At 41.9% G+C, this 114,788-nt stretch overlaps 1 protein-coding gene, 1 long non-coding RNA gene and 1 pseudogene across 2 annotated transcripts; 2 read left to right on the top strand and 1 right to left on the bottom strand.

The window, feature by feature from the left end:
- The first annotated feature begins 17,864 nt into the window (after positions 1-17,864).
- Positions 17,865-51,322, top strand: LOC129020614 (zinc finger protein 492-like). Its single transcript, XM_054465201.2, has 4 exons — positions 17,865-18,037; positions 38,607-38,733; positions 39,227-39,322; positions 47,777-51,322. Exons 1-4 carry the CDS (start codon positions 18,035-18,037, stop codon positions 49,243-49,245), a joined length of 1,695 nt encoding a protein of 564 aa, XP_054321176.2. The 5' UTR covers positions 17,865-18,034; the 3' UTR covers positions 49,246-51,322.
- On the bottom strand, positions 26,637-82,690 carry LOC129020630 (uncharacterized). Its single transcript, XR_008495870.2, has 3 exons — positions 82,208-82,690; positions 68,450-68,521; positions 26,637-28,068 (listed from the first exon to the last, which is right to left on the bottom strand). It is a non-coding gene; the product is annotated as an uncharacterized LOC129020630 (long non-coding RNA).
- LOC129020622 (large ribosomal subunit protein eL34-like) lies at positions 66,691-67,220 on the top strand (annotated as a pseudogene).
- Positions 82,691-114,788: the final 32,098 nt, after the last annotated feature.

The following is a 114,788-nucleotide window of genomic DNA, read 5'->3' on the forward strand; positions in this document are numbered from 1 at the left end:
GTTCAGCTGAGATGGCAGATCAGAGTGAGGGCTGGTCATTCCCAAGACAAGTGGGGGCCTAGATGCTAAGAGTTTTGCAGCTTTGGGCTCAGAGATGTCCAACGAGGAATAAATGCTTGAGCCTTTCTGGAAGCCAGTCACCAGAGAGGAGAGAGAAAGTGGAAATGGGGGCCTGGAGTCCGAGTGTCTGGGTTCACGTTGCCTTCATTTTGGTCCACGTGGCTCTGTTTAATACCTGTGTGACCTTGTGCAAATCTCTTAACCTCTAACCACTTGCACCCTTAGCCATACCTATCTTGTCAGATTGCTTTGAGGATGAATGAAGCAGCTGTGTTTCAACACTTAGTACCTGGCATATAGTAAGTGCTTGGTGGAAGATTTCTCATCATTATCATCAAAGACAACAGGAATGAAACTAACTGGAGACAAGATGAGTAGGACAGGCAGAAAAGAGAGAGAGATACTGATGGGTAGGAGCACAGATGGCTGAGACCAGTGGGCAGCACCTCCATGTCCTGACACTAAAAGTTTAGCAATTTACTTCACCTCTGCTGGGAGCAATGGTTCACGCCTGTAATCCCAGCACTTTGGGAAGCCGAGGCGGGTGGATCATGTGAGATCAGGAGTTCAAGACCAGCTTGTCCAACATGGTGAAACTCGTCTCTACTAAAAATACAAAAATTAGCCAGGCGTGGTGGTGGGTGCCTGTAGTCCCAGCTACTCAGGAGACTGAGGCAGGAGAATCACTTGAACCTGGGAGGTGGAAGTTGCGGTGAGCCAAGATCGCGCCACTGCACTCCAGCCTTAGCAACTAGAGCAAAACTCCATCTCAAAAAAAAAAAAAAAAAAAAAACACAGAAATTTACTTTGCCTCTTTGTGAGCAAATACTGTGTGTTCATCGACTCCAAAAATAATTTTTTAGTGTAAAATCAACACCCAGAACCCACAGGGAACAAATAATTCCACAGAGCTAAGTTTTCCACAAAGATGTAGCATGACCTTTTCAGCTTCAAAACCTTTTAAATGTTAAATATTACTTTTAAATAATTGGGGTGGGAATGTTCCTCCATAGGTCACATGCTTCCCTTCCTCTTTAAACAGTCTTCTCTGGGCTACAATTCCCCCCTCCCCAGGCAACTCAGGTCAAGGCCTCTATGTAAGAGGGTTAGGCCTCTGGTCCTGAGCTGCCTGGAGACCTAGGCAGCCTGCCCGGAATAGCTCACACAGTGGTTCTGTGTTGTGTTCCTGGGCCTGCTCTTGAACAGCTTCCCTTCTTTTATGTGTAGCTGTTACTTCTTCCTGTTGTGAGACTCCCCTTCTGGCAGCCTTTTCCTCTTACTCTTCAATGTTTCTTCTATGGGCTGGAAAATTGAGATGAAGCTTGTTAACATGGGTGGTTCAAGTCTGGGAAGCTTAATGCTGGACTTTGTTCCAGCTGCTCAGGCCATTTTGCTGTGGTCTTCCCTCTGGTTCTGGATGGGTGAGCTTGCTGGCTAGCAAGGCCCCTGCAGGCCAGATTACTTAGCAAAGGAGAGTTTCCTATGAAATTCTCTTCCCTACGCACATTTCCTCCCAGGGCATTTTGTTCCTTGTGGGTTCCCTGTTTGTTGATAGGTGTTTGGACCCTGGTATTGGTCTGTCCTCCCTCTGGCATTAGTCCCTGAGGTTTCGGGAGGCTGGGCTGGCAGTGTGGCTCTGCTGTGGGAAGGAAGAGGTACTGTGGAGGAAAGGCAGGCTGGCTGGCATCTGGCGTATCTTGGGGGAGACTTGTCCAGGCCAGGAATATGCCCCTGGATGACTCACTCCTGTGCCCCTCTGTGACTCAGTTTCCCCAGGTGTGACCAGGGCTGCCAGCTGACAGGTAGAGCTGTTCTGAGATCCTCACCTACTGTGATTAAGAAATAAAGAGGCTTGTGGCTTCAGTCATGTTTTATGGCTCTCTTCTAGGTCACTACGTGCTCTGGCCCCTCCACCTCGTGGGTCAAAGCACCCAAGGCAGGGCTGAGGAGGTTGGGCCAGAACTGGTTGGCGGGCAGGTGGGCACATTGTCAGAGATGGCTACCAGCCTCCTCTCCCTTCTTTCTCTGTTGCAGCTGCCTTGGGGTGCAGTGCAGGGGTTCAGAGCCATGTCGGACCTGTTACTACTGGGCCTCACAGGTGGCCTGACTCTGTTACTGCTCCTGACACTGCTGGCCTTTGCCAGGTACTCAGGGCTGTTGGCTGGGGTGGCAGTGAGTGCCAGCTCACCCCCATCCCTACAAGTTCCATGTGGAGCCCTATGGTTAGACTGGGTGGCTTTTCACCAGAGCTGCAGCATCTCCCCCAAGCTCTGCTCCATCGCTGTCGGCTAGGACAACCCCACATGGTAAGGAGCCTCCATGGGGTTCTGCCCCACGGATGGACCTAGTGGGCCAGGGCTTCTTTGGGGAGGGTAGTTTTGGTTGCTGTGGAAAGGGTAGGAAAATTCTCAAGCTGGCCCTGCAGGCCCCTCCTCTGTGATCTTGAAGCGCCTTCCAGATTTAGCCTGGATTTCTGCTCCAGGAATCCATTTGCAGGCTTTCTACTTGCCTGGGTCTGGTTCCCCTTGACCATGGCTACTCATGGATTTTCAAATGCAGTGGACGATACCACTATGAGTCCCTATCTTCTGCCAGGACTTCAGTCCCCTGCTGCCTCTTCTTGTCATCCCAAGTGCTGTCAGCCTAAGCCATTCAGATTCTGGCCACTCTTTGAGGTTACATCATGCTGTTTCTGTGCTTTCCACCCCTCAGCTCTCCTGCTGTAGTTGTAGGCTCTTGAGGGCTAAGACGGCAGGGTTGGGGGGCACCAGAATGGCTGAAGAGGTAAGATTCCAAGCCCCATACCCAGGGAATATGGCATTTCCTTAGACCTCAAGCCGCCTAGTTGGGAGAGGGCCTGGGGGTCTAGTGGAACCAGATGAGCAGCTCAGAATGTCCAGAACACTGGAGTCATAGATGAACCCAGTATCACTAGCACCCTATGGGCATCAAGCTGTTCTTACAACCTATGGTGAGTCAAGCTTGCCAATGTAGCCTCCTGCTATGTTATGGGGTGGCGCTGCCACAGCTGGATGGGCTGGCAGTTCTGCCAAGGGTTCTTCAGCCTCTAATACTGAGCCATGCCAAACCAAGCACTAGGAATCTCCAGTTCTGACTTTTTTTGCCTGGAAAGCTCAAGTGGACAAGCCCTATGGCCCACCCAATGTCTGCTGACCCGGCTCACTGGGCACTCAGTTGAAACAGGGTGTGGTGGTTCCCTCTCTGTCCCAGGTTCTGCTCTACACCTACACTTTGGAGATGAATCAGACCTAGCCCTGCCCTCATACAGTGGGATAATTTAGGAATCAGAGAGACTGAGGGGTTGAGGAGGATTTGTTATTATTATTATTATTATTATTATTATTTAGGTGAACCGGCCCAGTCAGATTAACATCCAAAAAGACTGAGCCCTGAACAGAGAGTCAGGTTACCTTTTAAGCATTTTGTGGGGCTGGGAGAGATCTGTGCAGAGGAAAGCATGTTACAGAAGTGAGAAACAAAAACAGTTATTCAATTGAGACATGCATTACATCATTTCTTACTTTTCAAGGAAAAACATGTTTTACAACTTGAGTTTATCTGTCTAGTGACCTTGCAGCTGCACAGCTAGGGAAACACGGTCTTCACAATGCCTGGGAAAGGGAGCGATAAGGCTCACTAGCCACAGACTGAAAAACAGACAGTTAATTTTTAAAGGACTTCACCTCTTTCTCTTCCTCAGGGGGAATTGGGTTTTCTTACATACAACTGAGTTTTTGCTGACACATTCTTTAATTTCTTTTAATTCCTGTTCTAGTATAAGACCAAGCTGTGCCCGAACCTCCTTGGTCACATGTTGTCAGGACCTCCTGAGGCTGTATCACAGGTGTGTCCTCAACTTTGGCAAAATAAACTTTCTAAATTGAGACCTGTCTCAGATACTTTTGAGTTCACACTACTAATTTCAGGTAGAATTTTAAATTCTTAACATAGAAACAAATAAGGCCAGGCGTGGTGGCTCACGCCTGTAATCCCAGCACTTTGGGAGGCAGAGGGGGGTGGATCACGAGGTCAGGAGTTTGAGACCAGCCTGGCCAACATGGTGAAACCCTGTCTCTACTAAAGATAAAAAAAAAATTAGCCAGGCGTGGTGGCACATATCTGTAATCCCAGCTACTCAGGAGGCTGAGGCAGGAGAATCTCTTGAAACCGGGAGGCGGAGGTAGCAGTGAGCTGAGATCGCACCATTGCACTCCAACCTGTGCGACAGGGAGATACTCCGCCTCAAAAAAAAAGGAAGAAAAGAAAGAAAAGAAACGAACTAGTTAAACAGAAAAATTAATAAAAGTATGCTCAAATTTACTGACAGAATTATGGGTAAATCTAATTAGATTCTATCCATTTTAAGTAAATAAGAAAAGAAAATTACGAAGGAGCCTTTACCTTTGGGAAATGAAAAAACCACTTTTGACCAGTTGTTCCCCACAGGTACACACCCCAGTTCCCAGCCAAGCCAGGACGGCCTGTCCCGGGGCCTGGAGGGCGGGGCCCCTGCGGTCTGGGGTTGGGGTTTGGGTTCTGGCTCCGCGCGGTGGTCTGGATCGCGCCCGCCCTGCCTGGGCTCCCAGCCCGAAGGACGGAGCGGGTGCGGAGCGGGCGGGCTGCGAGCCACACAGGGTGCGGGGGTTGCGGGGGGGCTAGGGTGTCCGGGGCTCGGATTCAGAGCCAGCTCTGCCGCGGGGCGGGCTGGGGCAGGCTTTCCGCTCTGGGAAATTTGCCCCTGCTGTCCCTGCCAGTGGCCGTCGTGGGCGGCCCCGCCTTGGAGCCCTGGCAACGGAGCCGCGCTGGGCGGTAGAAAGGCGGGTGGGGAGGGACCAGCGGGCGGTGGAGGGGCGGCCCTGCAGGCGACGCGAGGACTGGAAAGGGCGCCTGGGTGGGAAAAGGCGCTGGCGGGTGATCGTCCCCACCGGGCCAGCTCTCGGGATCTGCTGCCTACTCTCTCCGAAATTCACAGCCAGAGCGGGCGCACTGGTGTGTGTGGCGCCTGGAGCCCTAGGGTCCCCAACCAAGTGCGAGGCCCCCGCGGGGAGCCCGGCCCAGGGGCGTCCACAGTCCAGAACCCAGACCCCAGGTCCTGGCCAGATTCGCCAAAGTCAGAGGCTGGAATCTGGAGGACGGATGTGAGGGTGTCAGCTAAGCCCAGCCCCTGCCCGGCGGTGGCCAGCATAACGCGGTGACACTCTCTGGAGCCCCCACTGCCACCACCCTGCTGTCAAGCCCGCTGGGCTAAGTGATCCGTCTGCCCCTAGAGGTGCGTACCCAACGCCAAGCAGAGGGAGCCGGCGTGGGGCTGCTGGCGGTCAAGGTCACCGGAGATGAGAAGGATCTTCTAGGAGGGGCCCCGGGGCCACAGAACGAGAGGGGAGTGTGCGCTGAGCCCACCTTGCAAAGACGCTCTGGTCCCCGAGGGGCGGCACCTTCGGCCTCCAGCCAAGTCGCCGAGCGCTCCCAGTGCTGCCTGCCCGGCACCTGCACTACGGACCCCAGGCTGCCAAACAAAGAGGAAGCCCGCCCCCTGGGAACAGGCCACTCTCAGCTTGGGCGAGAGAAGCAAAGACACCCCCATCCCTAGCCTGGCAGCCACACACAGGGAGGCCATCACCTGATGATTGCGGGGGGCCTGAGTTATTGACAGGTGAATGTGCTGGGAATGAAGCCTCCTGGGCCTGGGAGGGAGGGGCGGGGTGGTGTGGAGGGCGGTGAATGCCTGGACCTCTGGGTCTCCAGGCTGCCAGTGGCCTGACCAGGGTCCCGGTGTCCTCCTCCAACTTCAATTTCCTCACCTGTCCTGGAGGACGAATATGGCAGGGCTGTTTCGGTGATTAGGCCGGATAATCCTGGTAAACGTTTATTAGCCTGCCTGGTCTGGATATTATTTTTTCTGACTTTGTTAAGAAACTTTGCTGCCCAATGTCTACTCTTGGAAAGTGGGCTGGGGAGGCAGGAAGGCAGGACTCTCACCCTTGGCTTCAGAGTCCCTTCCAGGTGCCCCCTCCCTTTAGGCTTAATGAAAGCACAGAGCTGGCAAAATTCCCTTACCCAAGACAGCTGCAGAGTCCAGAACCAGAAGATCTTGTTTCCTGACCCAAGGGCCTTTTCTTACCCCAAAATCGAAATCTCTTTGAGTGGTCAGCTTCAGACAGGAGTCTGAATTTCATTGTTTTTCTCTAGGGTTGACCCAAGGCCCTTATGATGAAGTGTTGCTTCATCCCCATTCCACCCCTTTTCCTGCCCTAATGCATTGGGGGTCCTTAACCGTAGTGACCTGGAATAGGGAGCAAGGTTTCCCAGGCAGGGCATATTGGCCTCCTCAGCAGGCTGGCCTGGCCTTGGCCTGATAAACATCAGTCCTGGGGCAAAAGACCCAGAGCAGAGAGATCTCCCATCCCCCTACTTTCACATGCTGCGGTCATTTAATGGGCTGTGGTGACCTATCAGGGTCCCCTAGCCTGCAGGATGGAATTTAACTTTTTGCCATAGAGGGGGAAACTGAGGCACAAAGCTAGTGAGTGAAAAAATCAGAAAGACTCTGTGACTGGGAAACACTCCCCAAGACCAAGGTCCCTACAGGACTCAGCCCCTTTTGGGTTGCACCAGTGGTTGGCATGTGCACCCTCATTGTCGTCTGTACATTTCTGGGGGTGAGGGTGGGTGTTCTGGCAGGACAAGGTCTATGACCCACGGGGTAGAGAAACATTGCCCCCTTCCCTGGCCTTGGGCAGAGCAAGAGTTCTGTTCTCTAATGTATGCAAGGCCCAGTGCCTGTGTGAGTGAAGGTGGGACCCCTTTTTTCTTGATTAAATAAAACCCTTCCTGGGGCTGCTTAGGGGATTCTGGGGCTTGTGTATCTGACAGTTGGGTGTGGCATCTGGGTACTCAGCTTGTCTGTGCCTTGCTGTCACTTCTCCAGGGACAGCCACACACTTCTTTCTTAGTCTCCACACATGCCCAGTCCCTTACTTTTTCACCTGGCATCCCCCTGCCTGAATCTCTCAACTCAGCTATTGCCAGGTCTCCCCAGGGACCCTGTAATCCCCGGGATGGGATTGCAGGAGGCGGTGACCCTCCTGCCCATCTCTGTCTGAAGTTGGGGTCCCTGGCCTCTGCCTGCACCTAGTGGACAGGGTGGGTGAACTGGTCAAGGCTAGGCTCTTGGCCTAGCACGGGGCCCTTCTCTGCACCTCACCATATACTGGTAGAGGCTCCAGTCATGACTGGCCTGGGAATTGCTCTGTGTTGTGTCTCAGATTCCAGGAGATAAGCAGGTCCCAAGAGAGGAGCACATCCTGAAAGAGAATCTGAATTTTCCAGCTCAGCTGGACCCTCGGCCCCTGCCCTTGAACACACATTCTGGTTTTCTTACCGAGTCCCTGCTTGCTCCTGCCCACCTGGCCATCCCAGACAGGTGATTGGTGTTTCTGCCCAATGTGTGCTTTGGCTGGGAGGGTCACTGGTGGGCCACCATTCAGAAGGCAATGAAATCGGCCTCATTCTCTGGGGTGGCACACGAAGTTCTTGGTCTCACAGCCAATGGAATCAAGGGTGCAGACACTCCAAAGGTGAGGTTAGAGCAGAATTTAATAAGCGAAAGGCAGAAAGCTTTCTGGCACAGAGAGGACCCCCAGGAAAAAGAGTTGCAGTTTTAAAGTGAAAAGCCCAAGGGATTTTATAAACAAGCTGGTCAGGAGAGGTGCTTCATTTACATAAGGTGCAAAAAACCAGTCAGGACTAGGTGTGTCATTGTGTCCTTTGCATAAGGTGCAAAACTTCTGACAGTCCCCACTCCCACACTCCAACCTTTTTTTTTGTTTTGAGACGGAGTCTTGCTCTGTCGCCAAGCTGGAGTGCAGTGGTGTGATCTCAGCTTACTGCAACCTCTGCCTCCCAGGTTCAAGAGATTCTCCTGCCTTAGCCTCCGAAGTAGCTGGGACTACAGGCATGCTCCTGAGTAGCTGGGACTACAGGAGTGCTCCCGAGTAGCTGGGACTATAGGCGTGCACCACCATGCCCAGCTAATTTTTGTATTTTTAGTAGAGACGGGTTTTCACCATGTTGGCCAGGGTGGTCTGGATTTCTTGACCTCGTGATCCAACCGCCTTGGCCTCCCAAAGTGCTGGGATTACAGGCATGAGCCACTGCGCCCGGCCCCACTCCAACCTTTCTAGTTTGCCTGCAGGCTCCTTAGCGTGAGTTACTCCTTGTTGCTTATCTCTTCCTACCGTGTGTGTGTAAAAAGTGGGTGGCAGAACCCTCCAAGGTAAACGTGCCTGATTCAGAGTAGCTCTTCTTTATCAGTGCTGTCGCAGGCACTCCCCTTGTGCAAGCCTCGTCTGAATATTTTCAAAAAGAGAGAGAAATTTGCTCACTGAGGTCCTCCGTACGTCAGTGAAACTTGCTGATCACATAGCAGGTTCCTTTCTGTGTTAGAACTTGCCTCCATTATCTGTGTTTCCAGCCTGATCTTTCAAGGTCTCTTTGCTAAAACAGAAATGACCTCTGGGATTGCTTTTCCTTATAAGAGAAGATGCTTTTTGTTAGAAAGGAATTCTCCCAAGGACTCTCACCCTAACTATCTGTCTAGTTGATTTCTTTCTCTCCCCTCTCTAAGTACCATCTGGTAGTGGGCAGCATTGAGTCATTGTGGTCCCTCCACAGCCTGCTGGGCTCTCTGCATCTCCCCAAGGGTCACCATTATCCACTCTTGGAGGGCAGTGAAGAGCTCTGGGAGGCGCCTCTTTCCAGCTTCTGTCCATACTCTCATGTGTGTGTCAGGGTCCTCCTCTGAGAGATTCGGGTATCTCTGCAGGCAGATGGCAGTGAGGTCACCATGAGGAGGGGGCTACCTCCCCCCTGTCTTGGGCTCAGGTCTTGGGCCCTTCTGAGAGATGCTGGCCCAGCCACCCCATGAATCCCCATTGGGAGGAAGGCAGCTCCCATCGCAGCCTTCAGGAAGAGGAAAAATTAGTTGGGCTGTGAGGGATGGGTGGCAGCAGTGCTAAACACCAGGAAGAAGAGGAGGTCAGGCCTGCAAAACTTCACTCTTAGGTGCCCACCAGGTCCTAGAACACCGCACAGGCGCAAAAGGTTTCAGAATCTCATAAATGGACACCACCCAACTGCCTTCTAGGCTCTTGGCACTGTGGGCATCTGATTTCTCCCTTCTGGTAAACTGATCCCAAGGCCCGTTCTGGATCCTTCAACCAGCTGGGATGCCCACTGGGTCCTCCCTGCTGGGCTTGCCCTGTTGTGCCTCCTTGAGAGGGTGAGAACTTCCCTGGAAGATTCCCTCAGTCCCTGAAGTCCCCCAGGCCAGGTCGAAGCACGCTGGACTTCTCAGCAGCAGCAGCAGCTTGGAGGAAGCAGACAGAGGGGAGGAGACACACAGCCCAGCAGCCCAGCTCTGACAATAACCAGGATGTGGGGGACATGGTGTTGATGCTCCTGGGAGCCTTTTCCAGCCCAGGAAAGAGACCTCAAAAGGCCAGCACTCTCCCTACACAGGAGAAGAAACTGAGGCTTGCAGGTAAACAGAAGGAGCCTTTGAAATGGGGTTGACCCAGATAGGCCTCCTTCTCCCACTGCTCTTATGGCCTTCACACGCCAGGCCCGTGACTGGACTCAGACCCAGTAGATAAGAAGCTGCTGGCCAAGCCAACCACCCAACGCATTCACTTCAACTGTCCAGGCACCAGCCATCCTACTTCCTCCATTTCCTGGATGAAAAACCACAAGAGGTTTCATAAAAAGCGTCATATCAGGGCATCAAGGTTGGCCTGGTGGCAAGGGTGTGACCCTTGGACTTGTGAGCAAGCGGTGGTGGGGTCTAAGGTAGGGGGCTCTGCAGGGCAGGATCTGTGATCCAGTCCTCTCATCTGAGCATCCACCCACAGTTGCGACATCAGCCGTGGAGCCTGGTTATGGAGAGCGTGGTGGAGAATAAGTTCATCAGCATCCAGCAGATGGACATGATGGACATTCTGGGTGAGGGCTGCCGGCAGGGTCAGGCAGTGAGGAAGCCGGCCAGCCCTCATGTGTCCCTGCAGAGTGCTCTCCTCACTGGCCATTCTGCATACATGGCTGCTGGTCAACCAGACTGTGGTGCTGACAGTGATGTGAAGCTCCACTGTGAGGTGTGCAGGGACTTAGCATGTGGGGGTGAACAGCAGCAACGTGGGCACCAATGTCATGCCCTCCTCACCATGCTCAAGGTGGGTGCTGCTGCCAGCTGGGTGCAAGTGGTAGGCAGGCTGTGGGGTGCTCCACTTCACTGAAATCTACCACCATTATAGAAGTTTTAGAGTAGCCTGCAAAAGATAAATTTATGGCACAGCCAGAAGACAAAATCATCTGCCGTGAGCAGTTCTGGATATAAACTTGCTGCTGGTTCATACCATCTTCTATGAACCATAGTCTAAACTTAGATGCAGTTGTGTGTGTGTGTGTGTGTGTGTGTGTGTGTTTCCGAGATAGAGTCTCGATCTGTAGCCAGGCTTGTGTGCAATGGGGTGATCTTGGCTCACTGCAACCTCTGCCTTCCAGGTTCAAGCGATTCTCCTGCCTCAGCCTCCTGAGTAGCTGGGACTACAGGCACACGCTACTACGCCCGGCTAATTTTTATATTTTCAGTATAGATGGGGTTTCACCATGTTGACCAGGCTGGCCTTGAACTCCTGACCTCACGTGATCTACCCACCTCGGCCTCCCAAAATGCTGGGATTACAGGCGCGAGCCACCGCGCCCAACCAAAGCAGTTTCTCTTAAAGTAACAATATATGTGTCAGTCAATAACAGTGGGAATGACTCCTGTGACTACTGTCTCTCATAATCCTTTCAAAAATATTTGCTTCTCCCTCTGCAACTTTATGCTCTATGAATTCACACACTGAGTAAAGAACTCTTTGGTGAGCTTATCATGAATCTCACATACTAAACAAACATAATACTGTATTAAGATCTCCTATAAAATTTGAACAAAGTCTATTTGAATAATAGTAGATCAGAAATGAAAGAATTATGTTGAGCTTTCTGGAAGATGTAGAATTAGTTATTTTGTGTTTATGAGTTCTCTATTAACCTACATTTGTTACTTAGGAATATATATATTTTATAGAATTGGGTGCGGTGGCTCATGCCTGTAATCTCGGCACTTTGGAAGGCCGAGGCAGATGGATCACTTGAGGTCAGAAGTTTGTGACCAGCATGGGCAACATGATAAAACCCATCTCGACTAAAAATACAAATATTAGCTGAGCATGGTGGCACATGCCTTTAATCCCAGCTATTCAGGAGGCTGAGATATGAGAATCACTTGGACCTAAGAGGCAGAGGTTGCCCTGAACCGAGATGTGCCACTGCACTCCAGCCTGGGCAACAGAAAGAGACTCTGTCTAAAAAGAAGAAGAAGAAAACAAAAGGTTAGGAATATATATGTTTCTTATCCTGTGAAGTTTAAACTGATGCACTTGCTCAAAAATTAGATAAATTTTACTCCAAATTTTTGCATTTTTCAATACAGCTTGTCTACAGCAATTATTACTGTCATGTCCTAGTGGTGATTTTCTATTTTGCGTTATCTATCGACATTGATTAGTACTTGGAATTTTTTAAAGAAGTCTCTTTTCTCCTATTTTTTTCTTTTTAAAATTATTTTTATTTTTTTGAGACAGAGTCTCACTCTGTCGCCCAGGCTGGAGTGCAGTGGCGTGATCTTCAAGCAATTCTTCTGTCTCAGCCTGTCCTCCTGTTGGCCAGGCTGGTCTTGAACGCCTGACCTCAAGTGATCCACCTGCCTTGGCCTCCCAAAGTGCTAGGATTACAGGTGTGAGCCACCACGCCCGGCCATTTTGGGTAAAATTTGAAGGAGAAACAATGTATTTATGCAGACTCAAAGGATCTGCCTCCAAATATTTATAAATACCATTTTATCTTAATTTTTTATGACTTTAAAAAAATTATAACAGTACTGTGAGATATATAATGTACAGATGTAAAATTTATGAATAACATAAAGAATTTAAAAAGTAATTAAAACTCTCCAACAGCAAGTTCTTCACATTTTACCTTTATTAAAATAGTAAAGTATTAACTTTAAGTAGATTGTAATATGTTAAAGATGTATATGGTAATCCCTGAAGAAACCACTAAATAATGTAAAGAGGTGTCACTTAAATGTTGATAAATGAATTAAATTAAATTTCAAAAAGTATTTGTACAAGGATGTTTATAGACCTTTTAGTCATAATAGCTTAAAGCAGAAAACAATGCAAATGTCCGTATCTTGGAAGATGAATAAACGAACTGTAACTCATTCATGCAAGAGAAGACTACTCAGCCACAGAAAGAAACAAACTACTGAAGCACACACCCTGGATGAATCTCATAAACCTGGTGAGACAAGCTTGAAATAAAATAATACATATTGAATGATGTCAGGCAAAATGAACCAATGGTTTACAAAAAAAAAACACCTACAAATAGCCTTCATTGACAATAAAGTCATCTGGGAAAAAAAGCATGAGGAAATTATTTGAGAATAATAATAATATTCTATCATTCTATTCTAGATTCCATCAATAGAATAAAAAAAATTCTATCTATTCTTAAAAAATACGAAGACTATATATGAGTATATTTACATGTCAAAAAATTTTAGGATTTGTGCCTTTAAATTTTTGTATATTTGACCTCACAACAAACAAAAGTGAAAAAAATAATGGAGGGTGGACAATGTGTTGACCAGAAATGACTGAAGTAGAGAACTACAGGTGAAACAAGAATGGGACATGATTAGTAGTTCTTGAGGCTTCATGGCAGGTCTACTGAATTTTTGTTGTTGTTGTTGTTGTTGTTTTGCATATATTTAAATTTTTATATAATAAAACACTTAAATAAAAACACAAAATTGATCCACAATGTTAACTCTTAAGATTATGGTTATTGTCGGAGAAGAAAAAAGAAAGTGATTGTTGGGGCATGAATGAGGTTAGTTTTATTTTATTTATTTTGAGATAGGTTCTTGCTCTGTCAGCCAGGCTAGAGTCCAGGGGTACAATCTCGGCTTACTGCAACCTCCACCCACCCCAGGACTCAAGTAATTGTCCCACCTCAGCCTCTGCAGAGGCTGGGACCACAGGTTTGCACCACCATGCCTGGTTCTTTTTTTTTTTTTTTTTTCGGAGGGAGAATCTCACCATGTTTCCCAGGCTGATCTCCAACTCCTGAGCTCAAGCAATCCACCCACATTGGCCTCCCAAAGTGCTAGGATTACAGACATGAGCCACAGCACCCAACCTAGTTTCATTTTCTGATTACAGAAGTGTATTTCTTTTTAACAATGCATTCAGCTTTACATAAATGAATGCTTTGTGCATACATTTCTGTATAAATGTTATATATCAATAAAAAATTATATAGTACTTTTTTTGTTGTTGTTTGTTTTTTGGGTTTTTTTTTTTTGAGACAGAGTTTTGCTCTTGTTGCCCAGGCTGGAGTACAATGGCGTGATTTCAGCTCACTGCAACCTCTGTCTCCCATGTTCAAGCGATTCTCCTGCCTCAGCCTCCCAAGTACCTCGGATTACAGGCATGCACCACAACACCTGGCTAATTTTGTATTTTTAGCAGAGACAGGGTTTCTCCATGTTAGTCAGGCTGGTCTTGAACTCCCGACTTCAGGTGATCCGCCGGCCTCGGCCTCCCAAAGTGCTGGGATTACAGGCATGAGCCACCACGCCTGGCCCATAGTACATATTTGAACAAAATGCTAACTTAGTATCTCAGAATAATGGCAACTGTTTTTTTGTTTGTTTGTTTTATGGTGGAACACACACACTCAGGGCATAATTATACAGCTTCTAATATTCCAAAAAGAGTATTAAAGCCCTTTTTGTTTGTTTGTTTGAGACAGAGTCTCGCTCTGCTCTGTCGCCCAGGCTGGAGTGCAGTGGCACGATCTTGGCTCACTGCAACTTCCGCCTCCCGGCTTCAAGTGATTCTCCTGCCTCAGCCTCCCGAGAAGCTGGGACTACAGGCGTGTGCCACCATGCCCGGCTAACTTTTTTTGTATTTTTAGTAGAGACGGGGGTTCACCGTGTTAGCCAGGATGGTCTCAATCTCCTGATCTCATGATCCTCCTGCCTTGGCCTCCCAAAGTGCTGGGATTACAGGTGTTAGGCACCGTGCCCGGCCAAGCCCTAACTCTTGAATGAGACCATATGTCTTTTTATTTTAGCCCCAATTCGGTACATGGCATGTTTTTAATTTTAGGGGAATGCAACCTTTATTCTAGAAAATTTTTCCCTCACAGTAACGATCACCAATGTCAGGGCACCTACATTGCCCAATGTCAGGGCCTTGTGTGCACTCAGTATATATACAACTGGGTTGGTTCAGAAACAAAACCAATAGCAAAGTTGGTTATACATAGAACAATAATTTGGTAATACTGGTAAGATGGAAAAGCCATGACTTAGCGGCAAACATTTTTTCATTCGTTTGAGAAAAAATTTGCAACTAGTCACCTAAAAGTACTGGTTTACAGCACTGGCATTTGAGCTTGGCTGTGCTCTGTCATCACCTAGAGATATTTACACTATTGCCCAGGTTCCATTCCAGGAATTCTGATTTAATTGGTGGGTGGCAACTTGTGTTTGGGGGATTTTAAAAGACCTCCGAAGTGATTTTTACATGCAGACTTGGGTGAAAACAATTGGTTCAGGGTGAGGGATGCATTCACTGTGTGTGATTTCCAGGTGTGCTTCTGGAGATTTGCCCCATGGCTGCTTCTGGAGATTTGCCCCATGGCTGCTTCTGACTTTGAAATCTTCAACAGCAGCTCTGCCATTTTAAAAATCAAAATGCAGGCCAGGCAGGGTGGCTCACACCTATAATCTCAGCACTTTGGGAGGCCGAGGTGAGTGGATCACCTGAGGTTAGGAGTTTGAGACCAGCCTGGCAAACATGGTAATACCCTGTCTCTACTAAAAATTGAAAAATCGGCCAGGCATGGTGGCGCACGCCTGTATTCTCAGCTACTGGAGAGGCTGAGACACCAGAATCGCTTGAGGCCAGGAGGCTGAGGTTGCAGTGAGCTGAGATTACACCACTGCATTTCAGCGTGGGAGACAAAGTGAGACCATGTCTTAAAAAAAAAAAATCAAAAGACAACTTCAAGATGTACTCAAATATTTTGCTAAATTGCAGCAGAATGAAATGTCTTCTGGCTGGGTGCTGTGGCTCAGGCCTGTAATCCCAGCACTTTGGGAGGCCGAGGCAGGTGGATCACCTGAGGTCAGGAGTTCCACACCAGCCTGGCCAACATGGTGAAACCCCATCTCTACTAAAAATACAAAAATTAGCCGGATGCGGTGGCAAGAGCCTGTAATCCCAGCTACTCGGGAGGCCAAGGCTAAGGCTGGAGAATCGCTGGAACCCAGGAGGCAGAGGTTGCAGTGAGTCGATATCGCACCACTGTACTCCAGCCTGAGTGACAGAGCGAGACTCTGTGAAAAAGAAAGAAAGAAAGAAGGAAGGAAGGAAGGAAAGAAAGATAGAAAAAGAAAGAAAGGAAGGAAGGAAGGAAAGAAAGAAAGAGAAAATAAAAGAAAGAAAGAGAGTGGGAGGAAAGGAAAGGGAAAGGGAAAGAGAAAGGGAAAGGTCTTCTTAGCAGATCTGTCTATAGTCACTTAATTTCAAGGTAAGAGGTTGGTGCAGGCATAGTAGTTTTAGTCAGTGTTGAAAATCATAAATAGGCCGGGTGTGGTAGCTCATGCCTGTAATCCCAGCACTTTGGGAGGCTGAGGCGGGTGGATCATCTGAGGTCAGGAGTTCTAGAACAGCCATGGTCAACATGATGAAATCCCGTCTCTACTAAAAATACAAAAATTAGCCGGACGTGGTGGTAGGCACCTGTAATCCTAGCTACTTGGGAGGCTGAGACAGGAGAATTGCTTGAGCCCGGGAGGCGGAGGTTGCAGTGAGCCAAGATCGCGCCATTGCACTCCAGCCTGGGCAATAAGAGCAATGCTCCGTCTCAAAAAACAAAACAAAACAAAAAATCATAAATAGCCCACACGTATCAAAAAGTATTTTTATTTTTATTTTATTTTTTTTCCGAGAGGGAGTCTCACTCTGTCGCCCAGGCTGGAGTGCAGTGGCGTGATCTCAGCTCACTGCAACCTCCAACTCTCTGGTTCAAGCAATTCTCCTGCCTCAGCCTCCCTAGTAGCTGGGATTACAGGCACACGCCAACACGCCCAGCTAATATTTGTATTTTTAGTAGAGATGGAGTTTCACCATGTTGGCCAGGATGGTCTCGATCTCCTGACCTCCTTATCCGCCCGCCTCAGCCACCAAAAGTGCTAGGCTTACAGGTGTGAGCCACCACGCCTGGCCAAAATATTTTTATTTTATTGAGAGAGTCTCACTCTGTCGTGCAGGCTGGAGTGCAGTGGCGCCACCTCAGCTTGCTGCAACCTCTGCCTCCCAGGTTCAAAGGATTCTTCTGCCTCAGACTTCCGAGTAGCTGGGCTTACAGGTGCCCGCCACCACGCCCAACTAATTTTTGAATTTTTAGTAGAGACGGAGTTTCACCATGTTGGCCTGGCTGATCTCGAACACCTAACCTCAGGTGATCCGCCCGCTTCGGCCTCCCAAAGTGCTGGGATTACAGGCGTGAGCCACAGTGCCAGGTGTGTTTCTTGTTTTTAAAATTTGGCTCATAGGAAATTTAAAATTCACATGTGGCTCACATTTTATTTAGAAGGATTGTGTCCTTTTAAAAATCTCAGGTTAGTCGGGCGTGGTGGGTCACGCCTGTAATCCCAGCACTTTGCGAGGCCGAAGCGGGCGGATCACCTGAGCTCAGGAGTTCGAGACCAGCCTGGACAACATGGTGAAACCCCGTCTGTACTAAAAATACAAAAAAATTAGCCGGGCGTGGTGGCGCGTGCCTGTAATCCCAGCTATTCCGGAGGCTGAGGCAGGAGAATCGCTGGAACCCGGGAGGCAGAGGTTGCAGAGAGCCGAGATCGCGCCATTGCACTCCAGCCTGGGCGACAGACCAAGACTCTCAACAAAAAACAAAACAAAACAAAACAAAAAACAAATCTCAGGCTGCCTGCTCAAAGGACCAGAAGTCAGGAAGGTTATAAAAGCCGAAATTTAGGCTGGGGTCGGTGGCTCACGCCTGTAATCCCAGCACTTTAGGAGGCTAAGGCGGATATCACCTGAGGTCAGGAGTTCAAGACCAGCCTGGGCAAGATGGCGAAACTCCGCTTCTACTAAAAGTACAAAAAAATTAGCCGGGCGCGGTGGCAGGCGCCTGTAATCCCAGCTACTCGGGAGGCTGAGGCAGGAGAATCGCTTGAACCCACGGGGCGGAGGTCGCAGTGAGCTGAGATGGCGCCACTGCGCTCCAGCCTGGGCGACAGAGTGAGACTCCGTCTCACACACAAAAAAAGCCTAAATTTAAAAATAATTGTTATTGTATTATTTTCATGTGTGAGCAGCCATACAGTATATTATTTACAAATATATGAGACCTTATACACAACGTTAAAGGCAAACACCTTCTGCGGTGGGCTTGGCTCAGCTCAGGCAGAAAGCCCTGCCTGAAAAGGCTGCACCTCCGGCTGTCACTCTGTCCTCATTCAGCCCAGCGTTTGGTTACATCTTCTGTCACTCAGCGCTTGAGGGCGGGGAGTCTTAAACGTTATCCATTCAGCGACGCTGGCCTGAGAACCGTCCAATCAGGCAGGCAGCTGGAGCGGAAAGGGCGGCTTCCGGGATGTGGCGGGGTCTTTGTCTGTCGCTGCAGTCGGAGTACCTGGTCTAGTCTTCGCTGTTCTGCTCTTAGAGGCCCATCCTCTGTGGCCCTGTGACCTGCAGGTGTTGGGAGATCCACAGCTAAGACGCTAGGACCCCCTGGAAGCCTAGAAATGGTGAGAGTGCCGGGTCCGACATCCCGAGAGAGGGGAAGGGGCTGGTTGGAACCGGTGGCAAGAGGCTGTGGCGGACTCAGGCCTCCCCGCAGTCGGCTCCACAATCTGCGCCCCGAGTTCTCCTTGTCCAGCCCGGCTTCAGTCCCCTTCAGCCATCAGATTGGCGGCTGCGCTGGCAGCCGGGCCCCCGGGCGTCCTGTCTCTTCCCTGCGCAGTGACGGTGCCCTGGCCTGGAGCCCTCTCTGGGCAGCTCTGCACCCGCAGCGCCGCGTCTCTCCCAGATTGTGCAGGGACCACGGGAGGGTCGTCAGGGGAGAATCCTGACTCGGGGTGCGGGTTCACGAATGGAAAGAGCTTTGTTTTGGTTTATGGGGTGCCTGGTTCTTCTTTTCTCCTATTAAAAATTTATGGGCGTTATCGCGAAAATACTTAAAAATTTAAGCAAGGAGTGGTTCAAAAGTTGTAGAGCACGCAGCTATGGGTTGTAGTTTGTGGTCGGTCCATGGGAGGATCTTGAAGGAAAGATGCAGATGAAAATACCCAAAGTCAGTAATCGGTTAGGTACATTTACGTAGTTTCTTAATTTTCACCTTGAGCCAACAAATTTCCTGGTTGTGTAATCAGAGCTTACTTGGCAGTTTATCGTTGGTTAAGCCTGAATTTTGTTTCCCCCAATGTAGTAATTTCTAAAAAAAAAAATGCATTTGAGTTTGATTTTTTAAAGTTAGGAATCCAAGGATTAGAGCCACCTCAGTCTATTTGCCGCCACATGGGACTGATTTTCCTTTGCGTTTTTCACATGGGTCCCAAGCAGGGTCTCAAGTCAACCCCCCACACCCCATTTCTCCAGCTTAACTCTGGCTTGCAGTAAAATACTGAATTTTCAGTTCCTTCTGAAAGTCTCAAATGCCAACTTCCTTTCCCTAATTTACATTATTTATTATTTGTCCTTTAGTGTACATTTTTCATACTGTATTTTAATTAATCATTTTTTGACAAAGCATTAGATGGCATATTTAAAAAGATATGTTTTCTGTTTGTAAATATTTCCCATGAGAAGAAAGCAAGGAGTATCCCGATAGTGAATCGTAAAAAATCTCTGTGTCTCTTTTTCTTTTGTCTTCCCTAGGCACAAAGATCTTATGAGAATGTTTTCGTGTCAAGATGTTTTTCTTTTGCAAACGTTATGGGGTGATTTGTGCTCAGCAACCCTGTCGTTTATTCTTGGTCCTGGGTTTCAGTACTGTCTCTGAATAAACCAAGATAACCGCTATGGCTATGTCTGCTAGAGTATCTAGTGAATATCAGCTCCTAAGTCATTTTCTTTCGTAGGACAACCTGAGGTATGGAGTGTAGCCTCTCAAGTGGATACCCTGGGGAAAAGATGAATCTCTTTTAACTTTTATTTTTGGTTCGGGGTACACATGCAGGTTTGTTATACAGCTAAAATTGTGTCATGGGGGTTTGGTGTGCAGATTATTTTGTCACTGAGATACTAAGCATAGCACCAAACAGGTACTTTTTCTGATCCTCTTTGTCCTCCCATTCTCCAACCTCAACTAGGCCTCAGTGTCTGTTGTTCCCTCTTTGTGTTTACGTGTTCTTATTATTCAGCTCTTACTTAACTATTTTTTTTTTTGGAGATGGAGTTTCGCTCTTGTTGCCCAGGCTGGAGTGCAATGGCGCGATCTCGGCTCACCGCAACCTCAGCCTCCCAGGTTCAAGTGATTCTCCTGCCTCAGCCTCCGAAGTAGCTGGAATTACAGGCATGTGCCACCACTTCCGGCTAATTTTGTATTTTTAGTAGAGATGGGGTTTCTCCATGTTGGTCAGGCTGGTCTTGAACTCTCAACCTCAGGTGATCTGCCCGCCTCGGCCCAAAGTGTTGGGATTACAGGCGTGAGCCACTGCGCCCGGCCTCAACTATTACTTAGAAATAACATGCATTTGGTTTTCTGCTGCTACGTTAGTTTTCTAAGAATAGTGGTCTCCAGCTTCATCTATGTTGCTTCAAAGGACATGATCTTCTGTGTGTGTGTGTGTATGTGTGTTTTAACGGCCACACAGTATTCCATATTTATCTGCCATATTTTATTTATTTATTTTTATTTTATTATTTTTTTTTTGAGATGGAGTTTTGCTCTTATTGCACAGGCTGGAGTGCAATGGTGCGATCTTGGCTCACTGCAACCTCTGCCTCCCGGTTCAAGTGATTCTCCTGCCTCAGCCTCCCAAGTAGCTGGGATTACAGGCGCACGCCACCACGCCCAGCTAATTTTTGTATTTTTAGTAGAGACGGGGTTTCACCATGTTGGCCAGGCTGGTCTTGAACTCCTGACCTCAAATGATCTGCCAGCCTCGGCCTCCCAAAGTGCTGGGATTACAGGTGTGAGCCACCATGCCTGGTCTTAAATGTACTGTTTATGTTTTTTTTAATATATAAGATTAAATGTTTTGCCCGGCCTTTTTGTTTGTTTGTTTGAGACGGAGTTTTGCTCTTGTTGCCCAGGCTGAAGTGCAATAGTGCCGTTTCGGCTCACTGCAACCTCCATCTCCCGGGTTCAAGGGATTCTCCCGAGTAGCTGGGATTACAGGCATGCGCCACCTCGCCCAGCTAATTTTGTACTTTTAGTAGAGACAGTGTTTCTCCATGTTGGTCAGGCTGGTCTTGAACTCCCGACCTCAGGTGATCTACTCCCCTCAGCCTCCCAAAATGCTGGGATTACAGGTGTGAGCCACCGCACCCGGATCCCATGTTTTATTTTTATTAAACCTTTTTTTTTTTTTTTTTTTTGAGACGGAGTCTAGCTCTGTTGCCCAGGCCGAAGTGAAGTGGTGCCGTTTTGACTCACTGCAGTCTCTGCCTCCCGAGTTCAAGCAATTCTCCTGCCTCAGCCTCCCTAGCAGCTGGGATTACAGGCTCTTGCCACCATGCCCGGGTAATTTTTTGTGTTTTTATTTATTTATTTTTATTTTTTTAGTAGAGATAGGGTTTCACCATGTTGGTCAGGCTGGTCTCGAATTCCTGACCTTGTGATCTGCCTGTCTTGGCCTCCCAAAGTGCTGGGATTACAGGCATGAGCCATTGCACCCAGCCTAAACCTTTTATTTTATTTTATTTTTGAAGACAGGGTTTCACTCTGTTGTCCAGACTGGAGTGCAGTGGCATGATCTCAGCATACTGCAGCCTCAACCTCCCAGGCTCAAGCAATCCTCTTCTACTTTAGCCCCCCAAGTAGCTGGGACTACAGGCACACACCACCAGGCCTGGCTAATTTTTTTGGTATTTTTTGTAGAGACAGGGTCTTGACATGTTGCCCTGGGTGGCCTCAAACTTTTGAGCTCAGGCAATTTACCTGCCTCAGCCTCCCAAAATGCTGAGATTACAGGTGTGAGCCACCATGCCCAGCCATACCATATTTTCTTTATCCAGTATACAATTGATAAGCATTTAGGTTGATTCCATGTCTTTGCTTTTGTGAATGACATGGACTGCAATGAACATGCGTATGTCTTTATAACAGAATAATTTATATTTTACCGGGTATATGCCCAATTATGAGGTTGCTGGGTCAAAAGGTAATTGAGTTTTTAGTTCTGTGAGAAATCGTCACACTACTTTTTATAGTGGTTGAACTAATTTACACTCCCACGGGTGGTGTATAAGCATTCCCGTTTCTCTGTAACCTTGCCAGCATCTGTTATCTTTTGACTTTCTAATACTAGCCATTCTCACTGGGTGAGATGATATTTCATTGTGGTTTTTCTTTGAATTTCCCTAATGATTAGTGATGAGCATTTTTTGTATGCTTGTTAACCACATGTATGTCTTCTTTGAAAAAAACACCCTTTTCATGTTTTTTGTCTACTTTTTAGTGAGGTCTTTTTTTTACTGTAATTTGTTTAAGTTTCTTATAAATTATGGGTATTGGACCTTTGTCAAAAGCATAGTTTGCAAATATTTTCTTTTATTCTGTGTGTTTTTTGTTTACTGTATTGATGGTTTCCTTTGCTGTGAAGAAGCTTTTTAGCTTAATTAGCTTCAATTTGTCAATTACTGCTTTTGTTGCAATTGCTTTTGGTATCTTTATTTTAAAATTTTTGCCGGCTTCTATTTCTAGAATGGTAGTTCCTAAGTTATCTCATGTATTTTTTTTAATAATTTGAAGTTTTACATTTAAATCTGTAATTTATCTTGAGTTGATTTTTGTATATGGTGTAATGAAAGGGTCCAGTTTGAATCTTCTACATAGTGTTAGCTAGTTATTCCAGTACCATTTATTAAATAGGGATTTCTTTCCGGATTCCTCTTGTTAGCTTTGCCAAAGACAAGATGGTTGTAGGTGTGTTGTATTATGGGCTCTCTATTCTGTTGTATTGGTCTATGAGTTTGTTTTTGTACCAGTACCATGTTGCTTTGTTTACTGTAGCCCTGTAGTATAGTTTGAATTCAGGTAATGTAATGACTTCAGCTTTGTTCTTTTCGCTTATGATTGCCTTGGCTATTTGGGCCCTTTTTTGGTTCCATATAAATTTTAAAATTTTTTTGTTTTGTTTTTTAGTTCTGTTAAGAAATATTTTTGGTAGTTTGATAAAAATAGTATTAAATCTGTAATTTATTTGGCAGTATGACCATTTTAATAATATTGATCTTTTTTTTTTGTTTGTTTGTTTGTTTGTTTGAGATGGAGTCTTGCTCTGTTGCCCAAGCTAGAGTGCAGTGGTGCGATTTCGGCTCACTGCAACCTCTGCTTCCCGGGTTCAAGCAATTCTCTCCCTCAGCCTCCCGAGTAGCTGGGATTACAGATGCCTGTCACCACACCCGGCTAATTTTTGTATTTTTAGTAGAGATGGGGTTTCACCATGTTGGCCAGGCTGGTCTTCAACTCCTGACCTTGTGATCCACCTGCCTCAGCCTCCCAAAGTGCTGGGACTACAGGCGTGAGCCACTGCGCCTGGCCAATATTGATCTTTTTTATCCATGAGCACAAAATGGTTTTCCATTTGTTTGTGTCATCTCTGACTTCTTTAAGCAGTGTTTTCACAATGTTGTCATAAAGATCTTTCACCTCCCTGGTTAGTTGTATTCCTAGATATTTTATTCTCTTTGTAGTGATTGTGAAGGGGTTCTGTTTTTGATTTGGCTTTTGGCATGCATGTTTTTGATTTACAGGGATGCTACTAATTTTTGTACATTTGTTTTGTATTCTGAAATTTTACTGAAGTTTTTTGTCAGTTTGAAAAGCTTTCCTAGCTAGGCCTGGCGTGGTGGCTCACGCCTGTAATCCCAGCGCTTTGGGAGGCCAAGGCGGGAGGATCATCTGAGGTCACAAGTTCGAGACCAGCCTGACCAACATGGAGAAACCCCGTCTCTATTAAAAAAACAAAATTAGCCGGGCGTGGTGTCACATACCTTTAATCCCAGCTACTCAGGAAGGCTGAGGCAGGAGAATCGCTTGAACCCGGGAGGCAGAGGTTGCAGTGAGCCAAGATCGCGCCACCGCACCCCAGTTGGCAACAAGAGCGAAACTTGGTCTCAAAAAAAAAAAAAAAGAAAAGAAAAGCTTTTCTGCTGAGATTATAGGGTTTTTCAGATACAGCATTACGTCATCTGTAAACAGAAATAAGTTTGACTTCCTTTCTTCCTGTTTGTATGCCTTTTTTTTTTTATCTTGCCTAATTGCTCTAGCCAGGACTTCCAATTTTATGTTGAATAGGAGTGTTGAGAGGAGGCATCCTTGTCTCATGCCTGTTTTCAAAGAAAAATGATTCCAGGTTATCTGTATTCAGTATGTTGGCTGTGGGTTTGTGATAGATAACTCATTATTTTGAAGTATGCACCTTCCATCCCTAGTTTGTTGAGGCTTTTTAACATAAAAATGTTAAATTTTATTGAAAGCCTTTTCTGCATGTATTGACATACTTTTGTGCTTTCTGTCTTTAGTTCTTATTATGTGATGAATCACATTTATTAATTCACGTGTGATTTTTTTTTTCTTTGAGATGGAGTCTCACTCTCTTGCCTAGGCTGGAGTGCAATGGCGTGATCTCAGCTCACTGCAACCTCTGCCTCCTGGGTTCAAGCAATTCTCCTGCCTTAGCCTCCCGAGCAGCTGAATTACAGGTGCTTGCTACCACGCCCGGCTAATTTTTCTATTTTTAGTAGAGACAGGGTTTCACCATGTTGGCCAGGCTGGTCTCGAACTCCTGACCTTGGGTGATCTGCCTGCTTTGGCTTCCCAAAGTGCTGGGATTACAGGCATGAGCCACCACGCCCCACCTCATATATGTTGAATTAGCCTTGCATCCCCAAAATAAACTCTACTTGATCATAGTTGGTTAGGTTTTTGATGTCCTGCTCAATTTGGTTTGCCAATATTTTGTTGAGAATTTTTGCATCAATGTTCATCAAGAATATTGGTCTAAAGTTTTCTTCTTTTGTTTTGTCTCTGTCAGATTTTGGTATCAGAATGGTGCTGTTTTTAGTTTTTTGGAATAGTTTTTTGTTTTTAGTTTTTTGAATTTAGTTTTCAGTAGAAGTGGTACCAGCTGTCCTTTGTACATCTACTAGAATTCAGCTGTGAATCTATCTGGTCCTAGCCTATTTTAGTTGGTAGGCTATTTATTACTAATTCAGTTTTCAAGCTTGTTATTTATCTATTAAGGGCTTTGATTTCTTTTTTGTTCAGTCTTGAGAGGATATATTTATTCAAGAATTTTTCCATTTCTTCTAGATTTTCAAGTTTGTGTACATAGAGGTGTTCATAGTAGACTTCAATATATTTTTGTGGGGTCAGTGGTAATGTCTCTTTTGTCATTTTTAATTGTGTTTATTTGGATCTTTTCCTTTTTCTTCATTAATCTTACTGGTAGTGTATTTTATTTTTATTTTTTAAAAAATTTTACTCCTGTAATTGTTGATCTTTTGTATAGTTTTTCATGTCAAAATCTCCTTCCATTCAGAAATGATTTTGGTTATTTCTTCTGCTAGCTTAGGGGTTGATTTGCTCTTGCTTCTCTCAGTGTTTTATTTATGATGTCAGGTTGTTAAACTGAAGTCTTTCTAACTTTTCAATGTAAGCTTTTAATGCTATAATTTTTTTCTCCTACACTGCCTTAGCTGTGTTGCAAAAATTCTGGTATGTTGTATCTTTGTTCTCATTTTTTTTCAAAGAACTTCTTGGTTTCTACCTTAATTTCATTATTTACCCAAAAGTAATTCAAGTGCAGGTTGTTTAATTTGCATGTAATTGTATGATTCAAGTGATTTTCTTTGTATTGAATTACATTTTTATCAAGCTGTGGCCTCTGTGTGCGGTTCATACAATTTTGGAATTTTTAAATTTGCTGAGGATTGTTTTGCTTCTGACTATGTGGTCAATTTTAGAGTATGTGCCACGTGATGATAAGACTGTATACTATGTTGTTTTTAGGTGGAGAATTTTGTAGAAGTCTATTAGGACTGTTTAGTCAGGTGTTGAGTTTAGGTCTTAATATCTTTGTTAATTTTCTGCATCAATAATGTATCTATTAGTGCCCATGGGTGTTATAGTTTCCCACTATTATTGTGTCAGTATCTCATTCTCTTCATGGGTCTCTAACAAGTTCATTTATTTATGTGCCCCCATCTATTTATTTATTTATTTTTTTTATTTTTTGAGACGGAGTCTTGCTCTGTTGCCCAGGCTGGAGTGCAGTGGTGCGATCTCGGTTCACTGCAAGCTCCGCCTCCCAGGTTCACACCATTCTCCTGCCTCAGCCTCCCGAGTAGCTAGGACTACAGGCGCCCGCCACCATGCCCGGCTAATTTTTTGTATTTTTAGTAGAGACGGGGTTTCACCGTGTTAGCCAGGATGGTCTCGATCTCCTTACCTCGTGATCCGCCCACCTCGGCCTCCCAAAGTGCTGGGATTACAGGCGTGAGCCACCGCGCCCGGCCACGCCCCCATAGATTTATTATAACACCTTTCTCTCTTCTGCTTTTTTACCATAAACATTCTTTCAAGTTCACAATTCAGATGTCCAAGAGTCAAGAACATGTCCAGTGACCTGGTTGTCTTAGGAGAAAATGTAAATTAAAAATAAGAGGCTTTATTCACATACTTGAAAATAAGGGAGGATATTTTGTTCATCTCTGTTTTATTAAAGCATTTAGATTATATGTAGGTATTTTTCTCTTTTTTGAAATATACGTATATTATATTAACAGCTAAATAAACCTTTTGTCATTCTTTTTTTTTTTTGAGATGGAGTCTTGCACTGTCGCCCAGGCTGGAGTGCAATGGCATGATCTCCGCTCAGGGCAAGCTCTGCCTCCCAGGTTCACACCATTCTCCTGCCTCAGCCTCCTGCGTAGCTGGGACTATAGGCACCCACCACCACGCCTGGCTAATTTTTTGTTCTTTTAGTAGAGACGGGGTTTCAGCATGTTAGCCAGGATGGTCTGGATCTCCTGACCTCGTGATCCACCTGCCTTGGCCTCCTAAAGTGCTGGGATTACAGGCGTAAGTGACCTCGCCCGGCCTTGTCATTCTTTTTGACTCAGGATTGTCTTTATTTGTAACTTGAGATTCATTGCTTTGTTTTTGCTTTGGCAAAGGTTTATTTTTTTAATTTTCGGTCATTAAAAGTACACACAGATTTGTTCAGAGTAAAGCTCATTTTAAGAGCACTTGAAAGTTGGACACAAAGGTAGAATTAAATTTAGCAATACAGAATGATAAATACTAAGAGATACAGAGTAAGTTCCTTTGACAGAAACTTGATTATTATCCAAGGTACTTATTTGCAAGCTGAAGTAGTTACAGTGCAAAAGCAAAGGTCTGGGCGTGGTGGCTCACGCCGGTAATCCAGTGCTTTGGGAGGCCGAGGCAGGCAGATCATTTGAGGTCAGGAGTTCGAGACCAGCCTGACCAACATAGTGAAGTCTGTCTCTACTAAAAATACAACAACAACAAAAAAATTAGCCAGGCATGGTGGCGCATGCCTGTAGTTCCAGCTACTCGGGAGGCTGAGGCAGGAGAATCGCTTGAGCGTGGGAGGCAGAGGTTGCAGTGAGCACAGATCTCGCCACTGCACTCCAGCCTGGGCAACAGAGTGAGACTCTATCCCCAAAAAAATAAAAATAAAAAAAATAAATAAGTGCAGACTCAGTCAGATATTGCTGCTTTCTGTTTTCTCTGTAAACTTTAAAAAGCCAACAAAGATTATGATACTTTAAGATGGAGATTGGTTGTCTTCATTTGTTCCAGAAGTAATTGTGTTGTAACAAGAGTGCCAAGTGTAAGGGACTCTGTGCTGTGCCTGCTTTCTCTAACTAATGCTAATAATGAGCCTAGCGGGAGCATCATCAGCATTGACAGGGGACTTATTTAAAACACCCATTCATGGACCTTTCCATACCTGCAGAATCACATTACATAGATTGAGACCAACATTACCAAGTGATTTATAAGCTCAATAAAGCTTGAGAGGCAATGCTTAGTTAAGTGGTTATAAGCCCAGGCTGCTAATTACAATCACATGGCCAGTTTGCAGAACTCCCTTTACTGGTACCCTTCCCACAGGTTCTGTTTAATGTTCTGGGTGGAAGCATTCATGTTATTTTAATTAACTGCCTCATGTGACTCTTAAGTTGTGGCCAGAATCAAGTATACGGGGTTCAAGATACATTTATGAGAGTTAAGTTTCACCTGTGCACTAAAGGGTAGTGCTAGAGCCTCTTTTTTTGGGGGTTTCATAGGGACAGGGCAGTGTGGCTCATATTTTTATTACTGTAGCAGAAATTGCTGGCAGGGGAGGGCACCTGAAGACAGGAAAGGAGAAACTTGTATTTTTATATCTGTAGAGCAGCTCATTGTTGCTGAATCTCTTCTGTTATAAAGTACAGAAATGGGTGGAGTTTTTTCTGTTTTGGGTCTTCTGCCTGTGGGTGTGGTGGTAGCAGGAAAACATGTGGTGCTGACACCTTTCAAGGCATAGTCTTAAGATGCGGTGTAATTTGTCCACAGAATCTTATCTGAGAAGGAATCCTAGAAAAGAAGGAGAAAGAGAAAAAATGGCATTCTTGATGAAATATTGAATACTTATTTTATCTTTATTTTACTTTAAGTTCCAGGATACATGTGCAGAATGTGCAGGTTTATTACATAGGTATATGTGTGCCACAGTGGTTTGCTGCATGTATTGACCCATCTTCTAGGTGCCCTCCCCTTGCGCCCCACTATACAACGGGCCCTGGTGTGTGTTATTCCCCTCCCTGTGTCCATGTGTTCTCATTGTTCAGCTACCACTTACGAGTGAGAACATGCAGTTTTTGCTTTTCTATCCCTGTGTTAGTTTGCTGAGGATGATGACTTGCAGCTTAATCCATGTTCCTACAAAGGACATGATCTCATTTCTTTGTATGGCTGCATAGTATTCCATGGTGTGTATGTACCACATTTAATCTATCCATTCTGTCATTGATGGGCATTTGGGTTGTTTCCATGTCATTGCTGTTGTAAATAGTGCTGCAGTAAACATACGTGTGCATGTGTCTTTATAATAGAATGATTTATATTCCTTTGAGTATATAACCAGTAATGGGATTGCTGGGTCAAATGGTATTTCTGGTTCTAGATCCTTGAGGAATCACCACACTGTCTTCGACGATGGTTGAACTAGTATACATTCTCACCAACAGTGTAAAAGCATTCCTATTTCTTCACAGCCTCACCAGCATCTATTGTTTCTGACTTTTTAATAATCACCATTCTGACTGGTGTGAGATGGTATCTCATTGTGGTTTTGATTTGTATTTCTCTAATGATCAGTGATGTTGAGCTTCTTTTCATGTTTGTTGGCTGAATAAATGCCTTCTGAGAAGTGTTTGTTCATCTTTTGCCCACTTTTTTTTTTTTTTTTTTTTTTTGAGATGGAGTCTTACTCTGTCTCCCAGGCTGGAGTGCAGTGGCACGATCTCTGCTCACTGCAACCTACACCTCCTGGGTTCAAGCGATTCTCCTGCCCCAGCCTCCCAAGAACCTGGGACTACAGATACCCACCACCACGCCCAGCTAATTTTTGTATTTTTAGTAGAGGTGGGGTTTCACCATATTGGCCAGGCTGGTCTCGAACTCCATACCTCAAACGATCCACCCACCTTGGCCTCCCAAAGTGCTGGGAGTACAGGCATGAGCCACCACGCCCGGCCTTTGCTCACTGTTTGATGGAATTGTTTGTTTTTTTTCTTGTAAATTTTTAAAAGTTTCTTGTAAATTCTGAATATTAGATCTTTGTCAGATGGGTAGATTGCAAAATTTTTCTCCCATTCTGTAGGTTGCCTGTTCACTCTGCTGATAGTTTCTTTTTCTGTGCAGAAGCTCTTTAGTTTAATTAGATCTTATTTGTCAATTTTGGGTTTTGTTGCAATTGCTTTTGGCATTTTTGTCATGAAGTCTTTGCCCATGCCTATGTCCTGAATGGTATTGCCTAGGTTTTCTTCTAGGGTTTTTATGGTTTTGAGTTTTACATTTAAGTCTTTAATCCATCTTGAGTAAATTTTTGTATAAGGTGTAAGGAAGAGGTCCAGTTTCAGTTTTCTGCATATGGCTAGCCAGTTTTCTCAGGACCATTTATTGAACAGAAAATCCTTTCCCCATTGCTTGTTTTTGTCAGGTTTGTTGAATATCAGATGGTTGTAGATGTGTGGTGTTATTTCTGAGGTCTCTTTTCTGTTCCATTGGTCTATATGTCTGTTTTTGGACCAGTACCGTGTTGTTTTGCTTACTGTAGTCTTGTAGTATAGCTTGAAGTCAGGTAGTGTGATGCCTCTATCTTTGTTCTTTTTGCTTAGGATTATCTTGGCTATATGGGCTCTTTTTTGGTTCCATATGAAATTTAAAGTCGTTTTTTTTCTAATTCTGTGAAGAATGTCAGTGGTAGTTTGATGGGAATAACATTGAGTCCGTAAATTACTTTGGGCAGTATGGCCATTTTCATGATGTTGATTTCTTCTGTCCATAAGGATGGGATATTTTTCCGTTTGATTGTGTGCTCTCTTACTTCCTTGAGGAGTGGTTTGTAGTTCTCCTTGAAGAGGTCCTTCACATTCCTTGTTAGCTGTATTTTTAGATATTTTATTCTTTTTATAGCAGTTGTGAAGTTTATTTATGATTTGGCTCTCTGATTGTCTATTGTTGGCTTATAGGAATGCCTGTGATTTTTGCACATTGATTTTGTATCCTGAGACTTTGCTGAAGTTACTTATCAGCTTAAGGAGTTTTTGGGCTGAGATGATGGAATTTTCTAAATATAGAATAATGTCATCTGAAAACAGAGAGAATTTGACTTCCTCTTGTTCTATTTGAATACTCTTTATTTCTTTCTCTTGCCTGATTGCCCTGGCCATAACTTCTAATACTATATTCAATAGGAATGGTGAGAAAGGACATCCTTGTCTTGTACCAGTTTTCAGAGAATGCTTCCAGCTTTTTCCCATTCAATATGATATTGGCTGTGGGTTTGTCATAAACAGCTCTTATTATTTTGAGATATGTTCCATCAACACCTAGTTTATTGAGAGTTCTTAACATGAAAGAAAGTTGAATTTTATCAAAGGCCGTTTCTGCATCTGTTGAGATAATCATGTGGTTTTTGTCTTTAGTTCTGTTTATGTCATGAATTATGTTTATTGATTTGCATATGTTGAACCAGCCCTGCATCCCAGGGATGAAGCCGACTTGATTGTGGTGAATAAGTTTTTGTTTTTGTTTTTGCTTTTTTGAGACGGAGTTTCGCTCTTGTTGCCCAGTGCAATGGTGTAATCTCGGCTCACCGCAACCTCCGCCTCTTGGGTTCAAGTGATTCTCCTGCCTCAGCCTCCTGAGTAGCTGGGATTATAGGTATGCATCACCACGCCCGGCTAATTTTTTGTACTTTTAGTAGAGATGGAGTTTCTCCATGTTGGTCAGGCTGGTCTTGAACTCCTGACCTCAGGTGATCTGCCTGCCTCGGCCTCCCAAAGTGGTGGGATTTCAGGTGTGAGCCACTGCGCCAGGCCTGGTGGATGTTTTTTGATGTGCTGCTGGATTCGGTTTGCCAGTTTTTTTTTTTTTTTTTAGACAGAGTTTCATTCTTGTTGCCCAGGCTGGAGTGTAATGGTGCAGTCCCGGCTCACTGCAACCTCCGCCTCCTGGGTTCAAGTGATTCTCCTGCCCCAGCCTCCCAAGTAGCCTAGATTACAGGTGCCTGCCACTACACCCAGCTAATTTTTTTTTTTTAATTTTTATTAGAGACGGGGTTTCACCATGTTGGCCAGGCTGGTCTCGAACTCCTGACCTCAGGTAATCTGCCCGCCTCGGCCTCCCAAAGTGCTGGGATTACAAGTGTGAGCCAGCGTGCCCGGCCTTGGTTTGCCAGTATTTTATTGAGGATCTTCGCATCGATGTTCATCTGGGATATTGGCCTGAAGTTTTGTTGTTGTTGTTGTTGTTGTGTCTCTTTCCGGTTTTAGTATTAGGATGTTGATGTCATAAAATGAGTTAGGAAGGAGTCCCTCTTTTTCACTTGTTTGAAATAGTTTCAGAAGGAATGGTACCAGCTGCTCTTTGTACCTCTGGTAGAATTTGGCTGTGAATCCATCTGGTCCTGGGCTGTTTTTGGTTTGTAGGCTATTAATTACTGCCTCAATTTCAGAACTTGTTATTGGTCTATTCAGGAATTTGACTTCTTGGTTTAGTCTTGGGAGGGTGTATGTGTCCAGGAATTTATCCATTTTATCTAGATTTTGTAGCTTATTTCTATAGAAGTGTTTATAGTATTCTCTGATGGTAGTTTGTATTTCTGTGGTGATAGCCCCTTTGTGTGTGTGTGTGTGTGTGTGTGTGTGTGTGTGTGTGTGTGTGTGTGTGTTGTGGGGAAAAGAAAGAGAGATCAGACTGTTACTGTGTCTATGTAGAAAGTAGACATAAGACACTCCATTTTGTTCTGTACTAAGAAAAATTCTACTGCCTTGAGATGCTGTTAATCTATAAGCCTACCCCCAACCCAGTGCTCGCAGAAACATGTGCTGTGTCGACTCAAGGTTTAATAGATTTAGGGCTATGCAGGATGTGCTTTGTTATACAAATGCTTGAAGGCAGCATGCTTGTTAAAAGTCATCACCACTCCCTAATCTCAAGTACCCAGGGACAAAAACACTGCAGAAGGCCGCAGGGACCTCTGCCTAGGAAAGCCAAGTATTGTCCAAGGTTTCTCCCCATGTGATAGTCTGAAATATGGCCTCGTGGGAAGGGAAAGACCTGACCATCCCCCAGCCCCACACCCGTAAAGGTTCTGTGCTGAGGAGGATTAGTAAAAGAGGAAGGCATCTGTCTCCTGCTCGTCCCTGGGCAATGGAATGTCTCGGTTGAAAACCCGATTGTATGTTCTATCTACTGAGATAGGAGAAAACAGCCTTAAGGCTGGAGGTGAGATATGCTGGTGGCAATACTGCTCTTTAACGCACCAGATGTGTTTATGTATGTGCACATCAAAGCACAGCACCTTTTCTAACCTTGTTTATGACACAGAGACATTTGTTCACATGTTTCCCTGCTGACCCTCTCCCCACTATTACCCTATTGTCCTGCCACATCCCCCTCTCTGAGATGGTAGAGATAATGTTCAATAAATACTGAGGGAACTTAGAGACCGGTGCCAGCGCAGGTCCTCCGTATGCTGAGCGCCGTTCCCCTGGGCCCACTTTTCTTTCTCTATACTTTGTCTCTGTGTATCTTTCTTTTCTCAAGTCTCTTGTTCCACCTGACAAGAAACACCCCCAGGTGTGGAGGGGTAGGCCACCCCTTCGTGTGTGTGTGTGTGTGTGTGTGTGTGTGTGTGTGTGTGTGTATTCGATTCTTCTCTCTTTTCATCTTTACTAGTCTAGCCAGCAGTCTATTTTGTTAATTTTTGTTTTGTTTTGTTTTGTTTTGTTTTTGAGACAGAGTCTCACTCTGTCGCCCAGGCTGGAGTGCAGTGGCGCAATCTTGGCTCACTGCAACCTCCACTTCCCGGGTTCAAGCGATTCTGCTGCCTCAGCCTCCCGAGTAGCTGGGATTATAGGTGTGTGGCACCATGCCCAGCTAATTTTTGTGTTTTTAGTAGAGATGGGGTTTCATCATGTGGCCAGGTTGGTCTCGAACTCCTGACCTCAGGTGATCCCCCCGCCCCGCCCCATCTCGGCCTCCCAAAGTGCTGGGATTACAGGCGTGAGCCACCGCGCTTGGCCCTATTTTGTTAATTTTTTCAAAAAACAGCTCCTGGATTCATTGATTTTTTTTTTTTTTTTTTTGAGGGTTTTTCATGTCTGTCTCCTTCAGTTCTGCTCTCATCTTAGCTATTTCTTGTCCTCTGCTAGCTTTTGAAATTGGATTTGTTTGCTCTTGCTTTCTAGCTCCTTTAGTTTTTTGTTTTTTGTTTTTGTTTTTGTTTTTGAGATGGACACTAGCTCTGTCACCCAGGCTGGAGTGCAGTGGCATGATCTTGGTTTACTGCAACTTCCGCCTCCTGGGTTCAAGCAATTCTCCCTGCCTCAACCTCCTGAGTAGCTGGGATTATAGGCGCCCACCACCACACCTGGCTAATTTTTCTATTTTTTAGTAGAGATGGGGTTTTGACATACTGGCCAGGCTGGTCTCGATCTCCTGATTTCAGGTGATTTGCCTGCCTCGGCCTCCCAAAATGCTGGGATTACAGGCGTGAGTCACCGTTCCCCGACTTAGCTCTTTTAATTGTGATGTTAGGGTGTCGATTTGAGATTTTTCTAGCTTTCTGATGTGGGCATTTAGTGCTATAAATTTCCCTTTTAACTCTGTCCCAGAGATTCTAGTATGTTGTGTTTTTGTTCTCATTGGTTTCAGAGAACTTTTGATTTCTGCCTTATTATTTACTCAGGAGTCATTCAGGAGCAGGTTGTTCATTTTTTATGTAAATGTGTGCTTTTGAGTAAGTTTCCTAATCCTGAGTTCTAATTTGACTGTGTTGTGGTCTGAGAGACTGTTTGTTACCATTTCAGTCCTGTTGCATTGGCTGAGGAGTGTTTTACTTCCAATTATGTGGTTGATTTTAGAAAAGTGCCATGTGGCACTGAGAAGAATGTATATTCTGTTGATTTGGGGTGGTGAGTTCTGTAGATGCCTATTAGGTCCACTTGATCCAGAGCTGAGTTCAAGTCCTGAATATCCTAGTTAATTTTTTGTCTTGTTGATCTGTCTAATATTGACAGTGAGGTGTTAAAGTCTCCCACTATGATTGTGTGGGCATCTAAGTCTCTTTGTAGGTCTCTAAGAACTTGCTTTATGAGTCTGAGTTCTCCTGCATTGGATGCTTATGTATTTAGGATAGTTAGCTCTTCTTGTTGAATTGATTCCTTTACCATTAAGTAATGCCCTTCTTTGTCTTTTTTTAATCTTTGTTGGTTTAAAGTCTGTTTTGTCAGAGTCTAGGATTCCCTCCCCTGCTTATTTCTGCTTTCCATTTGCTTGGTAAATTTTGCTTCATCCCTATGTGTGTCTTTGCACATGAGATGGGTCTTCTGAATACAGCACACTGATGGGTCTTGACTCTTTATCCAATTTGCCAGTCTGTGTCTTTTAATTGGGGCATTTAGCCCATTTACATTTAAGGTTAGTATTGTTCTGTGTGAAGTTGATCCTGTCATCATGATGGCATCTGGTTGTTTTGCACACTAGTTGATGCTGTTTCTTAATAGTGTCATTGGTCTTCATGGTGTGTTTTTGCAGTGGCTGGTACCAGTTTTTCTTTTCCATATTTAGTGCTTTCTTCAGGAGCTCTTGCAAGCCAGGCCTGGTGGAGACAAAATCCCTCCGCATTTGCTTGTCTGGAAAGGATTTTATTTCTTTTTCTACTCATGCAGCTTAGTTTGGCTTGATATGAAATTCTGGGTTCAAAATTCTTTTCTTTAAGAATGTTGAATATTGGCCTCCATTGTCTTCTGGCTTGTAGAATTTCTGCTGAGAGGTCCACTGTTAGTCTGATGGACTTATTTTGTAAGTGACCTGGCCTTTCTCTCTGCCTACCCTTAACATTTTTTTTGTCATTTCAACCTTGGAGCATCTGATGATTATGTTTCTTGGGGTTGATCTTCTTGTGGAATATCTTAGTGGTGTTCTTGGTATTTCCTGAATTTGAATGTTGGCTTGTCTTGCTAAATTGGGGAAGTTCTCCTGGATGATATCCTGAAGTGTGTTTTCCAGCTTGTTTCCATTCTCCCCCTTTCCTTCAGGTATTCCAGTCAATCGTAAGTTTGGCTTTTTTATGTAGTCCCATATTTCTCGGAGGCTTTGTTCATTCCTGTTCAGTCTTTTTTCTCTAATCTTGTCTGCATGCCTTATTTCAGCAAGGTGGTCTTCAAACTCTGATATTTTTTCTTCTACTTTGTCAGTTTGGCTATTGATACTTGTGTATGCTTCATGAAGTTCTCATGCTGTGTTTCTTAGCTCCATCAGGTCATTTATGTTCCTCTGTAAACTGCTTATTCTAGTTAGCCGCTCCTCTAACTTTTTATCAAGGTTCTTAGGTTTTTTGCATTCGGTTAGAACATGCTCCTTTAGCTCAGTGGAGTTTGTTATTGCCCATCTTCTGAAGCCTGCTTCTGTCAATTTGTCTATCTCATTCTCCGTCCAGTTCTGCACCCTTGCTAGAGAGGCATTGGAATCATTTGGAGAAGAAGAGGCACCCTTGCCTTTTGGGTTCTCAGTGTTTTTTTCATTGATTCTTTCTCATCTTCATGAGTTTGTCTAGTTTCGATCTTTGAGGCTGCTGACTCTTGGATGGCGTTCTTGTGGGGACTTTTTTGTTGCTGTTGTTCATTTCTGTTTGTTTTTCTTTCAATGGTCAGGTCCCTCTTCTGTATGGTTGCTGTGGTTTGCTGGGGGTTCACTTCAGGCCCTATTTATCTGGTTCACTCCTGAACCTGGAGATATTAAGGAGATTGGAGAACAGCAAAGATGGGTGCCTGCTCCTTCCTCTGGGATCTCTGACCTTAAGGAACACCAATCTGATGCCAGTAGGAACACAGCTGTATAGGGTGTCTGACAACCCCAGTTGGAGTATCTCACCCAGTTGGGTGGCACAAGGAACAGGACCCATTTAATGAAGCACTTTTATTGTCCCTTGGTGGAGGGGGTATGCTTCACTTGGGTTGAACTCACTCTTCTGGGCTGCTTGGATTCCTCAGAACTGGTGGGAGGAAAAGCTAAGTCCGTTGGTCCGCAGAGACTGTGATCACCTCTCCCCCTAGGGACTCAGGCCCAGGGAGATCAGAGTTCTGTCCCTGAGCCCTTGGAGTTGTTGGAGTTCCTGCAGGGTGGCCCCACACAGTGAGGAGGGATAGGTCAGGGTCAGGCCTGAAGAGGTGCTGTAGCTGCAGTCTGGCACAGCCAGTGTGTTAGGCTGTAGGGGACACCTCTTGGGACCAAGCAGTCCAGCATCCCTGGCTCCAGCAGGGGAAAAGCATAGCCAGGAGCTGTAGAGATGGCTGCCGCCCTTCCCCTGCCCAGGGAGCCTAGTGTGTTAGGCAGCTATCAGTCCCAGTGCTGGTTGCTGCCCCTCCCCCAGGGAGCTCAAATGGCTTAGACAACAGGCAGCCACAGCTGTGGTGCTGGTCACCCATCCCTTGGGAACTCAGCAGGCTTAAACAGATTTTAGCTGAGAGGCTGTTGAGAATCTGCACAGCTCTGGGGTTGGGACCCTAGACCCCGGTGGCATGGGTTCACGAGTGAAATCTTTTAGTCTATGGGTTGCACAGTTCCATGGAAAAAGCATGGTTTTGTCAGCTAAGAAAGCACATTCATTCACCGCCTCCATTGCCTCCATTGGCTGGGGGATGGGGGCTCCCCTGCCCCGTGTGGTTCTCAGGTGGGTTGCTGCACCACACTGCTCTTTCTTCCTCTCCATGGGTCATGCCAGCTGCCTAGTCAGTTCTGATGAGAGAACCTGGATACCTCAGGTGCCAGTGTAGGATTCACAGGCTATTATGGTTCTTTTCGGTGGGAGTCTCTGATCACCGCTGCTTCTAGTTGGCCATCTTTGCCCTGCCCCTAAAAAATGTTTTTTTTATTTTTTATTTATTTATTTTTTTTAAGCTAAGCGTGTCTCAGATGAAGAGCTGTGTCCACTCTGCCTCCTGGAATGCCATGTGTTCAGTACTTGCAAAGCTTTACTTTTCTACTTGTGCTTTTTCTTCTTAATGAGTTTAACTACTTTTTAGTTCTTATAATAGTCAAGGGTGTCTGAAAAATATTTCGTTCCTGCTTACCAGAGTCTTCTCTACATTCTCAACATCATGGCTTCTTACATGTCATAAAGAATTCTCACCATGAATTTATGAACTGCAATATTAAGAATGTTTCATTCGTGGCTATGGAACATGGGAAGGTGTGGATACTCAAGATTCCTATTGGGGAAAAGCTGGGGTCCTTAGTAAAGATGGAGAGCATGTAATTTTGAGGTTCCATCTCTGTTCTCCATTAGCTCTTTGCAGAATAGGATTAAGAAAATGCTTATTTAAATGGGATGGCATTTATTACCCAGAAAGTTTAAAAATAATAATAATAATTAGGAGATACTTGCTCTTCAGGGTGTGAAAGAAAGACTACTTAAAATCACTATTAAAATTTACAGAACATGGCAGATATTGGTATCTGGAACTTTACATAAAACCAATGTTTCTTTATGATTAAATTCAGACTATAATTTACCTTTGGCTGGGCAATATCATAGCAGTGATGCCGTGTCCTTCTGTGTGCATCAGCACATTTGTCTTCATGCAGTTGATGTTAATAACTCACTTGGTTAATGAACTCTGTGACAGATTTTTTTTCTATAGAGTTAATTATTTTTCTCTTCATTATTGAGTATCTTTATTCAGCAGATGTGCATAAACAATCACATTTAATCTGGCAGCTGACCTTTCTTAGGTTTTCTTTGCATTTATCTGCCTTTGGAAAATGAAAGCTCTCATCTTTGTTTACAGACCAGAAAAACTGAAAACACAGGCTCTTCCACTTACTGGATGTTTGACAAAATAGTTTTCTTGGGCCAAAAACATTGGCATTACTGGTGAGCTTGTTAGAGATTCAGAAAGCCAGATTTTATGCCAGATTTTCTGAAAAAATAATCTGCATTAACAAGATCTCCAGCTTATTGTACACATTAAAATTTGAGCAGTATTTTCTAACTGAATATGTCTTTTCCATCTGAAAAATTTACATAATTTATTCTGTATGATGTAAATATAGCACTCAAAAATGTACATGTTAGTGTTTATGCTCTCAGTTTTATACGTCATCATCCAGAAAAGTATCATCTATACATTGATGCTGTGGCTCTTACGCCACTCTTTTTTCTCAGAGTTAGAGAATACATTAGAGAATACTTCTGTGTTGAAAGTTATTTATTAAATATATCAGTCACTCCTATAAGTAAGAACCAGTTCTCTTTACTCTTGTTTTACCTTGAGTCAAATTAAAAATTCTGTTCATGGCCACTTGGTAAATATGTGTGTGTGTTTGTGTATGTTTTTCAGGAAGTGTTGACATTTAGGGATGTGGCCATAGAATTCTCTCTGGAGGAGTGGCAATGCCTGGACACTGCACAGCAGAATTTATATAGGAATATGATGTTAGAGAACTACAGAAACCTGGTCTTCGTGGGTGAGGATAACTTCAGTACACAATTCCCTAATATACCCTGTAAAGTTTATTTCTCTTTTTTATGGAATGATTTTTAGTAATTTATGCTTTCAGATCTCTGTCTTAAAAAAAAAAAAAAAAAACTTCAAGATTTGTCTATGTAGAAAATAATTTCGAGATGTTTCATTTTGACCTGAACTTTCCACATTCCTGAGCTGATCTGTGCCCTTCACTCTAGATTAGTGTTAATTTTAGAAATTTAGTGGCATAACATACTGTTGCCCACATCTTAAAATCTAATTGCCACTACCAATTTTTGATTTAGTAGTATCAGGTAGTGAAATTAAGAACTTACAAAATTAAAATATTTCCTAAATATTTAAAATTTTTTGTTGTATATTAGTATTTTGGAATTAATTTACTAGAATATTCTATTCATCCTTTTTACTGAACACACTACTAAATTGGTAATTGGAGAATATGAGCAAGATTCATGTTATTTGTAATAAAACAGGTATTGCTGCCTCTAAGCCAGACCTGATCACCTGTCTGGAGCAAGGAAAAGAACCTTGGAATGTGAAGAGACATGAGATGGTAGCTGAACCCCCAGGTAGGTGAGAGTGAAAGTGAATACAACAGACGACACAGATGAGAGCTCCAAAGTAGAAAAAAAAAAGCCAGTCCTTAAAATGATTTGAAATCTGTGTTCCAAAGGAAATAGTTTCTGGGAAGCCTGAATTTTTTAAATTTTGCTTTCACATAGAAGCATCTTCTGTCTTATATTTTTAGAATCTCTAAAGATTTTACTTTCCCTTTGGTGATCTTCTTCAAGTTTACAGTGACAGCCAATACAGTCCTCTTTATGGCACATAAGAGACTGTGAAATCTGACTGCTTTTTCATTGTTTTTGAAAACACATAGATAATCTGCATAATTTTGAGAAACTCTATGTTAAACTGTTTTTTAAGTTCTCTTTTAACATCATGTCTGAAATGTGTGAGAGTAGTGGTTTCTGTTTCGTTGGTTTCTTTATTGCTAATTTTTCTGCACATTACATTCTGTCTTATTACAGCCTTGAAGTATAGTTTGAAATTATAAATTATGATGTTCTTCTGCTTCGTCCTTTTTTTTCAAGATTGCTTTGGCTATTCAAAGTTTATTGTAGTTTTATGTGAATTTTAGAATTATATTTTCTATTCTGTAAAAAAATACTGGAATTTTGATAGGGAGTTTATTTAATCTAGAGATCACTGTAGATAAATATGGCACTTTAATAATGTTCTTTCAATCAATAGCCATGAAATGTTTTTAAATTTATTTTTGTCTTCTCCAATTTTTTTTTTTTTTTTTTTTTTGAGATGGAGTCTTGCTCTGCCGCCCAGGCTGGAGTGCAGTGGCATGATCTTGGCTCACTGCAAGCTCCGCCTCGCGGGTTCACGCCATTCTCCTGCCTCAGCCTCCTGATTAGCTGGGACTACAGACGCCCGCCACCACGCCCGGCTAATTTTTTGTATTTTTAGGAGGGACGGGGCTTCACCGTGTTAGCCAGGATGGTCTCGATCTCCTGACCTCGTGATCCACCGGCCTTGGCCTCCCAAAGTGCTGGAATTACAGGCATGAGCCACCGTGCCCGGCCCAATTTTTTTAATTGATACATATTTGATTTGAAAGATATTTAAGCTCCTTGGTTAAATTTGTTCTCAGAAATTTATTATTTTAGTGCTATTGTAAATAAGATTGCTTTCTTTCTGTTGTTTTATCAGATAGTTTGTTTAAAGTATGTGGAACCATAACTTATACTTGTATGTGAATTTTCTATTTTCCTAATTTATTGAGTATAATTATTACTTTAATTAGGTTTTAATGTACTGTTTATGGTTTTTTATATATGAGATCAAATGATCTACGAAAAGCAACTTTTTACTTGTCTTCCATTTCAATGACTTAAAAAATTTTTTTGCCGATTTTTAATTCCACATACTTCAGTGCTGTGTTAAAATAGAAGCGTTGAGAATGGGCATAATGTACTTTTGCATTGGTGTCTGTGAATTTGAAGGAGCAAACACCTCTTCAAGTTTTTATAAATTGGTTTCCGAAAGTAAAGATCTTTAGTTGAGCCCCCAGGGTCCTGGGATGCCCTATGGGTTTGTAGTGGAGAGGGGGTGTAGCTTGGTCACAAGGCTGCTGGGTCTGCACTAGGGTCCACCTTTAGTTGGCTTGTTACAAGGGGCTTGAGTAGTTGTAATTCCCATTTTAGTTTTGGACAGAGTGAATATACTTCAGGACTTTTCTCTGTAGGGCAGACACTAGGGCAGGTTTCTGCCCTTGGATCTGCATATGGTAGGCTTTATATTAGGATGTAAATGAGTTTGGCTTTCACTGAAAACCAGAGAGGATTTCCCAAGGTCACTGTGTGGGTTTCTACATAGGCAGAACTTGCCATGAACTGTGGCTCAGGGAGCAAAAATGCGTCATGGAACTGCTTCAGGGACCACAGTAAGGGCCAAGGTCTGCAGGCCTGCTGCATGGCTATAAATGGGTCTTCCTCCAGGCCTCTGGAAGGGCAGGACCTCTCCCAGACTGTGGCTGGGAGGAGTTTGGGATGATTGCAGGGTAAGTTCAGAATTCTCAGTGGGACCAAGTTGGGTGGGCCATTTTCTGGTCTGTAGCCAAGAACAGAGGTCCTGTAGTTTGCCACCTGAATGAAAGCCTGCCTTCTGGAAAGACAATTCCTCAATCTTGGGCATTAGCAGAGTTTCACAACTCCCTCCCTGGATCTGAAAGTTCTTTTTAGGGCACTTATTTTGGAGATGGGGTCTTGCTACCTAACCCAGGTTGGTCTTGAAATTCTGTCCTAAAGCAGGCCGGGCGCGGTGGCTCACGCCTGTAATCCCCGCACTTTGGGAGGCCGAGGCGGGCGGATCACGAGGTCAGGAGATCAAGACCATTCTGGCTAACACGGTGAAACCCCGTCTCTACTAAAAATACAGAAAATCAGCCGGGTGCGGTGGCAGGCACCTGTAGTCCCAGCTACTCGGGAGGCTGAGGCAGAACGGCGTGAACCTGGGAGGCGGAGCTTGCAGTGAGCCGAGATCGCGCCACTGCACTCCAGCATGGGCCAAAGAGTGAGACTCCCTCTCAAAAAAAAAAAATAAAGAAATTCTGTCCTAAAGCATTCTCTGACTTAATGTACTATATAGCTGTCATTACAGGTTTGAGCCATGATTCCTGTTTCTCTCATAAAGGCATTTTTGTCAGGGATGGCTGATGAATTTTCTTGCTGTCAGAAAATAAACAAATAGAGCACCTTTTATTTTTCCATCTTAGTGATGTCACTCTCCCTGTACATTTTTATTTTCTATTTTAATTTTGTCTGTAATTTTAGATTTAGACATTTAGGACAATATACTAAAATTTACATGTTATGCCTGAAGTGAATTAGATAATTAGTAGGCAGGCAAAAAGGAAATACAGGCAGGCAAAAAAAGATTACAGGATTTTTACTCACTTTCGTCATCCTATATCTAAAATATGACATAATTTGTTCCCAAATATTTGTTGTATATATCAGAGGCTCTGACCATATTCTGCAAAATAGATAATGTTTTTCTTTATTTAGCAATGTAAGGCTATTCTTTGCTTCTAAATTTGGATTACAGCAGTTTTTTGTGTAAGAATAGCATATATTTACAACTTAAAAATCTTATTTATTAAAATGCTTATTTTTCAGTTTGTCGTTAGAATCTTGTTTATGATTATACTGCATTTTATCTGAAACTATACTGCATTACAATGGATGCCAATGATTCAAAATAGCCACCTTCAATGAGTACACAGTTTCAGTAAAATGTTACAGCTATCTACACGAATTCTTTGTTAATGCTACATCAATGTTGCATACCAGATTTTATGAGTAAACATTTCTTTTATTATTATTTTGTAGTTTGTAGTTCTATTTTAGTGTGTTTTTTTCAGTGTTAGTTTCTTAATATAAGTTTATTGTGTTTTTTTGTTTTATAATTTTAGACAATTTGCAATTCTGTTTGTATACCTAAGTCAGTGTGGAGTTTAAGAGATAAATCAGCCATATTGTCTGTTAAAATCTGATTATATGTGTGTGTGTTTTAATCTATAAATATGACCCCAGTTTTGGTTATGGCTAATCTTGTATATATTTTTTCTTAGCTGATTTTTAATGGTGGCTTTATCTTGTCTAAATGAGTAGTCATGGAAATAGTCTTATTTTCACCTTGTGTTTAATAATAAACATATTTCCTATGTGTGAGAGAAGCACTTTTGTGACTTGAAGGTAATTTTTGGAGAGATTTATAATTCTGTATCTTCTTCAGTTATTCTTTTAAAAAATAATTGTACAAACATATAACCTAAAATTTACCATCTTAAATCTATTTAAGTGTACATTTCATGGCTAGTCGTGGTGGTTCACATTTGTAATCCCCAGATTTTGGGAGGCCAAGGCAGGAAGACTACTTGAGCCCAAAAGCTTGAGAACATCCTAGGAGATATATGGAGACCTCATCTCTATAAAACATTTTTTAAAATAGCCAGACATGGTGGTGTGGTCCTATCTACTTGGGAGATTGAGGAGGGAGGATTACTTGAACCTGGAAGTTTGAGGCTGCAGTGAGCCATAATTGTGCCATGGACCCCAGCTTGGGTGACAGAGTAAGACCCTGACTCAAAAACACTGTACATTTCAGGCATGTTAAGCATATTTACATTGTTTTAGAAAAGACTTCTAGAAATTTTACAATACACATTAAACAACTGCCAGTTTTTCCCATTTCCTGGCACTTTTCAAACACCATTCTGTTTTCTGTTTCTAAGAGTATAACTGCTTTATAGATCTCATACAATTTCTGTTAGTTGTTAGAATATGTCCTGCTTTTTTGCAAATTGAGTAATATTTTGGTATTTTTATATTTCAAATTATATCTATTGAATGATTTGGTGACAGAAATTGGCATTGCTTTTACCTATTGGCTTTTAGTAACAATGCTAAAATAATTGTGGGTATGCAAATGACTCTTCATGTGACCATATATGTGAGTTTATATATGTGCTGCATTCTATGTTATTAGTCTACTTTTTCACCTTTATACTCATACCAAATTGTTTTAATTCTGTAGGTTTGTAATGTGTTTTGAAATCAGGAACTGTAATGCCTCTAACATTGTTTTATTTTGTTTTTAATATTTTTGGGTACTTTATTTTCTGTGGAGATTTTATATACTTGTGGGATTGCTGTTTCTCTTTCATTCAAAAATGCAGTGAGAAATTTGAAAAACTGCATTATATCTGTAGATTGCATTGAGCAGGATGGACATCTTTACAGTGTTGCCTTTTTCAACCTTTCACAAGAGCATGCTCAAGAGTGTATTGTTTAATTTCCATATATGTGTGAATTTTTCAGGTTTTTTATTTTCTTAATTGTTGTATACTCATTTCATTTTGGTGATAGAAAGTAATTTATAAAATTTCAGTTTTAAAAAATTTGGTAAGATGACTTTTTTTGGCATAGGAAGTGGTCTATCAAGGAAAGTGTTGTGTTAGCTATTGAGAACCATGTGTGTCCTGATGTTGAGGAGTGTTTTTTATACCTCTGTTAGGAATAATTGTTGCCTGCAAGTCCTCTATTCCCTTACTAATATTCTTATTTTATTTTTATTATAGAAAGTACAATATTGAAATATCCTACTATAATTATGTTGCTCTCTCTGTGTCTCTGTTATTCTGTCAATATTTGCTTTATATATTCGAAGCCCTAATGTCAGATACACACACACACACACACACACACACACACACACACGCACGCACGCACATGTACATATATACAAATTTGTCATAGGTTCCCAGTGAATAAATCTATAATTTTTTTTTTTTTTGAGACAGAGTCTCATTCTGTGTCCCAGGCCAGAGTGCAGTGGTATGATCTCGGCTCACTGCAACCTCTGCCTCCTGGGTTCAAGTGATTCTCCTGCCTTAGCCTCCCAAGTAGCTAGTATTGTAGGTGCCCACCACCATGCCCATATAATTTTTGTATTTTTAGTAGAGATGGGGTTTCACTATTTTGGCCAGGCTAGTCTCGAACTCCTGACCTCAAGTGATCCACCTGCCTCGGCCTCCCAAAGTGCTGGGATTACAGGTGTGAGCCACCGTGCCCAGCCTAAATCTATAAGTTTTATGTCCTTTTTTGTCTCCTTGGAGTTTTGACTTCAAATACATTTTATAAAATATGACAGTTTTTGACTTAAGATATAGGTTGCATAATATTATTTTGATTTCTTCTGCTCTCATTTGATTAATACTTGCATGAAGTGTATTCTTGCATCTTCCCTCTTTCAGTATTTTTTTATCATTAGATCTCAACTGATTTTTGTAGAAAAAAAAGTTGGATCTTGGTTTTTAAAATTTTTAATCTATTTATTGAAAGTATGTCTCTTGATTTGAAAGTTAATTTTATATATATTTAAATAATTTTCTGAAAGAGACTTACTGTTTTAATTATTTTATTTGATTCTTGCATCTTTGTTTCTCATTTTCTCTGTGTCTTTTTGATTTTTGTATTGATATGCTTTTACTTATTTCTAATTCACTTTTGTGTATCTATACAGATGGTTTTTGTGTGTGTGGTGCCTTGGGGGTTACATAAAACCTCTATAAGAAACAACAGTATATTTTAAATTTGGTACAAAATAAACTTCAGTTGAATAAAAAATTCTTCCTCATTACATCTGCCCTGAAATTTGTCATTGATGTTGCTAATTATGTTTTTACATTGTATATTCGTTAACAGATGTTTAATTTTTGTGCTTTTATTTTTCAAACTTTAGAGAATAAATTAAAATGTTTTATGCACCATTATGATAATGCCACAAGATTCTATTTTTGTGTATGTGCATATCTTTCCCAGAAAATAATGTATTTTTATTTGATTATGTGGTATTTTCTCGAATTCTTTTACTTTCAGTTTAAAGAACTGCTTTCAGCATCTTTTATATGTAGGGCATATGCAGTGCTAATATACTTTTTCAGAATTTGGTTTTTTTTGGAAGTTTTTTTCTTTTTATTTGGTAGGGCAGATTTGTTGATGGTATTATTCTCACTTGATAGATTTTTTTTTTTTTTCAGGACTTTGACTGTGTCACACAGTTTCTTTCTGGCCTGCAAAATTTTTGTTGATAATTTACTGGTTATAAGACTATGTTTGTAAATGACACATTGCTTTTATCTTGTAGCTTCCAACACCTTCTTCTTGTCTGTGATTTTTGAAAATGTGCTTATAAATGTATTTGTTATAAATATCTTTGTGTGTATCCTAATTTGTTTGTTGAACTTCCTCATTTTTACATCATTTTTTTCCTACTTTTAGGATTTTCCAGTTATTTATTTTTCATTTTTTTACCTCCAAATTTAAAAAAAAATTATAGATACTTTCATTTTTATTCTCATTTTTCTGATTTTCTTTTTTTTTTTTTTTTTTTTTGTTTGAGACAGAGTCTCGCTCTGTTGCCTAGGCTGGAGTGCAGTGGCGCGATCTTGGCTCACTGCAAGCCCCGCCTCCCAGGTTCACGCAGTTCTCCTGCCTCAGCCTCCCAAGTAGCTGGGGACTACAGGCGCCCACCACCACGCCTGGCTAATTTTTTATATATTTTTTTTTTTTAGTAGAGATGGGGTTTCACCATGTTGGCCAGGATGGTCTCAGTCTCCTGACCTCGTGATCCACCCACCTCGGCCTCCCAAAGTGCTAGGATTACAGGTGTGAGCCACCACGCCTGGCCCATTTTTGTGATTTTCTACACTGGGCCGTGTTCCTGTTTCACTCATTGAATATTATTCAATTTATTATCAGTGTTTAAAATTAATGTGTACATCTTTTTTATGGTTTCTTTCTGAAATTTATATACTATTTTTGATGAAATTATATTGCCCTGTTTTGTATACATTGTAATCTTTGATTGAGATTTGGACATTGAAAAAAGCTACCTGTCACAGTCTTTAAAATGTAGTTTTTTCTGACATAATCTGAAAATAATTATCTTGGCTAGAGATTCTGAGAGTCTCTCAAACATGTTCTTAGGATGTACCTTGTCTAAAATTTTGTGTTTAGTTTTTAGTTAAAGCAGTTTATTATTTATGTTTCTTTCTCCTTCTTCTTTTTTTTTTTTTTTTTTTTTCTTTCTGAGACAGAGTTTTGCTCCTGTCACCCAGGCTGGAGGGCAGTGGCATGGTCTCAGCTCACTGCAGTCTCCACCTCCTGGATTCAGGTGGTCCTCTTGTCTCAGCCTCCCACATAGCTGGGATTACAGGCATGTGACCCCATGCTCAGCTAATTTTGTATTTTTAGTAGAGACAGTGTTTCACCATGTTGGCCAGGCTGGTCTCGAACTCCTGACCTCAGGTGATCCACCGACCTCGGCCTCCCAAAGTGCTAGGATTACAGGTGTGAGCCACCATGCTCAGCCTATTCATCTCTCTTCTTAATAACCAATAATCACTTGCTATAATTGTTTCCTGTCTATGATATCACAGTCTTTCTGCTGCTGTAAAACTTATCTTTCATTTCAGCAGACTCAAACTGTCATTTGAAAGAATACCACTATTTCTTTCAGAACTTCATGTAATGAGGGACAGGAACCAGTGTCTGTAAAAGCCCCTACCATTCAGAAATAAAGATGTATAAGCCAGTATTTTACTTGTCTTTTAAAAAGGAAACCAGGAATTGGCAATTTATTTCTAAAGTCACTGTGTTTTATTGGGAAGCAGGAAGATCTGTGTTGGGTAAATGGAACTGACTTTTCTTCTATGTGGCTGTTTGCATTGGGCTCACCTGGGGCACTGCACACTTAACTTACTTTAATTTTTCACAAATGTAATTTGGTCTGTATGTTTTTGTTACATTATATGTCTGTGAAAAAGTTAGAGCGTGTAATATTTTGCTACTTGTGATGTAGTTTGTATAATTTTATAGGTTAGATTTGTAAAGTATATTCATCTGTGTCTAGTAAGTGGAGTAATTGATTATTTTTATTTTCTGCAGTTGTATGTTCTTATTTTGCCCAAGACCTTTGGCCAAAGCAGGGCATAAAAAATTGTTTCCAAAAAGTGATACTGAGAAGATATAAAAAATGTGGACATGAAAATTTACAGTTAGGAAAATACTGTAAAAGCATGAATGAGTGTAAGGTGCACGAAGAATGTTACAATGGACTTAACCAGTGTTTGAGAACTACCCAGAGCAAAATATTTCAATGTGACAAATATGTGAAAGTCTTTCATAAATTTTCAAATTCAAACAGATATAAGATAAGACATACTGGAAAGAAACCTTTCAAATGTAAAGAATGCGAGAAGTCATTTTTCATGCTTTCACACTTAGCTCAACGTAAAAGAATTCATAGTGGAGAGAAACCCTACAAATGTAAAGAATGTGGGAAAGCCTATAATGAGGCCTCAAACCTTTCTACACATAAAAGAATTCATACTGGAAAGAAATCCTACAAATGCAAAGAGTGTGGAAAAGCCTTTAACCGGCTCTCACACCTTACTACACATAAGATAATTCATACTGGAAAGAAACCCTACAAATGTGAGGACTGTGGCAAAGCTTTTAACCAATCTGCAAACCTTACTACACATAAGAGAATTCATACTGGAGAGAAACCCTACAAATGTGAAGAATGTGGCAAAGCTTTTAGCCAGTCCTCAACCCTTACTACACATAAGATAATTCATGCTGGAGAGAAACCCTACAAATGTGAAGAATGTGGCAAATCTTTTAACCAATCCTCAACCCTTACTACACATAAGATAATTCATACTGGAGAGAAATTCTACAAATGTGAAGAATGTGGCAAGGCCTTTAGCCGGTTCTCACACCTTACTACACATAAGAGAATTCATTCTGGAGAGAAGCCCTACAAATGTGAAGAATGTGGCAAAGCTTTTAAACAATCCTCAACCCTTACTACACATAAGAGAATTCATTCTGGAGAGAAATTCTACAAATGTGAAGTATGTAGCAAAGCCTTTAGCCGGTTCTCACACCTTACTACACATAAGAGAATTCATTCTGGAGAGAAGCCCTACAAATGTGAAGAATGTGGCAAAGCTTTTAACCTATCCTCACACCTTACTACGCATAAGATAATTCATACTGGAGAGAAACCCTACAAATGTGAAGAGTGTGGCAAAGCTTTTAACCAGTCCTCAACTCTTTCTAAACATAAGGTTATTCATACTGGAGAGAAACCCTACAAATGTGAAGAATGTGGCAAAGCCTTTAACCAGTCCTCGCACCTTACTACACATAAGATGATTCATACTGGAGAGAAACCCTACAAGTGTGAAGAATGTGGCAAAGCATTTAACAACTCCTCTATTCTTAACAGACATAAGATGATTCCTACTAGAGAGAAATTCGACAAACCTGAAAGTTGTGACAATGCTTGTGACAACATCTCAAACATTTCCAAACATAAAAGAAATTGTGCTGGTGAGAAAACATAGAAATATGAATAATGTGACAAAGCCTTTAAATGGTTATCACACTTGCTTGTAGGTAAGGTAATTCATACTGGAGAAAACTTCTACAAATGTGAACAGTGTGGCAAGACTTACACAATGCTCACACCTTATTGCACAGGAAAGCCTTTATACTTGAGAACAAATGTACAAATATAAAGAAAGTAAAAAAGTGATTAATATCTGCTCACATCTTAACATCAGAGAATTTATACTTAATAGCATTAAAAGTGCAATTACTGTCAGAAGACTCTTGAGAAAATGTAAGCCTTTAAAGTGCTGAAGAGGATTTATTTTGAAGACAAACATTACAAATATAAAGAGAGTTGTAGTAACTTGTAACACAGATCTTGTTGTATTCATTTTGTATTAGAGGCAAACCCTGAAGCAATTACTCAAACTTTGTTCAACATCAGAGAATTTATATCGAAGAACCCTGTAAATGTAATAAATTTAGAAAAAAACGTTTATTCAAAGCTACAGGTTAGAAAACTCCAGAGTTCATACTAAAATATATTTTTGCAGATGCAGTAAATAGGAAAAAAAATTTAATCCAAAATTAAGTCTATGTAAATATCAGAGAATTTACATTAGAAATATATAAGGCACTGACACTTCAGATTTTACACTAAATCAGAGTTCTGAGTTTAGAAAATAATCCAAAACTAAAGTTGGTAGAAAAATTATTTGTATATAACTTTAAAAGAGTAGATTTTTTGAAGAGTTATAATTACATTACAAGTATACTTTTTTTTGGAAAGCTTACAGATTTTTTAAAAAGTAATGTAATTAACTCTCAAATTACTTCATGTAAATAATGTTGTAATTAACTCAAATTACTTCATGCTAAATAAATTAATTTCTTTCTTTTTTTTTTTTTCTTTTAAGACAGAGCCCCACTCTGTCGCCCAGGCTGGAGTACAGTGGCGCTTTCTCGGCTCACTGCAACCTCCGTCTCCAGCGTTCAAGTGATTCTCCTACCTCAGCCTCCTGAGTAGCTGGGATTACAGGCACACGCCACCACGCCCAGCTAAGTTTTATATTTTTAGTAGAGCCGGGGTTTTGCCATGTTGGCCAGGCTGGTCTCAAACTCGTGACCTCAGGTGATCCGCCCAGCTTGGCCTCCCAAAGTGCTGGGATTATAGGTGTTAGCCACTGGGCCCAGCCCATGCTGTTTCTCTATTCCTATTGTATTCATCTGTGAAAGTGTATGAGCAATTGCTGCTGCATCAAAGATACGAGAGATATTTTTTTTTTAGGTGAGCATTTATGACCTCTTCTATGAAAGATAAAGACATTAAAATGTAAGATGCATGATGAAAATCTTAAGAGTTTCTTTGTGGTTCACTTACAGTATTGAGTGATGCATGAGGTACATGTTCAGAGTAATATTCTGCATTCTATTGAGAGACAAATATTTTTAGTTTTAGTTAAAATTAAAATAATATATTATTTTACTAATTGTACTTTTATGAAACAAAATGCAATACATGTTAAAAATTTTATATTATGTGTGAAAATTTCTTAATTCAACATTTTTAACATGTTAAATATTGTGCATTCAATCAAGTCACATTATTCCACTTAATTTAACCTAGTCCATCTTTCTCAAGGGTGTAGGTAAAAGATGGTAACAATACACTATTTGGTAAAATAATGGACTAACATCTCTAGTAATCTTTTTTGCCAGTGGCTTTAAACTGCAAATAAGTTAAGGAATATTGTTGCCATAGGTAAAATTTTTATTTTTTTCCCATTTAAATTTACTTTTGTTAATTTTTGTTGGCACATAATATTTATGTTACATATGGCATATTCTGATAGAGAGGCATACAATATATAATTTATACTAATAATCACATTAGGATAAATGACGTATCCGTCACCTCTAGAATTTATTTTTTGTATTACGAACAATTCAGTTCTACAGTTTTAGATAATTTCAAATGTATAATTAAATTGTTATTGACTACAGGTTTATTTTTATAATAATAAAAACTATATACAAGTATAAACAAAATTTACACATTTTTGAGTCCTGAATAAATACTTTAAAAAATTACTTATATATTTTTCTTTGAATATGTGGCCTCTCTGCTTGCAAACACGTACAGACTTTTAGTTTTGATTTACATAGACTTAAATGTACACATCTATGGGTCTAAGTATAAACCTTAGGTGTAAGAAAATTATTTTAATAAAGTGTCTAATTTTCTTTTTGATTTTTTTTTTTTGACAGAGTTTTGCCCTGTTGCCTAGGCTGGAGTGCAGTGGTGCGATACCAACTCGCTGCAACCTCTGCTTCCCGGGGTCAAGCAATTCTCCTGTCTCAGTCTCCTGAGTAGCTAGGACTACAGGCGCAGGCCACCACACCTGGATAATTTTTGTATATTTAGTACAGACAGGGTTTCATCATATTGGTCAGGCTAGTCTTGAACTCCTGACCTCAGGTGATCCACCCACCTCAGCCTCCGAAAGTACTAGGATTATAGGCGTGAGCCACCACGCCCAGCCAGGTGTCCAATTTTCTAGAAAACAAAAATCTTCAAAAATGTGAATGCAAATTTCTGCTCTCTGCTTTGTATTGAATTTATTACTATACAATCTTATGGCTTATGGTTCAGAATCTTGCCATGCAAATTCTCTGTTTTTACTTGCTGGGTACTCATGCTAGACCCACAACTTTCTTGTTTCTTATATAAATTTTTTGTTTTATGGTTTATGAAGTATTCATTATGTGAGCTGCTCTGTGATTATATGAATGATTTTAATGAAATTTAGTCATGGACCGGGCGCGGTGGCTCACGCCTGTAATCCCAACACTTTGGGAGGCCAAGGTGGGCGGATCACTTGAGGTCAGGAGTTCAAGATCAACTTGACCAACATGGTGAACCCTTCTCTCTACTAAAAATATAAAAATTAGCCGGGCGTGATGGCGCACACCTGTAATCCCAGCTACTGGGAGGCTGAGGGAGGAAAATAGCTTTAACCCGGGAGACAGAGGTTGTAGTGAGCTGAGATTGCACCTCTGCACTCCAGCCTGGGCGACAGAGGAAGACTCCATCTTAAAAAAAAAAAAAAAAAAAAAGAAATTTAGTCATGCACACAAAATAATTTTTAGCTGTAATTCCAAAATTAGTCTTAAATTATATTTTATTTAGTTGGAACATTCCATTTTGTTCTTTTAATTGGAGAACCCTATATAAGCCTACTTTTCTTAAGTTATTGTTTTTTCACTTTTTATAATGGATATAAGTAAATTTATTCATTGATTGGGCCAATTTGTTCAGGTAAGTACTAGGGAAGCTTCATAAGTCATGAAAATGTTTTTATACCTAAATGTAGCAAACAAACATGACGGTGCTTGCTGTGTAACAGATGCTTCATAATAAGGCATAAATACTCCTGTGAAACTTGCAACTTCATGTTCAGAGGTAGAAAATATCAAAGGTAAACAATTGATTCTTCATGTGGCGAGTACTTTTTTTTCAGCCTGCAAAGCTGAATTTTGCTGAATTTAAAAAGAAGTTCTGCTTTATTTATTTTCTAATTATCTTAAGTTTTGTTTGTCTTTTTATATGTATTCCACCCATGTATGCATCATAGCCCTTCTTTTTCTGTGTTATGGCTACGGTTTTCCCACTGTTTTCTTCATGCCATGTCATTTCATACAGTGTTTTGTGGGTTTTGATGAGAACTGTGATATTTTTTAATGCACTGAAAAATTGGTTTCAACTGGAGAGTTTGCTTATCAATGTAACTTTCAGATCAGTTAATTAAGATAAAAGGCATACACTGTCCACAGGAGAGAGGATTAAATCAGTTAGCATGGTGCTTTTTTCTTTGTAAAAAGAAAAATTATTGTTTGTAAGAAGAAAATCTTACTAGATTCTTACCCAAAGTGTGACAAATATAAAATTTTCTAGAAAATATATCATAGAAATTAAAATTTTAAGAGAGTTTATGGTAAGTAAACCATATTAAATTTAATTTTTTCTCTTTTTTTTTTTTTTTTAAGACAGAGTCTCACTCTGTCACCCAGGCTGGAGTGCAGTGGCACAATCTGGGCTCACTGCAACCTACATCTTCCAGATTCAAGCGATTCTTCCACCTCAGCCTCCCTAGTAGCTGGGATTACAGGCACCCGCCATCATGCGTGGCTAATTTTTGTATTTTTATAGAGACAGAGTTTCACCATGTTGGCCAGGCTGGTCTCGAACTCCTGACCTGAGGTGATCCACCTGCCTTGGCCTCCCAAAGTGCTGGGATTGCAGGCGTGAGCCACCATGCCTGGCCTAAATTGAATTTTTTATGATATAGCACAACTCGCATTTCCAGGCAGAATCTTCTGTTTTTACATGTGAATGTTAAAGATTGCAAAACAACAAAATGACCTTCGTAGATTTGGAATAATATTTCTTTTTCATATTGCTATTCCAGTTATTTTTTAAATTTTGTTTAGTGGGTGAAGGTTAGCCTACAGTTTTTATGCTTAGACACCTAAGTGTAGCCTCAATTATTTTCCCTGGAAAACTTTTGGAAATCATGACAGCTTTTGGATTAAAATATTTTTTGTTATTTTGCATGGAGATTAGTTTACTGTGTTCACAGAGTGGCCAGTCATGGAACCATAAGTAACACCTCCTCTTTTAGTGTCTTTCATACCATTACCATCAGCACCAGAAACTCCAGGTGCCCCAAGCTTAAAATAAAGCACTAAAGTACATTGGCTCTTCCCATGCACTGTGCTGGGTTTAAAACATGCTGTCAAGGTGGGGCGCGGTGGCTCACGCTTGTAATCCGAGCACTTTGGGAGGCCGAGGAGGGTGGATCACCTGAGGTCAGGAGTTCAAGACCAGCCTGGCCAAACATGGCAAAAACCCATCTCTAATGAAAATACAAAAATTAGCTGGGTGTAACGGCACACTCCTGTAATCCCAGCTACACGGGAAGCTGGGGCAGGAGAATCGCTTGCACCCGTGAGGCAGAGATTGCAGTGAGCAGAGATGGCGCCATTGCATTCCAGCCTGGGCTACAAAACAAACAAAAAACAAAAACCATGCTATCAAGTATCAAAATTCCTATGGTTATGACTGACACATGATAAAACAGCACAAAAACTATTTTTTATATTATTCAGCCAAGTTTATGACAAAGACACAGACATTATTTGAAATACTGTTATCTTTCTATAAGGTTTTAGAAATGTATTCTCTAACTTGAAAGAGAAAATATGTATTTATTCTGTAAAACAGCATTTTGAAGTATATACAGGTGGTCAAATGCTTAGCTTTATGTAATTAATGCTTTATCTCAAATAGTTAACATTTTGATGGTGAGGTTACATAACATTGTCTTAACATTTTTTCAAACATAACAAATGCAATATTATAAACTATAGTCGCAATGCTGAACAATCTTGAACTTATTCCTCCTATCCAACTATATGTATTATTTGACAGATATCTTTCCAATTCCCCCATTTTTTGTAAATACCTTGGCATCTGGTGGTCACCGTTTTGTTCTCCACATCAATGAGATTAAGTTTTTTCGAATCCGTGTGTAAGTGAAATAATGAGATACTAATCATTTTGTAACTGGCTTATTTCAACTAATATAATGTCCTTCAGGTTAATCCATGTGATTGAAAATAGAATTTTCTTTTAAATATAAATAGTATTCCATTGTGTATATATGCCACATTGTCTTTATTTACTTATTAGATGTTGAACTGTTGATTGTATAATTTGGCTGTTGGGAAGAGTGCTGAAAGCAACATAGAAGGGTGAATATTTCTTCATTCTGATTTTGTTTTGAATACATATCCAATAGTGCAATTGCTGTATTATATAGTAGTTTGATTTTAAGTTTTTTTGAGTAATCTCTGTTTTGTTATTCATATGGCTGTCCTCATTTACATTCAAACCAACAGTGTGTAAGCATTTTCTTTTATTGACATCTTTACCAACTAACACTTTTTTATTTATTTATTTATTTATTTATTTTTGGGACAGTCTCACTGTGTCACCCAGGCTGGAGTGCAGTAGTGCAATCTTGGCTCACTGCAACCTCCGCTTCCCGGGTTCAAGCGATTCTCCTGCCTCAGCCTCCCAAGTAGCTGGGATTACAGGTCCCTGCCATCACACCCGGCTAATTTTGTATTTTTATTAGAGATGGGGTTTTGCCATGTTGGCCAGGTTGGTCTTGAACTTCTGACCTCAGGTGATCCACCTGCCTTGGCCTCCCAAAATGCTGGGATTACAGGCATGAGCCATTGCATCCGGCCCTTTTTTTAAAATTTTTAGTAAGCATCATTCTAACGAGTGAGTTGATATCTCATAGTCTTTTTTGGCTTGCTTTCCCTAATAAGAATTGACATTCAGCTGGGCGCAGTGGCTTACATCTGTAATCTCAGCACTTTGCGAGGCCAAAGCGGGCAGATCACCTGAGGTCAGGAATTCGAGACCAGCCTGGCCAACATGGTGAAACCCTGTCTCTACTAAAAATACAAAAATTAGCTGGGTATGGTGACGCATGTCTGTAATCCCAGCTACTCGGGAGGCTGAGGCAGGAGAATCGCTTGAACCCATGAGGTGGAGGTTGCAGTGAGACGAGATCGTGCCACTACACTCCAGCCTGGGTGACAGAATGAGACTTCATCTCAAAAAAAAAAGAAAAAAAAAAACATTCAGCATTTTTAAATATATCTATTTGCCATATGTATGTATTTTCTTGAAAAATATGCTTTTTGCTTTTTTTTTTTTTGAAATGGAGTCTCGCTCTGTTACCCAGGCTGGAGTGTAGTGGTGTGATCCCTCAGCCTCCCGAGTAGCTGGGACTACAGGCGCCTGCCACCACACCTGGCTAATTTTTGTATTTTTAGTAGAGATGAGGTTTCACCATGTTGGCCAGGCTCTTCTCAAACTCCTGACTTTGTGATCTGCCCGCCTGAGCCTTCCGAAGTTCTGGGATTACAGGCGTGAGTCACTGTGCCCGGCCAGCTCATTTTCAGTAGTTATTTGTTTTATGTTGTATAGTCATTTAATTTTCTTATATATTTTTGATATTAATGCCTTGTCCCATTTTTTAGTTATCCTGTTGATTGTATTCTATGCAGCAGCATTTTAATTTGAAGTAGTCTGACTCATTTATTTTTTCCTTTTGTTCCCTGGGATTTTGAGTTTAAATGTTAATGGGGCCTTCTCTCTGGTTTCTTGTTGTTGTTGTTGTTTGTTTGTTTGTTTGTTTTTGTAGTAGTAGTAATGGTAGTTTCAGAGTTTCAGGCCTTACATTTAAGTATCTAATTTATTTTGAGTGGATTTTTATATGTGGTGTGAGTTAGGGTCTCCTTTTGTTGCTCCGCATGTGGCCATAAAGTTTTCTCAACATAATTTTCTGTCTTTTTCCTAAGAAATTGTCACCTTTATTTAAAATCAGTTAGCTGTAAGTACATGGCTATATTTCTGGAATCTTTTTTTTGCTCTGTTGGCTTAGTGTCTGTTTTTATTCAGGCACCATACTGTTTTTGTTACTGTAGTTTTGTAGTATATTTCAAAGTCAGGTAGGGTGATAGATTCACTTTTTTCTGTTTGATTGCTTTGGCTATTGAGGGTCTTTTGTGGTACAATATACATTGTAGATGTATTTTTAAAGAATTTTTATTAAGTATGTCACTGATATTTTCATTGAGGTTGCATTATATCTTTAGGTTATTTTGTGTAATACAAATATTTAACAATATTAATAATGGCAATTCATTAATGATTAACTTTTTAATTCACGTATTAATTTCTTGAATGTTTTTTAGAGTATAATGTAAAGTGCTTCAAAATTTTGATTAAATTTATTTCAAAGTATAGTTACTACAGTTACTGTAGATGGAATTGTTTTTTAAATTTATTTTGAGATAGTTTATAGAAATGCTACTGACATTTGGATATTGGTTTTGTATTCCACATGTTTAATAAATTTGTTTATTAGTTTTAATAGTTTTTGGTAAAGTCTTAGGCTTTTCTTAGGATTATGTATAGGGATAAAAGATTATTATTTATTATTTATTATTATTTTTTGAGATGGAGTTTTGCTCTTGTCACGTAGGCTGGAGTGCAATGGTGCGATCTCGGCTCACTGCAACCTCTGCCTGCCGCATTTAAGCAATTCTCTTGCCTCAGCCTCCTGTGTAGCTGGGATTATATGCATGCGCCACCACACCCAGTTAATTTTTGCATTTTCAGTAGAGATGGGTTTCACCATGTTGGCCAGGTTGGTCTCGAACTCCTGACCTTAGGTGATGCACCTGCCTTGGCCTCACAAAGTGCTGGAATTACAGGTGTGAGTCACGGCACCCAGCCTGAGATAAAAGATTATCATACAGTGATAATTTAACTCCTTTTTTTCCAATCTGGATGCCTTTGATTTTATTCTTTATTTTATTTTTATTTTGAGACGGAGTTTCGCTCTGTCGCGCCCAGGCTGGAGTGCAGTGGCGCATCTCCCAAATAAAATCCTTTATTTTATTTTTATTTATTATTTATTTTATTCTTTGATTTTATTCTTTAATTTCATAGTACTAAACAACGTTTAGTACTCCGTTTAGTAAGACTGAAGAAAGTGCACATCCTTGACTTGTTTTAGCTCTTAGAGTAAAATCTTACAGCATTTCCCTGTTCAGTATGTTAATACCTGTGCATTTTTTGTTATATTTGACATTTATTGCCTTGAGGTGCCTTTGTCCTATACCTAAATTTTTCAGAGATTTATCATGAGGGAATGTTGAATTTTGTGAAGCTTTTATTCTCCATGTATTTAAATGCTAGAGATGTAAGAATCACAACTAATTCTACATAAATACAAAATATCTTCAGAGACCACTATGAACATCTCTATGCATGCAGACTAGAAAATTTAGAGAAAATAGACAACTCCTGGATACACACAACTTTCCAAGATCAAACCATGAAGAAACAGAAGTTTTGAACAGACCAAACATGTATAAAATGTATAGATATGAAAATCAATTAAAAAAACCTTACCAACCATAAAGAGCCCTATATCATATAAAATCACAGCCAAATTTTACCACATATAAAAAGATGATCTGGTACTAGTCTTACTGAACGTATTCCAAAATATCAAGGTGGGGTTCTGCCCTAACTCATTATATGAAACCGGTGTCATTTTGTTACCAAAATCTAGTAAAGACCCAACAAAAGAGAAAAGTAGAAACCAGTATTCCTGGTGAACCATTGTAGCAAAAATCCTTCATGAAATACAAGTAAACTGAGTTTATAAGCAAATCCAAAGGTTATTTTGGCATACAGGTGAGGTTCATGTGTGCAAAGATGTTTTGTCATATACAAGTGATTAAGTGCAATTCACCATGTAAAGATACTTAAAAGCAAAAAATTACATGATTAACACAATAGATGCAGAAAAAGCATTAATAAAATTTAATGTTAAAATATGAAAATATTCTTAACAAATGACATTGATGAAACATACCTCAAATTAATAAGAGGTATCTGTGACAAATCTTCATCCAACATCGTACTGAACAGGCAAAAGCTGGATTTATTCTTCATAAGAATAAAAATTAGACAAGAATATAGACTTTAAACAGTCTTATTCAACATAGTTCTGAAAGTTTTAGCCAGAGCAGTGCAACAAGATAAAGAAATAAAAGGCATCCAAATAGGAAAAAAGGAAGTCAAATTATCTTCACTGTTGACATAATTCTCTATGTAGAAAACTTTAAAGATTTCACCAAATGTCTGCAAGCCTAAAAAATGGCTTTAGCAAAATTTCAGGATACAAAATTAACAAACACAAATAAGTAGCATTTTTGTCCACCAATAATATTCAAACTGAGAACAAAATCAAGAACACAGTCCTACTTACAATAGCCACATACACACAAAAAGAATAGAAATACATTCAACCAAGGAAGTAAAATATTTCTACAAGAAGTGTAAAACAATGCTGAAAGAAATCAAAGACAATGCAAATAAATAAAAAAGCATTATGTACTCATGGACTTCAAAAACCAATATAATTAAAATGTCCGTGCTACCAAAAGTAACCTACAGATTAAGTGCTATTTCTATCAAACTCTCGGTGCCATTTTTTGTAGAATTAGAAAAAGAAAACTAATTTATTATTCTTTTTTTGAGATGGAGTTTCACTCTTGTCGCCAGGCTGGAGTGCAATGGCGTGATCTCAAGCTCACTGCAACCTCCGCCTCCCAGGTCCAAGCAATTCTCCTGCCTCAGCCTCCTGAGGAGCTGGGATTACAGGTGCCCACCACTGGGCCCTGCTAATTTTGTATTTTTAGTAGAGACAGGGTTTCACCATGTTGGTCAGGTCTGGTCTCAAACTCCTGACTTCAGGTGATCCACCCGCCGCGGCCTCCCAAAGTGCTGGGATTACAGGCATGAGCCACTGTGCCCAGCCCATTATTTCTCATATAGAAGTCTGTACGTCAACAAAAGATGCCGTAAATTTCAAGTTAACATGCTCACACATGTATTCTCCCTAGAAAGGTACTCCTGTGTTTACAGTAAAGGTGTAACAGTAAAGGTGTAATGTTACAGTAAAGGTGTAACATTTCTGATCTTTGGGCTGCTGTGTTCGTGTGAAATAAGAAGGCAGCAAGTAAAGCAGAGTCAACCATGACTTTCTAGTTTCAACAGCCACAGCTCTGAAATTTAATGTTATGTCAACTGGAAATAATGACAGTATTTCAAAACTGAAAAAAATTGATAACTTTATATTTTTAATTATAATTTATAAAAACTAGTTTCTGAATGGTTATGTTAAACAGCTTGAACATGCAGATACCTAAAAGTTTCGTCTGGATGATAGTATTAATATTTTAACAGCTTTTCATTGTGGATCAAATTTTCTTCTTTGTGTTTACTGGAAAGCAATTATTTATCTTCTACATGTAAATAAAGGAAAGGCTTTCCATAATCCTAATCATACAGATCTTCTAAAATTAGCACTATGTTTAGATTTGAATAGAATTCATAGCCCCATAAGTAATGTAAATGTTAATGTTTCTTCCTAATAAAAGTGAAATAGCAATAGAAATAAGTTGTTAAAATGAGTTTTTAAAAACTTCACGTTTTATTAAATAGCATTTGATGCCACATTATAAGTGACTAATCAGTAATTTCAGTCTATTTTATTCACTGAGAGGACTTAATGTTCTTATTCAATCAAAAAAAGTTATTATACTCTTTCTGAAACTTTCAGAAACTGTAGTCCACTCAATATATAATAAGGTACATGGATACCACAAATATTCTATATAATAGGCTCATCCTTTTAATATAAATATTCAGTATATTTCAAAAGTAAAATTGGTGGCTCTTAGAAATCATGAGAGGAAAACCATTGTTAGTATCCATTTACCAAAGTATGTTAAGCTTAGTAATGAGTACTTTTTTTTCTTTCTTTTTTTTTTTTTTTGATGATGGAGTCTCGCTTTGTTGCCCAGGCTGGAGTGCAGTGGCACAATCTCGGCTCACTGCAACCTCTGCCTCCTGGGCTCAAGTAATTCTCCTGCCTCAGCCTCCTGAGTAGCTGGGATTACAGGCGCCTGCCAACAAGCTTGGCTAATTTTTGTGTTTTTAAGAGAGACAGGGTTTCACCATGTTGGCCAGGCTGGTCTCGAACTCCTGACGTCAGGCTATCCACCCACCTTGGCCTCTCAAAGTGCTGGGATTACAGGCATGAGCCACTGCACTTGGCCTTAATGTATTTTAAATATATATATTTAAATAACTTTTTTTCTCTAATAAGCGAAAAAAAAATTTACAAATTTAGAGAGGTTTTACTCCAAACAGTTGTTTAGAGTCTCTTTTAAGGTATTATATTATTTTGAACATTAAAGATCAACGTACTTTATTTCTGAGTGTTGGTTCAGACTATTCATAGTATTAAATGTTTACTCACTTACATCACTAACTGAGCAAGCCATTAGAAATAAAATATGTATATGTTTTCTGAAATTTTAAGATGAACGAACACTTTTTTCTCTGGCTCAATTTCTTAAAGTTTCTGTCATTTAAAAAAAAACAGTATTAATAGTATTTTTGATTGGCAAATCAGAGTTGTATAATTTATGGGGTACAATGTGATATTTCAATATATGCATATAATATGATTAAGTCTAGTTTAATAACATCTATCAACTTGCTTACCATTTTTTTGTGGTGATACATTTGAAATTTACTCTTAGTTATTTTGAAATACAGTACTTGGCCAGGCACCGTGCTGTGGCTGACGCCTATAATCCCAGCACTTTGGAAGACTGAGGTGGACGGGCAGATCACCTGAGGTCGGGAGTTCGAGACTCAGCCCGACCTACGTGGAGAAACCCCGTCCCTACTAAAAATACAAAATTAGCTGGGCGTGGTGTGATGGCACATGCCTGTAATTCCAGCTACTCAGGAGGCCCAGGCAGGAGAATCGTTTGAACCCGGTAGGCGGAGGTTGTGGAGAACCGAGATCACGCCATTGCACTCCAGTCGGGGCAACAAGAGCGAAAGTCCATCTCAAAAAAAAAAAAAAAAAGAAAAAAAATAAATATACAGTACTTTATAGTCGACTGTCATCATCCTGCTGTGCAATAGATCTTGAAGTCTACTTATCCTTTCTGTTTAAACCCTTGTACCCTTTGATCAACAACTTCCTATTTCCTTCCCACCACACCCAGCCTCCAGTAACCATTATTCCACTTCCTACTCTTTTGAGTTAGAATTTGTTAGATTCTACATATAAATGAGAACATGCAGTATTTGTCTTCTTGTGTCAGTCTTATTTCACCTAGCATAATGTCTTCCAAATTTATCTATATTGTTTTAAAGGACTGGATTTATCCCTTTTTATGGCTGAATAGTATTCCATTGTGTATTTATACCAATTTTTTTTTTAATTTTTTTATTTGTTTTTGAGACGGAGTCTCACTCTGTCACCCAGGCTGGAGTGCAGTGACACAATCTCGGCTCACTGCAACCTCTGCCTCCTGGGTTCAAGCGATTCTCCTGCCTCATCATCCTAAGTAGCTGGGACTACAGGTGCCTGCCACCTTCCCTGGCTAATTTTTGTATTTTTTAGTAGAGACGAGGTTTCGCCATTTTGGCCAGGCTGATCCCGAACTCCTGACCTCAGGTGATCCACCTGCCTTGGCCTCCCAAAGTGCCCAAAGTGCTGGCATTACAGAAGTGAGCCACTGCGTCCAGCCTAACAATCATTTTTAGTAAAAATTAACACATTGAATAATTGAATAATTTTCACCGTTATATATGTGTGTAAATGTATAAAATGGTACATGAAAAAGAAATAAGCCAGAAAAAAGATGTTAATATTTGTAATAAAATGGGAAGGTAGTTAATTATTATTTGCAAATGATATCTTTGTTTACTTAGATAAAAAAGAAACTATAAGACTATGTTAACAGTCTATTCAGGTGGGTAGACAAATATCTAAGATGATCGCCAGGGTTTCCAATCTGTTGCGTACCTGCTGTGTAATCTTCTCCTTTGGTGTGTAAAGAAAATGTGACTTACTGTGGTGGAAAATCACTCATGGAATTAGGTTGCTAATGTATTGACTTTGTGTTCATCAAAAGGGAGATTATCCTGATTGGGCTAAACTTAATCAGAGGTGCTTTTAAGAGAAAGACATGGGTTGGGCGCGGTGGCTCACGCCTGTAATCCCAGCACTTAGGGAGGCCGAGACGGGTGGATCACTTGAGGTCAGGAGTTCGAGACCAGCCTGATCAACATGGTGAAACCCCATCTCTACTAAAAATACAAAAGTTAACGCCAAAATACAAAATTTATAAAATACAAAGTACAAAAATTAACAAAAGCTAACACCAGTTAGTTGGGCGTTGGTGGCACGCGCCTGTAATCCCAGCTCCTCAGGAGGCTTGAGATGGGAGAATCACTTGAACCCGGGAGGCGGAGGTTGTAGTGAGCCAAGATCGCACCACTGCACTCCAGCCTGGGCGACAGAGCGAGACTCTATCCCCAAAAAAAAAAAAAAAAGACACATCGTAGAAAAACACCCTTGCTGGCCTGGAAGTAAGTGACTTCTAGGTGGAACATGTTGTAAGCTGCTCTTGGTGGCCACATGGCAGGAAACATGTTTGTATATTGTCATCATTCCTGACTTCCATATGTTGCTTCCAATAGGGAAGATCCCATGACAGAGATAAAAAGGGAGTCTTCTTCATGCAAAAATAATCGTGTGTCATCTGGGATAGCTTAAGATAAACAGAGGAGACCACGACATGAGCAAATCAATGGGAGGAAAAGGGCAACCTGGTTGAAAGGGCTCACTGACGTGATGGAGCAACATTTACTAAGTCATAGTGAATGATCAACCTCTGGGATAGTAATAGTCAGCCAAGAAGGCTGAACTCATTTTTATTCTGATTAAATCAGCATATCTGCACCATTTTGGTGGCCCAGTGTTACACTACCCATTACAAAAATAACATGGAGACCAGTAGGTAACTCCTAGAATTGAGTTTATCATGAAAAAGCATATCTTACTATTTGTTTTCACAACTGAAAAACCTTGAAAACATAATGAATTTATTAATAATGAATTTCTGCTCATTTTAGAGGATTCTACTATGTTGTCATATAATATTAAACTTTAAATACTTTAATATTAATATGTCTTGAATGCATAAACAGTATGCAGATAGTTTTAGATTAACACGATAAAAGTAACAATTAGAAAAAAACATTTGAAATGGGATAGAATTTATCAAAATCACATCTTTTCAATGGCTTGGCATTAATTGCCGTGCTTTCTGAAATGGCTAGATTATTAACAAGTAGCAAAGACAATTTTGGCTTTGTTCAATCATTAAGTTCTTGACCATTTAAAATCTAAAATTCTGGCTAAAGGATTTAAAGACCGTATTCTTTAGTGGCTTCTTAGGGTTTCACAGGCAATACAAAAAGAATTTTGATAGACAGAAAAATGCATTCTACATATATACACAGTGCTCTTTTCTAATTTGCATTAACATTAAAAGATTGAAGATTTCAAATCTAGTCTCTCAATTTAGAGTAAGTTGATAAAAGTTGTATTTTTCAGCCAAGCAAATAATTGAATAAAATAGGTAACAATTTGTCATTAGCTGCCAAAAAATAGTATGACTAGATTCACTAAGTATCTAGCCATGCAAACGACAGCCCAATTAAATCAAGATCCTAATAGGTGCGTGTGGAAAGCATTTATGGGCAATGTGATGGCCCTCCACTCAGCACCTTCTTCTGCCCCTTTACAGAGATACAGTTTCCCGAGTGACTCCGTGAATACTAGGAACTGAGAATGCTGTATTCAGTGTTATTACCGGGAACATGATTAACAAATTTCTTTCATATTATAAAAATTTTATGAATCGGTCTGGTGTGGTGGCTCATACCTGTAATGCTAGCACTTTGGGAGTCCTAGGTGGGTGGATCACAAGGTCAAGTATGGAGACCATACTAGACAACAAGTTGAAACCCCGTCTCTACTAAAAATCCAAAAATGAGCTGGGCATGGTGACGCGTGCCTGTAGTCCCAGCTACTTGGGAAGCTGAGGCAAGAGAATCACTTGAACCCGGGAGGCAGAAGTTGCAATGAGCTGAGATCGCGCCACTTCACTCCAGCCTGGCAACAGAGTGAGACTCCGTCTCAAAAAAAAAGAATCCTACTCTGCCTCACAAAGGCTTTTAGTGAAACATTGTTTATAGTACTCAATCTGGATTCATAAAAATTTCAATATTCCAGGTAAATCAGCGGCACTTAAATGTCAATCAAATTTCATAAAACATATTTCAATGAGATAGAGTCTTTTTAGCTAAGAATTTTATTTTATTCCTAAATTTAGAGAAAAATAGAAAACCAGTACTTTGAGTCAAATAACAGTGTTTGGCATGAGAGCACCACCCAAACAAGTGCTCTTCATCATCGTCATTAACAGCAATGGCACCACATGCTCTCCTTGAGCAGGCTGGCCTGTTTCCACTGATATAAAGTGGAGACAGCATTGAAATAGTGAACGAGGGTGATATAAATGGAATATTTATATTAAATACAGTTTTTAATAAAAAGCATTTGATGTTGTACAGCTACAGATGAAATTATTAGTATGAAGCCGTAATATTTTTACTTCTATTGACAGGATAACTTGATTCACAATATTCTTATTTCAAATAATATTCCTTTTTTTGCTGTATATTTGCTAGCTTTTGGTCCAAATATTACCAGAACTCAATAGAAATCAACAAAATTCATCTTTATTTTACCACAAGCATTTTATTATTGATGCATATGTTTATTTTGCTTAAAAATCCATTAGCTTTTGATGAAAGATATATACTTTTCTTTCAGCGTGTTGTTTATTGCTGAGAAGTGGCTGTCCTGCCAGGAAACTGCTATTCTCAGCTCTGTCCACACTGACTAATAGTGAGTGGAAGTGAAGTGTAAGTAAGAACCAAATGTGTCTTCTCTGCATCTGTTTTTTCATCCATTGGCTGAAGAAAGAGAAGGATGCAGAAAGATGAAAGAAGATATGATCCCTGAAAGATCATATAGAAGTCCTCTTAATGAGAAAAAAAAATGGTTATGTGACCATAAAATAAATTATTTTGCTAAGCCTCTGAAATTTTAGTATACAACTTGCATTGCTTTCAGTCCAGTTTTGATGCTTCAGGATATGACACAATTCCCTGGTGAATCAAAACTGAGAAAAGAATAACTTATTTATTAAGGTAAGAGATATAGGAAAGACCTATTACCTTTGACCAATATCTCCACCCCCAGCCTTTTTTTTTTTTTTTTTTTTTTTTTGAGAAAGAGTTTCATTCTTGTCACCCAGGCTGGAGTACAATGGGGCGATCTCAGCTCATGGCAACTTCTGCCTCCTGGGTTCAAGCGATTCTCCTGCCTCAGCCTCCCGAGTAGCTGAAATTACAGTCATGTGCCACCACACCCGGCTAATTTTGTATTTTTAGTAGAGACGGGGTTTCTCCATGTTGGTCAGGCTGGTCTTGAACTCCCAGCGTCAGGTGATGCACTCACTCAGCCTCCCAAAGTGCTGGGATTACAGGCTTGAGCCACTGTGCCTTTTTTTTTTTTTTTTTTGAGACGGAGTCTCACTCTGTTGGCCAGGCTGGAGTGCAGTAGCGCAATCTTGGCTTACTGCAACCTCTACCTCCCGGGTTCAAGCGATTCTTCTGCCTCAGTCTCCCAAGTAGCTGGGATTACAGGCGCCCACCACCCCACCCAGCTAATTTTTGTATTTTTAGTAGAAACGGGGTTTCACCACGTTGGCCAGGCTGTTCTCAAACTCTTGATCTCAGGCGATCCACCTGCCTCAGCCTCCCAAATTGCTGGGATTACAGGTGAGCCACCACACCTGGCTGAGTTAGGATTTTTTTCTACTCTACCTAGAAATGAGATCATGTGGCTTTTCCGAGACGTTGTCTGCACGCACTCAGAATGGTCCAGTGTTTGACATACCAATGTAGGCTTTCCTACAATATAGCCTCTGACAAAAGTAGGCTGTCCCGAACCCCTGGTAATAGAATACCTTTATACCAAGAAGGTTGGGAAAGCACCAAAATCTGCTTGTGGCATGTGCCCAGGCAGACTTCGAGGGGTTCGTGCTGTAAGACCTAAAGTTCTTATGAAATTGTCCAAAACAAAGAAACATGTCAGCAGGGCCTATGGTGGCTCCATGTGTGCTAAATGTGTTCGTGGCAGGATCAAGCACGCTTTCCTTATCAAGGAACAGAAAATCATTGTGAAAGTGTTGAAGGCACAAGCAGAGTCTTCTCACTCATTTTATTTAGCTTTGCAGCTAAATAAAAGTGAAATTTTTTGAGGAAAAAAAACGAGATCATGTGGTATGTTTTTGTTTTCTTTTTTCTTTGTGCTGGCTCTTTTTACTTAGGCTAATGTCCTACAGGTTCATCAATATTGTTGCAGATAACAAGATTTCTTTATTTTTAAGGGCTGAATAGCATTCCATTGTGTAAATACACAAAATTTTCTTCATCCATTCACCTGTTGACACTTAGGTTGATTCTCTATCTTAGCTATTGTGAGTAACTTCCTTCCTTCCTTCTCCTTCATTTGTTTTCATATCTTTTTTTCTTTCTAAAAGTATTTTAATTTAAAATACAAATTTTGACCTTTAAATGTCTTCGTTTTTCTGCCTTCTTTGATAATATTTTGGCTAATTTTAAAAATAAATTTTTTAAAAAGCTCTTGGGGCCAGGCACTGTGGCTCACGCCTGTAATCCCAGCACTTTGGGAGGCCGAGGCGGGCGGATAACAAGGTCAGGAGATAGAGACCATCCCGGCCAACATGGTGCAACCATGTCTCTACTAAAAATACAAAAAATTAGCCAAGTGTGATAGCACGCGCCTGTAGTCCCAGTTACTAGGGAGGCTGAGGCAGGAGAATCGCTTGAACCCGGGAGGCGGAGGTTGCAGTGAGCTGAGATTGCGCCACTGCACTCCAGCCTGGGTGACAGAGTGAGACTCCATCTCAAAAAAAAAAAAAAAAAAAAAAAATTTCTTGGATCAAGGTTATTACTTCATTATTAACATAATTTGAGACAAAATAGCAATAAAAATAAACATTGATTAGTGAAACAACAATTGTCTAGCCCCTGGTAATCATTTCCTCTCTCACCCAACATGAAGGCTGTATCTTTGTGTCATCTCTCCCAGTTGTGAGAAAGATGTTTCTGATTAAACTGTTTGGCATAAAATTTTGTAAAATGTTACTCTTTTGGTGTGAAAATCAAACTGCTCTATTACTAGAAAAGTTTACCCTTTGATAAGTATAATTTTACTCTATTCTATTTAAATTATTCGGAAAATCCAGACATAGAATGCACTTAAATTTTTTTGAAAATTAAAAGTGCTTAAACATTTTTTATACAAACTAAAAATAATTTTAGACTCTTAGAAAACATCTTTCAAATACTTTGTTACCTTCCTCTGACAGTAGATACTTTTTTTATATTGCTATAACACAGCTTTTCTGTCCTTTGTGGCCAACTCTGTCATTTCTATCCTATTTAGTTGTACAGTATTTATGTTTTGCATTTTACATTTTAAAAGTTGTGATTCATGCAATGTAATTTTCAAACAGTTGACCAACCTTTTTTCATGTGAAACTCTCTGCTTAATCAGCAGTCACTTTATTTTTATTCTTCAAGGGCATTTCCACTCCCTGAAAAGCAGAGTGAAAGTTCAAGTGAGTGTGCTGAGCTGGTCCTCGCCAGTGTCAGTTCATTCACATTCACACAGGTGACCTTCTGGGGAAAGAGGGTTCACTTCAACAGCCTTATTACAGCAATGTGGAACAGATTTAATAGAGTAAAATGTAAATCACTGACTTTCAAGAAAGAAAGGTTTTTTTTTATTCTTTGTACGTGAGTATGTGGTGGTCATAAAGTTTACAATAAAGACTAAAGTTAGAGAGCACACTTCACATGAGGAATACAGTGCAGGTCCTATGCAACCTTCTTTTTGCCAAACATGCCCTTAATGCTTTTTTCAGGTAGTGTGTTGCTGTATCCATCACTTACCAGGCTCTGATGATCATTTTCTAATTTATCAATTTAAATATGCAGTCAATATCATCCAGAGTTATGTCCTTGACGTTTAACTGCTCAGACATGAAACTATTTAAATATTCTTGATAAAAGATGAGGTTTCATTTGTTTATTTTACTACAGAGCATTTGATGCCAGTAAGCTTAAGTTTCATGAAACTTGAAAACATGCTTTAGTTTTACCTTCATTTGGAAAGCCAAATTTCACCAAAAATGAATACAATAATAAACTTGAATATAAGTCATTTTGAAATTGAATTCAAATTATTAAAATATTAAAATTGATAAATGTATTTGACTATGTGTCAAATTTTTAAAAATTTTTTATCAGAGTTGGAACTTGAGAAATATGCGTGCTTTTATGACAAATCATTTTGTGATTAAAGTTTCAATTTAGCAGTTTTGACTGTTTAAAATGTGAATACTGACATATCAGAGAAGAAAATATTGATAACAAAGAATACAAAACAAAGCATGATAGTGTTGATAGCTGTGGTGAGTCCTCGGCTCTTGTCTTAGTTTAAAAAAATTTAAACAAGACAAACCACAAAGAAGATGCAGCATAATTTATTGCAAAGGAGAAAGACTATTTTAAAAGTTAGATGAAGAATACCCAGTACACCCTGAGCGAGAAGGGATTCAGGGCGGGCAGCTTACAGGAATGAGATGCAAAGACTCGAACTAGGAACACTCCATTTATGGGAATCTTACATAATTATTCATAAGGAAGTGGGAAGAGGTGTTACTGGTAAGCGTGTTCTGGGTGGTCCTCTTGGTGCACATACACAGTGGCTGTACATGCTTGTTTATATGTCACGTATCATTAGCATCTTAAATCTCAACCACGGTGTGTTTTTTACTATTTATAATAGTAATAATGAGTAAAAGATCACTTTAAGGACAGGTAAAATCAAAATGTGCATGCTCTCTACAAGGGTATTTCCCTACATGAGAGAGCTTTGCTTGAATGAGTTGAAATACGATGCAAATGCTGGGGCTTACTGGGTTGACAATATGCAGTCGTCATGCGTTCACCGTGGTTGCTGCATCCCGAGGACATTATCAGTATGCCAGCGTGGTATACTGTAGTAGTTACTTTCTTGAATACCCATCCTGCCTCAATAGTACTTGTACTGATTTATTCCCAACTACTGATTCTGAGACTAAGATTTAGCTATTATGTCAACATTGTCAACAGTAGGAAAATCAAAATTTTAAAATCAAACGTATTTGAGTTTGATTTGGGTAATTAGCTGTGTGCCCAGGAAAAGTTATTTTACATTTCTGAAGCTTCAGTCTTCATTATTAATAAAAAATACTATCTCCCTCAGGGCTGTTTTAACACATGGTAGCTATAAGTATTTTTCACTGAAAGTCTTGTGTAAATATTATAGTAAATATTTAAGAATATTCATATTGCAAAGATTATGTGAGTTGGTATATTTTGTCATGTTTAATGTATTTATCCTTTCTAGAAAATGCCAAAATAAGAATTTTTTATTTTCTCTGGAATAAAAGACTAAGGGGTTTCTACATTGTGACTGTGCTAATTTTTGCATAGGATTTTGACTGTTACTGTTGAATTTAGGTTGAATTTCAGACCCACTGCTGTTTAGCTTGTGTGGTGTCTGGTTCATTTGGGGAACCAAATATATTAGACGTGAACTGTTTGGGGTAACTTGGCATAATTTCTGCTATCCTTCTGTTATTACATCTGGGGCTTTAGAAATGACTAGGATTCAAATAAGGTTGGTTTGGAATCAAGCAATAGAAAATCCCCCCAAATACTCAGGGAAATAGCTACTGAATAATGCCTTTCAGTGAGATTTATACATGAAACAGAGTTCAATGAAATTCATAAAATTATTGCAAGTTTTCTAAATTTAGAAACTGACTGCAAACAACATATTAGGCACTTGTAGCTTGTCTATAGCATCTGTAGCCTGGGGAAGCTGACATTACAGAAAAGCGTATTGCTACTGTAATAAGATTTGGAACAAAAACTTATGTGCTTGTAAACATTCCCCCTTAGTAATCCTTAGATACTTGTCATTCTGGCTCAATCTTTTTGGCGCAACTGTTTATGATTTCAGAGATTCTATCTCACCAATTTCAAGCCACAGTGTTTTCAGCTCTTAATGTTTACTTGTACCCAGTAAGCTTCATGGTTACAACATTATATTGGGGTCCCCCAGGCAATCCCTGAGCCTTAGAGCTGACCATCCTAACCCATCCTTTTTGCTTCACATGCTGTTATTGAGTCCCTTTCACTCCATATTTGAGCCTTAATGAGGGTTCCATTTAAGGAAACCAGAGGAATGGGTTGCTCATATATGTTGAGTTGAGAATCAGGATTCTCTTGAGTATAAAGACTTTACGGCCGGGCACGGTGGCTCACACCTGTAATCCCAGCACTTTGGGAGACCGAGGCGGGTGGATCAGGAGGTCAGGAGTTTGACACCAGCCTGACCAATATGGTGAAACCCTGTCTCTACTAAAAATACAAAAATTAGCCAGGTGTGGTGGTGCGCGCCTGTAGTCCCAGCTGCTTGGGAGGCCGAGGCAGGGGAATTGCTTGAATCTGGGAGGCGGAGATTTCAGTGAGCCAAGATTGCCGCCACTGCACTCCAGCCTGGGCAACAGAGCAAGATTCCGTCAATAAATAAATAAATAAATAGACTTTACATTTATTATTCATAGTACAAAGCAGTATTTTTTTTTTTAATATGGAGTCTCACTCTGTCGCACAGGCTGGAGTGCAGTGTCATGATCTTGGCTCACTGCAACCTCCGCCTCCTGGGTTCAAGTGAGTCTCCTGACTCAGCCTCCCGAGTAGCCTGGACTACAGGCTCATGCCACCACGCCTGACTAATTTTTACATTTTTAGTAGAGACGGGTTTCACTATGTTGGCCAGGCTGGTCTTGAACTCCTGACCTCGTGATCTGCCGGCCTCAGCCTCCCAAAGTGCTGGGATTACAGGCGTGAGCCACCACGCCCGGCCACAAAGCAGTGTTTTTAAGATGTGAACATGTTTTACTCAAATTAAATATAAATGATTTGATCAGTATTCCAATGTGGTGAAAATAACTGCATGAAGTTCACCAAATGTTCTGCTTCAGACTTTTTCGAAACAAAGATCAATATGTATGCACTAGTGGATGTTAGTTTTTTGGTGTTGGTTTTCATTTTTAAAGATTTTTTTCCTACTTTATGCTGATGTTAACCTACACAAAGCGTACCAAAAGCTATACTTTACCACACTTTTTACCAAAATTTCAAATACTTAAATATTGAAAGTGACATTCTTGATTACCATTTTTTATGTGATGTAGTCTGCATTTATTAGTACTACATTGCATTTTTTTTATGTGGTGCAAGGTTATACAAATGCCTTCCAGTTGATTTCTTAGGTAACAGTAGAATCTGTTTTCTTAGACAGTAACATGATAATTCTTTGTATACTACCTTTGGAGGTACTAAAAGCAACTGGTTAAATGTACTGAAATCTGTCCTTATTAATGGAAATTTAATTCAAAGACTATGCAAAGAAAAGTCATACAAGCACCCTGAAACTAATTTGGAATCTGGTTCCTGACACTGATTAACAGATTGAGCAGATTAGAGTAGACCTACGTCCCTTTAAACAATATTGAAACACTTTTTTTTTTGAGACAGTGTCTCGCTCTGTCACCCAGGCTGGAGTGCAGTGGTACAATCTCAGCTCACTGCAATCTCCACCACCTGAGTTCAAGCAATTCTTGTTCCTCAGACTCCTGAGTAGCTGGGACTATAGGCGCATGCCACCATGGCCACCTAATTTTTGTATTTTTAGTAGAGACAGGGTTTCACCATGTTGGCCAGGCTGGTCTCAAACTCCTGACCTCAAGTGATCTGCCTGCCTCGGCCTCCCAAAGTGCTGGGATTACGGATGTGAGCCACCACACTCACCCCAAAATTTTTAAATTAAAAACATCTTCAGGAATTTAATAGGCCTGGGATTTGGAAAAAAAAATGGTTTACTCATCATTAATTGATATTAGGTTAAACTAGAACATTTTAAACACAGTGTACAAAAAATTAAATAAAATTAGTCAACTTTCTCTAGACTTAATCTGATTAAAACAAGACATCTGGGTATTTAAAGACACCAAATTAGTGGTGAAAAATATTTATTTTTAACAGATTTTTGATCATATATATATATATATCTCAACACTAAGTCAAACCTAATACTCGCAGATTTTTTTTTTTTTTTTTTGAGGGGGATTCTCATTCTGTTGGCCAGGCTGAAGTGCAGTGGCGCAGTCTCTGCTCACTGTAACCTCCGCCTCCCGGCTTCAAGTGATTCTCCTGCCTCAGCCTCCTGAGTAGCTGGGATTACAGGCGCCTGCAACCACGCCCAGCTAATTTTTTGTATTTTTAGTAGAGACAAGGTTTCACCATGTTGGCCAGGCTGGTCTTGAACTCCTGACCTCGTGATCCACCTGCCTCAGCCTCCCAAAGTGCTGGGATTACAGGCGTGAGCCACCGCACCAGGCCAGATTTGATTTTTTAAATGTTTGTGAATGTGTATCACTGTAGTGAAAATCAAATTATTTAAATCTACTTTCTAAATAATTTTGATTAAAGTATTCTGTGTTTTGAGTGCCGGTATTCATATAGTATGCCAAACCACCCATTTGTTTACTATTTTGCCGTTTTATAAAATAAGCCTGAATTTGTGGAGACATTTTTAAAGAAACCGATCTTTTCTACAAAAAGATTTAGACATTGAAAATAGAGAATTGAGTTTCATATTATATATATAGTTTGCTGAACCCTACAGTAATTTGTAAAGTTTGTTTGTGTATGCCAATCTTAGACTTTCTAAAACAAAATGAAGGGTTTTTGTTTTATGTTACATTTAATATACAAAGTCCAAGATATGCTCAGACAGACAACTTCATCAGACTCCTTCATCAACTCCGTTTCCATGGTGGCGTGAACGGTTTCGCACTGCTTTAGCATCTGCCTTTGATTTCTACTAATTTTCTTTGACTTTGATTTTTCTTGTCCATCTCTGGTGGTTGCTTTGCTGCTCCACTTTGAGGAGTTCGGGCAGCTTCACCTTCAGCCGCTCCAACAGTCCGTCCATTTGGCTCAAGCTCTAGGCAGTTTCTCCCGGTTCTTCTGTTCTTGGCGTCTGAGATTTGTCAGCAGGGCCTGTTTTTCAGGAACCATGCATGGCTATCGCCTCATCCCGCCTGGAGGGCTGCTCCTGCGCCTCTGACCGGCGCTGGTTCCAGCCGCGGCCCAGCAGAGCACTGCAGGAACCGCAGTAGCAGCCGGAGCGCCCACGCCCGGGGTCGCCCAGCCCAGGAACGCCTTAGCTGCAACCTTGCGTCGAGGCTCAGCTCCGTGCGCAGAAAGCCGAGGCCAACTAGAGCATTTCCTGGACGAGGCCTCTCGGCCTGCGGGGCCAGTTCCCCCTACCAGATTCCTGCTGCCACCTCGGCTTCCATCAGAGGGAAGCTCAGGACGGCGCTGGGGCCCGGAGACACTGTGAAGAGTCCAGGGGAGTGAGGAGGGGCTGGGCCGGGCAGCCTTAGGCCCAGCGCAGGTTAGCGCTTCTCAGGCCTGAGCAGAGATCAGCTACTGCCACCACTGGGAGGACAGAAGGACCCAGGCTCCACAGCCTCCCTCTGCATCAGGAGTGTAGGAAAAAAAAAATACACCAGGAGTGTATTTCAAAAAAAAAAAAAAAAAAGTATGGAATAGAACTTGCAGATCTAACCCAACCAAGTTTTCATTCTTTTTCCTTTTTCTTTTCTTTTTTTTAATCTTTTTCTCTCATATTATGCTCGCCTGACGGAAGATTTTATGTTCCATCCTGACATAGAAATTTAAATGTAATCATAATGGTCACAAATTTAGAAACTAAATTTTACTTTATTTTGTCTAAGAATGCTGGGGTAACATTAATTTTTCAGTGGTGCTTTCTGAATCTTAACGTTGATTACCTTTTATTTGAGTCTGTTAACTAAACTGTAGTAAGTAATAATAAATTCTTGATTTGCATAGGGCTTGACAGTTTACAAAGGGCATGTATTCATTCATTTAACCGATAAATGTGCGTTGAGCATACACGTTGTGCTATACTTTTTGCTAGCCTTGGGAGATAAAATTAAGAAAAGAAAGTATTGGCCTGGCGTGGTGGCTCATGCCTGTAATCCCAGCACTTTGGGAGGCCGAGGTGGGCGGATCACGAGGTCAGAAGTTCGAGACCAGCCTGGCCAACATAGTGAAACCCCGTCTCTACTAAAAATACAGAAATTTGCCTGGCATGGTGGCACGCGCCTGTAGTCCTGGCTACTCAGGAGGCTGAGTAAAGAGAATCACTTGAACTTGGGAGGCGGAGGTTGTTGTGGTGAGCCAAGATCTTGCCACCGCACTCAAGCCTGGGCAACAGAGCGGGACTCAAAAAAACAACAACAAAAAAAGAAAGTGTTGATCTCTTCTCTCAGGAAACTTTCAGTCTGGCTTCATAAAATCCTCACACACTCTCGTAAAGTACATACCTCTAAAGTCTTCTTTTTTTTTTTTTTTTTTTTGAGACAAGGTCTCGCTGTCGCCCAGGTTGGAGTGCAGTGGCGCGATCTCGGCTCACTGCAGGCTCCGCCCTCCGGGGTTCACGCAATTCTCCTGCCTCAGCCTCCCGAGTAGCTGGGACTACAGGCGCCCGCCGCCTCACCCGGCTAATTTTTTGTATTTTTAGTAGAGACGGGGTTTCACCGTGTTAGCCAGGATGGTCTCGGATCTCCTGACCTCGTGATCCACCCACCTGGGCCTCCCAAAGTGCTGGGATTACAGGCGTGAGCCACCGCGCCCCGCCTAAAGTCTTCTATAAGCCTACTACCCCAAAGTGACCACTATCTGAATTTTGTGTTTTTCACTTTATGCGATTTTATGAACAATATACGTTTTAGTGTTGCCTGTTTGTGTGTGTGTGTGTATATGTATATATATATATGCTAGCATAAGTTTTCATCTGTGCCTTGCTTTTTAATTTATATGTATATTTTCCTATTTTTCCATGTTGCTTTGCATAGCAATAGTGATTTTATGTACCTTTAGAAGTAGTATTGTATGTATGTTTCCTGGGTTAGACCAGTGTCTTCAATGGTTAGAAGAGCAGGCTCAGACTACCTGTGTAACCTTGGGCAAGTATGTTAACCTCTCTGATTCCTCTGTTACTTGGAGATAATAACGTGGCAGTGAAATCCGTGTTGTTCTTTGAATGTAATAATAAAGTAGGTAAAGTTATATTAAGAACAATAAAAACATTACAAAAGACGAGAGAATATTTATAGATACATTCAAGACTTAAACATAAGATAATATTTTAAAGAATTTTATGTTATTAAATTTGAAAATTTAGATAAAACTACTTTTTCCAGAAAAGTATGTGACAAAAACTGATTAAGGAAAAAATAAAAAAGAAAAATATAAAAATAGGCCGGGCACAGTGGCTCACACCTGTAATCCCAGCACTTTGGGGAGGCCAAGGCGGGTGGATCACGAGATCAAGAGATCGAGACCATCCTGGCCAACATGGTGAAACCCTGTCTCTACTAAAAAAAAAAAAAAAATACAAAAAATTAGCTGGGTGTGGTGGCAGGTGCCTATAGTCCCAGCTACTCAGGAGGCTGAAGCAGGAGAATCACTTGAACCTGGGAGGTGGAGGTTTCAGTGAGCCGAGATTGCGCCACTGCTATCCCGCCTGGTGACAGAGCGAGACTCCGTCTCAAAAAAAAAAAAAGAAAAAATGTTGTTTTTAATTTTACACACCTAAAAAGCACATGTATTATAAAAGAACAGTTTGATAAATGTTTACAAAATACATATACCATGAACCCAGCACCCAGCAGTGGAAGAGTGTGAACAACCGAGACATTCCCCGTCCTTTATTCTCCTTTTTTTTTTTTTTTTTAAGACGAAGTCTCGCTCTGTTGCCCAGGCTGGAGTGCAGTGGTGCGATCTCGGCGCACTGTGACCTCTACCTCCGGGGCTCAAGCAATTCTCCTGCCTCAGCCTCCTGAGTAGCTGGGATTACAGGTGCACACCACCACACCTGGCTAGTTTTTGTATTTTTAGTATAGACGGGGTTTCACCATGTTGGTCAGGCTGGTCTCGAACTCCTGACCTCGTGATCCGCCCGCCTCGGCCTCCCAAAGTGGTGGGATTACAGGCGTGAGCCACCGAGCCCAGCTATTCTCCTTTTCAATCACTGTTCTGCCAAGAGAAACTTATATCCTGGCTTTTTATACAATAAATAATATTTGTCTGTTTTTGGACTTTAAATAAATAGATTAATGCAATAAGTTCTCATTTTTGGCCAGCTTCTTTTGTTCAACATTGTGAGATTGATCTCTGTTGCTGTCTGTGGTTTGCATATTTATTGATCTACAATGTGACATCATATAAATACACTACAATTTATTTATTCAACTGTTTGTGAACATTTTGTTAATTTTCCAGATTTTTCAGTGTGTCTATAGACCATCTTGTGCATTTTTTTTTTTTTTTTTTTTTTTTTTTTTTTGAGATGGAGTTTAGCTCTTGTCGCCCAGGCTGGAGTGCAGTGGCACGATCTCGGCTCACTCCAACCTCCACCTCCTGGGTTCAAGCAATTCTCCTGCCTCAGCCTCCCAAGTAGCTGGGATTACAGGCATGCGCCACCACGCCCGGCTAATTTTGTATTTTTAGTAGATACAGGGTTTCTCCATATTGGTCAGGCTGGTCTCGACTTCCCTATCTCAGGTGATCTGCCACCTCGGCCTCCCAAAGTGCTGGCATTACAAGCATGACCCACCGTGCCCGCTTGTGTGCATTTTTAAAGATAAATTTCTGCAATTATGTAGATATTTTACCACAAATATAATTAAAATATATTTATATCTTCAGCTTGTGTAGGCATTGGCAAGCCCTCTTCCAGAATGTAGTACCAACTTATACTACCAGCACTACAGGATGGACTATATATTATCTAATTGTCTTTATTTTCTAAACCCTACAGTGTAAACTTTGTGAAGTCAAAGGCCTTTAATTTCATTCACCATAATATTTGCAATTTTTAATTAAATGAATTTTATTTGACTTTGAAGCATTTTCTTTTTTCTTTTTTTTTGAGACAGAGTCTTGCTCTGTCACCCAGGCTGGAGTGCAGTGGCGTGATCTCGGCTCACTGCAACCTCTGCCTCCCTGGTTCAACCAATTCTCCTGCTTCAGCCTCCCGAGTAGCTGGGATTACAGGCACCCGCCACCATGCTTGGCTAATTTTTTGTATATTTAGTTTGGTCTCAAACTCCTGACCTGGTGATCCGCTGCCTTGGCCTCCAAAAGTGCTGAGATTACAGGCATGAGCTATCACACCCAGCTTGAAGCATTTATTTTCTTAAAAATAACGGGGGTAGGTCAGGCTCGGTGGCTCATGCCTGTAATCTCAGCACTTTGGGAGGCCGAGGCAGGCGGATCACCTGAGGTCAGGAGTTCGAGACCAGCCTGACCAACATGGGCTCTACTAAAAATACAACATTAGCTGGGTGTGGTGGTGCATGCCTGTAATCCCAGCTACTCGGGAGACTGAGACAGGAGAATTGCTTGAACCCAGGAGGCAGAGGTTGCAGTGAGCCGAGATTGCGCCATTGCATTCCAGCCTCGGCAACAAGAGTGAAACTGTCTCAAATAAATAAATAAATAATAAAAAATAACTGGGGTAAAATTGATTTATTTATGCTTTTCTGAACATTTATTTTCCCCATCTCTGTTTCTTTACACATAAGATTTATCTGCCAAAAATTTTTTTCTTATTTTGACCATTCTCAGTGAGGGTAATTTCACCCCAGGAGATACTGTAACCAAGCAGGTGCAATTTCAGCACGGTCTTGAAGAAGGCAGGCCTTGGCTGACCAGGTGAGCTCTAAGCAATTGTAAATAACTACCTTCTAAATATGTATAATTTATATTTTTTATTTATATACCATAAACATTTATTAAGCTGTAATATTTACAATATTATTTTCTGTTCTGAGATCTACAAATATATCTACATAACACTGATGACAATATTTTAATAAACAGGAGGAATATATATATAGCTTTGCAAAAAGAAAAACAAGCCTGATACATTTGCATCTGTATAAGATACTGTAGGATCAATTTCCAAAGCTCAAGGAACTAAAACACACACACACACGTGCGCGCGCACACACACACACACACACACACATCCTAATACAAGATTCAACATTTCTCCTCTTTGCTGGGTCCAGGTATGAGAGTCATCACGGTGTCTGTGAACTGAGACCAGAAATAAGACATCCACCTGTGGTAAGATCCACATATAAAAGTCACAATACAAACTGTGAGCTATATCCACAAGTGAGACTCAGAACCTCAGCAGTGGGCTCTGTCCATGTGTGAGGATGATAGTCCTGTCAGCTGGGTGTGCATAGAAGAGTCACAATCTCAACTTTGTACTGGGCCCTAATATGAAACTCTTGGTGAAATGTAAGGGCTTTATATTATATGCATGAGTGTGGTAATATTCTAAGAACTTTCTGCAAGCAGAAGACTCAGGACCTTACCCATTGCCCTAAGCCCAGCTACAAGAATCAACACCTCTTCTATTGGCTAAATCCAAGTATCTGAGAGTCATCATTGCATCTGTGAGCTTGATCCAGAAATGAGTCATCATCTCACACATTGCTAAATTTACATATGACAGTCACAACTCTAACTGTGGACCATGTCCACATGTGAGATTCAGGACCTCACCAGTAGGTTCTGTCCATGTGTGAGAGTGACAATTCTAATTGTCCGCTGGGCGTGCCTATGGGATGCACAATCTCACCTGTGTGCTGGGTCCTGTTATGAAACTCTCTGTGTCACTCAAGGATGTTATAGGATATGCATGAGTGTCATCATCTTCTGTGACATTACCACAAGTAGGAAACAGAAGACCTTACCTATTCCCCTAATTCTAGCCATGAGAGTCAAAATCTTTTCTATTGGTTGGGTCCACATATGAGAGTCATCATCACACCCATGAACTAGGCCTAGGTATATCACAATCCCACCTGTGGGAAGACCAGACAGGAGAGTCACATTGCTTGAATGTTGGTTTAGGAATATTTCAATAACCCCCTGTGTTCAGGGCCCTGGCAAGAAAGTCACATTACTTGAGTGCTGAGCTCAGCAATATGTCACAATGCCTCCAGTGGGCAGGGCCTAGCCTAGAGAACCATATCACCTGGGTCCTGTGCAAAGCAATATTTCACAATTAACTCTGTTTACAGGGCTCAGGAAGGAGAGGTTCTGGCCTGTTGGATAGGTCACAATCCCTCCTTTGACAGAACTCAGGCAGCAGAGTAACATCATTTGTGTGTAGGGCCCAGTAATATGTCAAAATCCTCACTGCAGTCAGGGCCCATGACGGAAGAAAGAGTCATGTCACCTAGGTTCTGGGCAAGGAATATGTCACAATCCACCTGTGGACTCAGCTCTGGCCCCAGGGTCACATCTCCTGAGCACTAAATTCAGCAATGTGTCACAGTGCCCTTTGTGGTACAGGCCAGAGCAGTTGTATCACATCACCTAGGTGCTATGCCTAGTAATATGTCACTATTTATTTTGTGGGCAAGGCCCAAGCAAAAGAAGAATTACATCATCTAGGTGATGAACCCCATGATATATCACAGTGCCCCCTTTGTGTAGGGTCCAAGTAAAAGTGAAAAGTCACGTCATTGTGTCTTGGGCCTAGGAATACATCACAATGGCTTGTGTAAGCAGCGCTTAGGCAGAACAGTCCCATTACCTAGGTGCTGGGCCCAGAGATACGTGGAAATCTTCCTGTGGGCAGAGCACAAGCAGGTGAGGACGGTCACATCACCTAAGTGGTAGGCCCAGAGATATGTCACAAATCCCCCTTTAGGCCAGGCCAATGCAGAAGAGTCACATCACCTGAGAGATAGTCCCCACACTATGTCACCTTGCCCCTTGTAGACAGGGCCTGGTAGGAGCTGAAAATCGCATTACCTAAGGGCTAGTCTCTGACATCTTACAATTCTCTTTTAGGACAGAGTCCAGACAGGAGAGTCACATCACCTAGGTACTGAGCCCAGTGACATGTCACCATTCTCTTTTATGGCAGGGCCCAGGAGAGTCATATCACCAAGGTGCTGGGTTCAGTGATATGTCAAAATCTTCCCTATGGACAGGGCCCAGGCAGGAGAAAACACTGATATGGTTTGGCTGTGTCCCCACCCAAATCTCACCTTAAATTTTAGCAATCCCAACATGTTAAGAGCAAGGCCACGTAAATATAATTGAATTATGGAAGTGGTTTTATACTGTTCTTGGGGTAGTGAATAAGTCTCGTGGGATCTAATGGTTTTATAAAGGGAGTTCCCACGCACAGGCCCTTATGCCTGCCACCATGTAAGATGCCTTTTTGTTCTTCCTTTGTCTTTTACCATGATTGTGAGGCCTCTTCAGCCATGTGGAACTGTGAGTCCATTAAACCTATTTCTTCTGTAAATTACCCAGTCTTGAGTATGACTTTATTCACAGTATGAGAACAGACTAATGTAGAAAGTCATATTTTTAGTTGATGGGCCCATACATATATCACAATGCCCTCTGTGGGCAGGGCCTACGCAGCAGAGTCAAACCACTTGAGTGCTGGGCCCAGCATTTTGTAACAATCACAGCTGTGGGCGGCACCTATTCGGAAGAGGATAGCCACTTTACCCAGGTGATGGGGCCAGAGATATGTCACGATGCCCCTTTTGGGCAAGGCCCAGGTAGTAGAGGAGAGTCAACTCACCTAGGTCTGGGGCCCAGTGATATTTTCTATTTTTTTGTATGTAAGGCACAGGAAAAAAGTCACATCACATAGGTTCTGGGTTCAGTGATATGTCACAATTCTTCCTATGGGCAACACAGAGGCAGAAGAGTCACCTCACCTACATGCTGGATACAGTAATATGTCACAATTTTCCCTGAGAACAGGGCTCTGGCAGGTAAAAAGAATCCCATTACTTGGGTGATGAGCAGAAAGATGTGTCACAGTGCCTTTTGTAGGCGGGCAAGTCCAGGCAGGAGAGTAACATCACCTGGGTCCTGGGCTCAGCAACATGTCACAATCTCCCCTTGGGCATTGCCGAGGCATGAAAAGAGAGTTACATCATCTAGGTGATACATCCAAATACATGTCACACACACAAAAAAACAGGGCCTAGAAAAAAATAGAGACAGATTACCTAGGTGCTGGATCCAGAGATATGTTACATTCCCTTCTGTGAGCCAGAACCAGGCAGGAGAGGAGAGTCACATCACCTAGATGATGGGTGCAGAGATGTCACAGTGTTCTCCATAGGCAGAGCCCAGATAGGAGAGTTAAATCATCTGGGTTCAAGGCCTATGAGCAGGGCTCACTCAGGAGAAAAGAGTCACATCATTTAGCTGTTGATCAGATAGGAGAGTTAAATCATCTGGGTTCAAGGCCTGTGAGCAGGGCTCACTCAGGAGAAAAGAGTCACATCATTTAGCTGTTGAACACGGTAATATGTCACAATACCCACTGTGGGTGGGTCAATAAAGGGGAGAGGCATTACATCACCTAGGTGATGAGCCCAGTGACATCTCACATTTCCCACTGTTGGGAGGGCCCAAACAGGAGGGGAGAGTCACATTACCTAGGTGCTGGGCCCGGCGACATGTAACTCTCCCTCGCTGAGCAGATTCCAGGCAGGAGAGGAAAGTGACATCATCTGGTTGCTGGGCTCAGCAATATGTTACCATTCATACTGTGGATGGGGTCCAGGTAATAGAGGCGAAAAAAATCACCTAGGTTCTGGGTTCAGTGATATGTCATAATCCCCCCGAGGGAATGACCCAGGGATGAGAGGGGAGTCCCTTAATCTAGTTAATGTTCCCAGAGATATGTCACAATGTCCCTATAGGAACAGGGAGGAATGTCACAATGTCCCATATTCCAGGGAGGAATGTCCCTGGAGGAAGAAATCTAAATGCTGGGCTTAGCAATATGTCACAATCTTTTCTGTTTGCAGATCCCAGGCAAAAGAAGAAAGTCACAGCATTTAGGTGTTTGGCCCAGGTATATGTCACAATTCCAGTTTTGGGCTGGGCCCAGGCAGGAAAGTCAAATTACTAAGGGGCTGGGCAAAAGCATATGTCATAATCACATTTGTGGGAAGGTACAGGGATGAGATTGACAATCCTGTATATGTCCCAGCTCTAGGTATGAGATTCAACATCTGTGTGTTGGGTACTCGTATATGAGTCACAAACTCAACGGTAGATGGCATGTGCATGAGACCTCAATCTCACCAGCAGACTATATCCCAGTAGGGAACTCACAGCCTCACAGGGGTGCTAAATGGAGGTCAGAGAGTCATTATCTCACTTGTAGACTGGATTCTTGTCTGAGACACAATTCCAAATTTGGACTGCCTCCAGCTATGAGATTTAGGACTTCAACAGTGTGCTGTATTCAAGTGGGAGGGTGACAATTCTTACATCACCTGGGTGTACATACAACAGTCAAAATCTCATCGGTGTGCTGGGCCCTATTATGACACACTGTACAACTTGAGGGCTTTAAAATATACACCTGAGAGTCGCAATCTGCTCTGAGACCTTCATGCTTGTATGGATCCGTGATCTTACTCATTGCCCTAGAATCAGGTATGAGATTGAACATGTCTCTTATTGGCTGGATCCAGGTATGAGAGTTACCACCATTCCTGTGATCTGAGTCCATAAATGAGTCACCATTGGAACTGTGGCCATATTCACATATGATAATCACAATTCCAACTATGGACTGTGTTCGCAATTCAAGCTTAGAATTTTACCAACAGGATCTGTCCGTGTGAAAGATTGACGGTTATAACTGTGGCCTGGGTGTGCATATGAGAGTCACAATCTCAACTGTATGCTGAGCCTTGTTATGATACTCTGTACCACTCAAGTGCTTTATATAGTATGCATGAGTGGTGATGCTTTGTGATCTTTATACAATTAAGAAACTAAGGACCTTCCTGGTTGCCCTAATCTTAGCTATGAAAGTTACCATCTCTCCTATTAGCTGAGTCCAGGTACAAGAGTCATCCTCATCCCTGTTATCTGGGAGCAGGGATGAGGCTGGATCATCACATCCCGTGGGTGCTGGACCAGGAATATGTCACAATTTCCTCTATGGGCAGGACCCAGGCAAGAGAGTCACATCGCCTCAGTGAAATGTCACAATGTCTCTGTGGGCAAGGCCCAGGAAAGAGAGTCACATTACCTGGGTGCTCAGCCCAGTGATATGGTCCAGCTTTTCCTGTGGACAAAGCACAGGCAGAAGAAGAGAGTCCCATCATCTAGGTGATGAACCCAAAGTTATGTCAAAATGCCCCCTGTGAGCAGGGCTCAGGCAGAAGAGTCACATCACCCAGGTGCTAGACTCAGCAATATATCATAATTTCTCCTATATGCAGGGCCCAGGCAGGAGGGAGTCACATCATCTAGGTGCTGGGTCCAGAGATATGTCACAATGCTCCCTGTGGACATTGCCCATAAAGTCAAGTCACATCACCTTAATGTTGGGCATTGCATTATATTATCACGCCCCCCGTATGCAGAACCCAAATGGAAGAGGATATTTACTTCATCTGGGTGCTAGGCCCAGTGCTATGTCACAGCCCCTAAAATGGGCAGGGCACAGACATAAGAAGAGAGTCATATCACCTAGGTGTTGGGCGCAATGATATGTTATAATGCTCCCAGTGTGCAGGAACCAGGCAGGAGGAAAGAATCACATCACTTACGTGCTGGGCCCAGAAATATTTCAAAATCTCCCTTGAGGGCAGTGCCCAGGAAGGAGAGTATGTCACCTAGATGCTTGATTTAATTAATGTCACTGTAGGCTTGGCCTACCCAGGCAAGTGGAATTTCTCAAATGCTCGGCAAATGTATATGTAAAAATCACACCTGCAAGAAGGTCCAGTGGTTAGATTTACAATTCTACACATGTCCCAGCTTTAGGTATGAGAGTCAACACCTCCTGTGAGTTACACACAAGTACAGGACTCATCATCTCAATAGTAAATTGGATCTGTGCACGAGAGTCCCAACCCCACCTAGGGGCTGTGTCCTGGTATGAAAGCAACAGGCCCATGGGTGTGCTGAATTCTGGTCCAAGCGTCACCACCCCACCTGTGGATGGGATCCATGTATGAGAGTCACGATTTTAACTGTCAACTGCCTCTGGATGTCAGATTCAGAACCTCAAAGGTGAGCTGTGTCCATGTGGGAGAGTGGCAACTCTTATTTTTGGGTGGGTGTGCATTTAAGGATCACAATCTCGCCTGTGTGATTGGCACCATTATGACATTTTCTGTATCACCCAAAGGCTTTATATGATATGCATGAGACTCACAATCTGCTCTGAGAGTTTTGTGCTGGTATGACCCATGATTTTACCTGTTGCCCTAAGCCCAGGTATGAGAGTCAACCTCTCACTAATTTGCTGCATCCAGGAATGACAGTCATCACTGTGCCTGTCAGCTGGGTTCAGAAGTGAGTCACCATCCTACCTGTGGCTGGATCCACGTATAAGTCACAATTTTAACTGCAAACTGCATTTACATGTGAGATTTGAGATCTTAACGTGTGTAAGTTAAAATCCTAACTGTTGGCTGGGTGTGCATGTGACAGTCACAGTCTCATCTCTGTGCTGAGCCCTGTTAGACACTCTCTGTACCAACTGAAAGCCTTATACAATATGCATGAGTATTGTAATTTTCTCTGACCTTCGTACAAGAAACACACCCAAACCTTACTCATTGCCTGAAGCCCAGCAAAGAGAATCACTATCTCTCCTATTTGCTGGGTTCAGGTATGATTGTCATCATTGCACCAGTGAGCTGAGCCCAGATGTATGTCACAATCCCGCCCGTAGACAGGGAACAGGCAGAAGAGTCACATCACCTGGATGCTAGGACAGGAATATGTCAATCCTCATGAGCAGGATGAGGGAAGAAGAGTCATTGCTGAGTTCTGGGCCTAGTGATATGCCACAGTCCTTCATGTGGGCAGGTCCCAAGCAGACGAGAACAATAACATTACTTAGGTGATGAGCCCAGCAATATGTAACAATGCCCAATGTGGGCAGGGCCCAGGGAAGAGAGGAAAGTCACATCACCTAGTTGCTGGTTCCCATATGTTGCAATTCTCACTGTTCGCAGGACTTAGCAAAAGAAGTGAGTCACACAATTTAGGTGTTGGGCTGGGCGCGGTGGCTCATGCCTGTAATCCCAGCACTTTGGGAGGCCAAGGCAGGCAGGTCACCTGAGGTCAGGAGTTCGAGACCAGCCTGACCAACATGGAGAAACCCCGTCTCTACTAAAAAAAAAAATCCAAACATAGCCGGGCGTGGTGGCGCATGCCCGTAATTTCAGCTACTCAGGAGGCTGAGGCAGGAGAATCCTTTGAACCCGGGAGGCGGAGGTTGGAGTGAGCCGAGATTGCGCCATTGCATGCTAGCCTGGGCAACAAGAGTGAACCTCTGTCTCAAAAAAAAAAAAAAAAAAAAAAAAAATTAGGTGCTGGGTTAAGCAATAGTTCAAATAGTTCACAATCCCCACTGTTGGCAAAGATCAGGCAGCAGAGAAGACTCAAATCACCTAGGTGCTGGGTGCAGCAATATGTTACATGTTCTTCTGAAGCTGAGACCCAGGCAGGAGAGAAGAGTGTCTTCACCTAGGTGTTTGACTAAGAAATACGTCATAATGTCCCATGTGGGGAGAATTAAGGCAGAACAAGCACATCACTTAGGTGCTGGGCCCAGTGATATGTCACAGTCTTCTCTGTGATCAAAGCCTTGGCACAAGGGTAGAGTCACATTACCTAGGTGTTGAATTCAGAAATATGTAACAATCACTTCTAAGTAATGGGTTCAGGCAGATGAGGAGAGTCATGTTACCTCCTTGGTCCTTGGCCTTGGTATATATCACAATTTCATTTGTGGGTTGGGCCCAGGAAGAAAACTAAAATCACTCAGAGTATGGGCAAAAGCATACATCACAATCACACCTGCAGAAAAGTCCAGGGATGAGATACGCAATCCCAAACATGTCCAGCTCTAGAGAGGACAGTCAACACCTCCTGTGTGTTCAGTCCAAGTATGCAAGTCAGAATCTAGATATTGGACTGGATTTGTGCCTGAGAGTCTCAAATCAACCTTCAGATTATGTCCTGGTAGTAGAGTCACAGCCTCAGAGGTGTGATAAATCTTGGTCAGAGAGTCATTATCTCATCTGTGGACCTGATCCATGTATGAGACTCACAATTCCAACTTTTAGCTACCTCCAAGTGTGAGATTCATAACCTCAACAGTGGGCTGTGGCTATTTAAGAGGGTGAAAATTCTTACTCTGAACTGGATGTGCATATGAGGGTCACTATCTCACCTGTGCACTGGGCCCTGTTACCACACTCTTGGTGCCACTCGAGGGCTTTCTATGGTATGCCTCAAAGTCACAATCAACAATTAGATCTACGTGCTGGTATGAACTTATGATCTTACCCGTTGTCCTAAGCCCAGGAATGAGAGCTAACATCTCTCTTATTGGCTAGGGTCAGGTATGAGAGTTCTCACTGTGCCTGTGAGTTGGGTGCAGAAAGAAGTCATCATCCCACCTGTGGCCAGATCCATGTATGACAGTCAAAATTTCTTTTTTTTTTGAGATGGAGTCTCGCCCTGTTGCCCAGGCTGGAGTACAGCGGCGTGATCTCAGCTCACCACAACCTCCCCGTGCCGGGTTCAAGTGATTCTCCTGCCTCAGCCTCCCGAGTAGCTGGGATTATAGGTGCATGCTACCATGCCTGGCTAATTTTTGTATTTTTAGTAGAGATGGGGTTTCACTATGTTGGCCAGGCTGGTCTTGAACTCCTGACCTCGTGATCCACCCGCCTCAGCATCCCAAAGTGCTGGGCCACTGTGCCTGGCTGACAATCACAATTTCAACTGTGGACGGCATCCACATGTGATGCTCTGGACCTCACCAGTGGTCTCTGTCCACGTGTGGGAGTGACAATCCTCACTGTTGGCTGGGTATGCCTATGAGAATCACAATTTTAACTCTGTGCTGGAATCTGTTATGACACTCTCTGTATCATCGGAAGAGATCATACAATATGCGTGAGTTTTGTAATCTTCTGTGACGTTCATACAAGTAGAAAGCCCAGGACCTTGCCCATTGCTTGAAGGCTACCTGTGAGAGTCAACATATCTCCTATTGGCTAGATCCAGGTATGCAGCTAATCACTGTGCCTCTGAGCTGGGTCCAGAAATCAGTCACTGTTCAACCTGTTTCCAGATGTACACATGACAGTCAGACTTTCGACTGTGGACTGCATCTGCATGTGAGGTTCAGAAGCTCACCAGTGACCTTTCATGTTTGGAAGTGACAATCCCAATTGTTGGCTTGGTATGTCTGTGAGAGTCACAATCTCACCTGTGTGCTGAGTCCTATTATTACATTCTCTGTAGCACACAAAGTATTTACAGGATATGCATAAATTTTATACCTCTCTGTGACCCTTCTAAAAGTAGGAAACCCAAGACTTTACCTACTACCTAAAGTCTAACTAACAGTGTCAAAATCATTCCTATTGTCTGGGTTCTCATATGAGTGTAATCATAATGCCTGTGAGCTGGAAAAACTATATGTCAAAACTTAGCCTGTGCGAATAAACCAGAAAAGAGAATCACGTCACCTGAACGCTGGACCAAAAACATGTCGCTCTCCACTCTGTGGGGAGGTCCACAGCAGAGAAGTCCCATGACCTGGGTACTGGGCCCAGCAGTATGTTGCAATGCCTTCTGTGGGCAAGGTTCATGCAGGAAAGACACATTATCTGCATGCAGGGCACAGCAATATGTCACCCTGTGTACAGGGCTCAGGTAAGAGAGGAGAGTCACAATACCCAGTTGTTGGGCCTATTGATAGGTCACAATGCCTCCTTTTGGAGGGACCAAGGCAGGAGAGTCATATCATTTACGCATAGGGCTCAGCGATATGTTACAACCCACTCTGTGGCAAAGCCCATGCAAAAGAGTAAAGTCACATCACTTAGGTGATTGGCCCAGTTATACGCTACAACTGTCTGTGTTGACAGGGCCCAGGCAGAAGAGGATGATTACATAACCTGGGTTATGGGCCCAAAGATAAGTCACAATTTCCCCTGAGGACAAGGCCTATGTAGGAAAGGAAAATAACTTAAGTGCTTGGCCCAGGTATACATCACAATTTTATTTTTGGGCTTTACCCAGGCAGGAGAGTCAAATCACTCAGGTGCTGGGCAAATGGATATATCACAATCACACTAGCAAGAAGGTCGAGAAATGAGATTCAAAATTCCATACATTCTCTGACTTCAGGTATGAGAGTCAAGAGACCTCATTTGAGTTGGGTCCAAGTACATAAGTCACAATCTTAATGGTGGACTCAATCCCTGCAAGATAGCCCCAATTCCAAATGCAAGCTATTTCTGAATCTAAGAGTCACAGCCTCACAGGTGTTCTGAATCCTAGTCTTTGAGTCACCATTCTACCTGTTAAGCAGATCTACATATGACAGTCACAATTCCAACTTTTGACTGCCTCCATGTGTGAGATCCACAGCCTCAAGAGTGGATGGTTTCCATGTGTGACAGTGACAATGTTTACTGTTGGCTGAGTGTGCATAGGAGAGTCACAATTTCACTTGTGTTCTTGGTTGTGTTATGATACTCTCTGTATTACCCATGGGCTTTATATGGTATAAGTGGCAGTTGAAATCTGCTTTGAGACCTTCATGCTGGTATGAACCAATGATTGTACCCATTGCCCTATGCCCAGGTATGAGAGTCACATCTCTCTTATTGGCCAGATATAGGTATGACAGTCATCAAAGTGTCTGTAAGCTGGCTCCAAAAATAAGTCAGCACACCAGCAGTCCCGGGACCCACATATGACTGTCACAAATCTAATTTTGGAGTGTGCCCGTGAGATTCAGGACCTCACCAGCAGGCTCTTCTTATGTGTGAGGGGGCAATCCTAACTGTCAGCTGGATGTGCCTATGAGAGTAACAATCTCACCTGTGTAGTGGATCCTGTTATTATACTCTCAATGTAACACAAAAGCTTTATAGGATAAGCTTGAGTGTCATAATCTTATGTGACTTTTCCTCACATAAGAGACCCATTACTTTATCCATTGCGCTAAGCCTAAAATAAAAAGGCAAAATCGCCCTTATTGGTGGGTCCATATATCAAATTAGCCAGTAAAAAAAGATACTCTCTGTCCTAGCCAGTCTGAGAGAAACAGGTAAAATTCTGGGTCTTCTCTTTGTACAAAGATCATAAAAAATTACCACTTCCTTCCATATTGTATAAAGCCCTTGGGTGATACACAGTGTAAAATGCAGGTGATACAGAGAGCATACCCAGCACACAATAGAAATTTTTCTTATTTTATGCACACCCAGCCAACCATTAGCGCTGTCAGCCTTACACGTAAACAGAGCCCACTGGTGAGGTCCTGAATCTAACTCATGGATGCAGTTCACAGTTGAAATTGGGACTGCATATGTGAACACCTGGCTACAGTTGGAATGGTGACTCATTTCTAAACCCACCTCATAGGCAGATGGAGACCCTCCTATCTAAACTCAGCCATTCTTAAAGATGTTCACTCTCATATCTGGGCTTAGAATCACAGGTAAAATTGTGGGTTCACACAAGCACAAAAGTTTCAGAATGGATTGCAACTCTCATGCATACTGTATAATGCCCTCAGTAAGACAGAGAGGGTTCTTACAGGGCCAGGCACACAAATGAGATTGTGACACTCATATGCACACCCGGCCAATGGTAAAGACTGTCATCCAGCCACATGAATGCAGCCAGTGTTAAAGTCCTGAATCTCAGCCGGGTGCGGTGGCTCACACCTGTAATCCCAGCACTTTGGGAGGCCGAGATGGGCAGACCACGAGATCAGGAGATCGAGACCATCCTGGCTAACACGGCGAAACCCCATCTCTACTAAAAATACAAAAAATTAGCCGGGTGTGGTGGCGGGCTCCTGTAGTCCCAGCTACTCGGGAGGCTGAGGCAGGAGAATGGCGTGAACCTGGGAGGTGGAGCTTGCAGTGAGCTGAGATCATGCCACTGCACTCCAGCCTGGGCAACAGAGTGAGACTCCGTCTCAAACAAACAAAAAAAAAGTCCTGAATCTCATGCCAGGAGGCAGTCGAAAGTTGGAAAACTGATTCTCATATGTGGAGAGTCACCAACCCACCTGACCAAGATTCAGCACACCTGTGAGGCTGTGACCCTTTGAAAATAATACAGTGCATGGGAGGGATTGTGGCTGTCATGCAAGGATCCTGTCCACTGTTGAGATTGTAACTCATGTACTGAGACCCAACATACAGAATGTATTGACTCTTATACCTAGAACTGGGCCATGTGCATGATTGTTAATTTTATCCCTGGACTTTTCTGCAGGTGTGACTGTGACATATTTATTTGCCCAGTACCTGAGTGATTTGACTCTCTTGCCTGGGACCTCTCCTTATAGGGTGTTGTGACATATTTCCAAACCCAGGACTAAGTGATGTGACTTTCTTCTGCCACTTGGGCTCTGACCAAGAAGGGATTGTGATGTATTACTGGACCCAGAACCAAGGTGATGTGACTCTTCTCCTTCGTCAGGGCACTGCCAAAAAAAAATTGTGACATATCACTGGACCCTGATTCTAGATGATGTAACTCTCCTCTTTTTGCTTTGCCCCACATATTTTGGGTACCATGACACATCCCTAGGCCCAGAACCTAGGGGATGTGAGGCTCCTGCCTAAGCCCTCCCTGCAGTGAGCCTTGTGACATATGTCTGCATCCATGACCTAAGAATTGTGACTCTTTCTGCCTGAACTTTGCCAACAAGGAAAATTGTGACATATTTCCATACCCACCAACCAGTTGATGTGTCTCTCCTGCCTGGGATTTTCCCAGAGAGAGCATTGTGACATATTGCTGGGCCCAGCAGCCAGGTGAGGTGATTCTGTTCCTGTTGCATTGCTTTCAGGAGAAGATTTTTAAATATTCTTGGCTAAGCATGCTAATGATGTGACTCTCCAGTCTGGTCCCTGCTTTCAGAAAAGACTGTGACATATCCATGGCCTACTGCCTAGGTGATGTGGCTCTCCTGCTTGCTCCCTACCAAGAGGTGGCATTGTGACATATATCTTGGTTCAGCTCACAGGTGCAATAATGACTATCATACCTTGTGAATTGAACCAGCCAATAGAAGAGATACTGACTCTCACATTTAGGCTTAGAAAAATGAGTAAGACCCTGTGTCTCCTCTTTGTATGAAGGTTATAGAAAGTTACCACTTTCACATATCACATAAAGCATTTGGATACTACAGTGTCATCACAAATCCCAGAACATGAGTGAGATTGTGTTCTCGTGTGCACAGTCCACCAACCATTAGAATTTCCACCCTCTCACATTGACAGAGCCTACAGGTGATGTTTTGAATCACACACAAATGCAGTCAGTCCACAGTTTAAACTGTGACTTTTATATCTGAACATCAAGCCACAGTTGGAATGGTTACTCATTTTTAAACCCAGCTTATAGGCAGGTGAAGACTCTCCTATCTAGACACAGTCAATAAGAAAGATGTTGACTCTCACACCTGGGCTTAGGGCCATAGGTACGATCAAAGTTCTCTTCTAACATGGAGGTTTCAGAGCAAATTTTGACTCTCATGCATGTTGTATAAAGCCCTGGAGTGGTACAGAGAGTGTTCTAACAGGGCCCAGCACACAAGTGAGATTGTAACTCTCATCTGCACACCCAGGAGAGAGTAAAGATTGTCATTGTCCCACATGAACTCAGCCCACTGTTGAGATTCTGGATCTCACACCCTGAGGTGGCTAAAAGTTGCAAACTTGACTTTCATACATGAATCTGTTCCACAGGTGTGTTCATGACACTCAGATTAAGATTCAGCAAACCCGTGAGGCTGTGACTCTACTTAAAAAACACAATCCCCAGAAGGAATAGGGCTCTCAAACCTAGATCCTGTTGACCAATGGGATTGTGACTTGTGTACTTAGAATGACCATACAGAAATTGACTCATACCTAGAACCGGGACATGTGTGAGATTGTTAATCTCAACCCTGGACCTTCCTGTAGGTGTTATTGTTACATATGCCGCAGTCCAGCACCTGAGTGATTTGACTGTACTGCCTGGATCCAGCTCACATATGAGATTGTAACATATAACTGGGCACTGGTACATTTTGACATCACTGGGCCTTGCACTCGGGTGATGTGTCTCCTCTCATGCCTTGATGCTGCCACGGGAGGCATTGTAACATACCACTGGGTCTTATGCCCATTTGATTTAACTCTCCTGCCTAAGCCTGCCTATACAGAAAATTGTTTCATATCCTGGGCCTGTCACCGAGTGATGTGACTATCTTCATTTGCCTGATCCTAGCTCTCAGGGGAGAATGGAACATATCACTTTGTTCAGTACTGAGCTGATGTGACTTCTCTTCCCTTCTGAGGTTTTCCTCACAGGGGAGATTGTGACATAAAGCTGGGCCGAACACCTTGGTGATGTTACTCTTTTGCCTTGGCACTGTCTTCAGAAGGCATTGTGACATATTGCTGTTACCAGCACCAAGGTGAAGTGTGTCTTGTGTTTGGACCCTGTCCATAGAGTGCATTGTGACATATCTTTGGGCCCATCAACTATTTGATTTGACTATCCCCCCTTACCACATCTTTGCCCATAAGGAATATGGTGACATATATCTGGGCCCAGCACCTAGGAAATGCGATGCTCTTCTCTTGCGTGAGCTATGTTCAGAAAAGAAAGAGTGATGTATTGCTGTTTATCACCTAGGTGATATGACCTAGCACATTACCGAGTGCAAAGGTGATGTGATACTTCTGCCTGGTCCTTGCCAATAGAGGTAACTGGAATATATCTCTGGGACCCATAACCTAGATGATGTGAGTCTCCTTTTGTTTCTTGAGACTGTCCACAGTGGAAATTATAATATATTGCCAGGCCTTGCACCCAGTTTTTGTGACTCTCCTGCTTGTGTCCTTTCCATGTGGGGCATTGTGACATATTTCTGAATCCAACACCAAGGTGATGTTACTCTCTTGCCTGGATTACTGTGACATCTCTCTGCACCCATCACCCAGGTGATTTGACTTCTTTCTCCTGCCTGGTCCCTGCTCACAGAGGGCATTGTGACTTATCACTTGGCTCAGCACCTACATCATGTGACTCTCCACTCATGCCTCAACCATGGCTTTCTAGGGTGATTGTGAAATATAACTTGGTCTATCTCATAGGCTTTGTGACTTTCTTCTTCCTGAGCCCTAACACAGAAAGCATTGGGATATACCTCTGGGCCTCTTGCCTAGGTGAGGAGACTTTTCTGCCTAGGTTCTCTTCTTAGGGGGTATTGTGACATATTGCTGGACCCAGCAACTAGATGATAACGTGATTCTCTTCTACTGCTTGGACTTTGCCCAAGAAGGAATTGTGATGTATCGTGGAGCCAAGAACCTAGGTGTTGTGACTCTCCACTTCTGCCGGGGCCCTGCATACATTCTCTGTTGTGACATATGGCTGGGATCAAAATCTAGGTGATGCAACTCTTCGACCTGGGCCCTGCCAGCAGGCGTATTAGGACATCTTTTTGTTCATCACTTAGGTGTTGTGACTCTCTCCTTCTGCCTGGGTTCTGACAAAAAAGGTGATTGGGGCATGTCCCTTGACCGAGCACCTAGGTGATATGACTGTCTTATTTGCCTGGGCCTTACATATTTGGGGTATTGAGACATATGGCTGAGCCCTACATCAGTGGGATTTAAGGCTCCTGCCTTGGCCCTGCCAACAGAAAACTTTTTACATATCCCTGAATCCATCACCTAGGATATGTGACTCTCTTCTTCTGCCGGCATTCTGCCCACAGGAAAGACTGGGACATATTGCTGGGCCCTCCATTGAGTCGATGTGTCTTTCCTGCCTGGGTACTGCCCACAGGGAGCATTGTGACATATCACTGGGCCCAGAACCTAGGTGATGTGTGTATGCCTCATGTTCCCTGCTTTCAGGAAGGGATGGTCAAATATCCCTGACTGAGCATGCAGGGATGTGACTCTTCTGGCTGGTCCTTGTCCTCAGGGAAGATTGTGACATATGCCTTGCCCAGCTCCCAGGTGATATGACCCTCCTGCTCACTCTCTACCCATAGGTGGGATTATGACATATATCTTGGCCCAGCTCACAGGTAGGATGCTGACCCTCTTTCCTCGAACCAGTCAATATAAGATACTTTCATAGCTAGACTTAGTGAAATGGGTAAGATCCTGGGTCTCCTCTGTGTATTAAAGTCATAGAGAACTACCACTTTCTTGTATCTTATATAAAGTCCTCCAGTGTTAGAGAGGATGTCATCACAGGGCCTAGGACACAAGTGATATTGTGTTTCTCATACACACACCCAGCCAACTGTTAGGATTGTCACCCTCACATCTAAACAGAGCCAACTGGTGAAATGCTGAATCTCACATGCAGATGCAGTCTGCAGTTAAAATTCTGACTGTCATAAGTGAACACTTGGCCACAGCTGTGCTGGTGACTCATTCCTAAACCCAGCTCATAGAGAGGTCAGGACTCTCCCATCTAGACTCAGCCAATAGGAGAGATGTTGAGTCTCATACATGGACTTAGGGGCACAGGTACAATCATGGGTGCATAACAGCATGAAGGTCTCAGAGCAGATGTTGACTCTCATACATAACATATGCAGCCCCTGAATGGTAGAGAGACTGTCCTCACAGAGCCCAGCAAACAGGTGAAGTTGTGACACTCCTTTGCATAGGTGGCCAATAGTAAAGATTGTCATCCTTCCACGTGAACACAGCCCACCGTTGAGGTTCTGAATCTCCCACCTGGAGGCAGTGGACAGTTGGAGAATTAACTCTCATACATGGATCTGGTCCCTAGGTGGGTTGGTGAATCTTACACCAAGATTCCCCACAGCTGTGAGGCTGTGACTGCACTAAGGGGAAACAGTCTTCAGAAGGAATTGAGTCTCTTTTGTATAGATCCAGTTTATTTTTGAGATTGTGACTCATGTACTTAGACCAAACCTACAACTGGGACATGTGTGGGATTGTTAATCCTGCCCCTGGACCTTCCTGTAGGTGTGATTCTGATGTAGGCCCCTCCCTGGGTCTACCTTCCAAAAGAGATTATGACATGTCATTTTTTTTCCATACTTAGCTGATGTGATGTATTCTCCTGTCTTGGCTCTCTCCATAGAAGACATTATGATGTATTTACAGGCCCTGCACCCAGTTTATGTGATTTCTGCCTGTGGCCTGCCCACATTGGCTATTTTGACATATTGCACAGTCCAACACCCAGGTGATTGTACTCTTCTGCCTGGGCTCTTCCTACAGGGGACATTATGAAATATTTCTGTGCCCATTGTGTGTGTGTGTGTGTGTGTGTGTATGTGTGTGTGTGTGTGTGTTTTGAGACAGAGTCTCACTCTGTCACTGAGGCTGGAGTGCAGTGGCATGATCTTGGCTCACTGCAACCTCCACCTCCCAGATTCAAGTGATTCTTGTGCCTCAGCCTCCCAAGTAGCTGGGATTACAGGCGCCTGCCATCACACCTGGCTAATTTTTGTATTTTTAGTAGAGACGGGGTTTCACCATGTTGACCAGGCTGGTCTCAAACTCCTGACCTCTGGTGATCCACCTGCCTTGGCCTCCCAAAGTTCTGGCATTACAGGCATGAGAGACCACACCCGACCACATCCATGTGTTTTGACTCTCTTCTCCTGCATGATTTCTGTTGAGGGGGGGATTGAGACATATCTCTGGTCTCAGCACCCAGCTGATGTGACTCATCTCTTTTTCCTATGTTTTGCTCACAAAAGATAGCGACATATCGCTAGGCCAAACAAAGTGACATTACTCTCTTGATTTGGTCCTCCTCTCAAAAGGCATCGTGACATATTGATGGGCCCAGCACAAAAGTGATTTGAGTCTCATGCCTAGACTCTGCTTACAGGGGCATTGTGACATATCTCTGGGCCAATCTACTATTTGATGTGACTCTCCTTTTGTACCTGGGCTTTGCCTATAGAAGACATTGTGACATATCTCTCGGCTCTGCACCTAGGCGACTTGACTTGCCTCTTCTGCTTGGGCCATACCTACAGGGAACATTGATACATATCTGTGATCCCAACATGTAGATGATGTGACTATTTTCTTTTTTCTTGGACCCGTCCACAGTGGGAATTGTGACATATCATTTGGCTTAGCATTTGTGTAGTATGACTCTCCTCTCATACCTAGGCTCTGTCCACTGGGGTGATATATATCTGGGTGTAGCCCCTAGTTATTTGAAGCTCCTCTTTTCCATGATCCCTACTTATAGCATACATTGTGAAATCTCTGGTCTACTCATCTCGGTTATGTGACTTTATTTTTATTTTTATTTATTTATTTTTGAGATGGAGTTTGGCTCTTCTTGTCCAGGCTCAAGTGCAATTGTACGATCTTGGCTCACCGCAACCTCTGCCTCCCAGGTTCAAGCGATTCTCCTTCCTTAGCCTCCTGAGTAGCTGGGATTACAGGCACACGCTACTATGCCCGGCTAATTTTTGTATTTTCAGTATAGATGGGGTTTCACCATGTTGACCAGGCTGGTATCGAACTCCCAACCTCAGGTGATCTGCCCACCTCAACCTCCCAAAGTGCTGGGATTTCAGGCGTGAGGCACTGTGCCTGGCCATGACTTTCTTTTATTTGCCCTTCCATCAGGGGACATTTTGACATATTGCTGGGCCTATTATCTGGATGATGTGACTCTCCTCACCTGCCTGCATACTACCCAAAGGGGACATTGTGACATATCTCTGAACCAATTTTCTACATAATGTGCCTCTTCTCTGCTGCCCAAAACATGCATAAAGAAAATATTCTTTAGGCCCCTGTGACCTATCTCTGGACCCATCACCCAAATGTCATGACTCTCCTGTCTGGGCTCTGCCTAGAGGAAATGTTATGTCACTGGGCCCTGAACACAAGTGATGTGACTCTCCTGCCTGGGCCTTGCCCATAGAGGGGATTGAGACATTCCAGGTGAAGAATCAAGGTGGTGTTATTCTTATTTCTCAGCCTTTCCCTAAGGTAAAATTGTGACATATAACTTGGCCCAGCACACAGATGAGATTTTTACTCTTGTATGCAAACCCAGCCAAAAGTTACTATTGTCACTATAACACAGGAACAAAGACCACTGTTGAGGTCCTGAGTCTTATATGTGAACACAACCAACAGTTGGAATTGGGACTGTCATATGTTTATCTTGCCAGAAGTGAGATGGTGACTCACTCTTGATTCAGTTCACAGGAATGGTGATGACTCTCATACCTGAACCCAACTAATAAGAGAGATGTTGACTCTGGTAGCTAGGCTTTGGGGTCTGGGTCCTTTACTTGGAGGAAGGCTACAGAAGATTATGACACCCATGTATATTGTATAAAGCTCTTGGGAAATACTGAGTGTCATTACAGGGCCCAGTACACAGGTGTGATTGTGACTCTCCTATACACACCTAGCCAACAGTTTGAATTGCCATGCTCATACATAGACTGAGCCTACTGGTGAGGTCCTAAATCTTACACATGAACCTATTCCACCATTGAAATTGTGGCTGTCATATGTGGATCCAGCCATAGGTTGGATGGTGACAAATTTCTGAACCCAACTCACTTGCACAATAAACCCAGCCAATAGAAGATATTTTGACTCTTGTACCTAGGCTTAGGGCAACAGGTAAGGTTTTGGGTTTTCTACTTGTATAAATGTCACAGAGGATTATTGCACTCCCTTATATTGTATAATGCCCCCAAGGTTGTAAAGAAATTGTCATTACATAACTCAGCACAAAGTTGAGACTGTGAATCTCACATGCACACTCAGCCAACAGTAAGAATTGTCATTCACACACATGGACAGAACCCACTGGTGAGGTCCTGAATTTTAGTCACAGACGCAATCCACAGTTGAAATTTTTAATGTCATGTGTGCATCTAGCCACAGGAGGGATGGTGACACATATCTGAACCCAACTAAGAGGCAGAGCAATGACTTTTATACCTGGAACCAGCCAATACAAGAGATGTTGACTCTCATACCTGGGCGTGGGGCAACAGTAAGCTCATGCATTTATACAGCACTAATGTCTCACAGGGGATTATGAGTCTCACCCAAACAATGTACAGCCCTCCGGTGGTACAGAGAGTGTCATAAGAGGACCCAGAACACAGCTGAGTTTGTGATTCTCATATACACTTCCAGCCCACAGCAAAAATTGTCATCCTCCCATGTAAATACAGACAACTGTTGAGCTTCTGAATCTCACACCTGGACACAGTTGAAAGTTGGAATTATAATCCTTACATGTAGATTTTGTCTACAGGTAGATGGTAACTCTAGGACTAGGATTCATTACACCTGTGAGGCTTTGACTCTGATACCAGTACACAGTCTACAGGTAAAATTGAGACTCTCATGGATTAATCTAGTCCATCATTGAGATTGTGACTCATGTATTTAGATGCAACTCACAGGAGGTGTTGACTTTCCCACCTGAAGCTGGAACATATATGGAATTGTGAAATCTCATCCCTGGACCTTCCCACAAGTGTGGTTGTGACATATACTTTTGCCTAACACCTGAGTGATTTTACTTTCCTGCCTGGACACAGCCCTCAGGGGAGATTGTGACATATACCTGGGTCAAGCACCTAGGTGATGTGACTCTCTTGCTCGAGCCCTACCCACAGAGGGTATTGTGAAATATCACTGGGTCATCTGACTCTTATCATTAGCCAGGGCCCTGCTCACAAAGACATTGTGAGATATCACTGAGCCCAGTACAGTGATGTGACTGTACTGCCTGGGCCCTGCCCACAGTAGGTATTGTGACATACCTCTGAACTCATTGCCTAGGTGATGTGACATTTTTCCTTTGCCTGCATTCTGCCCCTTGAAAATGGACTGTGACGTACCACAGGCCCATGTACTTAGGTGATATGATTCTCCTCTTCTGCCTGGATCATGGCAATGGGAGGCTGAATTATTTTAGCAAGCCCAGATTGCAGGTAATGTAAGCTTCTATCCTAGGCCCTGCCCACAGGAGGTATTGTGATTTATCTCTGTGGCCATAATTTAGGTGCTGTGACTCTTCTATTCTCTCTAAGCCTGCCAATGGAGGGGGACTGAAACATATCTTTGGGACAGCACAAAGGTAATGTGAAATTCCTGCCCGGGCCATGCCCATAGAAGACATTGTGACATATCACTGCTCACAGCATGCAGGTAATTTAACTCTCCTTCCTGGGCCCTGCCCACAGGGGATATTGTAACATATCTTTAGCCCGGCACTTAAAATAAGTGGCTCTTTTAGCTTGTTTCTTTTGCACAAGTGGCATTTTGACATATAAGTGCACCCAGCACACAGATGAGATTGTGACTCTTGTATGCTCATCCAGCCAACAGTTATGAGTGTCACCCTCACATATGAACAGAGACCTCTGATGAGGTCCTGAGTCTTGTACATGGACACAGTCCACAGTTGGAATTTTGACTGTCATATGTAGATCCAGCCACAGGTGTGATGTTAGCTCACAGGCACAACAATGACTCTTATAACTAGACCCAGCCAATAAAGTACATGTTGACCCTTATAACTAGGCTTAAGGAAACTGGTAGGGTCCTGGTTCTTCTACCTGTATGAAAGTCATGGCAGATTATAAAACTTATGCATATTGTATAATACCCCTGGCGGTACAGAGTTTTATTACAGGGGCCAGCACACAGGTGAGATTATGACTTTGATATGCAGACACAGCTAACAGTATTGTCACCTTGGTGCTAATCCCAGCAGTACAACACAATTCTTTTTTAGGCAGAGCCCTAGGAGCAGAAAAGAGTCCATCACCTAGGTGCTGGGTCCAGCAATATATCACCATATCCCTTGAAAAAAGAGCACAGGTAAGACAGTCACATCAACTAGGTGAAAGGCCCAGGAATATTTCACAATTTTCTCTGGAGTCAGAACCTGGATAATACAGGAGTGACATCAGCTTGGTGCTGGGCCCAGTGAAATGTCATGTTGGGCATAAGTACATGGTCACAATCTCAATGGTGTACTGGATCCATGCATGACAGCATCAATCTGTCCTGTGGACTGTCTTCTTAGTAGAGTGACAGCCTCACAGGTTTGCTGAATGTTGGTTGGAGAGTCAGAAACCCAAATGTGAACCAAATCTGCATATGAGAGTCAATTCACTACTTTTGACTGACTTTGGGTGTGAGATTCAGAACCTCAACAGTGGGCTGTGTTCAGGTGGGATGATGAGAGTCTATACTGTTGGCTGGGTGTGCATATCACTGTCACAATCTCAGCTGTGTGTAGTGCTCAGACAGAAAAGAAGAATCAAATCACCTAGATGAATAATTAGAAATTTTATTCTCTTTTACTAATCTTTTCTAATACTTCTATGGGCAAAGCCAATGGAGGAGAGTTGCATCCCCTATGTTTTGGACACAGCCATATGTCACAATACACAATGTGTGCAGGGCCCAGGCAGTAGAGGGAAGTCAAATAACCTAGGTGCTGGACCCAGTGATATATCACAATACCTCCTTGGACAGAGCCCAAGCAGTAGAGGAGAGTCATATCCCCTCAGTGCCGTGTGCAAAAATGTGTCATAATACCAACTGAGTGGATGGCTCGCTCATGAAAGTCACATCACCTAGGTGAGGGTGTCAAAAATATGTTGCAATGCCCCCTGTGGGTAGGGCTCAGATGGAAAAGAAGAGTCACATAACTTAGGGGCTGGGCCCAGCTTCATGTCACAATCACTCCAATTGAAAGAGACAAGGCACAGGAGGAGTGATGCATCACATAGATGCTGGGCCCAGCAATATGTCACATTCCTCACATGGACAGGCCCTATGAAGAAAAGAAGAGTCACATCATCCAGGTGATGGGCTCAGAGATATGTCTCCATGACCCCTGTCACCTGTGTGCTGGGCCCAGTCATAAGTAACTGCCTTCTGTGGGCATGGCCAGGTAAGAGAGGAGAGTCACATCACCTAGACGCTGGTCCTAGAGATATGCCCCTATCTATTCTGTGGGCACAGTTCAGGTAAGAGAAGAGAAGAGGAAAGTCACATTAACTAGGTGATTGGCTCAGAGCTATGTCACAATGCTCCTACAAGGCAGGGTCCAGGCAGGAGACTCAAATCACCTTGGTGCTGAGTCCAACATGTCACAATCTCCCCTGTAGGCAGAACCTGAGAAAAAGAGTTACAAGAATTACATGTTGGCCTATTGATAGGTCATAATCTTTCCTGTGAGCAGAAACCAGGCAGTAGAAAAGGTTCATATCACTTGCGTGATTGGCACATAGATATGTCAAAATGCTCCCTACAGGAAGACCCCAGGCAGGAGGGTTACATAACGTGAATGTCAGCCCCAAAAATATGTCACAATGAACCTGCAAGGGCTGGGCACAGGCAGAAGAGACATATAACCTGAGTGCTAAGTGCGGGGCCTAGAAACAAGTGACAATGCTCCATGTAGGCAGGGCCAAGGCAGAATAGAACAACATCACCTACGTTCTGGGTCCAGTGATATGTCACAATTTCATCTGTGGGCGGAGACTCAAATCATGCTGGGTGCTGGGCACATGATATGTCAGTCACACCTGCAGGTAGGTCCAGGGACGAGATTAACAATCTTGCACATGTCCCAGTTTTAGGTATGAGAGTCAACACTGTTGCGGGAAGTCAGGGACCCCAAACAGAGGGACCAGCTGAAGCCATGACAGAAGAACGTGGATTGCAAAGATTTCATGGACACTTATCACTTCCCCAATCAATACCCTTGTGATTTCCTATGCCTGTCTTTACTTTAATCTCTTAATCCTGTCAGCCGAGAAGGATGTATATCGTCTCAGGATCCTGTAATAATTGCGTTAACTACACAAATTGTACAGCATGTGTGTTTGAGGAATATGAAATGTGGGCACCCTGAAAAAACAACAGGATAACAGCAATTGTTCAGGGAATAAGATAGATAACCTTAAACTCTGACCGCCGGTGAGCCAGGCAGAACAGAGCCATATTTCTCTTCTTTCAAAAGCAAATGGGAGAAATATCACTGAATTCTTTTTCTCAGCATGGGATATCCCTGAGAAAGAGAATGCACACCTAGGGGTAGGTCTCTGAACTGGCCCCCCCGGGCATTCCTGTCTCTTATGATTGAGACTGCAGGAGGGAAATAAACTGCAGTCTCCCATAGTTCTCCCAGGCTTATTAGGAAGAGGAAATTCCCGCCTAATAAATTTTGGTCAGATCAGTTGATCTCAAAACCCTGTCTCCTGATAAGATGTTATCAATGACAATGGTGCCCGAAACTTCATTAGCAATTTTAATTTCGCCTAGGTTCTGTGGTCCTGTGATCTCGCCCTGCCTCCACTTGCCTTGTGATATTCTATTACCCTGTTAAGTACTTGATGTCTGTCACCTACACCTATTCAGACACTCCCTCCCCTTTTGAAAATCCCTAATAAAAACTTGCTGGTTTTTGTGGCTTGTGGGGCATCAGGGATCCTACCAATGTGTGATGTCTCCCCTGGATGCCCAGCTTTAAAATTTCTCTCCTTTGTACTCTGTCCCTTTATTTCTTAAGCCAGCCGACACTTAGGAAAATAGAAAAGAAACTACGTGATTTTCAGGGCAGGTCCCCCGAAACAACACATCCTGAATGTTGGGTCCAACTACATGAGGCACATCTCATCAGTGAACTGGATCTATGCATCATAGCCTCAATTCCTATTGCAGATTGTGTTGACTTAGTGGAGTCCCAGCCTCCTTGGTGTGCTGAATCCTGGTCTGTCACCAACCCACCTGTGGACCACATTTATGCACAAGAGCCTTTTTTTTTTTTTTAATCTTCTGACTGCCTCTGGTTGTTAGATTTAGAACCTCAACATTGCACTGTGTTGATGTATGACTTACATCTTTACTTGACCATCCTTACTTTCAGCTGGGTGGTTGACCATCTTTACTTTCAGCTGGGTGGTTGACCATCTTTACTTTCAGCTGGGTGGTTGACCATCTTTACTTTCAGCTGGGTGGTTGACCATCCTTACTTTCAGCTGGGTGGTTGACCATCTTTACTTTCAGCTGGGTGGTTGACCATCCTTACTTTCAGCTGGGTGGTTGACCATCCTTACTTTCAGCTGGGTGGTTGACCATCTTTACTTTCAGCTGGGTGGTTGACCATCCTTACTTTCCGCTGGGTGGTTGACCATCCTTACTTTCCGCTGGGTGGTTGACCATCCTTACTTTCAGCTGGGTGGTTGACCATCCTTACTTTCAGCTGGGTGGTTGACCATCTTTACTTTCAGCTGGGTGGTTGACCATCTTTACTTTCAGCTGGGTGGTTGACCATCTTTACTTTCAGCTGGGTGGTTGACCATCTTTACTTTCAGCTGGGTTTTCATATGAGGGTCACAATCCCACCTGTTTTCTGGGCCCTGTGAAAACATTCTCTGTACCAACTGATGGCATTATACAGTGTGCATTAGTGTCACCATTCACTCTGAGACACTCATGCTGGTATGGACCAACGATTGTACCTGTGGCCCTAAGCCAAGATATGAGAGTCAACATCACTCTAGTTGGCTCGGTCCAGATAGGAGAGTCCCATCTATGAGTGGATTTAGAAATGAGTTACCATTCCAAGTGTGGCCAAATCTTCACATATGAAAGTCGTAATTCCAATTGTAAGCTGCATTCCTGTGTGAGATTTAAAACTTCATCAGTGGGCTTTGTCCATGTATGAATGTGATTAATGAAATGGTTGGCAGGGTGTGTGTATGTAACACACAATTTCACCTGTGTGCCGGGCTTTGTGTTGACACTCTCTGTACCACCCAAGGTCTTTATATGATATGCAACAAAGTGGTAACCCATTACCTTCGAACAAAGGGAAGGCCCACAATATTACCCATATTGGCTGGTTCGAGGTATAAAAGTCATCATCACACCTGTAAACTAAGCAAAGATAAATGTCACAACCCTACTTGTGGGTAGGGAACAAGCAGGAGAATCACATTATCTGGGTCCTTCTCCAGGGATATGTCACAATCATTTTTGAGGGCAGGGAATTGGCAGGAGAGTCACATTATCTGTGTGCTGGGCTCAGTGATAAGTCACTCTCTATTTTGTGCAGATGGTCCAGAATAAAGCTCATAGGAGAGAAGAGGTCCCATCAAAGAGTTGATGGGTCCAAAGATATGTCAAAGTACCCCTTGTAGGCAGGATCCAGGCAGGAGACTCACATCACCTTGGCGCTGGGCCCAGAAATAGGTCACAATGTCTTGCGATTGCAGCATGAAGGCAAGAGTAACATCAACATAGTGCTGGGACAAGGGACATGTTACATTCTCCCCGGTGGGCAGAAGCTAGGGAAAAGAGAAAAGTCATATCAGCTAGGTGCTAGTCTCAGAGATAAGTCACAATTTTTCCTGTAGACTGAGACCAGGCTGGAGAAGAGAGTCACATCACCTGGATAAAAGGCACAGAGATAGGTCAAATGCCCCCTTGTAGAAAGGGCCCAAGCAGGATAGTTACATCATGTGGGTGATGGGACTCAGCAATACACCTCAATGGCCCATGTCGGCAGGGAACAGGCAGGAGAGCCAAATATCCTGGGTGCAGGGCCCAGTGATATGTCACAATGCCTTCTGGGGCATCGCCAAGACAACAGAGGAGATTCACAGCACCTGGGTACAAGGCCCAGAAATATGTCACAATGTCCCCTATGGTTAGAGACAAAGCAAAATAGTTACATCAATTAGATACTGAGTCCAATGATATCTCACAATTTTACCTTTGAGCCCAGGCAGAAAACTCAAATCACTCAAGTGGTGGGCAGGGGCATATGTCACAATCTTACCTGCTAGAAGGTCTACTGATGAGATTAAGAATTTAGTTGCCAGGCACGGTGGCTCATGCCTGTAATCCCAGCACTTTGGGAGGCTGAGGCAGGCAGATCACCTGAGGTCAGGAGTTCGAGACCAGCCTGACCAACATGACAAAAACCCATCTCTACTAAAAATACAAAAAATTAGCTGGTCGTGGTGGCGGGCACCTATAATCCCAGCTACTCAGGGGCTGAGGCAGGAGGATCGCTTGAACCTGGGAGGCAGAGGCTGCAGTGAGCAGAGATCATGCCACTGTACTCCAGCCTGAGCAAAAGAGTAAGATTCTGTCTCAAAAAAAAAAAAAAAAAAAAGAAAGCAGGAAGGAAGGAAGGAAAGAAAGAAAGAAAGAGAAAGAATGAAAAGTATTTAGCACGTGTCTTGGTTCTAGGTACAAGAGTCAACACCTCTTGTATGTTGAGTCTAAATACAGGAGTCACAATCTCAATGGTGGATTGGAATCGTGCATGGGAGCCTCAATTACTTTTGTGGACTGTGTGAGCCTCAATCACTTATGTGGACTGTGTCTCCTTAATCACAGCCTTACAGGTGTGCCGAGTCATGGTCCAAAAGTCGCCAGCCCTCCTTTTGACTGGATCCACATGTGAAAGTCCATACTTTGACTGCCTCCAGTCATGAGATTCAGTTCCTCAGCTGTGGGCTGTGTTCATGTGGAAAGATGACAATCTTGACTGTTGGGTGAGTGTGCATATGAGTGTCATATTCTCATCTGTGTTCTCGGTTTTGTTAGGACACTCTGTACCACCCGAGGGCTTTATATATTATGTATGAGTCACAATCTGCTCCGACATATTTGTACTGATATGGACCCATGATTGTACCCGTGGCCCTAAGCCCAGGTATGAGTCAATATCTCTTCAATTAGGAGAGTCCAGATTGGAAAGTTTTTACCTGCTTATAGGCTGGGTTTATTAAAGAGTCACTAACCCAACAGTGGCCAGAGATTCATATATGACAGTCACAATTTTAACTTTGAACTGTGTCTACCTGTGAGTTTCAGGACCTCAAAATTGGACCCTGTCCACGTGTGAGGGTGACAACTTTAAAGGTTGGCAGGTTGCGCATACAAAAAACAATCTCATATTTGTGCTGTGTCCTGTGATGACAGTTTGTACCACTTGACGGCTATACCATATGTGAGGGAGTGGTAATTCTCTATGACATTTACACAAAGAAAAGACCCATTATTTTACCCATTTCCCTAAGCCTAGCTATTAGAGACGGTATATCTTTTATTAACTTTTTTGGGGAGGTATAAATGTCATCATCGTATCTGTGATCTCTGCAAATATATATATCAACATCCCTCCCATGTGTAGGGAATGAGGAGAGTTACGTCACCTTGGCAATGGCCCAGGAATATGTCACACTCTTTTCAGAGGGCAAAGACCAGGCAGGAGGGTCACATCACCTTGATGCTTAGGGAGGAATATGTTACAATCCCCTCCTGAAAGTAGGGCACAGGTGGCAGAGTCACATCACCTGGGTGCTGGGCCTAGTGTTATATCCCAATACTTTTTGTGGGCAAGGTCCAGGCAGGAGAGGCATGTCGCCTGTTTTTTGGGCCCAGTAATAGGTTACAGTCTTCCCAGTAGAAAGAAGAAAAGAGTCACTACTTTTTGCTGATGAATGCATAGATATGTCACAATTTCCTTGTAGGTAGGGTCCAGACATAAGCCTCTAATCTAATTCCACTAATCCACACTAATTCCAACTCTGGCTCTGCCAGCTTCTTATGACTTATCGTATACTTTTCATTTCTGTTATGCTCCAGGAATGAGTTTCTCGGTGACTTTTGAAGTAGTTTGTCCACCTGCTTCGGATAAACATTGACCTCTTGAATCCAAGGGCTGTTTTGTTGAGCATATGAAGTCTTCCCATGAGTATTCCTCTCGCTTCCGTTCACTTTCTTCTGTAGCCTCCATTTTTCCAATTGCTTTCCTGCCCTTCTCAATATGCATCAAGACCTTCAAGGTCATATATGAAAGGAGTGGGGAGGGAAGTCTAGCCCCCTTTTGGCAGTTAGCTGAAAAACGGGCTTCACATCTACTAAAAGAATATCGGAAGTGGAAATCTGAGAAGAGAAATACTTATTTTGTTGCTAGAATGCTCTTACCGAGAGCCACTAGAGGTCAATGGAGTTGACGATATAGGCCGGACCAAGGCCACAGGTGCAAGAGACACATAAAACAGAGATCAAAATTTGGGTGTACATGGTAAGACTTGCCCATTCCAGAACCCCAAGGATGAAGAGGGGGCCACAGTTCACTCCCATATCTCCTCTGTTCTCAAGTGGGTAACTAGTGGATCACCTACAAATAGTGATCAGCAGCTTCCCAATAACATCTCAAGAGTTGGGCGGTGGGGGGAAGTAATGCAAGACCCCTGAAGTATGCCAACATACAAAACCCCAAGTTAAAAGGTCACACCGTGCACTTGCCTTTTAAGTCACCCACTTGGCCCTTTTCCAAGTGTACTTTCCTTCCTTTTGTTTCTGTTCTGTAGCTTTCTAATAAACTTTTACTGCTACTCTAAATCTTGCCTGTCTCTCCTGCTTTATACCCCTCAGTTGAGTTGTTTCTTCTGAGGAGGCAAGAATCGAGGTTCCTGCAGACTCATACCCATATGAATTCACTTCCAGTAACAGGTAACAGGTAGGAGAAAAGAGTAATATCACCTAGGTGCTGGTCCAGGAATATGTCACAATACCATATTAGGGGAGGGTCCAGGAAAAGACTCATATTACCTAGGTGAAGTGCTTAGAGATGTGTCACAATGCCCCCTATGGGTAGGACTCAGGAAGAAGAGTTAAATTACCTAGAAGCTGTGCCCAGCTATATGTCACAATCAGCCCAGTGGGAAAAGCCAAGGCATGAGGCACATCATGTAGGTGCGGAGTCAAGTGATATGTCACAATCTCCTCTGTGGACAGGCCCCAGGAAGAAAAGGAGACACACATCATCTAGCAGAAAAGCCCAGAGTATGTAATGATGATTCCTATGGGCAAGGATCAAGGCAGTAGAATCACATCACCTGTGTGCTGGGCCCAGTGATAAGTCACTCTTTCTTCTGTAGGCATAGCCCAGGCAGGAGAGCAGAGTTACATCAACTAAGTCCTGGGCCCAGAGTTATGTCACATTCTCTCCTATGGGCAAAGAGCAGGTATAATATGATAATCACTTCAAATACTTGAGCTTCCAGAGACCATGTCACAATGGTCTCTGTGATCAGGGTTCAAGCAGGAGACTCACGTCACATTGATTGTGGCCCCAACAATATGTCACAATGTTTTCTGAGAAGAGGGTCAAGGTAAAAAAGCAATGTCACTTTGGTATTGGGCCCAGCGATATGTCATTGTCTCCCATGTGAGCAGATATCAGGCAAGAGAAGAGAATCACATCACCTTAGTTATGAGCACAGACATGTCACAAAGCCCCAAGTAGGTAGTGCCAAGGCAGGAGAATAGTGTCACATCACCTAGGTGCTGGGTCCAGTGATATGCCACAATCCCATCTGTCAGCTAGGCCCCCCACAAGAGTCAAATCACTCAGGTGCTAGGAGAGGTGTATGTCACAATAACATCTACAGGAAGATCCAGGGGTGAGATTAACAATTCCATACATGTCCCAGTTTTAGGTATAAGAGTCAACACCTCCGGAATGTTGAGTCTAAGTACATGAGTCACAATCTCAAGAATGGACTGCATGAAAGCCTCTATTCCTCCTGTAAATTTTGTCTTCTTAGTAAAGTCGCCATTTCATGGGTGTGCTGAATCATAGTGTGGGAGTCACCAACCTACCTGTGGACCAGATCTGTTGGCAAGTCAATTTTCCAACTTTTGACTGCCTTCGGGTGTAGGATTCAGAAACTCCACAGTGGGCTGTGTGATGTCACCAGCTAAAGGGCTATTCATGCACAGAAGGGTTGTTACTGTAATCATCAGGTTTGTTGTTTTTATCTTGCTAAGAATACATGCGTGGCTCATAATTGTGCTAGAAAACCATAAGGGTTTTGGTTAAATTACCTGTTGTTGTATGTTATAAAGTAGACACAAAATTGGCCAAAATAGATTAAAATTCTACAAATGTGGAGTCAAGTTTCTCTTGACTCCAAGAGAAACTTGGAGGCTTAGGAAAGAAGACCTGGAAAAAACCCAATAAAAGGCTAATCAGAAGCTCAGAGAAACTGCAACCAGCTGTCCTTTATCTACCTATGACCTGGAAGCTCCCACCCCACTTCGTGTTGTCCCACCTTTCTGGACAATGTACATCTTACATATAGTGATGGATGTCTCCTGTCTCCCTAAAATGTATAAAACTAACATGTGCCCCAACAACCTTGGGCATGCATTGTCACAGCCTCCTGACACTGTGTCACAGGTGTGTTCTTAACCTTGGAAAAATGAACTTTCTAAATTGAGCCCTGTCTCAGATACTTTGGGTTCAAATTAGTAATTTCAGGTAGAAATTAAAATTCTTCTTAAAATAGAAACAAAGGACTAAACAGAGAAAAACTAATAAAAGTGTGCTCAAGGCCAGGCATGGTGGCTCACACCTGTAATCTCAGCACTTTGAGAGGCTGAGGTGGGTGGATCACTAGAGGTCAGGTGTTCAAGACCAGCCTGGCAAACATGGTAAAACCCCGTTTCTACTAAAAATGCAAAAATTAGCAAAGCACAGTGGTGTGTGCCTGTAATCCCAGCTACTCAGAAGGGTGAGGCAGGAGAACCACTTGCACCTGAGGGCAGGAGTTGCAATGAGCTGAGATTGCGCAACTGCACTTCAGCCTGGGTGACAAGAGTGAAACTCCGTCTAAAAAAAAAAAAATCTAAAATTTATATGGTATGACAAAAAACTCTGAATAGCAGAAGGATTCAAGCAAAAAAGAAAGGCTAAAGGTATCATCCTACTTGACTTTGAAACATACAGCAAAGCTATAGTAATAAAAACAGTATGGTACTTGAACAAAAACAGTCACATTGGCCAATGGAGAACAAAAGAGAGACCAGAAATATATCCATGTATTTAAGGCTAACCGATTTTTTATATAGATGACAATTTCTAAGGAAAATTACAGTATCTTCAATAAATGATGTTGAGAAGACTATAGCCACATACAGAGCAATGAGTCCCTCATCTTACTCCATATATATAAATCAACTCAAAATATATTAAATACCTAAATGTAAAGCCTGAAGCTCTGAAACTACTACAAAAAATATAGACTGAAAGCTCTATAACATTGGTTTGGGCAGTGATTTTTTTTATTTAACCTCAAAATCCCAGGGAACTAAAGGAAAAATAGATGAGTCAGATTACTTCAAATTAAAAAGTTGCTGCACAGAATCTGATATAATCAACAAGACAACTAATAAATGGGAGAATATTTTTGCAAATCATACATGTGACAAGGGGTGAATATCAAGATTATGTAAGAAAGTAAAAAACTAACTACTAAAAATGAGCAAAAGGCTTAACTATTTTTCAAAAAAAGACATACATATGGCCAACAGATATTTAAAAATGCTTGATGTCACTTATTATCAGAGAAAGGCAAGCCAAAAAGTCTATGAGATATAAAGTCACTCATATTAGAATGACTCTTATTAAAAAGAAAAAAAAAGTATTGGTAGAGATGTGAAGAAAAGGGAATGCTTGCACACTGCTGGTTTGAGTGTAAATGAGGAAAACCATTAGGAAAACCGAAATAGAGATTTCTTAATAAATTTAAAATCAAACTACGATATAATACAGCAATTTCACTATTGGATATATATATTTAAAAACAAATGAAATCAGAATGAGAAACATTTGCACTTCTATGTTGTTTGCAACACTCTTCACAATAGCCAAAATATAGAATCAACAGTTCAACATCTAATGAGTAAATATTGACAATGTAGTATATATACACAATGGAATACTATTTATCTTTTAGAAAGAAAACTCTATTATGTTCAATCACATGGATTAACCTGGAGGATATTATATTAGTTTAAATAAGCCAGGAACAGAAAGATTAAAATTTTATGATTTCAACTACACATGAATGATATAAAACTTAACTGAAGTAGAGAGTAAAATTGTAATCACCAGACGCCAAGGTATTTAGAAGAAAGAGGGCTTTAGAAAGATGTTTGTCAAAGAATACATAATTATAATAGCATAGAAGTAACACATTCAAAAGGCTGATTGTACAGCATGGTGTCTACAGTTACTAGTAATGTATTTTTGAAAAATGCTAGGACAATATCATGTGCTGTCACCACAAAAATGTTAACTGTGTGAGGTAAAGCATTAATTACCTAAAATTAAGCATTTGACAATGTATATATATACTTCAAAACATGTTTTACAGAATACATGTTTTATCTATCAAGTTGAAAAATATATATTTGAAACATTATAGAAGGATACCAATTTTTTAAATAGTCTCTGTCTTTGTCATTACTTGGCTAAATAGTATCAAAAATATATTTTTGTGCTGTTTTTGTCATTTAATTTTTCAGTCATAACCATAGGAGCTCTGACATTTAACAGCATGTTCTGAACGCAGTACAGTGCATAGGAGGAGCCAATGTACATTAGGGTTTTTATTTTAAGCTTGGGACAGCAGGAGTTTCTGGTGCTAATTGCAATGGTATGAAAGACATTAAAAGGGCAGGTGTTGTTTATGTTCTCAAGACTGGCCACTGTTTGAACACAGTAAACAAGTTTGCATGCAAAATAACAGGAAATGTTTTAATCTGAAAGCCACTATAACCTCATCTCCAAAATTTTTCCAGAGAAAATGACCAAAGAGTTGCTTACAGTGAGGTGACTAAAAATAAAAACTGTAGACTGAACTTCACCCACTTCAAAAATTATACAACAGTAAAAATTTTCTCCAAATTGTAATATCAGTATGAAAAATAAACATTTCAAATGTCTAATCAACAGAGTACATTTTATTATTTTTCAACATTTAACATTTACACTTAAAAATAGGAGTCTGTATAAAAATGTAAGTTGTGCTGTATCATAGAAAATTAAATTTAGAATTCTTTACTTACCACTAACTCTCTTTTAAATATAATTTATAAGATATATTTTGTAACAAATTTTATGCTTGCCACACTTTGTGTAAGAATTCAGTAAGATTCTTCTTTTACAAACAAAGAAAAACAATGTTAACTGATTTAATTATTTCACGTGTGGACAGTGTATGTCTCTTATTTTAATTAACTAATCTGAAAGTAATAATGGTAAGCAAATTCTCCACTTAAAACCCATTTTTTAGCACGTTAAAAATAGCAACTTTTGGCCAGGGGTGGTGGCTCATGCCAGTAATCCCAGCACTTTGGGAGGCTGAGGAGGGGGGATCATGTGGTCAGGAGTTCGAGACAAGTCTGGCCAATACGGTGAAACCCCGTCTCTACTAAAAATAGAAAAGTTAGCCAGGCATGGTGGCGCATGCCTGTAGTCCCAGCTACTTGGGAGGCTGAGGCAAAAGAATCACTTGAACCCGGGAGGCAGAGGTTGAAGTGAGCCAAGATCACACCATGCACTCCAGCCTGGGTGACAGAATGAGACTCCGTCTCAGAAAACAAACAAACAAAACAAAACAAAGCAAAACCAACCAACTTTCTCATCAGAACCTACAAAATACCATGGAAAATAACATGGTAGGAAGACAACTGAGACAATTGTAGCTGTAACACAGAAAAGAAGGAGAAGAGCTGTGATGCATACATACTTGAAATGAATATATGACAAACAAAACTGAAGATAATTAAAAAATAAAGCAGCAGAATTTCTCTTTAAATTCAGCAAGAGTGAACTTTGCATCCTGGGAAAAATGTCCTCTCAACATGAGGAATCAATGTAATTTCTTCTCCATTGATATTTTCCATTCTGACTTAAAGTTACAAACTAACTCCAGGAGGAATACTTATGGCTTATCATGAAGCATCTGCTACACAGCAAGCACTGCCATGTTTGTTTGCTGCACTTATATACAAAAACATCCTCTTGACTTATGGAAGCCTTCCTAGTACTTACCTGAACAAACTTGCTCAGTAAATAAATTAACTTAGGACAATTTTAAAAATAGAGAAGAACAATAACTAAGTAAAAGTGAGCTTATATAGGGTTCTCCAAGTAAAAGAAATAAATGAAATCTTCTAACTAAATAAAATATAACAATACACTAATTGTGGAATTACATCTAAAAATCATTTTGTGTACACTACTAAATTTCATAAAAATTATTCTTATAGTCCATGACCAGCTCACATAATGTATACTTCATAAACTACAAAACAACATATATATATATATATGAAAAAAGAAAATTATGGGTCTTGCATTGAGTACCAGGCAAGTAAAAACAAAGCAATTTCATGGGGAGATTCTGAGATTCTGAATCATAAGATGTAAGATTTTACAGTAATGAATTCAATACAAACCAGAGAGTATAGATTTGCTTTCCAGATTTTTGAGGTTTTTGGTTTTCTAGTAAATTAGTCACCTTATCACAGTAATTTGTTTTGTTCTAATAATTTTTTTTCTGAAAATAGGTACAAACTCATAATTACACAAACACACTTACTTCATAATTTTCTTCTAAGGTATAGCTTTAGAGTAATATATATGTAT

The sequence above is a fragment of the Pongo pygmaeus genome, chromosome 20, assembly GCF_028885625.2.
Source record: "Pongo pygmaeus isolate AG05252 chromosome 20, NHGRI_mPonPyg2-v2.0_pri, whole genome shotgun sequence".
NCBI lineage: Eukaryota > Metazoa > Chordata > Mammalia > Primates > Hominidae > Pongo > Pongo pygmaeus.

Excerpts from the sequence above, each read along its gene's own strand:
- LOC129020614 (XM_054465201.2), top strand. Across the intron at positions 38,734-39,226 it reads CAGAAACCTGGTCTTCGTGG|GTATTGCTGCCTCTAAGCCA; the intron begins GTGAGGATAACT and ends GTAATAAAACAG. Across the intron at positions 39,323-47,776 it reads GATGGTAGCTGAACCCCCAG|TTGTATGTTCTTATTTTGCC; the intron begins GTAGGTGAGAGT and ends TATTTTCTGCAG.